This window comes from Oryctolagus cuniculus, chromosome 6 (genome assembly GCF_964237555.1).
Source record: "Oryctolagus cuniculus chromosome 6, mOryCun1.1, whole genome shotgun sequence".
NCBI classification, from domain to species: domain Eukaryota; kingdom Metazoa; phylum Chordata; class Mammalia; order Lagomorpha; family Leporidae; genus Oryctolagus; species Oryctolagus cuniculus.
The window spans coordinates 150,506,469-150,624,571 of record NC_091437.1 but is presented as its reverse complement, the minus strand read 5'-3'; the positions used below and the strand labels follow the sequence as shown (position 1 = coordinate 150,624,571).

General features: G+C 48.3%; 1 protein-coding gene, 2 long non-coding RNA genes and 1 pseudogene across 4 annotated transcripts in view; all 4 read right to left on the bottom strand.

Moving 5' to 3' along the window:
• Window positions 1-4,745, bottom strand: part of ZNF572 (zinc finger protein 572) — a 6,717-nt gene extending 1,972 nt beyond the window's left edge. The window contains exons 1-3 of one of the 2 annotated variants that reach the window (XM_008255896.4): window positions 4,577-4,745; window positions 1,954-2,067; window positions 1-1,306 (exon numbers count right to left, since the gene is read on the bottom strand). The exon at window positions 1-1,306 is cut by the window's left edge and continues 1,972 nt beyond it. In XM_008255896.4, coding sequence (XP_008254118.2) covers window positions 1-1,306; window positions 1,954-2,032 — 1,385 coding nt within the window. In that variant the 5' untranslated portion in view covers window positions 2,033-2,067; window positions 4,577-4,745. Of the gene's footprint in view, window positions 1,307-1,953; window positions 2,068-3,906 lie in introns of both variants that reach the window. The other variant, XM_008255897.4, reaches the window with a different exon arrangement.
• Window positions 4,746-24,143: 19,398 nt separating this feature from the next.
• LOC138849983 (uncharacterized) lies at window positions 24,144-50,804 on the bottom strand. Its single transcript, XR_011389330.1, has 2 exons — window positions 48,889-50,804; window positions 24,144-40,073 (listed from the first exon to the last, which is right to left on the bottom strand). It is a non-coding gene; the product is annotated as an uncharacterized lncRNA (long non-coding RNA).
• A 12,167-nt stretch (window positions 50,805-62,971) lies between these two features.
• On the bottom strand, window positions 62,972-111,369 carry LOC127490763 (uncharacterized). Its single transcript, XR_011389329.1, has 5 exons — window positions 111,214-111,369; window positions 94,522-94,616; window positions 67,557-67,617; window positions 64,606-64,739; window positions 62,972-63,796 (listed from the first exon to the last, which is right to left on the bottom strand). It is a non-coding gene; the product is annotated as an uncharacterized lncRNA (long non-coding RNA).
• Window positions 111,370-112,995: 1,626 nt separating this feature from the next.
• Window positions 112,996-113,283, bottom strand: LOC108176584 (cytochrome c oxidase subunit NDUFA4 pseudogene; annotated as a pseudogene).
• Window positions 113,284-118,103: the final 4,820 nt, after the last annotated feature.

Here is a 118,103-nt window from a genome sequence, read left to right as displayed (position 1 = left end):
TGCGTCCTCCGGTGCCTGATAAGGTTAAAGCTCTGGCTGAAGCACTCGCCGCACTCGGGACACTTATACGGCTTCTCCCCTGTGTGTGTGCGCTGGTGGATCACCAAGGTGGAGCTCTGGCTGAACGTCTTCCAGCACTCAGAACACCTGTACGGCTTCTCCCCTGTGTGTGTCCTCTGGTGTCTGATGAGGTGGGAGCTCAGGCCAAAACTCTTGCCACATTCGCAGCACTTATACGGTTTCTCTCCTGGCTGGTGCCCGCACCCTTCTGCCACACTGCTGCTGCTCTCACTCAGACTCTCTCTGCATTCGGAACTTTCACAGGCTTTCTCTCCCGTGTGCGTCTTCCGGTGCGCAATGAGGTTTGAACTGCGACTGAAACTCTTCCCGCATTCTGAACACTGGTAGGGCTTCTCGCCGGTGTGAGTTCGCTGATGCTTTATGAGTGTAGAATTGCAACCAAAGCTTTTTCCACACTCGAGGCATCTGTAGGGCTTCTCGCCTGTGTGCGTCCGCTGGTGGCGGATCAGGCTGGAACTCTGACTAAAACGCTTCCCACAGTCAGGGCACTTAAAAGGCTTTTCCCCAGTGTGGGTCCGCTGGTGCTCTATTAGGACATAGCTGTGGCTGAAGCCTCTGCCACACACAGGGCACTCGTAGGGCTTCTCACCTGTGTGTGATCGGTGGTGCTGGATCAGGTGAGAGCTGCTGCTGAAACTCTTGCCACACTCGGGACACTTGTAGGGCTTCTCGCCCGTGTGAGTCCGCTCGTGTATGACAAGGTGCGAGGTGTTGCTGAAGCTCTTCCCACAGGCCCCGCACCGGTAGGGCTTCTCGCCCGTGTGTGTTCTTAGATGCTGGATCAGGTGAGAGCTGTTACAGAAGCACTTCCCACACTCGGAACACTTATAAGGCTTTTCTCCCGAGTGGGTCCTCTGGTGGGCACGCAAATGAGAACTATTATGGAAGCTTTTCCAACATTCAGAGCATTTGTAGGGCTTGTCTCTGAGAGGCGAGTTTTGCTGGACGGAGGCGTCGGCGTGTTCTCCGGGGTCCCATGCGCGGTGACTGGGTTCTTCCTCCTCTCGCCCTGCAGAACCTCCCCACATCTCTGCCTTGCCGTCACTCTCCAGGAAAGCATGGCACCAGTGTTCATCCCCTCGGGACCACGTCATTGCTATTTCTTTCGTATCTTCATGCTTGGAATTTTGTGGGCAATGTCTCCTAGGCCATTTTGGAGCTCTCTCTTTATCTCTCTTACGTTTACGATGTTGAACAGTTCCCAAATTAGCCTTACTTTCATCTCCTGCAAGAATAAATAAATAGCCTAAAAACAGCTCCTAATCTCTGTTGGAGAAGAAAAATCTGATTTGCAGTGTAAGAGAGAGGAAGCAATGTAAGCTTTCAGAAATTATTTCACATAGAGGGTTTTTAAAGCTAGTTTCATTTCTTTTATTCTGTGTGCTCACCAAAAGCAAGTGCATTTTTTGTACTTAGTAACAATACTAAGGAAGTATTGGAACTGTTGTCAGCAACTGCCAAGGGGAATGTCAAGGCAAAAGTAAATGCATTCAACTTTATTCTAGAAGGCTTAAAAGGAAAAAGGGAATTTGAGTAGGAGTGAAACTGAATAGGATCCCATCCGAAAACCACACAGCAGCTCGGTTAAAATCTGACCAAGTATAGAAATAACGATGGTAGCCACTATTTATTCAGATCAGTAGCTTTGCATGTGGTTTCTCATTAACCTTAAAACAAATATTAAGACAGATATTATCACTGTTTCTCTTAAAGATGAGAAAACTAACACGGAAAGAGTTAACACAGCATGTAAGTGACACAGCAGGGACTCAAAATACAGTCTGTCTCCTTCTAACACGCTGTTCTTTCTACATATGCTATAGCACATTCTGTAACAAATTTCCAAAGATCCAGATCATCTTGATCCCTCACCTGTAAAGGGGCTTTTCAAACTCTCCCTCTTCAGGAAGCCGTTAGAATCTGAGACCAACAGTTCTTTTTCTTGCTCCATCACAATGAAAGCAGCCAGGTTAGGGATCAGAAGTCCTGCAGAAGGAAACAGGTCATGTTCAGAGGCATCTGTCAAAGTCTGTACTTCCTCCTTCCTTCCCAACCACTGTACCGTCACAATTACAGGCACCGAGTGTCCTGTGACCACACTCAAAATAAGAACTGAGGCCTGTAGAAGCTCGTTCAGAAACTCTTATCACAGAAGCAAGTTACCTTCTCTAAAGACATAATCCTAAAAATTCAATTTTCACACCAAAAGTCTGAGGATCAAGCTTCGAAGATAGAAAAGGACTTTGAAAAGTTCACAGAAAACAGAATCACAAGTAATTTTGGTGCAGTAAAAAATTTTTAAGCTCATGCATCATTTTCTCATAAAACACATTTCCCATGAACTTTTTGAAGGTCCCTCACAGAATGCATACTAATGCTCATTGCCCACTCATAGCTTAGAAACACTTTCCATTGAAAAACAGTACTTTTTGGGAAAAGGTACCAATAATAACACTTTCAAAGACTCTAAGAAATCTATCTGCTGGCCTAGAAGCAGCTAAGGAAGAGAAAGTACCACGTTTCATTGCAGTGAATAATTTGTTTGTTGACCGAATAAAGAAATCTTTGAAGTCAATCTCAAAAGAATTTATATAGCCAGTAATAAGAAATTAAGACAAAACAGGGCTGGAACAATTATAGACAATAACTCCCAAATATAAAGGCTCTTACGTGTAAGTCTATCCTAAGTACAATATCCATTTTAGGCGAAATGACCTTGTGGAGCCAACTACAATCCCTGACCTACATTAAGGGACTAAGTAAGGTGATCCACATGGAAAGACAGCCCTATACGGAGTTAACATCCATTGTAGGATGTAAAGAATGCCATAAGTGGGTTGGGGGTAGGGGATGAGGCACAATAAAAGCCTGAAAAGGCACACATATTAAAAAAAAAAAAACACAATTGTATAATTTCTACCCCATCAACATCTGTTTTGCATCAAGTAGCAAACTAAATAATTTGCACATCTTTCTCACTTAATTCTCACAACAGCCCTCTAAAGTTGTACATTAATAACAGTAAGATCGGGGCCAGCACTGTGGCATGGCAGGTAAAGCCACCGCCTGCAGCACCAGCATTCCATATGGGCACTGGTTCAGTCCCGGCTGCTCCACTCCCAATCCAGCTCTCTGCTATGGCCTGGGAAAGCAGTAGAAGATGGCCCAAGTTCTTCGGCCCCTGCACCCGTATGGGAGACCAGGAAGAAGCTCCTGGCTTCGGATCGGCGCAGCGCCGGCCATAGTGGCCATATGGGGAGTGAACCAGCGGATGAAAGAATTTTCTCTCTGCCTCTCCTTCCCTGTGTAACTCTGACTTTCAAATAAATAAATAAATCTTTAAAATAATAATAACATCTCACTGGTGACTTTATAGTTTTTTTTTAGTTTTTTATTTATTTGACAGGTAGAGTCATAGACACTGAGAGACAGAGAGAAAGGTCTTCCTTCCTTTGGTTCACCCCTTAAATGGCCGGTACGGCCGGCGCTGCGCTGATCCAGAGCCAGGAGCCAGGTGCTTCCTCCTGGTCTCCCATGGGGTGCAGGGCCCAAGCACTTGGGCCATCCTCCACTGCCCTCCCAGGCCACAGCAGAGAGCTGGCCTGGAAGAGGAGTGACCAAGACTAGAACCCGGCGCCATAGGCGGAGGATTAACCAAGTGAGCCACGGCGCCGGCCCCTAGAGTTTTTATAAGGTCTTTAACAACTCCCCCGAGGTCGCACAACAGGTGTTACAGTGAACTAGAGCCGTAAGCAAAGCTGGGCAGGCAATCCTCGAGGATGGCCTTTATTCTGAAATTTCTCAGCCGTCTTTTAGTAAACAGACCTGCATGCCCCAAACTCCGTATCACTGCGAGCACACATCAGGTAAGCACACTCCAAAAACCACAGGGGCTCTGTTGTAAAGCCGAACCCGCGTCACAGATGTCCCCAGTGTCTGAATGCAGACAGACACACCGGAGTGGAAGGGAAAAGATGCTACTCAACCAGAGTTGCTGTTTAGCTGTCCCAGGACATGCGGCTGTCAACGCACGTACGGGGAAGCCAGTCTGAGTGACGGATTCCTTCCCCACCGTTCTCCCCAGAAGATGCAGTAACGCAGCCCTCGGCAACACTGAGTAAGACAGCGGGGCATTCAAGGCCGACATGGCAGCAAAAGGCTGTCCTGAGATGTCACTCCGCAGAGGGTCGGCTGTCGCTGTCACCGAGCGAACAGGTGACTACAGTGGCTCACGCCTTCTAGCAGAAAACCTTGCAAGCGAACGCACTGCCTGAAGCTCAGCTTAGCGGGGCACTGCACGGCGAAGGGCCAGCCGAGCAGACCCGCAAGACAAGAAAGATCCTTGCAGGCACCCCGCAGGCCAGGGCCGGGCCGGGCCGTGGCACCGCGCAGCAGCCGGATCGCTCCCCGCGACGGACCCTGAAGACGGGGCCGTGCGGGGTCCGCTTCCCTAGCCGGCGCCCCTGGGCCCCCTTCCTCTCGAAAAGGAACTCACTGTTCTGGGGGCTGCACCCAAGGCTCCCTGCATCCCCAGCAGCGCTCCAGGAGATAACGCACCCCGCTCCTCCAGACCCTCCCCAATCGCGGTCCTAAACTCTCACACCCGGAAGACAGACACAGGAAGTCGCCATGTCTTTCCCGGCAGGCTTTGCCGGGGCCCTTCTAGGCAGCAGTGAGGGTCGTCGCTCTTTGATCTTAACCCTTAGGAGCCCGGAGCGGCGCCGCGTGCTGAGATGCCAGCTCCGATCCTCGCTCCCTGGTCCTGCGCCTTATGAGAGGGGCCTGATTGGAGCTTATACTTCTCCATGCCGTCTGGGCGTCGTTGGCTTTAACTTCATTATCATTCGAATGAAAATCCACCTGAGTATGCATTAAGCACCGCCCACCCCTGTGAGCGTGAATATAATAGGAGAATTTTACCCGTGAAAACTGCCGGAGACATCAGGCATCTATCCACGTTTAAAACAGAGAGTTTGGGCAGATGTTTGGCCTGGTGGTTGAGACGCTCACATCCCATCCCATATCAGAGTCCCTGGGCTTGACTCTGCTCCACTTCCGAGTCCTGCCTCACTACTGCGCGCTCTGGGAGGCAGCCGCTGAGCACTCAAGTGCTTGGGTCCCTGGTAACCCATGGAGGAGAACTGGGTTGAGTTCCCAGCTCCCCGCTTCAGTCTGGCCTGGTCAGGGTGTCCGCAGACTTTCGGAGACTGAACCAGTGCATGGGAGTGCTCTCGCTCTCTGTTTTCTCTTTCCCTCTCAAATAATACGCAAATACAATTTAAAAAAAATAAACACGTGGTTTGCAAGGCACCTTTTCAATACTCAGAGATACCGTTAACTCTATTATTACAGGGAAACAGGAGCCAATCTCCTACCTCCCCACTCCCCTGCGCCATCCAACATGAGAATCCACTTCACTCTGTCCGCCTTTCTTCTTTCCCCATCATATGTAGAAAAGATCTCTCCGTATTTAAAACACAGCCTGCACTGGAATTGTACTTCATAATCTTTACACTGTCAACTAAACACTCAATTCTCCTACCCTAAGCCCAAAATAGTTCCTCAGATTTTGTTTTTTCACAGTATTGCATTGCATTTCTCCAACGCGACATCTCTCCTGCAGCGCTGGCATCACCAACCGCCTCCAAGCTAAGGTAATCACCGCTTTCAGTTCTCGGGGCCTCTCTCATGAGCGCTGACATGGCTGAGGAATCCCTTCTTCCAGAAGCATTCTGCTGGGGTGACCCACGACCTCCTCTCTTCCCTCCAGCATTTCTAGGCAGGCTTGTCAGTCTCTCTCACTAATCCAGTCTCCACTCAATTTTGAGGTTCCTCAATCTCCTCCACCCTCTCTTCTTATGTCGGAATGTTCTCTGTGTGATCTCATCCATCCCTACATTTTCAAATGCCACCTGCACAGACACCTCCAAAATGAACATCTCTGACAAGGTAGTTGAACGTTTCCCTCTCATGACGAAGTCTACTTGGTCTCCTGGAGGCCTCAATACAACTTCAAAACCAAAATATCAAAAACCAAAATCACACTCTTTCTTCTCTTTCATAGACACATACTAGCACACAGTAAAGTCAAACAAAATAAATCTGTTCCTCTTCCAGTATTTTTTCTCTCAACCATACATCCAGGTTTACAGAACCGTAGACGTCCCTCTTATCACTTCCCTGTCCTGCTTTCCTCCCATAAATAATCCATAAAAAAGCCTCATTTATGTGTACTTCATAGATAATTGCCAAGTCCAGATGCTTCTTCCAACCACCAGAGCCACTTCTAATTAAAGCTCTCATCATCCCTCACCAGGATTTCATGGCCTCCCAACCAGCCTATCATCCTTGGCTCCTTCATCCACGCTCACTGAGCCCTGACTGGTCTTTCCAAAAGATAAATCTGACCCTGCCACCTGCCTTGACCTATGGAAGCCTGCTCATCCCCAGATTTCAGTTGACATGCCATTTCTCTCACCAGCTTTCCATGACCTTCCCCACGGGGCCAACACCCACCCTGTGCTCGTCTAGCACCATATACCTTCCCACTGTAGCCCATCTCACGCCTGTAACTTTATTTGTATGATTGAGTCATTGTTTGCCTCCCATCCAGACAGCAAGCTCCATGAGGGCAAAGTCCCCCTCTGATTTTGCTCACAATCTTATCTTAGAACCTAGCAGTGTTCAGCTTCTTCATTCTTCTATTCATCTAACCAATTCCTATAGAAACTCTTCCATGTGCTTGCTCACATATTATCCTGGGCACAGAGGATGCACAAATGGACAACAGAGTATAGGTGAGACCATGAATGAACAACAAAAAGTCAACAAACAAATATGTTAAGAGGTGATGACTGTTAGAAAAAGAAGTAAAGCAAATTAAAGAAAATGACATGCGAGGATGTTAGGACAGGTCACTATTTAAGATAAAGAAGTCATCAAAATTAAGGGGACATTTTAGCATAAGTGTGAGGAGGGGAAGGTATGAGTCACTTGTTACCTAAGGAAGGAACAGATGGGATAAAGGAACAGCAATGGAAATAGGAATATGCTTGACATGCTCAAGAAGTGACAAGGGGAGCCCAGCACTGTGGTGTAGCAAGAAAAAAGATACAGCAAGGAGCTGAGCAGGTGAGAGATAAGGCCACAGAAGTATCAAGAGGCCCTAAGTGATAGACACACAGATGAAGCACCCAGATTCCCTTTAAAGGGGGAACTTGTTTCCCAGCTATGAGCAGAGAGCTTTCTGCTGTCAGTCCCCTGAGAGGTTACTGCAGTTGTAGAGAAGAGCCTCTCCCAAGCTCATACTCTTTAAGCGACTGATGAAGACAGACACATAGAAGCCTGGCCATTTTGGACCAAAACAGAAAAGCTCTTTTCTAAAAATATTTATTTATTTATTTGAAAGGTAGAGAGAGACCGAGACAGAAAGAGCAAAGAGCCTGGAACTTCTTCCAGGTCTCCCACACGGATGGTAGGGACCCAGGCTCTTGGGCCAGCACCACTGGCTGCCACCTTGGGTGTGCATTAGCAGGAAGCTGGATCAGAAGCAGAGCCAAGGATAACTCTTCACCAAGTAATGTAGCTCCTGGGTTCTCGGTGGGCTTAGCAGAGAAAGCTGTTCACGGGTCCCAGGTGCAGGCCAGCTTCTCCCTCTGCTCAGTCCTAGTAGAGATGGGGAGGGACTGTGTAATCTAAAAAGCATCCTGGATGCTGGACTCCCAGAATCTGATTTCTGAAAGCCCACCCACCCCCCCACCCAACCAACAACTACAACAAAAAAAATCCCAAAGTACAAAAAGACTTTTAAATGTCTGCTGAAAATGAAATTAAAGGATGAGTTTATTTTGGAGAAAGCATAATTTGAATTCCTTGAATAGCAGGGATCTTCCAAAAGTTCATGAAAAATGCATGTTATGAAAAAAAAAACTTTGTGTGGACTTCAAAAATTTTTGCACCAAAATAAACTTATGTTTTTAAAAACTTTTGTTGATTGATTTTATTTGAAATGCAGAGGAGTATATAAACTGACAGAACTCCCATTGCCTGCTCACTGCCCAAATGTCCACAACAGCCCCGTGCTGGGGATGGAAATCTGAGCTCAGGAATCAAGCTGGATCTCCCACATAGGCTGCAGAGACCCAAGTACTTGAGCCGTCACCTACGGCACATTAGCAGGAAGCTGGAATCAGGAGTGGAGCTGGAACTCAAACCCTCTCACTCCAGCATGGGATGTGGACATCCCAACTGGTGGCTTCACTTCCAGGCCAAATGTCTGCTTCTAAACTTATCTTTTCATTCCATTTCACTACAGATTTCCTCAAGTAGCCTGCACACACACACACACAGTGAAATGTTCCCTCCTATCCTGTCCTCAACCACCTAGCTCTCTCCTCGGGCACTCACAGTTATCCGTTTCTTCGTGTGAACAAATACCTAACAACTCACTAAACAGGAACACAGGCAGGAAGCGAAGACAGATAGGTACCCATCTATTTCCTTTGCTACACGAATGATAGTAAACCATTCACTTTGGTCTTGGCTCTCTCTCTCTCTCTCTCTCTCTCTCTTTTTTTTTTTTTTTTGACTTAACAACATATCATGGAGAATTTTCTATTCCAGACATTCATCACAGAGTTCTCTATTTTTTATGGCTGTATATTATTCCATTATTTAAATACTGATAATTAGTTAATTTAATCCATATCCGTGGCCCTTATATTACTTCTAAATTTTTACTACTACAATTAATGCTACATTGTGTAACAACTTTTATTTTTGAAAACTGTGGTGGGCATAGTGAAATAACTTTCTCAATAGCTATTCTAACTTATCTTTTTAGTTATCTTATTTAAAAGCAGAGAGAGAGAGAGAGAGAGAGAGAGAGAGAGAATCTTTCATCTGCTGGTTCACTCCCCCAGTGGCCAGGGCTGGGCAAGGCTGGAGCCAGGAGCCTGAGACTCCACTGAGTTCTCTCACATGGGTGGCAGGGACCCAAGTACTTGGGCCTTCTTGTTCTGCTTTCTCAGGAGCATCAGCAGGGAGCTGGATCAGAAGTGGAGCATCTGAGAGCTTTGATACGGGATGCCAGCATCACAGGTGGCAGCTACCACTGCTGCACCACAATACCAACCCCATTCTCACTTCTTTGGTTATACCTAGCTTCAGAGGTATACTGGATTGTGTGCCCCCAAAATTTATATGTTGGAGTCCTAACTCTCCATGTGGTTGTTTTCAGATAGACTCTTCAGGAAGATAATTAGAGTGGGGCCCTATTCTGATGGGATTGCTGTCCATATAAGAAGAAAAGACACCAAGACATCTCTGTGTGTGCACACAGAGGAACAACCAGGTGAGAACGTAGCAAGAAGGTGGCTCTCCATAAGCCATCGAGAGAGGCCTCATCAGAAACCAGCACTGATGATGCCCTAATCTTGGACCTCCGGCCTCCAGAAGTGTAAGAAATTGAATTTCTGTAGCTTAAGCCACCCAGTCGTTGATATTTTGTTATGGCAGCCCAGACAAAGCTGATACAGTTGAGAAAGCTGAAATTACATTTCCTGGATTACTTTGAAGCTGTCAAGGTAAAAGTTGTAGACACAGTTTTCAGAGAGGCTCCTGGAAACCCCACCCAGAATCTATTGCCTCCGCCTTCCCAGTGATTCCGAAAGCCACGTAAGGCCTGTAATATGTCTTTGACTCCTCGTGTTGGCTTAAGTGAATTCTGTTGTTTGTAAATGAACTGAACCTGTACAAAAGCTGTTAGTAAAGAGGCTATAGAGCTGGACTTGGGGGATCACATAGACAAAGTGTACAGGACTATAGGATGAGCTCCCTTAGTGACAGAGAACTTTGGCCAACTTACAGACAGAACTCCCAGCTGGAGGTTGGCTACAAGACATACATAAGGTGGCTGGCGATGGCACCATGGTCTCAGCTTGGCACTGAAGAAGAATTCTGCTAATTGACTGGTCTAGCCATGGGCAAACTGTCACTGGAAACTGGAAGAAAGGGGTCCTTGTCTTGCAGTAGCAGAAATTCTGCAACACTCTTAGCTGTGCTGATATGCAAAATAAGAAATGTCCCAATGAACTCAGCCATGCCGATCAGCGTTTGGTAAACTGTTCTGTGAAGTGCTAGGTGATAACTGCTGTGGTTCATGCTTGTGGACTATCCAGACCCTGTTGCAACGACTCAGTCCTGCCATGGGAAAGCAGCCAAATGCAAGACTACAAAATAGGCATGGGTGTGTCCCCGTAAAACTGCTTACAAAACAGGCAGCCTGCCCACTTGCTGTCCTCTGTCCTAAGGGGATTTCAGGATACAAAGTGCTACCTGACTTCTTCTCATTGCCTGTACTGAAAATGCAAGAGATGGGAGAAAAAGCTTAGGAGCCATTGTTTGAACATGCAAGAGCTAGAACTTGCTGCAGGAGAAAACAGCTCACCCACTGCCCGCCCCCATATTCCAGCTCCAGCAGGGAAACGATATTAAAATCAAGAAATGGCTTTTGAGAAAATATCAAATATTGGACACTGCTGGGAAAACATGGTCGGCACAAGCATCACCAAGTTAGAAAAGGACTTCAAAGGTCCTGGGGGCTCGTCTGGGAGAACTACTCCAACAGTGGGATTCTAGCGAGTCTCAGGGCCCTGACCCCAGCAACCACACTAGAAGTCACGGTAGGAAAGGCCTATTTTCTGAAGATTCCTGGCGTAGCTTTTGTCTCATAGAGTAACTGATATATTGGCGCATTCGAAGCTGCAGAATCTCAGCAAATTTGCTGGCAGGTAGCAGGCTAAGTTCAAGTGCAGCCATCACAGGGGTCACTGTCAGCCTGATGCCCTACATCCCAGGCCCTGCTGCTCTCCTTCCTCACCATCCCCCACCTTCCACTGACGCCAGCTGCTTGCGGTGCTCAGACTACAGCTTGTGCTTGCCTGCCTCTGTGCCCTACTCTCAGCCCAGCGTCACTCACTCTGCCACTCCTACCTTGTCCCTCTCCTCTTCCTCAAGCGGTGTAGACCACAGCCACGACCTCCTCTCCTCCCTCCTGTCTGTGTAGACCACAGCCACGACCTCCCCTCCTCCTCCCTCCTGTCTGTGTAGACCACAGCCACATCCTCCCCTCCTCCCTCCTCTCTGTGTAGACCACAGCCATGTCCTCCCTCCTCCCTCCTGTCTGTGTAGACCACAGCCACGTCCTCCCCTCCTCCTCCCTCCTGTCTGTGTAGACCACAGCCATGTCCTCCCTCCTGTCTGTGTAGACCACAGCCACATCCTCCCCTCCTCCCTCCTGTCTGTGTAGACCACAGCCATGCCCTCCCTCCTGTCTGTGTAGACCACAGCCACATCCTCCCCTCCTCACTCCTGTCTGTGTAGACCACAGCCATGTCCTCCCCTCCTCCCTCCTGTCTGTGTAGACCACAGCCACGTCCTCCCCTCCTCCTCCCTCCTGTCTGTGTAGACCACAGCCATGCCCTCCCTCCTGTCTGTGTAGACCACAGCCACATCCTCCCCTCCTCCCTCCTGTCTGTGTAGACCACAGCCGTGCCCTCCCTCCTGTCTGTGTAGACCACAGCCACATCCTCCCCTCCTCACTCCTGTCTATGTAGACCACAGCCATCTCCTCCCTCCTCCCTCCTGTCTGTGTAGACCACAGCCACGTCCTCCCCTCCTCCTCACTCCTGTCTGTGTAGACTACAGCCATGTCCTCCCCTCCTCCCTCCTGTCTGTGTAGACCACAGCCATGTCCTTCCCTCCTCCTCATTCCTCTCTGTGTAGTCCACAGCCATGACCTCCCCTCCTCCTCACTCCTCTCTGTGTAGACCACAGCCATGACCTCCCCTCTTCCTCCCTCCTGTCTGTGTAGACTACAGCCATGTCCTCCCCTCCTCCCTCCTGTCTGTGTAGACCACAGCCATGTCCTTCCCTCCTCCTCATTCCTTTCTGTGTAGTCCACAGCCATGACCTCCCCTCCTCCTCACTCCTCTCTGTGTAGTCCACAGCCATGACCTCCCCTCCTCCTCCCTCCTGTCTGTGTAGACCACAGCCACATCCTCCCCTCCTCCCTCCTGTCTGTGTAGACTACAGCCATGTCCTCCCTCCTGTCTGTGTAGACCACAGCCACGTCCTCCCCTCCTCCCTCCTGTCTGTGTAGACTACAGCCATGTCCTCCCCTCCTCCCTTCTGTCTGTGTAGACCACAGCCACGTCCTCCCCTCCTCCCTCCTGTCTGTGTAGATCACAGCCATGCCCTCCCTCCTCTCTGTGTAGACCACAGCCATGACCTCCCCTCCTCCCTCCTGTCTGTGTAGACTACAGCCACATCCTCCCCTCCTCCCTTCTGTCTGTGTAGACCACAGCCACATCCTCCCCTCCTCCTCACTCCTCTCTGTGTAGTCCACAGCCATGTCCTCCCCTCCTCCCTCCTGTCTGTGGAGACCACAGCCACGACCTCCCCTCCTCCTCCCTCCTGTCTGTGTAGACCACAGCCATGTCCTTCCCTCCTCCTCACTCCTCTCTGTGTAGTCCACAGCCATGACCTCCCCTCCTCCGCACTCCTCTCTGTGTAGTCCACAGCCATGACCTCCCCTCTTCCTCCCTCCTGTCTGTGTAGACCACAGCCACATCCTCCCCTCCTCCCTCCTGTCTGTGTAGACTACAGCCATGTCCTCCCTCCTCTCTATGTAGACCACAGCCACGTCCTCCCCTCCTCCTCACTCCTGTCTGTGTAGACCACAGCCACATCCTCCCCTCCTCCCTCCTGTCTGTGTAGACTACAGCCACGTCCTCCCCTCCTCCCTTCTGTCTGTGTAGACCACAGCCACATCCTCCCCTCCTCCCTCCTGTCTGTGTAGACTACAGCCATGTCCTCCCCTCCTCCCTTCTGTCTGTGTAGACCACAGCCACGTCCTCCCCTCCTCCCTCCTGTCTGTGTAGATCACAGCCATGCCCTCCCTCCTCTCTGTGTAGACCACAGCCATGACCTCCCCTCCTCCCTCCTGTCTGTGTAGACCACAGCCATGCCCTCCCTCCTCCCTCCTGTCTGTGTAGACCACAGCCACATCCTCCCCTCCTCCTCACTCCTCTCTGTGTAGTCCACAGCCATGTCCTCCCCTCCTCCCTCCTGTCTGTGGAGACCACAGCCACGACCTCCCCTCCTCCTCCCTCCTGTCTGTGTAGACCACAGCCATGTCCTTCCCTCCTCCTCACTCCTCTCTGTGTAGTCCACAGCCATGACCTCCCCTCCTCCGCACTCCTCTCTGTGTAGTCCACAGCCATGACCTCCCCTCTTCCTCCCTCCTGTCTGTGTAGACCACAGCCACATCCTCCCCTCCTCCCTCCTGTCTGTGTAGACTACAGCCATGTCCTCCCTCCTCTCTATGTAGACCACAGCCACGTCCTCCCCTCCTCCTCACTCCTGTCTGTGTAGACCACAGCCACATCCTCCCCTCCTCCCTCCTGTCTGTGTAGACTACAGCCACGTCCTCCCCTCCTCCCTTCTGTCTGTGTAGACCACAGCCACATCCTCCCCTCCTCCCTCCTGTCTGTGTAGACTACAGCCATGTCCTCCCCTCCTCCCTTCTGTCTGTGTAGACCACAGCCACGTCCTCCCCTCCTCCCTCCTGTCTGTGTAGATCACAGCCATGCCCTCCCTCCTCTCTGTGTAGACCACAGCCATGACCTCCCCTCCTCCCTCCTGTCTGTGTAGACCACAGCCATGCCCTCCCTCCTCCCTCCTGTCTGTGTAGACCACAGCCACATCCTCCCCTCCTCCTCACTCCTCTCTGTGTAGTCCACAGCCATGTCCTCCCCTCCTCCCTCCTGTCTGTGGAGACCACAGCCACGACCTCCCCTCCTCCTCCCTCCTGTCTGTGTAGACCACAGCCATGTCCTTCCCTCCTCCTCACTCCTCTCTGTGTAGTCCACAGCCATGACCTCCCCTCCTCCGCACTCCTCTCTGTGTAGTCCACAGCCATGACCTCCCCTCTTCCTCCCTCCTGTCTGTGTAGACCACAGCCACATCCTCCCCTCCTCCCTCCTGTCTGTGTAGACTACAGCCATGTCCTCCCTCCTCTCTATGTAGACCACAGCCACGTCCTCCCCTCCTCCTCACTCCTGTCTGTGTAGACCACAGCCACATCCTCCCCTCCTCCCTCCTGTCTGTGTAGACTACAGCCACGTCCTCCCCTCCTCCCTTCTGTCTGTGTAGACCACAGCCACATCCTCCCCTCCTCCCTCCTGTCTGTGTAGACTACAGCCATGTCCTCCCCTCCTCCCTTCTGTCTGTGTAGACCACAGCCACGTCCTCTCCTCTCCCTCTTTCCTGTCTGTGTAGTCCACAGCCATGTCTTCCCCTCCTCCCTCCTGTCTGTGTAGACCACAGCCATGTCCTCCCCTCCTCCCTCCTGTCTGTGTAGACCACAGCCATGTCCTCCCCTCCTCCTGACTCCTCTCTGTGTAGACCACAGCACGACCTCCCCTCCCCGTCCCTCCTCTCTGTATAGACCACAGCTATGCCCTCTTCCCTCAGGTAGCCTTTGGACTCTCCCAGATTTGAAGCCTTTGTCCTGCCCCCCTTTCTTCCTGGTTATTGTTTTGTATTCTACATGTCCACAGGTTCTGCAGCTATTGAGAAACCAATTTGAGAAACTTGTTGAGCAAATGATTGAGAATCCATCTGAGAACAGCTGACAGAGGTATCAGATAGCTGTCAACACTACCAAAGCTGTCACAGGTGAACTGGATTAGCGAGACGGAGATAGCCTTGCGTCTAAGGCTTCCTACTCAAAATGGACCAAAGACCTGAAAGTACAACTATGAACCAATTAGAAAAAAAATATAGAAGAAACATTTCAAGACACCAATATGGGCAACTATTTTTTGGATAACACCCCTAAAAACCAGGTAACAGAAGCAAAATCAGGCAAATGGGATATTATCACCATGCCTTAGACCTCATAAAGGAGTTCAGATTTTAGGTTTTCAGACTAGAGATACCCTGTATTTCCAAGAAGAAGCTCTTTTGTGGAGTTGAAAGAAAATGTGGAATTGGAATGAATTATTTTCCTCTACACCTATATGTATCTTAAGACGGCATTCAATAACCGTCGCTGATTGAATTCAAGAATGAATAAGTGAGTTAATTTTCACACCATATGGGCGTACATCTAAGTAGATTGCATAAACATCGCTCGCCCTGGTTATCAGTGAGTGACCTGAGCACAAGAATACCGTCTCATTCTTATATCCCAAGCTCATAGCCCATAGCAAGATGCAATGACTAAATAAACTCTTAGTGCGCAATGTCTGGAAGACATGCAGAGCCTACCGCATTGTGAAACAAGCACAGCTTATCCAGTCTCCTTATTTATCTTTCCATTCTTGCTTCCTTTGTTCTTTCATCGCTGAGAGGGTAAACCGGAACAGGAGTTTGCAGATTGCCCTGGTCCCTTGCCAACTGACACAGGGGAGCAGGACTGCGACCTGCCTTCCCCCTCGTGGCTGCGCCAGGCTGCAGTGTGGAGGAGGAGAAGAGCTGAAAATGTGCTAATGTGTGTCCTCTGAAAGCTTTCAACTTCAGCGTTTACATTTTCTGACTTACAGTGTTTAAACCATAAAGGCTTTATTAGTCACTTAATACATGTCCAAAGCAGGCATTCTCAGGATGCATTGAGAAGCTCACTGAGGTCTTCAAGGACCCAAGCCAGTTTCTTCCTTCCTTCTCAGTGTCCTCAGCATTTTGATGGCATCTCACTTCATGACTACAAGATGGCTGCAGCAACTCCCCTCATCACATCCTAATACCAGAGCACCCAAAATAGGAAGAAAGGTAGAGAGAGAGCTTTATTTTCATATGTCTCTCTCTTATCAGGAAGAAACATATTTTCAAAAATTTCCAGTCAACTTCTCCTTCAGTTTCGTTGTTCAGAGCTTGATCTCATGCTCACCGACTGGACCAATCGTTGCTAAGGAGGAGTATGATTATTGTCATGATTCATCTGGAACTGAGCATACTGTGGCCAAATCAAGTCGGTGAAAAGGTGAGATCCACAGCTGAGCAAGTAGCACGCTCAGTGCCACAGCAGACGGGAACAGAAAACAGCAGGTGGCACAGCCTCCGGCGGCAGCAGCCCCAGGCTCTCTGAAAACTCAGATTCTTTCCTCTTTAACCTCATCCCCTTGAAACACAAGCTTCTCCCAAAACTCGTCCCCAAGTGTCCCCCAGAATGGCACTAAATGGACTGTGCTGCGTATGATCACTATGTGCTTAATTTGCATTGTTTTAAGAATATTAGAATGGCAACCCAGAGAGAGAGAAGGGAGGCTGGCCGACAAGGCAGCTTGCCCAGCTGGCTAAATTCAGTCTTCATAGAAGCGTCTACTCTTTGTGGACAGATTCCAACCGTGCGCCTGTGTGCCTGGCCGGCCTTGCCGCTGTGACTGCAAGAATATAAACATTCTGCAATATTTCCACCCTCATCTGGCCCATAGGACTCCCCCAGGAATCTGTTACCTTGGCACGTTCATTTTCCACAAACTCGCCTCCCACGTGACTTTTCTCCCTTTGAACAACATTGTATGCAGCACATATACCCATGTAGACCCTGGGAAAGGGAGACCACCAGGACAGTTGCCACGGATAGAAAAATCACTGTCAACACGGCAATTGTTGTAACTGACAACACGAATTACTTCAACCCCATAGGAGGCAGATTAACTCTCTGCCTCCGGAAGCAAGGGAAATGTTTTTTGGAAGAGCTCAATTGGCTTTTGAAGGATGAATAGGAGTTTGCGGTCTCTGATGGGCAAACAGACCCATCAAGCAGAGGGACTAGCACTTGTGTAGGCAGAGAGGTCTGAGAGGGACGAATTCTAGGGCGCAGGGAAATTGTGATAGCCATCAGTGGGAGATGAAGGCAGGAGCTGGTAGCAGTGGGCTCACGGACTGCAAGGGGCCAAGTCTTAACGACTTCCATTAGCCAAAGCGAGGGTTTGAATTTAAATCTGTAAGCAACAGAAATTCGATTCAATTCACTCAGGATTTTTAAGCATGATTGATGAGCTGGTTTTAAGTGTGGCTGATGAAATGGTAAAGGGAAAACCTAACCAGGAAACTCTGGGGACAATCCACGAAAGCGATGATGAAGTTGAGCACTGTGGTCATGACGGAGATGCTGAGTAACTGAGAACCGACTTCAGGTACGTTCTGGCGGAGAGGTCACGGGGTTTGGGGGCTTTGACCATGGGAGAAGTAAAGGAGAGTGTGGAGTCAGTGATGAAACAGATTTCCACCCTGGGAAACTAGCAGACATGAGAGTATTTGCCAGAATTGTCAACCATGTATTTTTTGAATTTTTTGAATTCTAGGATGGATGTTGGTTTCATAATGGGGAAATTCATATACAAGTACATTCCAAAGAATGTCTTTCTGGTGAACATTCCCTACAGGAATACTTTCTGGTTTTTTTGTTTGTTTGTTTGTTTTTTGGGCGGGGTGGTCATCCAACATTTATAGACATATGTGCTTCTTATTGGGGTCATAAAAATGCTCTAAATTTAGCCAGTGGAAGGGTGGGCATTTAACCTACTGATTAAGATGCTGGGTACAATGCCTGCATTCCACATCAGAGCACCTGGGTTGAGTGCCCGGCTCTGCGCCTTGCTCCAGCTTCCTGCCAATGTGACCCTGTGAGGCTGTGGTGAGGCTCCAGGGACCGAGTTCCCGGCACACACAAGGGAGAGCTGAATTGAGCTTTCAGCCCCCAGCTTTATCTCTGGCCCATCCCCAGCCATGTGGGCGTCTGTGGAGTGAATCAGTGAATGGGAGATCTCTCTTCCTCTTTTTCGGTCTCTGTCTCTCTACTATGTTCTCAAGACATTAGGTAGATAGACAAACGGACAGAGAGTGAACTCTCATCCGCTGGTTCACTCCTCAAAGGCCCCCAAAAGCCAGGGCTGGGCCAGACCAAAGCCAGGAGCCTGGAAATCAAGCTGGTTCCTCCACATGGGTGACAAGGATCCAATACCGGCTCAAGGTGCACATTAGCAAGGAGCTGGAATCAGGATCCCGACTTGAACTCTGCATTCTGATATGGGATGCAGGCGTCCCGGTGGAATCTTTACCCCAGTGCCAAGTTCCAGTGAACTTTTGGAAACCCCCCTGCAGAGGATTGTCACAGAGAAGCAAAGTAGAGAGGAGAGAGTGAACAAGAAGTAGAGAGGATGTGCAGCCCACACAGAGGAGAAGACGCAAGATTCAACCCTAAGGGACATCAGCCTCTAGAGGAAAGGGGAGGGAGAGGAACACTCAACCAGTCACAGGATAGAAAGTCAAAGGAGTAGAAGATGTCGCAGAGTGGAGTTTTACAAGTCACAGGAAGAGTTTTAAGAAGTAGAGGTTGGGGCCGACGCTGTGGTGCAATGGGGTAACACCCTGGCCTGCAGCACTGGCATCCCATATGGGTGCCAGTTCTAGTCCCAGCTGCTCCTCTTCTGATCCAGCTCTCTGCTATGGCCTGGGAAGGAAGTGGAAGATGGCCCATGTCTTTGGGCCCTGCACCCATGTGGGAGACCCGGAGGAAGCTCCTGGCTCCTGGCTTTGGATCGGCACAGCTCCAGCCATTGTGGCCATCTGGGGAATGAACCAGCGGATGGCAGTAGAGGCTGGTGTGATGAGGGAAGGGGGACATCAGATAGACATTTATCCCAGTTGTTCACTAAAATAAACCCATAATAGATACGTAAATTAAAAAATAAAAATACAAGAGCACTTCAAAAAGCTCATGTAAAAATGGATTTAAAATATAAGCTTATTTTGGTGAAAAATTAATTTGAAATTGATGCTCAATTTTTCCACAAACTTTTAAGTTTTATTTATTTGAAAGCCAGAGAGAGGGAGAAAAAGAGAGAGAATATCTTCCATCCATTGGTTCACTCCCCAAGTGACCACAAGGGCCAGGACTGAGTCCGTCCAAAGCCAGGAGCTCCATCTGGGCCTCCCACATGGGTAGCTGGAATCTTTGGGACCCTGCACCCACATGGGAGGACCCAGAGGAAGCTCCTGGCTCCTGGCTCCTGATTGGTGCAGCTCTGACTGTGGCAGCCAATTGGGGAGTAAACCAGCGGATGGAAGACCTCTCTCTGCCTCACCTTCTCTCTCTGTGTAACTCTGACTTTCAAATAAATTAATAAATCTTTTTAAAAAAAGGAAAAATGTATACTATAAAAATCTAGGCATAGATTCCAAATTATTTCTGTACCAAAATAATCTGATTTTTCCATTCCATTTTTTTTGCACCTATGGAAGTAGCCTCTGACATATGAAAAATTCTATTCCCTGGAATCTCACTCACAGAGATCTTTCATTTAGGTTTGTTTTTTTTTTTTTTTTTTTTTTTTTTTGCCAGAGTGTCTTGGCTTTCCATGCCTGAAATACTCTCATGGGCTTTTCAGCCGGATCCGAATGCCTTTAGGGCTGCTTCCCACTTTGGAGTGCCTGGATTGGACGCCCAGCTCCAGTGCCCGACTCCAGCTTCCTGCCAATCCAGACTTCAGCAGGAAGCAGTGATGACGCAAGTCACTGGGTTCCTGGCACCCACGTGTGGTACCTGGAGAGAGTCCCTTGCTCCATCCCCAGCCTAACCTTGGCCTTGTGGGAATTTGGGGAGTGAGCCAGTGAATGACAGGGCTCTTTCTCTCCCTGCTCTCTCTCTGCCTCTCAAATAAGATTTGGAAAGATTCTCTGACTCTAATAAAGGTAAATTGCTTCTAGTTCCATCAAAGAGAGGGAGAATTTGGATTTCATGGGGACTTGGGCTATACGTGGAGGAAGGAGGCTTCTCGTTGGGGTGGAAGGCGGCGCTTCTGGGAATGCACTGGCAGGTGTCTGCTGGAGTTCAGGAACAACCGTGGACCTTTATGCGCTGATTTTCCACTCATTTCTTCCAAATGTGTTCTCTGACCTTTTCTGTGGCCCAGGAGTCTCATCTGTACACATGCGGGCTGATCTTCATGCACTGTGCATTTGCCCCAACTCCCTGTCCCAGATTTCAGCCGGGTCAGGGAGACGCAGGTGAGATGCAGGTGTACAAAGCTGTCCACTACTCCACAAACAGTGCAGTAAACTGGCTTCCATCACCCCACCGCATGGGGAAGGATGACCCAAATCCAGATAAATGACATTTCTGCCTGTATTATTAAGGGCTTCTTAGACCCACTGTGTAATTCAGCCAAAGATGTGAGGACGGCAGGGAACACAAGGATCTCCAGTTAAAAAATCTCTCTTCCTGGATCATTAGATCCACCCACACTTCACCCCCTACACAGTCACCTAGCAGGTGAAGGGAAGTGTAGTGGATGGATGGGGGTGTAGAGAGGCACTGGGGATTTCTCTCCCTCTCCTTCTCTCTCTCCTCTTTTTTTCTCTCTCATTGGGCGTGGTACAGAGTGAAAAAGGAAAGGAAAAATTGAAAATTTTTATATCTGAGAGGTAGAGTAGGGAAACAGGGTTCAAGGATGAGGTTTGTGGCCAGATGTGGCCAAGGGTGCCTGGTTGGGCTACATGCACGCCATAGCTTCATGGCTGGTGGAACGCTTAACCTCAGTGAGGTCTTTAGCAAAATTGTGAAGTCAGCCATCGTGTGTTTGGGACCTACGGTGCTGTTCTGACACCATTGACCCCAAGGTAAGTCAGATTTCCTGGTGGATTTAGGGCTGAGTCCTGCGCAAGACTGCCCTCAATTTAGATGCCAGTCACAAACTCAGGGACTGCTTGCACCTCTGACCAACTGGCTGCAGGGGTTCCCATTGCTCCCTCTGGCTCAATACTTCCCCGGAACAGCTCAAGAACTCATGAAAATGCTGAACTTCCTGTTACAGCCAAAGGATTCAAATCAGAACAAACCAGAAGAGATGCATGGGGCAAGATCTGGGAGGATCCCAGGTGTGAGGCTCTCGTGTCCTTTTTCCATGGGGTCAAGACCCATGCCACTGCTGCCCCATCAATGACTGACAATACCATGGAGTGCTCTCAACCAAGGAAGCTCATCTGAATGTCAACGTCGAAAGTTTTTATTAGAGATTCATTACATAGGCATGATTGAATTAATTATCCTCAGTGACCTGGACTAATCTCTGCAAAGTGGTTTACCAATAAATGAGGCACTCCTATCACTCAGGATATCCCAAGGGTTTCAGGCTATCCCCCAGGAGGCTGGGACGAAGACCAGCCGAACTCTTTACTGTGGAGTCTTCCTGCCTACGGATCAGACCCTCTTCTTTGCCTTCCCCCCACTTGCCTCCATGGTGACAATCTCCCCGACCACCAGGGGACATCCGTGACAGTCCATTCTTTCCACAAGCCCAAGAACGGCCCTGTCTCTGAGAGATGGACTTCGTCCTGATCTAGTTAGATGATCAGAACACCTTGCACTAAGTTATTTACCCTTTACAGGGATCTTTGCGTTTTAAGAGAGCAGGTGTTTAAAATGATGGGATCCCGAATTGGTGGGGGGTACAAAGCTATGCAGTGATGGTCAGGGTGATGCTGTAATCCAGGTGAGTTTTTTGCCCTAGACATATTTTTGACCCTTTACTGGAAAACGGACTTTCTCTAAGCCTCAGGAACCTGGGCACAGAACCCCATCTTGCAGAGTTGTGGGTGTTACCCTGGCTGTCTTCAGTGTTGAGCTTTCAGCGCACCTCTGCCTCGTCTTCTCTTCATTCTCTCCTTTCCCACTGCTCTCTGAATTATTTGGGCTGGAAATATAGATGAGGATATTACCCAAGTTCGTGGGTAAATGAAATTAAAAGATACAGTTTCATGTTAAATATTCTGACATCCATTCGTGGTTTTTTTACACTATGCATTTCCAGTAAGTTTCTGAAGACCTCTCATATATAGAATTGTTGCTAAATGATCACTGCTTCTTTGCACCTGCCTCAGCCTCTAAAGCAGAGTGAAACAGAGTAGAGACATGGCTTTCGGAGGAAGTCTAGGCTGCCACAAAGCATGAAAACTATGGATTTCCCCAGTGCAGAGGCTTGGCTATATTGAAAAAGATAGCAACACAGGTGGTGACATCTCCTCTGAAGGTGGACGGGGCAGACAGGTACGGGTACTGGGAGAGGAAGGAAATATCCAGGATTTGATTCTGATGCTACAGCAAGCCCAGGAGATCAGCAGAACAGAGTCTAGACTGTGCTCCTGTTAGCTGGGGGTGGCAATTTCCTTAACTGTAGCAAAAGCTCAAGGTTCCTCCTGGAGACAGCAGGTGGCGCCAGAGGCAGCTCTTTGGTAAGACTGCAGCAGCAAAGTGAAGGTTCCACTGCAGGACAAACCAACTCTGTATAGTCCCCACGAATCTTTGTGCAAACATAGCATGATATTTGAAATAATTAGATTCCACTCAAATAAGCCTGGCTGTAATAGAGAATTATGGGCACAGATATTCTTGAATATGAACCATTTGTAATGAATTACTATGAGGGAAAGAAAGACTGTGTCCCGAGGTGCCATACATCACCCTCTGGAACGTGAAGAGTCACTGTTCCTCCACCGGTTTCCTCTGAAGATAGTTGTCTTCAATATTTTCATGCTGGGGGCCGGCACTGTGGCGTAGTAGGTAAAGCTGCCATCTGCAGTGCCGATGTCCCATATGGGCACTGGTTCAAGTCCTGGCTGCTATACTTCTGATCCAGTCTGCTATGGACTGGGAGAGCAGTAGAAGATGGCCCAAGTCCTTGGGCCCCTGCGCCCACATGGGAGACCTGGAAGAAGCTCCTGGATCCTGGCTTTGGATTGGACATCGTGGCCATTTGGGGAGTGAACCAGAGGATGGAAGACCTCTCTCTCTCTCTTCTCTCTCCTCTCCTCTCCTCTCCTCTCCTCTCCTCTCCTCTCCTCTCCTCTCTCTCTCTCTCTCTGCCTCTGCCTCTCTGTAACTCTGCCTTTCAAATAAATAAATAAATCTTTCATAAAAAATATTTTTATGTTGGCATCCACCCTGCTGTGAGCCCATTTTTCCCCAGAGGTGAAAGAGATTAGGATTAGGCATTGCTCATTCCTGGCTACACAGGAGATTTCCAGCTCTTGAGGCCAGTTTGAGTGCTTGTAGCCATAAAGCTGTAGAAACCTACAAAATCATTCTCAACTCATGCAGAAACGGGGGACTGAGGATGCTTGTTGGACACCTGATGTCTGAGCAAATGTCCTGGGACGTCACTCAAGGCAAGGGCACTTGATTCTTTTCCTTTTTTTTTTTTTTTTTTAGGATTTATTTGACTTATTTGAAGGACAGAGTTAAAAGGAGAGGTAGAGAGAGAGAGAGAGAGAGAGAGAGGTCTTCTGCCTGCTGGTTCACTCCCCAAATGGCCGCAATGGCTGGAGGTGGGCCAATCTGAAACAGCCGGAAGTAGAGTAGCTGGGACTCAAACCAGCACCCATATGGGATGAGGGCACTGCAGATGGCAGCTTTACCTGCTACGCCACAGTGCCAGCCTCTCATTTCTTTCTTTATTTTTTTTAAGATTTATTTATTTATTTGAAAGAGTTACACAGAGAGAGAAGGAGAGGGAGAGTAGAGGGAGAGGGAGAGGGAGAGGGAAAGAGAGGGAGAGAGAGAGAGAGAGAGGGAGAGAGGTCTTTCATCCACTGGTTCACTCCCCAATTGGCAGCAACGGCCAGAGCTAAGCTAATCTGAAGCCAGGAGCCAGGAGCTTCCTCCAGGTCTCCCACATAGGTGCAGGGGCCCAAGGACTTGGGCCATCTTCTACTGCCTTCCCAGACCACAGCAGAGAGCTGGATCAGAAGTGGAGCAGCTGAGTCTTGAACCAGCACCCATATAGGATGCCAGCACTGCAGGCAGCGGCCCTACCCAGTACACCACAGCACCAGCCCCCAACCTCTCATTTCTAAATACAGTCATCCTTCCATCTCCTTGAGGGATTGGTTTCAGGACCTATGTGGACACCCAAGTCCATGGATGTGCAAATCCCTGATATAAAATGACATAATATTTGCATTTAACTTATGCACATCCTCCTGTATGTTTTAAACTATCCTTAGATTACTTATAATATCTCACACAATGCATATGATTTATACATAGTTATTATACTGTACTGCTTAGGGAATAATAGCAAATAAAGCCTATACATATTCAGAACAGATGCAATTCTTTTTCCGAATATCTTCCATCTGGAGCTGGTGGAATCCATGGATGTGGGACCCTGCATACTTAGGTGGCTGACAGTATTAGCAAACACTGGGAAGTAGACTGATCACCAGTCAAAACCATGAAAACAGAAAAAATTCTCTAAGATATCTGTGTTCTCATCTGATGCCAGCCTCCCAGCTCCAACACTGCTTCAGACTGACCCACCGTTAGTGAGTCCCTTACGTGTGTCAGCTGGTTTAGCCTCTTCTGTTCTACCTATGGCTCCTAACCCATCCCTGACACCGGTGCTGCTCTTCTTCAGGGTTGGAGCAAAAGTCTCTGTGGAGTCCCAGATCCAGAGGGAGTCAGTGCCTTCCATGGCCAAGACTCTCTCCCAGCCACTCTCCTACCTCACGATCATCCCGTATGAGGGAGAGGTTAGTACAGTGGTGCCTGTTTTCCTTGCTTTCGGTAACCTGCAGTCAATTGCAGTACAGAAAAGCTACATAGAAAATTTCATAAGTAAATAATTCCCAAGGTTTCAATTATACACTATTCTGAATAGTGTGATGAAATCTTGCACTGTCCGGCTCCGTCCCACTCAGGACATGAATCGCTGCTTTGTCCAGAGTATCTGCACTGCAGATGCCACCCACCTGGTAGTCATTTAAGTAATCCCCATTATCAGGTCAAATATCGTGGTTTATATGGGATTCAGTACTATCCAAGCTTCCAGGCATCTACTGGAGGTCTTGGACTATATCCCCCATGGATATGGGAGTGGCTGCTGTATTCCAATTTTTCACATTTTTGAGGAAATTGACAGAAAGGGTTTGAAGAGAACCACAAAGCCACTCAGAAGTAGAGGATATGACACCCTCAACAAACCCTTCCTGCCCAGGGGCAGATCTTCATACTTCTTCGCAATTCGTGAACCTGTTCCTTCTCCTGTATTTCCTGCTGCCGTGAGTGCGTCGCCAGGTAACAAGTTGCCCAAGACCAGAAACTGGGTCTCATCTTTGACTTTTTGCCTTACCCCCCAAATCAACTGCCTACAAAATTCTACTGATTCTACTTCCTGAACCACTCTCAAATGTCCACAACTCTGTATCCCCATTGTCACTTTCCTAGGTCAGCCCACCTCAATTTCTCACCCATATATGTCTGTCCTCTGGTTAGATCTAGAACTACATGGGGCTGGTGTTGAGGAGGCATGAAGAGCTGCAGAAATACTATCTCTTTTAGTTGCCTTTTCATAATGTGAAATCAAATGACAGTGCATACAGAATGCTCATAGCACTGTGCCTGGCACTATAATTACTGCAAATACAGGGTTAGTATTTATATGAAAATCACATGCAAACTGCTTCTGGGATAATGTGTTTTGTATCATAACTGCAACCCCACTGAAGGGAGATTGTTTGTCTTCTCCTCTTTCTGGAGTTCACCTTTAAGTTACCCTGAGACTCCTCTTCCCTGTAAATTCCTCATTGAATCCTTTTATATTTTAGATCTCAGAATAGAATATGATCAATTTTTATCACATTCACTTGTCAAAAAGTGTATTCAATCTAGGGAGGCAATATATAACTAACTAACTTGATATATATCTACCTATGCTTGATAGCGTATTTGTGTTGGCTAGCAATTTCTGGGAAAGAGATATTACAGTCAACTCTACTTCATGATGTAAATAAGGCATTGGATTTCTAAAAGTCAATTATGAAAACACTTTCCTGAAAGAACCATCTCACCTGTTGTGAGAAAGAGATAGCCAAAGCTGGCAAGTGAACAGACATTGCAACCATCTACAGGAGTTGCAGAAATTCTCGACACAGGAACTCCTCTTAGAATTCTATGAAGCATTTGAGAGCAGATGGAGATTTTGTTGTTGTTGTTATCTCTGGTAGGTGCTACCAGGAGTTAGCAGGCAAGTGTTATGGGCTGAACTGTGTTTCCACAACTTCATTTATTGAAGCCATCCCCCAAGTGTGACGGTATTTGGATTCAAGTCCTCTAGAGAGATAATTATGATTAAATGAAGCCATTTGACTGGCTTCTATTATAATACAAGGCAAGAATGCACTCGGAGGGAAGACCATGTGAGGACATTGTCAGAAGACAGCCATCCACAAGCTAAGAAGTAGGCCCCCAGGAGTAAACAGACCTCCCTAGGCCTTCATCTGGGACTTCAAGGCTCCAGCACTGTGAGAAATCCATTTCTGTTATTGAAGTCATCAGGCTATGGTGTCTTGTTTTGGCAGTCCTGGTAAAGTACGACATTAGGAAACAGGAATGTCAAAGACCCTACAAAGTACAGGCCGGCCCATTCTGCGCATAGAATATTGTCTTACCGAAGGCAAACAGCATGCCCTTGAGAAACACTGAGCTGGTGCCAGCTCTTTGTTTTGTAGACCACTCCACTAGACTGCTTTGCGCAGGAGGCTCCCATATTTTATGTACCTTTGTTCTGCCAGTAGCCAGCAGAGGCTGGAACTCAATAGGAACTTAGTGTGTACCAGGGTATGCTTGTGCATTTTATCTCTGGTCTCAGTTCACCTGAGCCATACACCTGCTTGGAGGGAAGTCACTTGGCCTTGCTGCTAGGAACTGTGAAGAGACAAATTGAGGTAACATTTAGCTACTGACATTCAAAAATAGGATTTTACTACATGACAATAATGACATTCTTTGCTAAACTTGTCTTGAGAAAGCATTATCTAAAGTCTACCAAGTGTATGGAGGGACTGGTTTGGGGTTCAGACCAAGGGCTTTCCCTAAGAAGTTCCAGAAAGAAGATGAAGTGAGGGCATCAGGGTCAGGGAAGTTTTATGGATGAAGGTGAAGAACTTCAGATTTTTTAAAAGAGGGACCCTTGGAGGGGGCACTGTCAACCTCTCTTTGCCCCCTTGGGCACACTGCCTAGAAATTGCACCCAGTCACCTATGATCATCTGACATTCTGTTTTATCCCTGTTGGTTTCTTGGTTTAATCCTCTTTCTTTTGACTGGAAAGTCAATTCCATGAGGCAGCTCTTTTGTTGATTTCATGACTGCTGTGTCCCCAGTGTCTAAAACAACATCTGGGATTGCAAGAAACACTTATCGAATGAATGAATGAATTTTCCTTCCTCTTCATCTCCCTTCCATATCAAGAGAAAGAAATCCTTCAGAGGATATATGAAAATCTTTTTAAGTCATTCATTGGATTTCTTCTTCTTGCAGAGGAAGTCCTAGGAACTGTCTTCATAAAATCATATCCTGAAAGATCTAAGGACAGGAATTCTCTCTGACTTATTGTTCTACGTACTTCCTTTGAATCCCTTCACAAGGTTTAGTGTGACAATTGAATGATATCTGTAATGGCATTGGGTCACTCATTGTCCGGAAAGTGCACTGATAAGATAGAACTGATGCCCGTGCGCTTACCCTTTCCTGGCGAGCAAACCTTGGAATGCTTTTGAGACTGGCAAACTCCTCTGTGTAGTGGAATTTCATGGGTACTGGGCCTCAGTGGAGCTGTCTAGAGCAGCATGTCACGTCACCTTCTTCTTGTGCATCATTTTGCAGGAAGCGCATGGGGTTAAAAGGTGAAGACAAGACTATTAGAAAACAATCCTGTCAGGAAATCCTGTGCATTGAGATCGCTGTTTTGGCCATCAGCATTGGGACTTTTCTTACACACACAGTCCAGGAAATATCAGGCCAAATGACTCAGAATGTGCATCTTCACAGAGCATTGGGGCCATCAATTTCTTTGTTTATTTGTGTCCTTTAAGGTCAACCATGTTTCTTTGGGAAGAATTATGTGGTGATTCTTTATTGGGTTGGAAAGGGAAGGAGGAAGGGAGAGTCAACAAAGGGTATGGAAGTTTACAAGGTGACATCTACACAAAGTCAAGTTCATATGCAGGACAAGTCATTCATTACCTGGGACAGTGACTACTCTGAAACAGATTCTCCTCACCTACATAAAGGAAAAAACCTAATAAGTCATTTGATGATAGGGTGAGGTTATTTGATGAATGGACTCCTGGCCTATATTATCATCATAAAAATAACCTTCATCTGTTCAGTAGGGAAAGCTGCCCAAGTGCTTTCATGCCAATATGCTGCTTATTCACGTCACAAGTCTATGAAAGGAACCATGTCCCCATTACAGGCAGAACTGAGGCAGTGAGGAGAGGTGAGTTGCCCAAGCCCATAGAGCAAGTAATGGAATTGAGTTCTGGTCTTCCAATCCCCGCTGTCCCAGGTCTCATTCATAGCCCTTCTCTTGACTGTTGAGAAACAGCTTTTTATTCTATATTCTTGTTTTATCTTTTCCTTTATAATATTTTCCTTATCTTTTTCTCTTTCATATGATTCATTGAACACCATACTTAACATAGAGTTAATCATATATGTATAAAGTTAATTGAAAATAGTTCTTAGTAAAGAATAAGAGTGAGAACAAGAAAGGGAAGAGGAAGGGGGTTGGAGTGTGGGTGGGAGAGTGGGCACAGTGGGAAGAATTACCAAGATCCTAAAGTTGTAAATGTGAAATGTATGAAATTCACAACTGCAAAGCAGGGTAGTCCTACATACATTCCTACAGACTTATTTCTAAGGGTACAGCTTAACAACTAGTCATAGGACCCCCAAATCCCTTAAGCTGGCTGATAAAAATAACAGCTTAAGTGTTATAAAGATCAACTGGATAGGAATAAAGGTAAAGTGACCATATATATAGGATCAAATGTTAAAGTGATCATGTAGCTAGGACTAAGTGTTTGGAAACACTAATAGAATTAAAAAGGAGTGAAGAATCCAACATGGGAAGCAGTCCATATAACAGACTCATAGAATAACAATTGCTTTAAGTAGTACTCTGAACTCAGAAGCAGCCCTTAAGGCATTCTGATTTGGCTGGAAAGCCCAGGGGGCCATTTCAGCATGGAAAGCTGAGACGCTCTGGAAAAAAATGTCCTGCATAAAGGACTTCTGTGGGTGAGATGCCAGTGTAAAGAAGTGGCCACCAAAGAAGGATGTACTTTTCTCTGAAGTGAGGAGAGAACTTCCACTTTGCTTTTGACCTGATTGAGGTACTGGATCCAAAAGGCTTCCATAGCTGAGGCACCTCATGTCAAGAGCCTTGGGTGATCACTGACATCATACATAAGAGTGTTATTTGCTAAATAAACAACAAGAGTCACTGTGTACTAACTTCCCATGAAGGAACTCTGTCCCCAGAGTTGTATCATGAGACTTAATAGTAAAACTTGTTCTCAAGAATCACTCCCTTTTAGTGTATTAAATGGAGGATATTATTATGTCTCATAAGTTTTAGTTATGTCTAAGATCTCACAAAATATGTATCATCCTTGGATTCTGCTTTAAAAACAATTAAGTTTCTAAAAGGAAAGAATGGGGAGAAGAGGGGAAGGGGGAAAAAAAGTGAAATCACCTTTGAGAAGCAATAGAACTGCCTATGTCTAGACTGTTGAACAGTTCTCTTAGTTTTTTTATTCCATTATTTCTTTTTTCTGTTTTTTTTCTTTCTTTCTTGGACTAAACAGGAGAGGGAGGATGAAAGAAGGGGAGTGGGTGGGAGGGCGGATACAGTGGGAAGAATTACTATGTTCCTAATGTTGTATTTATGAGATACATACAAATAAAATTTAAAAAACAGTGCCTGACCGATGAAACATATGCTACATAATATTTTCTATTATTATTATTTCATTCAAGCCTCAGATATGATGAGGAGAAGACTAAGCACGGAGTAGCCAAATTTGCTTCCCAGAATTTCTCAGTCAATCTTTCAACAGCGTGACCCTGGGCAGAACGCTATGGGCTCTTCTGAGAACTGTATTGTCAACCCTATAATCTCAGTGTGTAAGTCCAGCTCCTTCCTGACCTATATAATGAAGCAACTGACACTTCTGAAAGTTGGATTCTTCGAACTCTGAAGCATATTTGCCTGCCCCTGAAAGCTCACAAGCTCATCAGTGTCCTAAGGCTATCTTATGACTCGGTAACTGCAATTGCTTGTGTTGGGTGTGCTGTGCCCTGCCTGGTGGGTCTCTGTTTCCAGAATAGTAAAGCTATGTCCCAGGACAGGCACCACCTTGCTGAACCCGCCCTCTATGACTACTTGCCTAGGCATCAAGCAACCCAAAGGCATCTGTCGGAATGCATTTTTGCTGCATTTCCAAAAGGTACTCATAATTCAATGGGCTAGGGAATAACTGTCCTCTCTTAGTCACATAGGACATCACTGATTAGCTTCCAGCACTGAAAATCAATATAAAAACAAGTTGAAGCTATTTCCAAGGCACAAGTAGACACTTTGCCAAAATTACATCCTTAGAGTAAAAGGAAGCAGAGAGAAAGGTGACTATGGGTTCACTCCTGGAGAAAGGTGAGCTCTGAGTGGATTCAGTCCAACCTTGTGCACCAGCTAAGATCAAAATCCCTCAAGAAGGAGACATGGAATCCAGAGTAATGGGTGCTTGTGCTTGTCCTGAGGATGTGAAAAGGCAAATGACGTCTTTCTGTGTACTTCACTGGAAAGGCCCAGACCCTGCTGCTCCAGGCTAAGCGTTCCAGGTATTAAAGATACTCTAGGCCGGCGCCGCGGCTCAACAGGCTAATCCTCCGCCTGCAGCGCCAGCACACCGGGTTCTAGTCCCAATCGGGGCGCCGGATTCTGTCCCAGTTGCCCCTCTTCCAGGCCAGCTCTCTGCTGTGGCCAGGGAGTGCAGTGGAGGATGGCCCAGGTGCTTGGGCCCTGCACCCCATGGGAGACCAGGAGAAGCACCTGGCTCCTGCCTTCGGATCAGTGCGATGCGCCCGCCGTGGCGGCCATTGGAGGGTGAACCAATGGCAAAGGAAGACCTTTCTGTTTCTCTCTCTCACTGTCCACTCTGCCTGTCTGGAAAAAAACAAACAAACAAACAAACAAACAAAAAAACCTCTCTCTCTCTGTCTCTGCCTCTCCTTTAAAAAAAAAAAAGATACTCTAGAAACTATGACGAGTGATTTGGGAGCTACGCAGCCAGCCAAAGTCTCCCTTGTGGAGTGCTGGAAAGCAAGAGACATAAAGAAACTGAAGACCATCCCATCAGCTCACCAGAGGGAGTTCACACTGGGGTCCCTGGGCAGGGAGCTGTTCCTAAGTCTGACCACACAGAAAGCACATTCGACATAGTGTTGTGGTACAATGAACTAAACTGTGCCTGCAATGTCAGCATCCTGTATTGGTACACCCAAGCACCTGCCATCTGCATGGGAGTCCTGGATGGAGCTCCAGGCTCCCAGCTTCAGTGTGACCCAACCCTGGCTGTTGCAGTCATGTGGGGAGTGAACCAGCAGATGGAAGATCTCTTTCTCTTTCTCATACTCTTTCTGCCTTTCAAACAAATAAATTAAAAAGGCACATTTTAAAATTGAGCTATGTCTTTACTGCTAAAACCATGAGAAAGTCCAGGAAAAAAAATTACACTCAAAATGCCTTCAATTGTCTTGAGTATTATTTCCTTATTGTTATCTCCTATCTTTGCTCATGTGCATATAAGTTTTTAATATACTGTCTTTGGAGTCAAACTGTATATAGAAATATTACATTATGCCAGTGGTTGTCAACGAATGGGGCATTTCCCTGCCCCACCCAAGGGGATATTTGACAACCTGGGAAGACACTTTGAGTTGTCATAACCAGGGGAATGTGAGGAGGGAGGTGACACGTGATGTGGTATCTAGTGAGTAGAGACCGGGGCATAGCCAGACATCCTGCAGTGCACCGGACAGCCCACTACAATAAACAGAGAATTGTTGGGTTCAAAATGTCAGTAGTGCTGAGGCTGAGTAAGCCTGTGAGATTTTTTTGCAACTAGCTTTGCTTCATATACAATATGCAATACATTGTCTTTGGACTAACTGATGTGCCAAGTGGTTGTGAATTATTCTGAATGAAACTTATTGCTATCTTAATTTTCTGCTGCTGTATCAGAACACCTGAGGTGGGATAATTTATAAAGAAAAAGATTTATTTAGCTTGCAGCTCCAGAGGCTGGTCCATTCAAGATCGTGTGGCTGTGTCTGGCAAGGGCCTAAGCCACCTCATAACTCAGTGGTCACATGGCAGGAAGGTGTGTGACAGTGGCAATGGGGGATGTTCAGGAGAGAGGAAAGGACAAAGGGGCCAGGCACCCTCAGCTCATGAGAACTATCCCATTTCCTCAAAAACCAATCCAGTTTCAGGAGAAAGGCATTAAGCCCTTTTAAAGGCCCCATCTCCCTACACTGCTATGTTGCAGTAGAAGTTCTGCATGAGTTCTGAAGGGGAAAACCACATCTAAACCAGAGCAGTGACTGTAAAATATCCCATTGAGTTCATGTGAAATAATTTCCATAACCCCCCTGCCATTTAAAAAAATTTTTTTAAGGTTTTATTTGAAAGGTAGAGTTACTGACACAGAGATCTTCCATCCACTGATTCACTCCCCAGATGGCCGCAATGGCTGGAGCTGGGCCAGGAGCCAGGAGCGTCTTCCAGGTCTCCCAGTGGGTGCAGGGGCCCAAGGACTTGGGCCATCTTCTACTGCTTTCCCAGGCCAAAGCAGAGAGCTGGATCAGAAGTGGAGCGGCCAGGACTTGAACCGGTGCCCACATGGGATGCCGGCACGGCAGGCGGTGGCTTTACCTGCTGCTCCACAGCGCCAGCCCCCCTGTTATTGTTGAGCATTAAAGTTGAAATATTTTGCACTGAAAATTGCACCCCAAAGATCATTATGAAAATTCCTCTATTTGAAGCATTTCCTTCGGATTAATTCCTTGTTCTGACATTATAGGTCCATTGCAGAAAAGGAAACTGGTAATGTTCTAAGATTAATATTTTAGATTCTTGAGAGCAGTGATTTGCTTTATGTAATGATCTAATCACTAAATTTGACAGCACCTTCTGTACGCTATGTCTTAACAAATGCTATCTATTTTAAATCTTTTTTTCTATTTTAAATCTTTATCAAGTTAAGGAGGTATTCTCCAATATCTCATTTACTAAATTTTTTTCAATACTGGGATGATCATATTTTTTGCCCTTCTGTGAAACAGTTATTAGTATTAACCAATTTCCTAATGTAATATTATCCTTGAATTCTTGACATTAACCTTATCTAATCATTTATATTTTAATTATTATTTTATTTGACAAAAAGGCCGAGTTACAGAAAGAAGCAGAGACAGAGAGAGAAATCTTCCATCTGCTGGTTCATTCTCCAAATGGTTGCAATGGCCAGGGCTGGGCCAGGCCGAAGCCAGGAGCTTCATACCACATGGGTGGTAGGGGCCCAAGCACTTGGGCCAACTTCTGCTACTTTTCCAGATGCATTCGCAGGGAGTAGGATCAGAAGTGGAGCAGCCGGGACCCGAACCAGCACCACCTGAGATGCCAATGCTATAGGTGGTGGCTTAACCTACTATGCTGCAACACTGGCTCTTATATTCTTTTAAGATATTCACTTCAATACATTGATCTGAGCTGTTTGAACATAGGATTATCCTGGTCTCACACAGGATTATCTCCCTGGTCCTCTCTGATTTCTGCATGCTAGCTGTGCATTTTGCCACATCCTTCTCCTTTTGTACTTGACTAGGCAAAATTTGAACCAAAAAAAAAAAAAAAAAAAAGCAAAGCAAAGCTTTTTTAGTGAGTAAAACTTTGGTCAAACACCAACAGTATTTTAAGAGGTTTGTTGTATATAGTGGCACTCAAAGTGTTGGGGTGGGGAATACACCTTGTTAATGACAAACTGAATACATGTTCAATGCAAAACATAAAAAGGAGCAAAACACCAGGTTTATACATATCCATAATTCCACTGCCTCCAAATATAACTTCTTTTTTTGGTCACTGATAAATGTAACAAACAGCCTCAAAATGAAGTGATTAAAGCAGCAGTCCATTATTAACTTCCACGGTTCTGAAGGCCGATGGGAACAGCAGGACAGTACTTAACCAGGGTGCCCGGCTGGCGGCACTCAGCCTCTCCGTGCGGCTGGCTTGGGCTCCCTCCCGGCACGGTGATTTCAGGGTGCTCAGACTTCTTACCAAGCAACCTGCCTGGAGGACAAGCAGAGCAAACGTAAGGCTTCTTGGGAGGCAACTTCAGAACCCACACGGCCTGACTTCCATAGTGCGCTCAGGAATCAGGCTGCACTCAGGGAGCGGAGGGACACGCTGCAGCTCCGGCTGATGCGGCAGGGGAGAAGGAATGGGTGGTGGTCGGCCAGCTTGGACACAATTGCTTCTCTTTGTTGGTATGACTTCTCAGAATGTCTGTGTAACCAGAATAGAGTCATCACAATTAGACCATTAACAGTAGTAATTACTGCTACCCAATCCTCAGAACTCATCCGAGTTTTGCCAGTGATTCCAACAAGACTCCAGGTCAGAACCACACGTTACATTAGCAGTCAAGCTCTCTTCGGTCTCCTTCAACTTGGAACCATTGCTCAGTCTCCCCTTGACCTCAACGATTTTGACAGCTTTGAAGACGGCAGGCTAATAGTTGCAGAGAATGTCCCCTCAATTTGGGACTTAAGTCATTGGTACTCATGATTTGATTCAAATTATGCATTGTGGGCAGAAATATCACAGACTACTGCGTTCTCCTTGCTGGTGTCGCCGGATGATTTTGATTCGCCCCTCTTCTGTTAATACTCAGTTATAGCTCTTGAATAGGAGGGTACCCACTAGGCAGAAACAGGGATGATTTCCAAGTTGCTCCCGGAAGTTGTGATTAACAAGTGTCTTGTGGAGAGCTGTCCTGAAGCAAACATCCTGTTACCCACCAAACTTTTGATTTATTCACTTATCTATTTCCATGTTATGGACTTACATTTTTTTTATTCAAAGCTGGTTGTATTGGTGTTTTATTGCTGCTGTAACAAGTTATCATGAATTGAATGGCTTAAAGCAACACAAACGCATCATCTGACAGTTCCCGGTGTCAGGAATCTGATGCAGGACCCACCAGCCTGAAAATTAAGATATCAACAGAGTAACTGTCCTTCCTGGAGGCTCTGGGAGAGAATCCGTTTCTTTACCTTTTCCAGCTTCTAAGGGCCACAAAAGTCTGTGGCTCATGGACCCCTTTCTCCATCCAAAGCCAGAAACTCAGGTCAAGTCCTTCTCAGGATAGCATCTCTCTTACTCTCTGGGGTAAGGAAATTTTCTGCTTTCTTTTTTTTAAAAGATGTATTTTATTTATTTGAAAGACAAAGTTACAGAGAGGTAGAGACAGAGAGAGAGGTCTTCCATGCGCTGGTTCACTCCCCTGATGGCTACAATGGCCAGAGCTGCGCCGATCAGAAACCAGGAGCCAGGAGCTTCTTCCAGGTCTCCCACATGGGTGCAGAGAACGGGGACTTGGGCCATCTTCTACTGCTTTCCCAGGCCATGGCAGAGCTGGATCGAAAGAGGAGCAGCCGGGACCAGAACCGATGCCCATATGGGATGCCGGTGTTCGGGCCAGGGTGTTAACCCGCTGCGCCACAGCGCTGGCCCCAGAGTTTTCTGCTTTTAAAGACCAAGCTGCTCAGGACCACAGCTGTGGTGTAGTGGGCTAAGCCTCTACCCCACTCGCTAGAATTCCATATAGGCACAGGTTTGAGTCCTGGCTGCTCTTCTTTTGATCCAGCTCTCTGCTACAGCCTAGGAAAGCAGTGGAAGATGGCCCAAGTCCTTGGCACCCTGCACCTGCATGGGAAACCCAGAAGAAGCTCCTGGATCCTGGCTTCAGGGTCAGCACAGCGCCAGCTGTTGAGGCCAATTGGGAAGTGCACCAGCGGACGGAAGACCTCTCTTGGTTTCTACCTCTCTGACTATAACTCCCTCAAATAAATGAAATAAAATCTTAAAAAAAAAAAGTTTAAAAAAGACCAAGCTGCTCACACTGGTCCCACCTAGATAATTGAAAGTAGTTTTCCTATCTCAAGATCCCTAACCTTAGCCCTTTGAAAATACCCTTTCTCCATGCCAGGTACCACATGGATGTCTTTGAGGGCCATCATTCTGCCTACCAAAGGGGTCATAATCCCTAACTATTATAACTTATTTCAAGGTTCAAATTATCTCCAGTTTGGTCATTTGGAGTCCCTCCAAGCTAACTTCTGTGTCCTTTTGCCATGATCCCATACTTATTTGGACACTTTCTTACTTCCTGGTACAAAATTACCTTCCGGATTTATCTTGAACTTGTACTGCCCAAACCCTGGAATCAGTCTTTTCTCAAGGATTCTTGGCTCCTTTCAGTAGAGAGTGATATTTAGAAGCTAGGGTATGGTTGTTGGGTGTGCTCATAGCTATTGGGTATCATAGTTCCCAGAGGACAGATTAGTGAATATACATGTGTACAGTTATATTTACATGAGCAAAATTACTTATATATATACACACATATATTATTTCTCTGTGTGTGTATATTGAAAACAATGAAATCACCAAAACACTTCCAATTCTAATCAAACATGGCAAGGTTCATTTAGCAGTTAGGGGGGAACGTCTGGCCTATGGGCCTTACAAAGCCTGTGAAATCAGCCTATGCAGGCAACCGCAGGTGCGACTCACAAATCCGTAAACCTATAGCAGGCAAATTTTTAAGTTGATGATTTTGTATGACCCACGGATGATGCTATAAATATTCAGTGGCCCCTGGCAGAAGAAAGTTTTCCCACGCCTGATTCAGAGTTCTCCATTTTCCGTATTGTAAGTCTTTAAGTCCCTTCCCCAACCAGGAAGCATCTGGGTCCTATCGTCCTTAATGCGCTGTGTGTACTTACTCACTAAGTCTCCAGGTATATGACCAATCTCCCTCCTGCACCCACTGGCCGCCCAGCGCGGACGTCCTCCTCAGTCCATCAGGCTCCGACTTTCCACACTGGCTGCTCTCGGTGGATGCTCTGACGCATCCTCACCCTCTTCTGGTTTGGAACTCCAGCGTCAGGCTGAGACCCCCGTAAACGCTCTTCGTACCACCAGGGATCAAGCCCTGCCTCAGGTCCACGTCCCCCATCGTGGGCTCTCCCACTGCTTGGGGATGTCCTCTCCTCACCCTACGCAGCCTCTGAGAGCCCGCCCCATTCTGTTCTCTCCTCCTCAGAGTCCTTTATCTGTCTGGGCTCTGACTCCTTTCTCACCACCTGCCAGGCTCCGACACCCTCACTCAGCTTCTCTCCCTCTGTCAATGCCCTTGGGAGGTGATCTAAGCCAGACCCTCGGGGTGACACCTCCTTGTCCTGCCCAGGCTCTGACTCGCACCGCACTGAGCACCCACACTACAAGCAACCGCTCCTCAGAAGTGCTTGAAAAAGAACGAAGCAAGTGGTGGGAGTAAAAGAAGCCTATTGGAAAGGCTGAGAGCTCTGGAATTGGAAGCCCTGTGTGCTTCTGAACAATGGTTCTAGTGGGAGCTATACTAGGAGGAGTTAAAGCCCCCTAGTCTCTTTCATTTAGCCTGGATAGCCAGGTGGCTGTTCGTTCTCCACCTCAGTAGTAGACTGCAGAGTTTCTCTCTGCAAAGGCTGAGTGAGAATGGTACACCAGGGAGCCAGCATTGTGGTGTAGCCAGTAAAGCTGCCATCTGCAGAACTAGCATCCTACATGGGTACCAGTTCAAGTCCTGGCTCCTCTTCTTCTGAGTCAGCTCCCTGCTAACGGCCTGGGAAAGCAGCAGCAGATGGCCCAGGTGCTTGGCCCCCTGTACCCACATGGAAGACCCAGAAGAAGCTCCTGGCTCCGGCTTTGTTCTGGCCCACCCGTGGGGGCCATTGGGGGAGTGAGCCAGTGGATGGAAGACCTCTATCTCACCCATCCTCTATAACTCTGCCTTTCAAATAAATAAATCTTTGAAAAAAATTACCTTAAAAAAAAAGAATAGAACTCCAGTTGAATGATTTTCTTCTTTCACAGATGTTGCTCTGCTGTCTTCTCGCACTGATTCCAACAAGAAGTGTGCTCCTCTGGATATGGCGTCTATTCATCTTCTGACTACTTTATTTATTTATTTATCTTCTGATTACTTTACCCGCTACACCACAGCGCCGGCCCCATTTGAATAGTTTCTACTGATCTTCCAAGCTCACTAGTAATTTCTTGTGCCATGTAATGTGCCGTTAATCCTATCCAGTATGTTTTCACACCACATATTGTAGCTTTTAATCTCTAGAAACTTGACTACAGTTTTTATAAATGTCTTCTATGTCTCTAGGATTTGTAACTATGGAATACACTTAGAACTGTTTAATGTCTTGCTCAGTTAACTTTAAGCTGTGTACCAGTTCTGAATTGATTTGATTGATCCAATTTCTCTTTTTTGCTTTATTTTTTAAAAAATTATTTATTTGCATGCATCTCATAGATACAACTTTAGGAACATAGCAATTCTTCCCACCATACCCACTCTCCCACCCACACACCCACCCCTCTTCCTCTTCTCTCTCCTGTTCCCAGTTTTATTTTTTACTAAAATCTTTAATATACCTTCTTACACTGGATAAGATCTACTTGATTTTTTGCATGCCTGGAAATTTTTTATTAGCTGCCAATACCTTTTTAAAAAAGCTTATTATTGTTAATTGAAAGACAAAGTACTAGAGAAGGAGGGAGAGGGAGGGAGAGGGGGGAGGGGGGAGGGGGAAGGGGGAGGTAGAGAGGGAGACGGAGAGGGAGAATTTTTTATCTACTGGGTCACTTCCCAAATGCCTGTAACAGCCAAGGCCAGTACAGCCCAAAGCCAGAAACTCCATCCAGTTCTCCTATGTGGGTGGCGGGGACCAAGTACTTGAATCATCATCTACTACCACCCAGGGTGCATATTAGCAGGACACTGGACAGGAAGTGGAAGTGGCACTCTGATACAGGAGGTTGGCACCCCAAGAGATGCCTTAACCTGCTGCATCACGATGCTTACCCCATAGATGCTACATACCTTATACTTTACTTTGTTGGGGGCTGGATATTTTTGTATTTCCATATTTTTGGGAGATTTATTTATTTGAAAGGTAGAGTTAGAGAGAGATCGATCTTCCATCCCCTGGTTCACTCCCCAGATGGCTGCAATGGCCAGACTGGGCCAATCTGAAGTCAGAAGCCAGGAGCTTCTTTCGGGCCTCCCACATGGGTTCAGGGGCCAATGTACTTGTGCCATCTTCTACTGCTTTCCCAGGTGCATTAGCAGGGAGCTGGATCGGAAGTGGAGCAGCTGGGACTTGAACAGGCGGCCATGTGGAATGTAGGCACTGCAGGTGGCAGCTTTACCCGCTACGCCACAGCGCTGGCCCCTGTATTTCCATATTTCTGTGTTCTCATGGTGCTTTGCTCTGGAGCGTAGCTAAATTACTCAAAAACAATTTCCGCTTTTTCAGATCTTGCTTGTAGATGTCTGATACGTGGAACCAGAGCAGTGTTCAGGCTAGGACTTGCCCTACTTACGAATCAGGATCTTTCTGTGCACCCTGCCCAGTGACCCGTGCACATATCATGCTTTGCGGCCCAGCTGCTGGGAACAGAAGCTGGCCTCAGTCGTGGGGGACTGCCAGGCCCCGCCACTTCTCATCCCTTCAGGTGGCTCTTGCCCTGTCCTCGAGTGGTTCCTTTATGCGTGTGCTGCTCATTACTCAGCTGCGTACTTGGGGGAGACCGTCTCCGGAGCTGTCTCTCCTCTCTGGTGCTCTTTTTATGGGCCATCGCTGGTTCCCTCCAGACGTTCCTGTGGTGATGTTAATTACCAGCCGGCCTGATGTCACTTCCTTACTCCAATACAGCTTTGCTCTCACCGATTTCTTCCGTGCTGTGATAGGCAATTAATTCATACTTCAGTATATTATAGTCTAACAATACAGTTATATGCAAACTGTTTTATGCAATGACTTTTAAATCAATGAAGAGAAAAAAGTAAAAAGTTTATGTACTATCTTTTTTTAATAACATGATTCACTTTATTGGCACGGGTACAGTTTTTGTGTGAGGATCCAAATCACCATCTGGGGTCACTTGTTTTTAGCCTGGAGAACTACCTTTAATATTCCTCGTAAGTTTAGGTCTGCTAGGAATTCATTCTCTGTTCTTGTTTATCAAAGGGTGTATTTGTCCTTCATTTTTTTAAAGATGTATTTTATTTGTTTGACAGAATTGAGAGAGAGGTAGAGGTAGAGACAGAGAGAGAGAGAGAGAGAGAGAGAGAGAGAGAGAGAGGTGTCTTCCATCTGCTGTTTCACTCCCCAGATGGCTGCAATAGCTGGAGCTGGGCTGATCCAAAGCCAGGAGCCAGGAGCTTCTTCCGGGTCTCCCACGTGGGTGCAGGGGCCCAAGGACTTGGGCCATCTTCCACTGCTTTCCTGGGCCACAGCAGAGAGCTGGATCAGAAATGGAGCAGCCGGGACTTGAACCGGTGCCCACATTGGAATGCCAGCGCAGCAGGCTGGGGCTTTGATCCACTGTGCCACAGTGTTGGTCCCTCCACTAAACATAATACGTTTCATGGTGCTACACGTTGTCTGAAACTGTTAACTTTTCTTCCTTGTTTTTTTTTTTTTTCTGTTTTTCAGATTTCATACTCTTTGTAAGTCTTCAAGCTCCCTGATTCTTTTTTCTGCCAATCCAAATCTACTATTGGACCCCTCTGACGAAATCCAGAATTTCCATCTAGCTCTTTTTAGTAATCTGTATCTTTATTGACAGTCTCTATTTCATGTGGCATTGTCATCATACCTTCTTTTATTTTTTAAATGAATTTCAGCTCTTTGAACATATTTATAATGTCTATTTTGAAGTCTCCATCCATTAAAGCAATTTCTGTTGCTTGCTTCTTTTATTCTCCTCGGGGTCTGAGTCACACTTGGCCACTCCTCTGCACGTCTCAGAAGTGTTTTGTTGCTACCTGGATGCTTGCTGTAACCGATCTGGAATTCTCCCCCTCCAGGACTGCTCCTGCTGCTTGTTCAGTGGCTGGCGGGACTCTTCAGGGAAGTCTCTCAGGCCGATCTTCAGAGGGCTCCGCCTTGGGCAGGTGCACTGCCTGTCATCTTGAGATGGCCGGGTGTTTTATTCTCGGGCTCTCTCTGTCTCTCTGATCACACCTCATTTTCAGGATTCACTACTTTCCAGAAGATTGCTCTATTGTTTTTGACAATGCCCTGGGGGCACAAATCGCTCTACAATTATCCAATGGATCCAATTAAATTTGGACGCTTTTGCAAGGACAGTTTTTAAGGTCATCGTTTGAGGTTCGTGCTGAGCCTATGTAGGCTCCTGTTAGCTGTCTCTTTTCCTGGTTCTGTCTGGTAAACCAGCTGGCCTGTGGTTTGGGCTGGTCTCCCATGAAGCACCAGCTTTTTCTTCATTGCTTTCCACCGAAACCTCCAACGTTTTGGGAAAGCCCTTAAGCTTCAGTTTCTCCACAATCCATTTCGGATCAAGTTTCTTCCTTAAGGGAGAGATTCAGGGGACCGGTGCTGTGGCACAGTAGGTTAACCCTCCGCCTGTGGCGCCTGCATCCCATATGGGCGCCGGTTCTAGTCCCAGCTACCCCTCTTCAATCCAGCTCTCTACTATGGCCTGAGAGCAGTAGAGGAGGCCCAGGTGCTTGGGCCCCTGCACCTGCATAGGAGACCTGGAAGAAGCTCCTGGCTCCTGACTTCGGATTGGAGCAGCTCCGGCTGTTGTGGCCATCTGGGGAATGAACCAGCAGATGGAAGACCTCTCTCTCTCTCTCTTTCTGTCTCTGTCTCTCCCTTTCACTGTCTGTAACTCTACCTCTCAAATAAATAAATTTTTTTTTTAAAAGGAAGAGATTCAGAATTCTCTGGGGACCTATCTTCTACTCTGAGAATTTTGTGACCATGGCTCCAGAATTTGGGGTGCACTTCTCTATGAGACGTCTTTGGAGCCTGGAGCTGGGTGGAAATGCCAGCCCCTGTTCTGATTGGCTTTAACCTCTCCTGGCATAGAACTTCTGCTCTCTTGAGTGCTCTAGGGTGAGGGTAACTCGGGCCCAGTATTCCCAGCATGCTCCACCAGGAGTAAAGCCTCTGTCTATGAGTTAAGGGCTAAGTGGAAGCAGGAAGCCCCAGATTTCTCAGTTGTGATTACTGGTAATTAAGTCTCTGCAACAGGGTATGGATGCCAAATGTTGGTGGCCTACCTGCTTAGGGGAAAAAACCTAAGCCCTTGACCAAGAGCTTCCTCAGGGTCTTGTTGATGCTTTCACTACAATGTCTCCTCTTAGCTTCCATCCCAGGCCCGACCCCACCTTCGACTTGAGTCATTACTAGAGCCTTTGTTCTGCTGATCCCTTACCAATAATTCATTTAGTTTATTTCCATTAAAAATTCAATCAGGGATCTTCCAGAAGGTGTGTATTCAACCCTGTTATGCCTCTCATCTCTATTGTTACGCATTCCAAGCCTTCTGTGTCTAGTAGTATGGATGATGCAATTATTATTGGAGGCGCACCTGTATTAAACCCTATGTTAAGTGATTTCCACACCGTGGTTCATTTACTCCTCACAACAGTCCTGCAGGCTAGGTACTTTCATTTTGCAGAAGATAAAATGGAAGCTGAGAAAAGTAAAGTAACTAGGGCATTGTCTTACAGGTAGAAAGTGGTAGAGATTGTATTAAGAGGAAACAGAACAAAGGGTCTCTGACCTTAAGCTTGGAATCTAATTGCGAAGACAAAACCAACACATGAAAATGATTAGCACATGATGAAATATGTTGTGCTAAGCTGCTTTGCTTTCCCAATTTTATGATTTCCCCCTCTCTTTCAAAATTATAATGTATTCAGAGCAAAGATCACATTTTCCTCTAATTGTATCTTTCAGAACACTTAAAGTGACTATCTGGTACATGGTGCCAAAGGTCAATGTATGCAGGAATTGTACGCTGGTGAAGTAAGCAGAGGATCTAGAATATTGGGACAAACTTAAGTTTTACTAAATGCCAGCCAGACGGGGAGAGGAACAATCTGAGACTGAGACAAGAGGTAACTTGCTCAAGGTCACATACCTTACTTGACATAGACTAGGCAGGAATCAGTCACCCAAATTACCTACCCAATATAGCTTCCCCCAGAGACCATGGCCTGCTATGTCAGCAAGTATATATGGCATGCACACTATGGTTCTGTAACTCATGGGGTGAAAAGGGCCCGCCTGCCCAACCCCAACACATACAGCTTTTCTCCCTGTTACTTTCTGTTACTTCAGAGATTTGACCAAAGAATCATTTCCTAGAGGCCTGGCAAGAACCCTCCAGTCACATGGACATGTCCTCTTCTGTATGCCTTGTCACTTTGGATATCCCCCTACCGCCGCGTCCTAGAAGGAACCAGCCTCACTGATTTACTTACCGGCTTGCCCATTAGAAACTTCCAGAAGTCAAGACTTGACAAGTCCTTTGACTTGACAAAATTGTTGCCTAACACGGTGCCTGGCACATGGCCTCCCACTTGGTACCTAGTAAGTGAACGACAGCAATCCAGGTCACGCAGGTGTGATGTGAAGGTCAGGGTGAAGGTCAGTATCTGAGCAGAGGAAGCCAACTGACCCCAGGTGAAGGGTGAGAGCAGGGGCAAGTGAAAACACAGTCTCTTCTTTCAATTCACAATTACGTGAGGGCCTCCAGATGCACTCTCTGCTCTTGGGGAGGCAACAGTGAACACTACCAACCCTGTCTTTGCCTTCAGTGAAACTCAAGTTTATCAGGGAGGGAGAGATGGCTATGGTTTGGATGCAGGATTCATCACCTGGAAATCGGTCCCCAGCATGGCCCTGTGAGAGGTGGTAGAACTGCTCTCAGAAGAGTTTAAGGTAGCTCTGCGGCGGCTCTGATTATTTCTACGGTGGATTGTTGAGAAAGAGCAAGACTGACCCTCCCTGCTCTCTCTGACTTCCCATCTCGCCCTGTGATTCCGCCCCTCCCACTGCGCCCCACCATCTGTCAGGATGGCATGTAGCCAAGGGGGTCCTGCCCGAGGCTGAGTCCTTGGGACCTCCTGATGCTGCCCTTTCAGCCTCCAAAACTGTGAGCTAAATAAACTTTTGCAAATAAAATACTCAGCATAGATAAGCAAATTTTTTAAAGTATGTATTTCATGAGAGAGAGAGAGAGAGAGAGGGAGAGAGAGAGAGAGAGAGGGAGAGAGAGATCTTCTAACTGCTGGTCCACTCCCCAAATGTCCACAACAGCCAGGATTGGGCTGAAGCTGGGAGTCCAGGACTCAATCTGGGTATCCCACATGCGTGGTAGGGACCCAGGTACCTGGGCCATCATCTGCTGCCTCCCAGGACGTATGTTAGCAAAAAGCTGGATCAGAAGCTGAGTAGCCAGGACCAAAACTGGTCACTCCAAAATATGGGGTGCCAGTGTCCTAATGAGCAACTTAACCATTGTGCCAAACACCCGCCCCTCAGCCTCAGCTGTTTTGTATAGGAATGGACATTGGACTAACACACAGTCAAGAGACAAATACATGAACAAACAATACAGTTTCTGGTGGTGGTTAAATGCTTTAGAAGGAAATCAAAGAGGAAAACAGACTACAGAATGGCTGGGCATCAGGTGTTCCCTTTAAAGTGATCAAGGATGGCTTCTTTGAAGAGGTGACATTTCAGCTGAGACCCACAAGATGAGAGAGAGCTGGCTTTATAAGTCAGGGTGCTCTTGGGAGATGGATTGGCCCCTGTAAAGCCCCTGACATGGAGAGGGCTTCAAAGCACCCCAAGAAGTCTGGAGCTGCCCGGGAGCAGAGGAGTGTGGCAGAGATGGGGTTGGAGAAGAGCAGAGGCCAGATCCTAAAGGACTCCAAGGCCCAGGAAGGAGCCAGAGGCCGTGGAGCATGATGGGAGGCCATGGAGCATGATGGGAGGCCCCAGGAGGGCTTTGTGAAAGGGGGATGAAAGGATCATCCAGGGTGGGAGTCACGTGAGTGCAAGGCTGGTGAGCCCCACCTTCGGAGCTGAGACTTCCGGTCAACACTGCAGGGAGGCAAGAGCTGCAAGACAAGGATCTGTGGCTGAAGAAAATGTGTAGGCTTTGTGATTCCCCTACACTGGCTGCTCTCATAAGCCCTTACGTTCCTTGATGGGTTTGTCTTTGGAGAAGGCAGCAATAAGCTAGAGCCAAAGGTAAGACACCCCAAGGTGTAGAGTAGGCGGAGGCAGCTGGCCAAGGAGCAGGCGTCAGCCAAGTCCCCGGGCCTGCAGGGGGAAGCTGGGAGGAAACACCAGAAGCTGCAGGTCTGGGCTTGCGCAGCAGGAAGGCTGTGACGCCCAGGGAGAGGGAGAGGAGCCTGCCCGGGTAATTACACCCATCGAGGTGTCCAGCAGCCCCTTGATCGCATTGCATTGTACAGCTCAGCTCTTTCAACAGTGTCTAATTACAGTGCCTAATTACTACCTCTCCATCACTTGCCAACACTTAACTCGCTCTTTCCTTGATTTCGGCAGTAGGACCCTCCGTGGACAGTAGGTGTTATTGGCAACGGGGAACTGACTCCAGGTACTTAAGATGCGATGATGAAAAGCGGGGTTGAGAAAGATCTTTATCCTAATCACTCAGAAATTTCTGGATGCAGAGGGCTCAGCTGGAAAGCCATCCGTGCAGCAATCCGGGCCTCCCCGACCCGTGGGTAAGTTCTGCTGTGAAAAGGAAATCAGCCCATGTGTAGGGAAGGGCAGGTCTGAGGCTCTCGTCTTCATTTTCCTTTCAGCCATTCTGCCTTGACTTGCATGTATATCAAGGGACTTTTTGTTTTTCATGTCCAAGTTCACGAATGCTGCACTCAGCATGCAGCATGTTACTTGGTGAGGGTTATGAAATAATTCTTCAGGAGAAAAAAAAATAGGCCATACAGCTAACTGGGTGAGCAAAAATAGGTCATGGCATGAGAACAGAAGGGCTGCTGGCCAAGAGTCTGGAGCCAGGAGGGAGCCATCTGCTAGGACACTGGACAGTGGCGGCTCTCACTGCACAGGTTCATTTCCACTTCCTGCCATGACCTGTCACAGGACAATTATGTGAACACAGTCTCTGCTATTTCTTCCTTTGGGGAAATAGCATCTTTCTGTTGCTTAGTCACCCAGAAAGGCAACATTTCATCTCAGCATTCACATCCTGACTTAACTAGCTCTGTGATGTTTATGGGGTCACTTGAATTTTTTTTTTAAGATTTATTTATTTGAATGGCAGAGTGGACAGAGAGGGAGAGATATAGAGAAGTCTTCCATCTGCCGGCTTACTTTCCCAGATGGCCCACAACAGCCGGGACTGGGCCAGGCTGAAGCCAGGAAACAGGAACTCCAGGTCTCCCACATGGGTGGCAGGCACCCAAGCACTTGGGCCGTCTTCCACTGCCTCCCAGTTGCATTAACAGGGAGCTGCATTGAAAGCACAGAGTAGCTGGGATTCGAACCAAGCACTCTGACATGGCATGTGGCATCTCAAGCAATGGCTTAGCCTGTTTGCACTACGATGCCCACCAACTTATTTTTTTTTAAATCCCAGTTTTCTCATTTGTGAAATAGAAATTTATAATACTTATCCAGTACCTTAAGAATTAGAGAAGCAAGCATCTGGGTATTCAAGCCATGTTACTTCCCACATAGCATCAGGTAACACAAGACAGCCAGCTTTGCCACTTTGCAATCACCTGGCAAGCTTGCTACTTGGGCAAGCTGTGTGGTGCCTCAGCTTCCTTATCAGTCATATGGGCATGATCCCAATAGAACCCATCTCACAGGGTTGTTGGAAGCAGGGAACAGGGCTACCACACAGCACACCTGAGGTCTTCTGTCCCCAGACTGCCAGGCACATGTCACATACGTGTTGCTGAGAACAAAATCCCTGGATGATGTCCAGGTAGAAACAAGCCAGTCTGTGTCCTTTGTTAGACTTGTACTTTGTGTTTCTGTGACCTCACGAAAAAAAAAAATCCCATGAATTAAAATTTCCAGTGAAATCACTGGAAACTTGACTTAAACAAGCTTTGTAGGGACAGACTTTGTTAGGCCACCTGCAGTAGTTTTTGTGACCTCTCATGCGTCATGCTTGGGCCAACACTTCACAGTTTCCAGGGGCAGGGTGAGGCCGGGAACCCCTTCCCCAGCTGTGCAGCAGAGGAGAATGAACGTCCTCGGGGGCGAAGGCCTGAGCCAGCGATCCAGGACCGAGCCAGTGAGGTGGGGCTCCGTGCAGGACAGCCTGGAGAGGCCCTCGCAGGGAGAACTTCCTCAGACATCAGCAACTTGGACGTTTCCAGCTTAGGGAAGAGGCAAAGTCCGCGGATCGAAAAGCAAATTTTAGGCCATGGCATCTCAGCGTTGCCCTGTGTTGAGTGCATCGTTTTGTACCTGTTCTGTCAACAGAATATAGAGGAAGGCGTGCCTGACCCTACAGGTGGTAGCTGTAAGGCAGAACAAAGATCCAAGGGACAAAAAAGTTTTGGAAGTTGATCATTTGGGATAGGGAAGAGGATGGACGAATGACTGCTTCTACTTCATTGCGAATGTACAGCCGTTTGGGTTGGGACGTAGGGAGGCATCGCCAGGAATGAAGGATTCCTGATGACCCTAGAGGGCTACTGGGAAACAGCAGGTGACAGCTGACATCTCCTGACAACCGCAGGTCAGGTTGTTCCACTGAAAGATCCTGGAGAACACACATCAGCCTACCGTCAGATCGGAAGACAAGCCTCATGTGTGACCTTCCAGACTGCACATTGTGGCGTTTCGGCTTGTGATCCAGAAGTTTCCTGACTTCAGAATCACGGCAGACAGGCTGCTCTGCTAAAAGGCTCAGAGTATGACCAAGGACTTGGCGAGGGCAGAAGAGGTTTGAGAAAGGAACCTCTGTGCCCTAACCTGCGTTGTCTTGGCTGAACTTGGGACAGTTCTGCAGGGTCATTCCAGCTCAGGTTTCCCGCAGCATCCATGCCATATAATCAAGAATTCACTATGAGACACTGCACTTGTAACTGCTGTGCTCTTCCGTTAGCCCAGAGCTGTGCAGGGGACTGGGGGGAGTTGAAAAAATGAAGAGACATTTCCTGTGTCTCGGTGAATCCCTGAGCCAAGAGCTCTTACCTAACCCTGCCTTCCTCCCACTCACAGGGGCATGGTGAGTGGAGGGCCAGCCATATTTAAGGGGTCAGGAACAGGGAGAAGACTGTGTGTGTCATTTTTCCTGTTGAGTTTCCCTGGTAGTCAATATAAATTGCTGACTCGTGGAGACACAGAGGTAAAGTGTTAGGCAGTGCAGATGAGGCAGGTAGGAGACAGAATATTGAAATATGAGGTAATCAGTCATGTCTACAGTCTCATTTGGACAGCAGTGGAACTGATGGAAGACAGCACACAGAGTGGTACCCACGCGAGCATGACTAACACGGCATGGCCCCCACCCGAGGAGTCTATGTTCCACCTTGAACTCAAGCCATCATTTTCAGAGCCTATTGGTCATCCGTTCCTCCTCCCAGCCTCCAGCCAGTCATCGAAAATTTATTTGGCACCTAACGTATGCCAAGAACTCGGATAGGTTCTGGTATTTGTCTGCAGAGAGCCCAGTGTCCCGTGGAGTTGACAAATATTTCCAAAACCATGACTTACATGCCAGAAATCTATTGGTTTGTGTTAAATGATACTGCAGCAACAAGTGTTCCCAACAAGAAAAGTTTACTTCTCCCTCATATCACTTGATCTTTAGTGGCTGTCTACAGCTCCATGCCACATCTTTTCATTCCCAAGCCAGGGCAAGCATCCTCTATCTAAACTCTGCTGATCCCATGACAGAGGGAAAAGAGAGAACATGGAAACAGGTGCCTGGTCTTCAAAGCTTCTGCTGGTGGTGGTGGTGGGGGGGTATCTCTGCTCACTTTTCATTGGCTGCAGAAAGTCACGTGATCAGGCACAGCATCGGCATGGTAACCTAGGGCAGTTAGTAGTTAATCATTTGGCAGTTGACAGTTGGAAGGGAAAACTCACTGCCACAGAGCCCAAGCTGAGTTGGGAGTGAGCATTAGGGATGGACGGCGGGCAAAAAGGCATCGAGATTTCAGAACACCTTTTACTTCTTTTTATTGACACGTATTCTCTGAAAGCAGTGAATCTGGGGGGTTATTGTTGTTGTTGTTGTTTTCTGAGCAGATTTTAAAGACAAGGCCTGCCAGAATTAATATAAAGAGAAGGTACTCTTCAGTGTTTCTAGCACGGGATACCTGAATAAAAATGGTAGCAAACTAGGAAGGAGTTTTCATGAGAAGTCCACGTGGTCCATAGATGTTGCTGCAAGTTGAGGGTGTTTTCATGGATAAACCCCATCTGTGTGATTCTGAGGAGTCTTTGGGCCTTTCTAAGCTTTAGTTCATAGGTAAAACAATGGTGTTTATAAGAAAAAAGTTGGGGGCCAGTGCTGTGGCACAGCGGGTGAAAGTCCTGGCTTGCAGTGCCAGCATCCATACAGTCACCAGTTCAAGTCCCGGCTGCTCCACTTCTGATCCATTTCCCTGCTAATGTGCCTGGGAAAGCAGCGGAGGATGGTCCAAGCTTGGACCTCTGTATCCGTGTGGGAGACCTGGAAGAAGCTCCTGGCTCCTGATCGGCCCAGCTCCCGCCGTTGCAGCCATTTAAAGAGTGAACCGGCAGATGGAAGACCAGTCTCTCTCTCTGTCTCTACCTCTCTCTGTAACTCTCTGTCAAATCTTTTAAAAATAAAAAAAGGGAAGGAAAATTGTCCTGCAAACAGCGAGGCACCGTTCAAACGTTCGTCCTTTGTAAGAACGTGGCTGCAATGCCATGAGAAGTGGGCAGTGGGGGTTTCCTTCCATGCTAAGGGAAGCCGACGGCACACACAATACGGCAGCTGGGATGTGCTGAGGCAGCAATTACCCCGAGACAGGCCGAGCTGTGGTTGCCTGCAAGTGCGCCTGGCGGACCTGTCATTCAGACGGCAGCCTTGCAGTGATCTGACAGTGTACTCAGAGGCTGCTGTGATGTAGGAAGACGAGGAAAGGCAAGCGATAAGTTGCTGCGGAGGACACGACTTCCATTGATCTGTGTGGCCGATTGTTCCTGGGCGGCAAAAATCTGTTGTAAACATGAGCGACAGACTTCCTGCAATTTCTTGATAATTCAAACCTTAGAGGTGGATGAAAACTTAGCAGGCATTGAGTCCAACCTCTTCTCTGTGTGAACAAAGAATCTAAGACCCATAGAAGTTAATCAACTGGCTTTTTTTTTTATCACTCACTTTTTGCTAGGCATGGCACTTGTGTGTGAGTGGCTTGTAAGAGGGAGGAAAAACCACGACTTTTATTTAATGAATGTGCTTGCTAATCTCAAACAATTAACAATTAATATTTAGCACTGAAGATTCCTAAATACTCATTCACTCTTTACACATAATCAACCGAGGCACAAAAACTTTGCATTAAATTCTCCCAGGCATTTAAACATTCACTACAAATTTGTCATCAGGCGCTTAGATAAACAAGTCATTAAAACTCTGCAGTTAAGAAATCAGATTTTTTGCATACTCTAAACACCTTCAGAAACAGACAGCAGACGCACAGAATGTCAGTTGATTAGAGAAATCATCGCACGGGGGCTTCCTGAGACTTTGGAAAGCCAGAGGGAAGATGCTGCCGACGGATGTGAGGGGCCCGCTTGTTTTTCTCTCCTTTGATGTGAAGGCAGTGGGGGGACCGGCTGACACTGTGAAGCCCAAAAGCTAGGAGGTGGTTTATGAGCATATTTTCGATTAAGTGCATATGGACGGTGGCCATGCATTCTTCCTGAACCCATCATACTGTCCCATAGCAAAATCGGGCTGTGCCGCAGCAGACATGAATGATTTAGTCCTCAGTCCCATGGGTCCAGGACAGGTGTCTCCAGAGGAGCACATTTTGGGGGGTCCTGGGGCCCAGAGCAGCCTGTGGGTATGCTTAGCTGCTCCAGCAGTTGACGGCTCCAGACTTCTGCTAACCTTCTGTAAGGTGTCCTTGGCTAATTCTACCAGGACCAAAGTGAGAACCAGAAAGGTCTCTTCTACCATTTCTGTAGTCCCCCCGAAAAGCATTGTAAACTTGCACTACTAAAGCCAGTAGCAAAAGAGCTTATACCACAATTTTAAAATAGTCTCTTCATTCTCTTCATTCTCATGTTTACTCGGTAATTCGACTTAGTTTGATTGAATTTACTCTCTAATCTGATAGCTTTCCAAGGTGCCCACTTTTGTGCCTTTCCGGTATCACAGTAACTTTCATAGAGCGTGATCTGTATCACTACCCGGAAAAAGCTGCTGAATTTACAGGGGCCCCCATAGGGAAAGACTGCGTCCTCAGGATAGCTGAGTTTATAGACTTGGGGGTTTTGGCATAGAACCAGCCATTCCCAGAACCACGCTTGACTGTGTGGTCCAGGTTGACGCACAACACATCTACATTCCAGCGGCCGGGTGAGACATGAAGGAGGGGGGATGAGCCGACTCCTAATTCTGGGTGTGGCCTAGAGGTTGCCTCCATCACTTCTGCTCATTCTTGTTTGGGAACTTGGCCACATCTAGCCGCAAGGGAGGAAATACCCTACTCGTGTCCCCCACCCCTCAAAAAAGAAATCAGGTGTCTTAGTAGTTAGTGTACAAGGAGAAAAGAACCAGCACTGAGAGAAATCTGACAACGTCACTTTCCTCTTCTCACACAGTGACACAACTGCCCCTCCCTCCAGGGGACACAAGTCCCAAATGTCTTGATTCAGGCCAAAGACCAGGACTGCCTGAGAGAAAAATCAGGCTCAGGTGGAGCTCCTGCTGGTGGTACAAGACAACAAGCAAACTCCCCCACCTCTCCCAAGTGCCCCATACCTAACGCACAACGGCAGTGTGGGAACAGAAAAACTCACATAAAAATTGCCGTTAGGTAGAGAGATAAACACACACAGAAGTCACTAGTCCATAGCAGTGGTCAGATGCTCTTGAACAAGAACTGAAAGCAGGTGAGTCGCTTGGTTGGCCCATCTGGCAACCCTGGCTCTGCCCCCGGGGGAGCTCCCTTGGCTCACATGCTCTGTGGCCTTGGGCTTTTCCCTCTGGAAGGTTCTCGCATGCCTCTCCAGAGCAGCCATGAAGGTCAGGTGCCTCTTGGGGACTGCAGCGCCTTTACAGCAAGTGCAGGGCTGGAGCCCAGGCCGCCTTCTGGCTTTGTCAAGTCAGATTTACAGTTTCCCAGGCACTAAAACTCCCTAAGAAACCCAAGCAGGCTTTAAGAAGATTTGCTTCTGTTGATTTTATGCACAAATAACTGCAAACAAGACCTGGTTTGGCATAGGTTGTAGCCTGAATCTTTACGAACCCCAATTCTCTATCTCGCCTTGTGCCTCAGTGTAACTGCAGTTGCTTTTAAACAGGCCTGGCTGGGAAAGGAACTTCCTTGACTCCATATTTGTTGCTATCTGTCCGCTGTCAGAACTCTCTGGACGGAGGTGCCTGAGAAAGACTTGGGAACAGAGTCTGGGCTTTGCTCCTGCTGCCTGTTTAGCGCCTGCTCAGTGTCATTCTCGCTCGCTCACTCGCTCCATCTCAAGGCTGTACTGTCCCTGGCAGTCTCCATCAACACTCTGAAACCTGGAGTCCATACTGCACCTGATTTCTGAGAAAGACACTCCGTGTCATCAGCATCCACACAGAAACATCTTTAGGGAGTTCCTGATAGGCCTGGTTCCTGTGTCCACCCAGATCAGTCATCTGACCAGGAGGTGCAGCACTTTGGCCAACCTGGGCCATTGTGTGCAGCTCACGACAAGGGGCTTGGCTGGGACCACATAAAGTACAGAAGAGTTGTCACTGTGGTTCTTCCCCAAAGACATTGGAGGCAGTGCCATCAGACCAAAAGGACAGAATGCTGGGCAAGCACAAATGAAAGACCCCAGGACGTCTGGCCGCGAGCATGGGCATACTTGTAGGCATACTTGTAGGGCCTAGAAGGCTTAGTAAAAATAAGTGGAGGGGCTGACACTGTGGCGTAGAGGGTAAAACCTCCACCTGCAATGCAACCATCCTGTATGGGCACCAGGTCGAGTCCCAGCTGCTCCACTTCTAATCCAGCTTCTGGTTAATGGCTTGGGAAGAGCAGTGGAAGATGCCCAAAAGCTTGGGACTCTGCTACCCATATGGGATACCCAGAAGAAGCTCCTGGCTCCTGGATTTGGCCTGGCTCAGCGCTGGCCGTTGTGGCCATCTTGAAGGTGAACCAATAGATGGGGAGGATCTTTCTCTCTCCCTCTCTCTCTCAGTAGCTCTGATTTTCAAATAGACCTTAAAAAAATAGTGGAACTACCAAGGAATGCTGATCTTTCATTTCAGTTAATAAGATTATCTAAAACGTAGTCCACATCTCTCCAAGTGCTCTTGAGTCAAACTTCAGGCAACATGAGCAGGTCAGGGTGGAAGAGGGCAGCTCTTCTTAGGCATGGCCAGCAGTCCCGAGTGTGGCCGTGGTGCTGCGCCTGCCGCTGCCCCAGGTGGCCCAGCCGTAGGAGCTCAGAATGGTGCTTGCTCTGCATCCTCCTCTCTCTCTCTGCCTCCCCTCCAAAAGTCTCCCCACTCCTGGATCTGGCCAGCAGAGCCCCCTGAGCATGGAGTGAAACTCTGGGATGCAATAGGGGTGCTGGGCCTGGCAGGAAGTAAAATCCTTTGCCCCTCAGGAGGGAGGTGGGAGAGGGCAGAGGCCACTGCCTCCCGCCCTAGCTCAGACAGCCCCATCCTATTCAGCCAAGGGAGGCTCAGCCGGGCTTCTCCCACTTCATCACCTGGAAAAAAAGGTGGGCCCCGCAGAGCCTGCAGAACCAGAGACATCAGGAAAATGAAGAACAAGACTCTTCCACTCAAGGGAGTGTCCAGGCCACCAGACACCCCACTGCTCCTCTCCCCCAACATGACCCCCTTCAAGACCCCAAGTTGCCACTCCCTCCACGCACATATCTATCCCAGAACTTTCTGAGCATGGCTGCTCATATCCACAGATTTGAGAAGCTGTCGGGGTAACACAGCAGGCAGGCAGTGTGTATTGATTTGAAATGATGCCCCCTTCCCATCCCAGCATCCGTCCTATGCCCCAGCCTGGCCCAAGTTCCTCAAGGACCCTTCTTGCTCAGGCTTCCCAGAGTTTTTCGGCTGTCCCACCCCTGCCTGCAGGCTGACAGAGGGCGGAGACCAGCGGTTGTGACAGGAGGTGCCCTGGCCCTGCCACTTCTCCCTGCAGGCAGTGCTCTCCTGGGGACTGAGGTACCCAGGCTCAGCCTCCTCTCCTGCAGAGTTGCCCAGTACTGGCCTCTGGCCCACATCACCCTTGGGGAAAATGGAATTGTGCTTGGGAATGAGGACTAACTAAGAGAGTTCTGGAAGAGTCTAGATGAATCACAAAGAGTTGGTAAACTCATGTCAGGTGGTAAGCGGGTTGGGAATTTGCCACTCCTGGAGTTGGAAGCTTGGTGCTGGCTATATCACCTTCCACCTCACCATGGAAGATTGTATTTTCCAAAGTTGACCTCCCATCCCGCTTTGACCTGTGCACTGTGACCTTGTCACTTGTCCATAAAGAGGCTGAATCCGTTTTTCGACCCCCCAGAGGTTGCGCAGGCCCTGTGCTTGCTTTGACCAGCAGAACACCATGGAAGCGATGCCGTACCACTTCCGGGCACAGATCCCTCCCAGGCCTGGTTGCTTTTTAGGAGCCAGTCTCCATGACAGCAGCTAGCCTGTCCTGAGGACCACTATGCTGTCAGCAGCCCAGGAAGCCCATTTTGAAAGGCCTTGGGGGATGAAATGGCCTGGGGAGTGGAAGAGAGCCCAAGAACACAGGGCACTGGAGAGAATTTTAATAATGTCTCAGATGTTATACTTGTCTGTCTTTCTCATGCTCAAATTCTTGAATCCCAATGGCATTTCTTCACATGATCACTTACTTGCTTGTTGTTACAATACACTTATAAAACTTCAAATAACAGTAGGCACAATGACAGTGTTACAAGTAGTAATGTTGATACTGTGAACTCGGAAAGATCCCTTTTTGTATTTGTCACATATTCCTTTAGGACAGGACTTCCCAACCTTGGCACTGTATTTGGGACCAGAAAATTCTTTATTGTGGGAACAGTCCTAATATATCCTCTTCTTACTCAGAGGCTAGTAGCTACCTTCAAGTTGTGACAACCAATGCCATGAGTCTACTGGGCTACAAAAGTATCCCAGGGTAAAGACAACTGCTTTATGAATATAAAATCAAAATGCCGAGTTTTCAAGTGTTTTGAAGTTATTTTTTTCTGTTTGATTATGCTACCAACTTGATGGATAGATTTGTCTTTTTTGCAATGATTTTCATGTTTTAGCAATTTTTCTTTTTAAGAGATATAAAACATTTGTATTGTCCTAAAATTGAAATATGACACCAATTTTTGTTTTCAATTATGTAAAATAGCTGATACTGTCAAAGAAGCTTCAATTCTGTCTCCCCTGTTCCCCTTGATTCTTCTTTGATAACTATTTTCATTGGCTTTAGTGTTTATACTTCCACTGTGGCATTTTGAAAGGATAAGCCAAAGTGTACTTATGTGTTTATACATATATTTACCTCAGTTCTTATGCAGCAGTTTGCCTACTGTAAATGCTGCTGTGTATACCTAAAGGCAAGGATTTCTGTCCGTATGACCTGGAGTGTCAAAATATACTGCTATATAGAAAGCTTGGCCCTAAGCACTAAGGCTCCTTCTGCAATGGAGAAGAAAGAGGGATATGGGAGATCATTTCCATGTCTCAGTGCCAAATTTCCAAGTCTTCAGCCCCTACAACTGACTTCTGCCTTGTGGATGGGGGCTACTTTAAACTTGATCTCTGATGAAGCTCTCGTGTCTGGAGAACCGTGGGTGAAGAACCCTTTCACAGAACTGTGAATGAGGACGTTGTTTAAAGAAATAGGTGTGGGTGAGGTACTTTGCTTGGAACCCAAGATCATCCTATAGAGAATGTACCCTGGCTTTGTGATGTGTTCGTGAAGATGCCCCGGGGGAGGCTTAAACACATACAAGAAAGGAGCAGGGTGACCTAGCCCTGCAAACTGGCGGTGCACGTGTAGCCTCTGGATTCTATTCAACGAATTGTCAAGTGACCTCAGAGTCAAATTTATCCATGTAACTTCTGTACTTCTTAATTGTCAAAATATCAATAGAAAAAAATAGCTTATTAAGAATGTATTACAAAAATGTCCAAAATAACAAGAACTGCATAAATACGTAGTCATCATCCAGTTTCAACAGCCATCGACATCATGCCAAGCTTGCATGTGTACCCCAACCTTTTTTTCTGAAGTATTTTCAAGTAAATCTCATGTAATACACTTCACGTCCAAGTGTGTCTTTTTCAAATGAAGGTTGTGAGGGGGTGGCACTGTGTATTTTCTTAACTACAATGTCAATGTCACTTTGGATGTTTCTATCACCCAATATCCAGCCTGGATTTCGATTTCTTTGATGATCTAAATTAAAGCAAAGCAAAACTTTATCATGAGTACCAAGTCAAAGTCTAGACAAGGTCCATGCATTGTATATGGGGAGCATTCTATGAGGTTCCATAATCATCTATTTTTCATCGCTAGAACACAATACCTGAGCCTGTATACTTTGAGAGTTTATTTAGTCTCATGGTTCTGAAGTAGTCCAAAGTCAAAGGGCTGCATCTGAGGATGGACTTCTTGCAGGCAGAATGCTCAGGTGGCCTGGGGCATCATCACAAGGCAAAAGACGAGGAGCACCGTGAGTGCATCCTTGGTCTCTCTCCCTCTTTAAAGCAGCCAAGATTCAACCACGGGGCTCCTCTGGAAGACTTGGACTAATGCTGATCACTCTCCAAAGACTCACCACCTCTACGCACTAGAGTCGATGAGCTCTCCACCCTCATGCTATCTGGAAGTAGGGATGAAATGCCCACACAAACCTGTTGGGGGACACTCAAACCATAGGCAAAAGGGAACCCAAAGCACTCCAGGAGGCTGAAAACAAACTGTCAAGGACAGACGGGTGATGCTAACCTTGGAGGGTTTGTCCGCCAGATCCTTGCCATGTGGGAGACACCTGTGTCCTGCCTCAGCCACTTTTGCAAGTTGAACGTGAATTCCTTCCACTGTTTCTACCATGCCATCTGTATGAGCCAGCTTTCTGTTACTGTAACTAACATACCTAAGAGGAAGTTCTTGGGAAGAAAAAGGTCTATTCTGGCTTACAGTTTGGAAGGTCACAGTTCAAGACTTTCATAGTTTTGCCTGATTCTTGTTTTCTAGGCATGAACAAGCCATTTTGATTTTAATAACCTTCTGGTTCTTACTAAAATTCTGTTTTACCACTTGGTCATTTGCCAATGGGACAGTCACCCATCTAGCAGAGCCTGTTTAAATGACTGGGCCCAGGAGTTGCACTTAGTGGTTAGATCCCACCAGCTTTGCAGCCAGGCCTTCCAAGTTCAAATTCCTAGCTATGAGCTGGGAGACGTGGGAAAATTAATCTCTGTTTCTTTATTTGTTTGTTTATAAAATGGGTGTGGCAGGGCCGGCGCTGTGGCACAGCGAGTTAAAGCTCTGGCCTTAAGTGCCAACATCCCATATGGGCGCCAGTTCTAGTCCCAGCTGCTCCACTTCCGATCCAGCTCTCTGCTATGGCCTGGGAAAGCAGTGGAGGATGGCCCAAGTCCTTGGGCCCTGCACTCACATGGGAGACCTGGAATAAGGTCCTAGATCCTGGCTTCAGATCGGCGCAGCTCCGGCTATTGCAGCCATCTAGGGAGTGAACCAGCAGATGGAAGACCTCTCTGTCTCTACCTCTCTCTCTGTCTCTACCTCTCTAATTCTGTCTTTTAAATAAATAAAAATAAAATAAAATAATAAACAATAAAACAGGCGTGGTGATGGTACCTACCTCATTACCTTGTTGTGAGAAATGGATGCATACGCTGCCTTTAAATTCACGATAAAAAGTAAACTTAACAAACATTTTTAAGGGGTTGTGGGCAAGCATCTGTTGCTGGGGTCAAGATGCTACTTGGGATGCCTACATCCCACATGGGAAGCCCTGGGTTCAAGTCTTGGCCATATTTGTAAATTCCGGCTTCCTGCTAATATGCACCCTGGGAGGGGCAGGTGGTGGCTGACGGGAAGCATCCCTGCTGTGCACATGGGTGATCTAGATGTTCTCAACTCCTGGCTTTCCCCTGACTTAGCCTGGCTGTTAGGGTATTTGAGGAATGGACAAGTGGATGGCCGACCTCTCTCTCGGTCTCTCTGCTTTGCAAACAGACATTAATTAACTGATTTAGAAAGCACATCCCAAGTGCACGCAATGGTGCTTGACACACAGTGGATGCCCTGTGCTGCTCGTATTCTGCATTCACCATGCAGACGCCATGAGATCTCAACTCGTTTGGCCAGAATACAGCTCCAGCGCCTTATTTCTGATGCGGGAATCAAATTGGAACCAACTAATAGGGACCTCATGGAGAGCAAACAGAGAATTCACCCTAAGCTGAGAAAACAGCATCTGACATGTACTAAGCACTCAATAAATATTAGCCATTATCAATTTGGCACTTTGTAGTTGCCATGCGTTTGTGCCTAGGTTTTGGGATCTTGCACAATGCCCAGGTTTCCAGAGGGTCTTTCTGGTTATCAGTGCCCAGCCCGGGAGTCTCTCTTGCCTCCACACCACACTCGGGACACAGTCCCAGCCTAACTGAGAGCCTCAGCCTGGCTCCTGGTCTCCTTGTTCATCATTTTCTTTCTCTGCCTTGGACTGCTCCTGGGACTCAACTTCTTCTTATCTCTCACTCAAGTCTCTGGAGACCTCAATCCAGAGGAAAATTCTGTTTTTGTTCAAAGCCTGTTGATCCCAATGGATTTTTGGAAACAAAAATCAGGCCGTAAATGTCCCCATCGGCAAAGGAACAGCACAGAGCCTGCTGTGCCCTTGGATGGGAGGGGCAAGGGAAGACAAGAGAGGGAACAGTGATGGGGCCACATCTCACAGAGTCGTCTCCTGCTCAAGGCTGGGTGTGCACACAGAAAGAAGCTCGCGTCCCCGCCACCATCCTCAGAAGGCCACTTGCCACGTGCAAGGCACGCTGTGAAGCATTCGACGGATGAAGCGTAGAACTAGAGAGAGACCCTGCCAGCCAGGAGTTCTTTCTCCAGAGCCAGGGTCCTCAGCCAGGGGGTGATTCTGACCCCTGCCTCGGGGACATTTAGCCGTGTGTGGAGGTGTCTGGGGCTGTTGCAACAGCACGCGGGGTGGGGAGAGTTGCTGCTGCCATCCAGGAAGTGGACAGAGGCCAGAGGTGCTGCTAAACCTTCCACAGTGCAGAGCACGGCTGCCTCCACCCCAGCAAAGAGCGATCTGACCCCAGATGTCAGCAGTCAAGAGGATGGGACGTGCAGGCTGCCTTGAAGGCGGTAGAAAAGGCGGAGGTGATTGGGGCAGAGCCTCAGCCCGCCCAGATTCCCGCCAGGAGGGCACTTCCTAGGAGTTCTGTGTGGTGAGGGGATGGGTGGGGACGGCAGAAGCTGAGCCTTGACTCGAGGTCTTTTCCACACCGTGGCAGACAGCTGTTGTCCAGACAAGACTCTGCACCCAGAGAGCCAGACCCTCAAACCCAGCAGCTGGCTGTTCCTGAGGTCCTGCCAGAGAATCACCTTTCCCCTGGGGAGGAAGGCCCAGGATGTGCCCCTGGGGGATGCCCTCCACCCAGGTCTCCTCGGGCACTGGGAGGAGAAAGGATGGCTGTGAACCCTGGCCTCGCCGGGAGCCCCTCGCGTACTCTGGTAACTCCAGGGAAGGGCCTGGCCACAGACATTGAAACCCAAGCACAAAACGACCTCCACGGATAATCCCAACATGCAGGCAGAATCGAGAGATTCACGTCTCATGGCGTTTGCCATGGACGGTAAATCAGAGCTACTTCCAAGTTCCAAGGCTGCTTCGGTTGGGTTGAGGAAGGGCAGGTGGAGGAGGTGGCATTTGTGTCAGGTCTGGAAAGACAAGCAGGTCCCAGCTCAGCAGAGCAAGGGATCTGTCTATAGAGGACATAGCATCAAACCCCCTGGCGGAAGCCACGCTCTGGTTCCAAATTTCAAACGCTAAAGGCAGCCCTGTTACCCAAGAGATGAACAACTCTGTTTAGAAAACCGTCCACATTGAGAGTTGATCGCTCACTTTTATTTTCCACCACTTTTGGGGCATGGCAAATAAACTTTAATCTACAGAAGATGTAGCATTCCTCATGGCCAAGACTCTTGACAATGCCCATGATTTCTTTACTGTCCAGTTCGGTTCTTTGCAGAACGAGGCCTCAGCCCACTCACTCCCTGATTCTGGCCGGGCTCCCTTGAAGGCGATGCTTGGCCCCTGAGCCCTCTGCCCTGCTGCCCCTCACTGCTGGCTCCATGCTGCTGACTCTTGGTTCTGTTTGCAGACCACCTTTCGCCAGCCACATGTGACTTCGTGCCCTCTGGACTGTCAACACATTGGCAACTGTGGTATCCTTCCTTTTTCTGCTCTCCCAAGATATTTCTATCTCCATAACTGGCAGCCAAACCTGCACCCCACAGGCCCCCCCCCCCCCATTCCAGAAGATTCTCTGTTTTCGACAGCTCCTGTTTCGGGTGTGTGAGGTCCTTCCCCCATGTGCCCACAGGGTCACTACCCCTTGACACCTGGACTGCAGCACTAGCCTCCTTCTGGCCCATTCTTGTTTCCTTCTGCTTTATTCTCCCCCCAGAAAGCAGAGTGATACCAACCCTGATATTTGTGACTGCCATTACAGCCACGGCCGTGGGGTGCTTTATGTAACTCACTGTGCTTGAACTCTTCGCATGTATCTCTTTTGAAAGTCCCCTAAAAACTCTGTGAAAAAAGATTCGCTCATTACCCCCATTTCACTGATAGAGAAACTAGGCCACAGAGAGGTTTAAGGTCTTGTTTGGGGTCACACAGCCATTAAAATGGGACGTCTGCTCCCATATTACTCTCTGGTCTAGAGCACTTCGGTGACCTTCCAAATCTTGGCTTTCAGGGCAAAAGAAAAGCACACTTGCCGCTCAGCCCCAGGGTCCCTCGTGAGTCAGGTTGTGTTCTCTGTTCACTGTTATCACTCAACCATGCTCCACCCGGAACCGCTAGGCTTGAGCCTTGCAGAACAGCCTCAGCTCCCCCACGCCAGCCCGGGTCTGTCTTTGCCATCCAGGATGAAAGACAGAACTCCCAAGGCTCAGCAGAAAGGGTGCTTCCTCTATGAAGTCTGTCCAGGCTGCTGCCCACTTATGTATTACAGAATACCTGACATGTTCTACCTTAGGCTTGCTGTAGCCAGCATCTGCTTTCTGGGTGACAGCAGGGACTGGATGTGGTTCCTGCTCACATGCGAAAGCTCTGCGGGTGTTCGGACTAGGTCCACACATGCTGCTGATGGGAGAGGGCGTTTGTCACTGACTCGGTGGCTTCATTGTTAACGAGTGGTGTGGTGCTAATGGCCCTTAGTGCAGAGGTCATGGGGCATCAACTGATGATGTTGGATGGTGGTGTAGCTTGGGAGCCGGGGAGAGCCTCGGAGCCCGGGCAGCAGCTGCCCTGGACAGGGTAGGCAGGAAAGGTAGGCAGAGGGCCCACTGTCCTCCAGGCGCTATCTCAAGAGAAAGACTAGGGCTGGTCTACCACACAGTGGAAAGTACTAGATGGGGACTCAGTGGTCTGGGTCTGGGGTCTAGTGACCCTGCAGGGCTGAGTCCATCCTCCTGTCCCTTCTCAGGCCCCCTCCTGTGACTGACTTCTCAGCCATCTGCCCTGCCCGCGGTGCTCAGAGGCACGGCCTCCCTCCTCACCCAGTGTTAGGGCAAATCTGCTACTGCCTCTGGCTTTTCTGAACTTCCTTTCAAAGGCTGCAGCCCACTCGCTCCTCCACTTGGCTCACTGAGAGACACGCTCCATTGCCTTAGGGATAAAGATGTGTGGGCAACCTCACAGAGGAGAAAAAATACTGGGCAAGAGTTTTAGCCCCGACTGTGTGGAGCAGGGCTCGGGGAATGCTGCTGCCTGCTGTTCTTCATCCCACATTTCACAGCCAGGGGTTCAGGCAAGGCCTTGTTCCTGACGCTGCTGAAGGAGACCCACAGGCTGGGTGGGCACCCAGACCCCCACGGGGTGTCCCCACCATCGCCTCACCCCAGGTCATTTCTCCCGGACTTTCCAGGTTGGGCAGGATCCACCTCACAGTGGTTCCTAAGGGTGTGCAAAGGGCTATTGAGAGAAGGCTCTGAGGTGGTTTGGGTAAAGAACTGTATCTTTGTGGGCAATGGATCCATTTCCCTAGGCCCAAATGGGACAGTTGTTTCTTCCTCCAAAATGGCTGCGATAGCACCTGCCTTTGCCCTCTGAACCCTTGCCACATGGCTTTCTCAAGGGGCCTTACATTGTTCTAATTTGTATCACAGTAGTCTGTGTCTGCAGCCACCTTCGCTCCACCCTCTCCTATCCTCAACAGCTTAGGAACAAAGGCCATGTATGTCGTGGGTCTTTGTGTCTCTAGCACTCAGCAGGAGCCTGACCCCTGGTAGGCACTCCACAAATATTGAACAGAAACCATAGAGAGAAACTAAAATGCAGCAACATGTCACTGCCACGTTGTTTAATGATGATAATAATTACTTCATGCGTTATATTAGTCATGGAAGTCTGATTGACACAACAGGGAAGTAAGCAGGACTCTGGTGATGCACATCTCTCTTTTCCACCTTCCTTTGGTTCGTCTCTCTCTTTGGACCTTCGCGTATGCTGTTCCCTCCAGATTGGTGCAGTAATTTTCCCCTTCTGGTAGTCATACCCTTTCATGGTTTCTTCTTTCACCCTGAATTGGAATTGGCCTGGGTGACCAATAGGATGTGGAGGAAGTCATATGATTTACTCCTGTGAATCGCATAGGCATTGATATATGCAATTCAGTTGCCACGTGGCATGAGACTAGATGCTCCAAGGCCTCCCGCCCTGTCTTTGGTCACGCCTTTGGAATGTTCACTCTAAGGGAAGCCAGTTAGTATCTGAGGAACACAAGCAACACAGCCCTGGAAAGGACCCCTGGCAGCAACTGTCAGAGGCGGCTCCTGCAGGATCTGCCCGGCCTTCAGGGGGCTGGAGAACATAGGACACCTGAGGTGCCACCTCACGGGAGACCCGGAGCCAGAAGGGCCCGACTGAGCGGCCCCTCAGCTCTCCACCTACAGATACCTTGATGGTTGTTGCTTGAAACCACTAACTTTTGGGGTGATTTGTTATGCAGCAAGAGATAACTGATGCAATCATATTGTCATGGAGTTTACATTCTAGTGGGAGAGATTAAATGGGTAGAAGGAACTTGTTCATGTATTCGATATCATTAAATACTGCTGAGTTTACAGTGGCAAGCAAGACCCCAGGCTTTTCTTCCGTGATGTTTTTTTTCCTGTGTGGAGAAGCAGAAGATAAACAAGAGAAACAAGTGAATTCCATAAAATACTAGGTTTTAAGAGCTAAGAGTTAAAGAGAACCAAGAAATTGGGCAAAACGGAGGAAAATGCAGTTTAGATTGCCTTCTTTGCACTAAGCACTTTTCAATTTTTCCTCAAGTGGTACTCTAAAATCCTTTGAAGTTGGTAATTTATTTCCATTTTACAGATGTGAAAATTGAAGGCCAGAAGAGTTCATGAAATAGCTCGTGTCACACGGCTGGTAATCCCAGCATCTTGGACTTCAAAGCTAGAGCTCTTTGCAAAACACAACGTTAACCATTTTGGGGTTCAAGTTCACCCCTCACCCCAAGTGTCATTTCTTTACTCACAGCTGACACTTGGTCTCAGTCATGTGCCTGAAACACATAGGTGGGCTGAAGCCTGGAAGTGGCCTTTGGGTAGGAGGGAGCGGCCCAGGCTGGAGGGCGGCTTGTTCTCTGCTTTCTCTAACTCTGGAAAATATCTGGGTGCACCTAGACACACCCACAGACTGGGCCTGTTCACGGGAGTCGCCCTTATTTATAAAGAGCAATGCCGGCTCCCCCCACGCTCCTTTTCGCCTCCCTGTGTCCACTTCGCTTGCTGTCTCTGGGCAGAGCTGCAGCTCACGTTGTCACAGCTCCCTCTCCATCCTGCCTTCCCTGCTGCCTCTTGATTCCTTGCTTCTGTCTTTGCTTTGTTTTTTGTTTCTCTTTGTTTTGCCTTCTCTCTTGGGCCAAGACCACTAGATGGAGATGTACAAGAACTTAAACTGTATGCTCACCATGTTCCAGGCACTCATCTCACTGCTTTTCTTGCATGAGTTCATTGAGTTTTCATGATGGTCCGTTACAGAGGTCCCACTACCTTCCTCACCGAGATGAAGGCCCAAGATCACTCAGCTCCTAGAGGCCACTGCTGGGATAAAAACCATGTCTCGGAATTCAGATTTGATCTGTTTATCAAGAGCATACATTGAGCTGAAAAAACCTTGAAGATGGGTGATTTTCAAGGTCATCTCATCTATTCCTTTGCCCCTGGGAAGGGTGGAAGCCATATTTTCTTCAGAAGGTTATAACCGAATATCCTAAATGAGTGCTAGGGAAAAGAAAAGACATTCCATTCCTTAACTCATTATAGTTTGTATAATGATTTGTAGGCTTAACATTCTTGTCAATATCTAATCCATATATTCTTATGGTAACTGTTACCGTGTGCTAACCCCTGTGCTCCGATAGACTTGGCATAAAATATTGTGGAATTAAAGAGACAAGTCAGGGCTGCCCACAAGGTGATGCTGGGATGAACCCAAAAAGTCTTATAGGTGCCAGGCAGCATAGAAGGGCATCCACACAGAAGGGACATCATGTACAAAACCAGAGGGTGTGGCTGAGATGAACTGCCTAGCGTACTGCTAGATTTTTACAAGAAATGGTGAGGGAGAGACAAGCAATGGGATTAAGAGATGGGTAGGGACCAGATCAGTGCCAAGTTAGAGAATTTTCCTTCTATCTGGAAAACAATACAGGGTGATTTAAGGGTATTAGGCAAAATACAATCATATTTGCATAGTAGAAAGATTATTCCATCAGTAGAATGGGTGATGAGTGGCCCATCCATTTAGTGGACACTTTCCAAAAATGTGCACTAATGAGACCTGGAAGGTCAAAACCAAGATGTGTGGCTTGTGCTTGCAAGGAGCTCTCTGCCCAAGGAGGGAGAGAGGTGGAAAGGAAGAATCACCGACAGTGGGTTGAGAGAGCTCTTTGCAATTTTAACCAATTCCTCCCCCAAGCAGCTACTCAGTCTCCTTATTACTTTGACCCCTTCCCATTCAGATAATTCTTCAATGAAGGCATGATGCAGAAGAATTAGAGGGAAAGGTTTTGAGTATCTTGTCCAAAGCCCGTCCTTGAGGAAATGAGAAGTTTAGTCATTAGGAGGCAGGACAGGGTAAAGCTTCGCTCCTCTCCTCTGAGACTAGCAACGAGTCTTTGGGGGAGAGGTTGGTGGGAACGGTGGCACTGAAGATGAGAGGTCCCAACCTAAAGGGAGCATGTAGAGAAAGTGGAGTGTTCACCGCCCAGCTAGCTTCCATCCCAGGCAAGAAAAGTGCAACGTCAGAAGCAGGGCAGTCCCCAGCCCCTGGATTAGTATCTGCTGCCTGTGCCATTTCCGCACCACTGAGCAAGACATCTTGTCCGTGATGGGGAGCCACACTGCATGTCCTTCTCTGTGGCATCTGACCCCATCATTTGCAGTCAGCACGCTGTCCTCCAACTCTCAGCAGAAAGCATGGCCATGTGTGCCTGCAAGACTGCTCAAGCACAGTCTGATGAGTCTTGTGTGGACAACCTTCTTTTCATTGCCCAAGTCCCCAGAGAACGCGGGGGACAGGAAGCCCCACAGCTTGTGCTTCAGCGCTAGTATAACAAGCTCGACCAGAAATGAGGGTGGAGAGCAGCAAGAGGACAGAGGAAGCAACTCATTGTTCCAGGCCTTCCTGGGCAGGGGTGAGTGGGAGGAAGAGCGACAGGGAAGGCTTCAGAAAAGTGGTGACATTTGAACTGGGCGTGGTTGCCGGGCCTCTGAAAAATGAGCCGCGATCATCGGCACAGAGCTCAGCGTCTCCAGTCCAGGAAGAGGAGGCTACTTCCTGGGAAAGAGGAACCTGTGGAGGAAGTGCCTCTGTGAACCTGAGGCCGGGTAGAAATCCCGCAGACATCTGTTCCTTAGAAAAGGCTGTGTGTTTTTTCTCAGAGGACCCAATTCGCATACCTCTCCCCTACCACGTAGTGCCTGAGACTCCTTGCAGCAGGTTCTGAAGGTGGGGTGGGGGTGGGAGAGCAGACGGAGCCCAATTTATTTGAGTTCTCAATTTATGTCAGGCACTGTACCCAGCATTTATGTGGCTCACATTCCATCTCATGATGTAGTAGTATTTCAATTCCCAACTTAGAGGTAACAGAACTGAAGCCTAAATACTGACAGCTAGTTGAATGGTAGAAACAAGATTTAAATCCCTATTTATACACTAACTTGATGTCTAACTGAGTAGCTCACAATTTAGATGGATGGTGAAAGAATAGATGTTTGGAAAGGTAAATAATAATACAACAGGAAAGCCCCCATTTGTCTGGGTGCAATGCTTTTACTCTCTCCCCTCAAAGGTGCATCTGCTTGTACGTATCATTTAGCCCTATAGTTCCTACTTCCCACTTGTATCCCAAGCCTGTCCATTTTCTCCAAATTTCCACTCTATCATCTAATCCAAGCCACCACAATCCATCACCTAACCCAAACACTAGCTCTGACTTGAGTATAAGGTCTTGACAGAAAGAAATTTGGTCCCTGTACTCATATTTCTTAAAGTCAAAGAGGGTGGCAGGTGGAGGCACATGCCTTGTCCCTCAACATCCAGTTTTCCTTCTGCTATAGCAATGGGACCTCTGGTTTTTAGCAGGGTCAGTAGATGCCCAAATAAAGATGGCATTTCCCATCTTGTGGCTGCGTGTGGTCATATGACCACATTTGGACCAGTGTGACTTGAGTGCCAAGTGACATGAGAACCTTTTACCTCAAGCCCTGACAGGGAAAGGGTGTAGCCCTTCCCTTCCACTCCCGTCTCTTCCACTGGCAGGAATGAGGACATGGGTGGACTGTCTTGGACCATATAATGAGGCAATGCAGTGAGGGTGGCAGAATATGCGACCTCATGGGGTGGAGTGTCCATACCATCTGCAAGTGTCATGAAAGAGCAAGAAGTTGGGTTTCATCTTCTGGAGTTTTCATATATCTGTTGATGAAGATAAGGGAAGAAAAGCACTGAGTAAACCATTGTTCAAGGATATACATACAAATAAGTACAACGAGAAAGCCATATAGAGGATTTTCCTGAGTATAATGGGGAGGGGTTAATTTATAATTGCTGATCAAGGAAAGCTTCCGGAGAACAACGCATTTAAACTGGAATGAGTAGACTACATAGTGTTTAGTTGTGACAGAACACAGGACCCATAATAGTGTGCCTGTAAAGACTTGAAGCCATAGGATATCAACTGATGGGATCCCACGGAGAGTCCTCTGAGCAGATCCCTTCTGATCCAGATCTTTACTTGGTTCTTGATTTCACAATCCTTTCCCCCAGCACTATGCACTGTAGCCAGGACACCACCCTTGTCCACCCCCTACCCAAGGCCCTAGACTTGAAACAGTCCAGTGGTTCAATGGTTCTGGATCCGTTCTAAAGGGAATGGTTCAGGCGCCTCTAGAGAGATCTGGAGGACAGATGTAAACCTTCTCCCCAGAAGGGTCCCCCAGAGTCAAAGAAGCTGAATCTGTAGTAGAGCCCAGGAGTAAGCACAGGCCCCAGGAAGGGGAGGACAGGATGCTGGGAGTTGGGTTAAATGAGATCCAGGGACACAGGAATGGGAGCCAGACAAGCGTCGGAGCTGATTTGAGGTTCGGGTTGGATCCAGCTGGCTGCCTGTGGCCTGCTCTTTAATGGGGGATTGATGGGTACACAGGGCCTGTGGGTTTACCTCCATTTCTAAATGTTGGCCAGGAACAGTAGCAAATGACTTGGACAGAGTCTCACCTAATCCTCACACACTGCGTCTATGACATGGATACATCTCCACTGTACAGAGGAAGACACTGGGACTTGGAGATGGAAAGAGCCTGTCGTCCAAAGTCACCCAGTGGGTGCAGCACGGCTGGAAGGGTGGATCCAGGGTTTGTCTGACTCCCTCCTCCCCCACCTATCCAAGATAGCAATGAAGGAGCACAGCACCTGCAACCGGCAAGGCGCCCACTTGGGCAGGGTATGCGAGTTGTTGGCCTGGCCGACAAAGGTGGCCCACAGCAGTGGTGGATTTGGCTGGCCAGCGTTTGAAAGGACACAGACAACTGCATTTAAATGCTTCTGGGTAGGGAACGGACTTTGGCGTTTGTCAGGATCCCCCCCACTCCTTCTCTCACTTGTTCTCTGCCTGGTCCTGGAAGGCATTTGGGTTTGAGTGTGGAATCTGTTCTAGAAAAGCCTTTCTCCAGCTGAGGAAGTTTCCCGAGTCTCAGACTAAGTCAAGGACTGGGCGTCGGAGTACTTCTCTAACACAGCAGACATCTAACATGTCTAAAACAGACCAGCCTTCCTCCTGAGGAGGGTAGTGCCTGCAGGCAAGCACCGTGCTTCCGAACTGGCCCTTATGCCTTCAGAGCAAGGACGAAGATGGAACTGACTGAGCCCTCCCTGGGAGTCCTTTGGGACAGGGGCAGAGGCAGTTTCTAGAGGTACTATCCTCCTCAGGAGGTAGACTGCCTGTTTCTAGAGACAAAGGGAGGAGAGAGGTAACACTAGGATTTTATTAAGGAGCAAACAAGGTGGTTTTGTCCTAAGTACATGGAAGAAGTTTAGTAAATGCATTAATTTGCTCATTCCACTAAGAATTTACTGACAGGCTACCAGCAATCAAGCTGTATGCCAGGCAGGAGGAATTCGATGGAGAATAAGAAGTGGTCCCTTTCCCGTAAGAAACTCCCAGTGCAGTGGAACATGTCGACAAACAGTAAGTACCCCAGAGCATTTCCAGAAGAAATCAGCGTGAAGAAGTCTGATTGTCACTGATGAAAACCGCCATCATCAGATTTAGGCTAAAGAATAGGAAGAGAGGATTTCTGCTGAGTTGACTGCAATTGTCAAGACATTCTCGTTATTCGCAATAGTGGATTAAGAACCTCCTCGCAGGGCAAAGCCAGCCTGCTTATGGACAGTCACTTTGGCTCCGGAACCCCCAGAGTGCCTCCAGCGCTGGTTCTGGCAGTGTGTTTCTTGTTTGGCTCATTTTAACACAGACAGAGCAGAGTGGGGCTACCAAGCGAGTGCAGGAAGACAGTTCTCAGCTCTGAGATTTCAGAAGGACTTCTCTCCTGTACGCTCTGCACTCAACCACAGGGAAGGGCTTGGGGTCAAGGAGGGAGGTTGATTTGGAATAGTGATGCACTGAAGCCGGAAGCCTAGGGACCAGGGAGAGAGCCTTGACAATACCCACACTACCACACCCTCCCCAGCACCCACAGCAGACATGCGCAATTGAATGTAATCCATTATAGTCAGCACCTTGGGGTATCAGCGTTTAATGCTCCTGGGACCCTCCCACCCCCACCCAACACACACACACCCACCCACCCACCCACCCACACAAATGCAGTCTTAACAATCCTCCAAATTAGATGGCAAAGGACAACAGCAGCCATCTCTCCTAGCCGATCTGCTGAGCAAGGTGAAGTTTATTTGCCATCCCATGGCCTGCAGGAAACAGAGAGAAAGCTACAAAAAGAATAAAAACTAAGTTTTCCACTAGGACTATCTGAAAAAGTCACTTTGGGCAGTTTCCAGTTGGAACAGGACACACAGAGAAGCTACAGTTTTTAGATAACTGTGGTAGGCGGGAGCCTAGGAGGGGCCCCCAGAATTCCTGTCCCTGGCACATGTACTCTGTAGAAGCCCATCCCCCGGGATGTAGCTGGACTTGCGGGTGAGATGGGATTTTACTCTGTGATCAGGTATGGTAGACGGCAAAGGAAAAGTGATTTCCAAGCCATTCCTAATGAGTTGACTTTGAGTTCATCAAAGGGGAGAGTCTCCTGATGGGCCTGTTGAGTCCTTCAAATGAAGGTTTAGAGGTGAGAGATGGAAGAGACCAGAGAGGCTGGAAGCAGAAGATACCCTTACTTAATCACCCCAAGAAGCCAATTTTCATGTTGTGGAGAGGGCCCCATGGGAGGGAACTCTGGGTACTTTCCAAGTACAAAAAGCCTCAGTCGTGCAACTGCAAGGAACTGAATTCTGCCAACGACTGGTAAGATAGGAAGAGGACACCACCTCACCCCACCCCCCACCCCCGGTCCTCAGATGAAATGCAGCTCTGGCTGGCGTCTGTATGTCAGCTGTGTGAAACTCAGCCAAGAAACCCAAGTGAGGCCAGGCTTCTGGACCACAAAAACTGCAAGAAAAGAGGGGGATGCTGTCAAGCTGTTGAACTATTGGATGCAGCAGGAGTAAACCGATAACCATTTTTGTCTGCTCTACAAGATGTGACGTCATCATGGGGGGAGACAGAAACTATAGTATCAAAGGTTGACCTCAATGACAGCACCTACCTTTTCAGACTTTCTGATTTTTAAAAAGGCAATGAAAAATATGCCTTCTGGTATTAAAAATAACGCATTAGCTTCACAACGTTTGTGAAGCACCTAGGAATTTGCCCAGCCCTTGCCCATGTAACTGTATTCGGTCTTCCCAACAACTCTGCAATGGTTGGGAGGGAGGTATTGTGGAGATGAAGTTGAGGCACAGAGAAGTGAAATCACTTATCCAGGCCACAAGACGAGACAGCCAGGATCAGACTCTAGGTTTGTACTTTCCACTACTCCAGGGCCAGCATTTTGCCAACACCTAACAATCCCACAAAACAAAAAGGTGCCACCAATAGCCCTGCCCAAGGAAGGGCCACAGAGGCCACGTTTTGCTCCAGCTGAGCCTGCCACCTTCAAACTATATTAGTTAGCTTTTCAATACTACGGTAAATACCCTAGCAGGGCTTCCTAGAAAGGGAGAAGGTTTATTTCTGCTTACAATTTTAGAAGTTCACAATCCAAGACTGGGAAGCCCCATTAGAGTAGGATCCGATGTGGGCAGTGAATGGCAAGATACGAGTGGAGGCAGGATCACATGGTGAGCCAGGAAGTCAAGACAGAGTGGTAGACACAAGTCGACACAGGCACGAGTTGAGTTGGCGTATATAACTAACCTCTTGGGAGAATTACCTTCTTAGGGCATGTTCCCAAAGACCTAAAGTCTTCCTACAGGGTCCAGCTCCCAGATACCATAATTGGTTCAACTCTCCACCCTTAATTCATTAACCTTTAATCTGAGACTTCAGGGACCAAGCCTTCAGGGGACACCCAAACTGCTAACCAAACCACAAGCACATCTGATTAGTTTATGAATGTGCGCGAGATGCAAGGCAGTCAGTCTGTGATCTGGGCAGCTGCTTATTGTGTGGGCTAAGTCAGGAAGATGAGCTGAATTAATCAGACTCCTTTTGGGAAGTGGCAAGCACTGATTCAGCACTAGAGAAGGAAGGGTACGGGAGCCAGAAGTAAGCGGAGCTTGTGTGGGAAGAGACGCTGTCCAGAAGGGAGGCGAGGGAGCTGTCCACAGGCGGGAGGACAATGGAATGTGAGAGCCCATGGGGCCCGGGACAGGCCCTAGAGCTGTTTCTGTTCGTGACTCGCCCCAATCCCAAACCCAGTCCTTCTGCATCTTTAAAGTTCCCTCGTCACCTTTCTGAGAAACGTGACTCTGCTCATGGCACCTGTATTATTCATGAAGTCCAGCACAGCCGCACGAAGCACAGTTCACACAAATAAAGGCAATGCCGGAGTAACTAGAATTTATCAGACATGATGAGCTTTCTCTTCTCACAATACTTCAGCTTTGCCTGTCCTATTAACCCTCTTGGAGAACATCCTGCAGCTCTCCCTCCCATGTGTGTCTCACTGTCTCCCTCTCTTCTCCATTTTCTTATAAATCATCACAGGAGCCCAAACACTGGCCTTGCAGGTAAAGGAAGTAAAGGAAGATAAGAGACCCGAACAGGCCAGCCCAGCATCGTCTGCAATGAGCGGAGGATGAAGAAACACATGAGAAGTCTCCTATTTCGATTGTTATTTAGCTTCATCATGTGATCATGGATATAACAATAGCAAAAAGTAACAATCTAATTTTTAAATCATGGTAACTGTAGTTATGTGCAACTGTGTGTTTCACTCTGTTTTATTCTCAATTTCCTGGCGGTGTTACCTATCAAATGATCTGAATGATCAAGTGTTGCAAACAAAAAGCCAGCAAGATTGGCGGCAGGTGAAAAGAGACGTATCTGAACCTGAGCTTCTGCCTTGTTTTAAGGGGTTCAGCCAGAACGGTCTGTGGCTGGTGCTGAGGGAGGGGGAGTTCAGAGAATCGAATGAAGGGAGGCCTTTGGGCAGACAGGACATGGCAAGCAAAATTCAGGACTATTTGCCTGGGCCTCGTCCCGCCAGTTAGTCTCACAACACGAGCTGTGCATTCTTCACGGAGGTTCGGAGGGGTCACTTTGCTCTCGCCTAGCTGCGGCTCTGGAGGGTCCTCATAAAGACTAAAAAGAATGCTGGCTGCAGACATCGCACCCTCTCTCCCAAGCTGTAAGGCAGGGACTGTCCCCAAACCAAGAGCCTTCCCTGAGGGAGTTCACTGGGGACCAGTCCCAGAGGATCTGTTAAATCTTTAACAGAACCCTGACAAAAGAGAGTGCGGCTCACTAGGCTGGGCCTCCTCCAGCAACCTCATGTAAACCAAGCATGCCCAGGAACAGGGAAAATTGACAAACTGCAGAACAGCCAAGGTGGAAATCACACCGTGCACCCGCTGAGGCTCACAGCAACTGGTCTTCCAGGCCGCTGTTGCCATTTGTGGTTTTAGTCTAGGGCAGCTCCTTCGCACACCCATCCTTTCATTTGCCCCTCTCAGCCACCCTGTGAATGTTTATGGTGCTCTTTGAGCAGAGGAGGAAGCAAGTCAAGAGAAGATTAAATGACTTGCCCAGACTCACCTAGCTATTAAGTCCGAAAAGCAGGGATGCAAAACCCAGGTCTCTCTGACTCTGAATTGGAGCCTGCAAGTATGTTGGCGGTTCTCTGCCTGTAACACTTGACTGCTGGACAAATGCCCCACTACAGCAAATCTCATCCACGTTAAAGTCCTAGAGACTTGCCCCTCTGACCCTGTATCTTAACAAAGCCAGATATGGCACTCCCACTTCCCCAGCATGCTGTAGACTTGAGCGCCATTGGCCACAGTCCCTCCAGATCAGCTCCACTCTTTACCCCCAGCCAATGCAGGCCATATCTCCCGCTCATCGGTTTTTCACCTAGTTTTAAGCTCTCTCTTCTTTCTCAGTTATGCCAGCAAATCTCAGTTTCCCCAGCTCCGCCTTGGGCAAACACTGACTTGGGTTAGGTGCACCCTACTGGTTTCCTTGGCTTGCAGCCTCCAGGTCCAGCTCTACTCCAATGCTGTGCATCGCCCCACCACTGCCCGGCACCTGCATCCCATTGCACCACCTCCTTAGAGAATTCACTCAGAAGGTGCTACACAACCTGTGGGTGGCCTGGCCTTTCCTTCCGGCCAACCTCTGACTTTGGACCATCCCTTCAGCTCTGGTTTGAACAGGCATTTCTTCTGTTGCATAGGTTGCTGATTCCAGTTCACTCTCCCAATCCCTATTATTCCCCAGATCGAACTGTTACCACTGCACCATGTCGCGGCTCTTCAGGTAACGTGAGATACAGCTGAAGGACATTTCCGCAGGCCCTTGCTCCAAGCCTGCTTTTTGTCTTGAGTTTTTGAAAAGCTTTATTTTTTTTTTCCTCTAAGTACAACCTGCATACTGAAAAGTGCTTGTGCACAAGGGGAACGCTCTTCCTGGATGCACAAAAAATAGAGCTCCAGGGCCACCCACGAAGCCCCCTGTGCTCCTTGGCAATCGGTACCTTTGTCGTCCTCCCCAAAGGAAACCCCATGCTGATCCCTCCTATTCTGGGTTAACTTCTGAAAGCACAAAACTCCTAAAAGAAAATGGAGGAGAAAAGCTTCACCAAATTGTATTTGGCAGTGATTTTTTTTCATTAATATGACACCAAAGGCCCAGGCAGCAAGAAAAAAAAATTAGGCAAACTGAGCTTCATGAAAATTAAAAAAACTTTTGTGCATCAAAAGACACTGGCAGCAGAGAACAAGGGCAACCCACAGAACAGGAGAAAATATTCGCACGTCACATATCTGATAGGGAACTGTTGCCCAGAATATCGGGGAATTTCAAAGTACTCTTGGAAAATGGAATTAAAACATAAAAAATTTGAAATGCACACGTTTTTTTCTCTCCTTAAGCTCCATGAAGTTTAAGAAACTTGAGGAGGCAACGATAACCAACCATTCCGTCTCTCCCTAAGAAAGTGAGAGTCCTGGGAATTTAACCATGTCAGGGCCGTCTTTTTGACATTAATAACCGAAAGACAAATGATGTCTTGCAAAGATTATTTAAGATTAGAAGGAGCCAAATCAACATGCTTATGGATTTCCCATTGGCATTCTCACAAAATTGCCCATGCTTGGAGAGGGGAGTGAGCTGGAGTGTTGTCATGGTGAAGGACTCTGCTAATGCTTCCCTGGGTGTTCTTTCTGCTAAGGCTTGGAGACGTTTCTTAAACCCTTTAAATAAGCACATGTCATTGTTCCTTCTTCCCCTTCCTCCAAAAAGTCACCAAGCAAGGTATCTCTACTATGCCATAAAAGAAAAAAAAAAAAAAAAAAAAAACAAACCTGTTCCCACGGTCTGCTTTTCTGACCACTTCCTTGGTGGTCATTGCTTTGACTGTGTCTCTCTTCAGGGCCATACTGGTAAGGCTATGTCTCATCTCCCAGTTCAATTCCTCAATACTTCAGGATCTTGATTCCACTTGCTTAAATATTCAGGGAAAGCTCTGTTCTTTCTGCAGCTGACCTGGGCACCCAGGCAGCAGAAGCTGAGCTCCACCGTAGTTCTTCAGTCTGAATTGTGTGAGCTGAACCAGCTGAAACGTCAGTGGCAGTGGCTATTGTTCCTGCTGTTGAGCGCTTGCCTTCTTCATGGGCAGGATGCACGTTCTCATATTGCTGTGGACGCTTGGATGCCGTGGGCTCACCTGTACCGTCTTAAAATGAGTCTCATTTGTGAACTGCTGGTTTCTTTGGGGGCATTGCTCCCCTAACTTTCTCATAAAGCATCAGCGATTTCCTCACTCTTCTCTCAAATATCACCATGACTTGGATGTTCATTCTTGCTTTAATTATAGCAGAATGAATGTTGCTTCCACAGGAGCTCTTTGTAAACTGATGTCCTATCCTTCTTAGTGCCTCAAACATGATCCTGTTCAGATATGTTATGACAAGTTTGATTTTATTTGGTGCCAAAAAAAATCTAAAATCTATGTATCAGTTTTTCATAATAAGCATTTTCCATGAGCTTTTTGAAGACCCCTCATAAACAGAGAATCCTTACAATTCAACAATACAACCTACTCTTAAAAGGTCAAAGGACTTAAATAGACATTTTTTCAAAGAAAATATACAAGTGGCCAAGAGGCACATGGAAAGATGCTCAACATCACTAATAATTAAAGAAGAGAAATGCAAATCAGAACCACAATGGGATATCACATCGCACCCTTAGGATAGCTGCTGTTAAAAAAAAATAACAAATGTTGATGAGGATGTGCAGAAATTGAAGCCTTGTACACTGTTGGTGGGAATGTAAAATGATGTAACTGCTATGGAAACTACGTGCTGAGCTTCTTGAAGTATGTTTGCAGGATTCATGAATATGACTTCTTGTAGCTATATTTGTTTCCCTTTCATTGCCGTGTTGCATTCTATTGTGTATACCATAAATGGTTTATTCTATTGTCTTTTTTATTTGGAAGACAGGGGGAGAGAGAGGGAGAGGGAGAGGGAGAGGGAGAGGGAGAGGGAGAGGGAGAGGGAGAGGGAGAGAGAGAGAGAGAGAGAGAGAGAGAGAGAGAGAGAGTTCTCCCATCTACTGGTTTATTTGTCCAGTGCCAACAATGGCCAGGGTTGGGCCAGGCTAAAGCCGGGAGTGAGGATCTCATCCTAGGTTATCAGGGACCCAAATACTTGAACTGTCATCTGCTGCTGCCCAAGGTACAAGTTAACAGGAAGCTGAATCGGGAGTGGATCCAGGACTCAAATCCAGGCTCCCCAACATGGGAGGCAGATGCCCATCTCTGTTCCATTGCTGAGAGATACTTGGATTATTTCCACTTTGGGAAATAATATAAAGATAAAGATAAATATACATGTGTCTTTACACAAAAACCTATATAAATATTCACAAGGCCTGTTATATACTTTTTTTTAATAAATGTTTAACATTATATCCAAAAACAGAATAACGTAATGAACCTAATGCACCTGCCAACAAGCCTCAACAGTTATTGGTATGTGGCCAACCCTACTTCACTTCTTTTCCCCCACCAGTCGCTCTCTTGATTGTTTTTAAATTTTTTCTTTTTAATATACATGCAACACTAGTGCATGTTTGTGGAGTGTAGCATGACATTTCAATGCATGCCTACAATGTGGTCTGATCAAACCAGCATAATTAGCATTTTCATCTCCTTATCATTTCTCAATGTTTGGGAGCCTTTGGATGTCTCTATTTTAGCTTCGTATAAAATTATTGTGAAGTTGTTTTGGATAATAGTCGCCCTGCTATGCTGGAGAACACTAGAACTTATTGCTCCTAAGTAACTGAGGTAGGTGCTCATTGTCAAACCTTCTTCTGCCTTCCTCTCCCGCATCCTTCTTGGCCTCTAGTGTGTCTTAACTTACTCTCCTCCTTGATTACTTTGAAATAAATGCTCATTTCTTGTAATTTTATTTCTCAATATACATCTACCAAAGATAAGGCTACTTTTAAAAAGTTACAAAATTATCATTAAAAATTAATGTGATTTATTTATATCATCAGATATCTAGTCTTCATTCACATTTTCTGCTTGTCATATGCATTTTTCTTTGCAGTTAAAAAGTATGGATTTAAATAAGGACCAAACACCGCAATTGATGGACAAATCTCTTCAGTCTGCACTAGTTCCCTCCAACTCTCTTTGTTCCTGCAAATTTTATGGAAAATACTATCTCTTTTTGTCATAGGGCATTTTCTGCATTCTGGATTCTTTTCTGGTTGTATCTCTGGGTCATTTTTGAACATGTCCCCTTGTCTTCAGTATTTCATGTAAATCGGTAGTTAGCCATTCGGTTTGTTTTCCACACTGCTTCACAAGTGCTATTGGTATTTCTATCAGGAGACAATTGGTTGGTTTTTCTCTCCTTTGGAAACGTTGCCTACCGTCTCTGTCTGCAGGGGCTCGATCAGCTCCTGCAAGCCTCCTCATTGCATAGCAGGAATGCTTCTATAAAGACAGGCTTCCCTGCCTCTACAAGATGGCTTCACTAAGATATGGGAAGCACTGGAAATTGATAGAAGTTCTACTTCATTCTCTCCCTTTGTGTTTACAAGTTTTCAAAATATCAAGGTGGTTCTCTTGCACTTCCAGGGTTGTTTTCATTGCTGATACAACTACGAACTCATTGCTTTAAAATTGTTTTGGTATGTTCAAATATAGTGAGGTTACTATACTTACTGATACTTAAATATCCCAGCTTTGGTTAGTGAGACTTGTTCTAGTTGATTCTTGAGTTCTTTATGACATGAATCTAATAGAATTTGATAGCTCCTCTGCTTTCTCATGATTAGATAGTCCACCTTGCACATTTGCAGACTCACAGGTGGAATTAGCCCTCTGCCAAGGAGTTCTTGCTCCTTCTAATGGGAACTGGTATTTAGAGATCACAATTTTAGTGAAAAGGGAGTTTCCAGTTGCTGGGTTGATCCTTATTTCCAGTTTTTTTTTCCCCAACACAGAGCTAAGAAACATGTACTTTTTAAAAAAAAAATGTAAGTATACTCTGAATTTACTTTCAATTCAAATTTAGGATTACAGCATCTTCACTTAAGTTTATTGATTTTAAAACTCTTAACCTCTTTCCAGCCATGCCACAAATTTCAGCTGTCACGTTATCACATTATTCATTTTATATGTCCTATATTAGAGAAAAGTCTCCAAATATCAATTAAATGCTACTACCATCAACGTGACCACTAAAATAGCAAAAAATCTTTGTAGTTTATTCTTTGAGTATGGCTCATTAGGAACATATAGTCAAGTTACCGAGTTTTGGAGAAATGGTGACAAATAGGTTCACTTATTTCCTTTTCCTTTTGATTGTTATGGATTGCTGCTATGGTGGAGCCTCAGAGAACTCATGTGGAGACTTAATTGCCGCTGGGGCAGTGCTGAGAAGTGCTGGGGCCTTTAGGAGGCAATGAGATCACGGCAGCCCTGCCCTCACGCAGGAACTCCTACAGTCCCCCTGAGGAGCGTCACTCGCGGGGAGAGTGGAGCATTGCAAAGCAGGTCAGTTCCCTTCCCTCCTGTTTCCACCACATCTGCCTCCTCTTTGCATGCACCTGCTGCCTTCCTGTCTTTCCTCCCGGTATGGAACAGCAGTTTGGACCTCACCAGAAGCCAAGCAGATGCCAGCACCACGCTCCTAGGCCTCTAAAACTGTGAGTTAAATAAACCTCTTTTCTTGAAAAGTACCCATCCTTAGGTATTTTGTTATAGCAACAGAAAGTAGACTAGAGCAGTTGCTTTTTGCATTTAGTTGTACAAACCTTTGTGCTTTTAACAACTTCCTTCCACTCGTCAGTGTGGTCATAGATGCCTTTCAAAAGGCCTCTAACTGTTCATCCTTCAGTGTGCTGTCTTGCTGCTATCCTGCTGTTAGCATGTCCAACGACTTTTGCCATCAAGGCAAAAAGGGGAGAAGGAGGAAGAGGAGGAGGAGCAGCAAGAATGATATAGCAATAATAATAATAATAGCAAACACTTCGGGAGGCACTTCCTATTTACTAGGTACTGCGCTATGTGTTTCCTTGGGAGAATCCTTCTAGCTTCCTACTTATTTTATAAGCCTGATGAAACTATCCCCATTTTACAGAAGAGAAAACTGATGATTGGAAAGGGTAAAGCACTTGTCCAGGAAGCAGAGATAATAGGTGTCAATATGGGGACAGAAGCCCAAGTCTTCAATGGGCTTCTTGTGGGTGATCCTGTGCCTGGCTGGAAAACTGTCTGCCTAGCCTATGCAGGAGGTCAAGAGGGTGTGGCACGCCATGCCCTGTAGGAAAAACTCTGGTTGAGGACTCAGCACCCTGAGACCCACTTATGACCTGACTTCTGGCAAGGCTCAGGGGCCCCAGGCACATTTCCCCCACCCCCACTTCCTGTTGAGGAACCTTGTAACTGTTAGCTAGATAAACAGCTCCCAGGTGTGGCCCAGACCTATAAGACCACCTGGAAGGCTATGTGGGCTACATGACCTTCAAGCTGATTGGAGAAGCATAGCAGTGCCAGTGTCTCCTTTATCCTATAGAATTAGTGTTGCCCTGAATTAGCTACACCCCCTCTGCCTGCCCTATACAAGCTTGTGCCTAACTGCTAATAAATGGACACGCTCACTGAAACTGTCTCTGGTGCTTCTTGTCAAAGAACGCAGTCGCCCCACCATCATGGCAGTGTGGGCCTCGCAGGATGAACCCACAACTTCTATTTTTCAGAAATGTCCTGATTGTTATTTCTCTGATTGTAAAAGCAATGTATTAAAATTTACATTGCTTTTCACAACATTTAAAACAAAACAGAGATGCATCTGTTAGTCCGTCTTTTATTCCAGTCCCCAGGTGTAAATAATGTTAACGACCTGTTAACCTGTCTTCCTTTAACTTTCTCCTCATTCAAAAACCTTTACACATTTCGACAGGGTGTTTAGTCCATTTGTTCACTGTGAATAAAATAGAACAATTTCTCTGGAGAATTATACAGCTATCAACATACCTGCATGTCAGTAAATACAGATGTAAAACTTCCCTCTCCTATCTACATTCTATAAAAACATACAATATTGAACAATTGAAGTCAAATCAAGTGTGGAGTGTTATTTCTCACTAGCTTTTATTTTTCTTTGCTGACATCCATGTCTTTTACATCTGTGTAATCACCACCCCTACCCTGCACTCACAAGTTAACAATGGCTTTCCCTCCATTTTTCTATTTCTAAATAAACCATATATACATATGTAAAAAATGCAAGCATAGATTTTTGTCATATATTTTTTAGAAACAAGATGGCTTATACACACTTCTTTTTACTGTCTATTTTAATGTACTTGAAAGGCAAAGTGACAGAGCTCTTCCATCCACTGGTTTACTCCCAACTAACCACAATAGCCAGGGTTGGACTAGGCCAAAAACCAAGAGCCTGGAACTCCATCTGGTTCTCCCAGATGGTGGCAGAGGCCCAAGCACTTGAGCTATCATCTGGTGCCTCCCAGGATGCACCAGCAGGAAGCTGGATCAGAAGCAGAGCAACAGAGACACAAATTGGTACTCCTACACAGGACACAGGTATCCAAGCAGAGGCTTAACCAGCTGTGCCACAATGCCCGCCCCTACACAATGAAGTGTTTCTCATGGAACTGTCTCCAAGGCAACTGCCCTGGCTCCTGTTTATTCCTTCAAGTGGCTGCTGTCGAATAGGCTGCGGCTTCACCAAAAGTCATTCAACCATCCTCACAGTGATGGCTTCATTCATTCCTACTGTCACTATAAACCACTAACTACAATACATTGCCACATTTAATATTCTTGTACATTGGAGCTTATTTGTTTGTGCTTCTCCAAGTTCAAATCAATTCCTTCATAGAAAAGATCTAAAAGCTTCAGTGATCCAAGAAAGGTTATGTAATCCAGCATTACTGTCAACAGAACATAAATGGGGGGGAGCGGGAGGGAAGTTGGCTGTGAGGAACTAGTGTTTTTGCTAAAATGAAAGGGAAAAAATGGTATGGACTAGATACATAATTGATGAGTTATGTACAAGTCTGCATTATTTATCACAACATCGTTAGCGTACCAACAGAATACTTAAACATTTGCAATATTAATTAGGCTTGAACGTCTTTGATGTCTTGCCTTCTTCAAGTCACACAAAATATGTAACTCTTCACGTGTCTTTCAACTTTGTGCTGTGAAAGTGCATGTGTCAAGGCAGGAGAGAACAGTTTAGCAGCTTGTTAGTCTGCCGGTTTTGTAACTGATTATTTAGACAAACAGCGAAAGTGGGCCTCGGTTTGTTCACTTGTAAGCCCTGCCATGGTTGGCAGGGACTGAGCTACTCTGTGCCCCAGACTACTCTCATTCAGTTTTCCCTTCTTTATTAAGTCAGCACACGTTGCCATTGTTCAAAGTTCATTCTTTTGGCCGGCGCCGCGGCTCACTAGGCTAATCCTCCGCCTAGCGGCGCCGGCACACCGGGTTCTAGTCCCGGTCGGGGCGCCGGATTCTGTCCCGGTTGCCCCTCTTCCAGGCCAGCCCTCTGCTGTGGCCAGGGAGTGCAGTGGAGGATGGCCCAGGTGCTTGGGCCCTGCACCCCATGGGAGACCAGAAAAAGCACCTGGCTCCTGGCTCCTGCCATCGGATCAGCGCGGTGCGCCGGCCGCAGCGCGCCGGCCGCGGCGGCCATTGGAGGGTGAACCAACGGCAAAGGAAGACCTTTCTCTCTGTCTCTCTCTCACTGTCCACTCTGCCTGTCCAAAAAAATTAAATAAATAAATAAATAAAATAAAAAAAAAATAAAAAAAAACAAAGTTCATTCTTTTAACACACATTCAGTGTCCTTAGAGCATCAGCAACTAGACTAGGTACTTAGGATATTCTGATTAATATGATAAAGTCTAAACAGAAGGTGTGCAGCTCAGGAGGGAAAATTGAAAACCAGAGAAATAACTGAAACCGTGTGGTAGGCGCAGTGATGGTACAGAGCGGAGAACACCTTAGGGTGGAGCAGTTTAGTGCATCTTTAAAGAGGAGGAAGTAGTAGAGGAGAGTTAATAGATGAATTCTGCTGAGTGCTGACACTGGGCCCCAGACAAATGATATGTGTTATATTTATAAACATGTTTTATATATACTATATGTATAAATATATATATATATTGAGTATACTATTTATATTATATATTTACACTATATAATATAAAACAATATATAATGTTGATATGTAATGAATATGTGTAAATTTATAGTGAAATATGCAATATACAAATTTAGGGGCCTAGGGAAAAAGTAAATAAAAAATAAAGCCCGGAATGCGGAAGCGTTGATGGTAGATTCTTAGCACTCAATTAAAATACTGATGAGATGTAGAAAAGGGTAGGGGATGAGGAATGAAGGGAGGAGAGGGCCGAAGAAATCCACAGTTTGAAGAAAGGGACAACAGTGTGAGGGGTTTCGCACCTGTTGATGAAGTATGGGAAGAAATGGACTATCTCGGGTGAGAAGTGAAGATTTTCCAATCCCAGCTTCTTCAAACCCTTTCCGAAGTGGACATGCTGTTTGCCGGGAAGCTCAGACATGGCAAGAAAGCAGCGCAGATTCTGCCTGAGCTCGCAAAATTCAGACAAGGACAGAGCGACTAGGTAGTGAACTGGCGTTAGCTGATTATTCCAGCCCTAGAGATGATTCACCCCGAGATAGCCCTCGGCAGCAGCCCAGCTGGCCCTGTGTTACCACATCAACCCTTGCTCTGCAGGGCTCCCTCCGACCACCCAGACTGTTCTGAGACGCTGCAAGCACCCGCATGAAAGAGCGTTTGCCGGGGGGTGTTTTTCTGACCCTGCTACCTCAATCCGGAACATTCTCTGACGCTGTCAGTGCCCACAGTGCCCAACTCTCACACCCCCACCGTTCCATGATCTCACCTGTCCCAGACAGCAGCCAAGGTTACCAGGAAAACGCCTGCTCTCGGTCAAGGTGCAACCAGCAAAGGGAGAGGCAGACACACTTCTGACCGATTTTTCTCATGAGAGGTGGATTCCAACACGCGTACTCCCCCCTCCTCAATGATTCAAAATGCAAAAAGTTTTCAAAGTCAGTCCTCTAACCCACCAGTCCAGTAGGGTTAATCAGCTTTGAGTAAAATGCTAGAAAATAATCAAACAGCTCTGATGGGGAAGCCAGACCAAATCAATGATGAGCCCCCGACAGAACATCTAGGCCATTAATTGGGTTTTCCTCAGTTACAATACTCTATATACATCCTGGCCTTACATGTTTTTTCTTCTGCTTGCATGTACAAACATGATTGACCTTGAACAATTTCCAAGCAATTAGCAGAGATAATGCAGGGCAGGAGGGAAGGTCCTAGGCTGAGAATTGGGAGGCTAGGGTCACAGTTCACACCGGCCATGAACTCATTTTACACACTGTGTCAGGTCACACTGCATCCCTGAGACTCAACTTCCTTCTGCATAGAATGCGAGGGGAGAGTCGGCACACCCACACCCCAGTAACCATTCTGTGGCTAGTCTTTCCCACCAGACCAGAGCTGAGTGTGGCTTTTTCACTTTGAAGTCTGCAGTAGCCAAATAGGCATTGGTTCAAGCAAATGAAAGGAAAGGCCTCTTCCAGTTATGTCATATTTCTCAGTATTGCCTTCCCTCATCTTTAGTGCATGTGGTAAATATGATGCTATATATAGGACTATCCAGATTTTCCCTCTGGGACCAAGGCCCTCATGCTCAGAGAGCTGGGAGTGTTGAGCATCCTACTCCCAAAGTCCTCTTCCTAGGGGCACTTTGCATTTGGTGACTGGTGATTCTAATCAATGCTGGGGTACAAATGCTTGCTCTCCCTCTCCCCAAGGTACAGCGATCCCAGCCCCAGAGGTCCCCATGGGATCATCTGGGGCCAACTTCTGTCCAGTCCTGCTTCCTTCTCTTTGTTTCTGAAGTGGTTAATCCTGAGAGCCTTCCCTCAACAAGTTCCCATCTCAGAGTCCCAGCAACCCAGCCTGTGACAAATGGTGCCAGGAAGAATCTGAAAAATGGTCTCAGGAAACGGACTCTCTGAGAACCCCAAGACTGGTGGCAGCTGGGACAACACAGCCCCTCGCACAGCAGCACCAAGGCAGTTGTCAAAGGCTGTTCCCAGGGGTGAGTTGGGATGGTACACTAAGTAGAGGAAATGGATGGTGTTGAAAAGTACGTGGACAAAGTGGTGTCAACACAACAGAACAGGACGGTGACTATAGAAGAAAATACTCACTTTGGAAAAGAAAACAAAAAGGCTCCAGGTGTTTCATCAGCAATTAAAGCCTCCATATAAAAGCTAGGGGACCTCTGGCTAGCATGTAAGACACTTCTTGAATCATAAATATGTAGGAGTAAATGTGTCAATAAAATGTAAAAATAGAACAAAACTCATGCAGCCAGGAGAGGATACAGAGCTAAGCATAAGGCCCAGAGCTTAACCCTGAGAGCAGCCCAGCTCCCAGGAAGGTTAAATCCCCAACTAGGGCAGCACTGTTACGAAAATCAGACTCTACCGAGCAAGCAGAGAACAGTGAGATGGGGTGCGGAGCTCTACGTATGTCAACCCCTTCTGGCTGATCTGCAAGTCTCTAGGCCTGCAGGAGCAGCTCACACCTCCGTGTTAAAGCCCATCCCTCCAACCCACAAGATGACTCAGAGGCCTCCGCCTCACAGCTCACCTTTCTCAAGATCTTTCGCCACCTCCTTCCTGGCACTAGAACAGGAGCTACTATGGTGAAGTTCCAACAAAACCTGGACAGGGAATTCCCAGGCAGCAATTGAAGTGTCCACCAAATGGGCTGGTTGCAGGATGCCATTGCTATGTGCCAGCAAAGGCAAGAGAAAGTGGGGTGAGTCCTGAGAGTGCTAAGTCAAGGCGATCAGATCAGCAAGTTGGGTAAGGCGGCACTTATCATTATCTTAGCACACTAGCGTCATACAGGTTGTAATATCCTGGCAAGAACTCATATAATGGCAGAATGAACCTTGGAAACTTGGAGAAAGCAATAGCCAATACCACATGACAGAGCCAGATCACCATGGATAGATTTGGAAGAAGGAAACAAAACCTTAAGAGGCAAGCATGCTAGAACGGTTATATTTTTAAGAGCTGAAAACCCTCCTGCAGAGAGGAAACTGTATTTAGCAAAGTGATAAGAAATGCTCTGTTGTTAAGGATGCTGGCCTGTCTGAAAAGCTCAGTGCTGGCCCTCATTTAAGGATTAAAGCTGAGGGCAGGAGATGCAGTAACCAAACAGGGCTCCTTGGGAATGAGCAAATCCTGAAATAATGAAAACCAGGTAGTACTTAACCAACAGAAGCAATACAGATGCGACAATTGCAATGAATGGCAAGGCAGTAGTGTATCCTAGTGGGGCTGAGGGGATTCTAGGTTGATTGACTAAGGGATTTCCTGGGATGTGAGATGTTCAGTGTTAAAACATGGACGGTCCCCAGCCAACCAGAATGATTGATCACTCCAGGGGTGGCCCATCTAGAGCTGCGGAGATGGTGAATAAGGCAGATCTAGGGGCAGGAAGAGACGGACGGACAAGGAGGCTATTGCTCGATCTACAAACCAAGGAATCAAGGATCAGAAGGCCAAGGGCCTTGTTCCAGTACAAAGTCAAGGTCCCTTGCTCAGCTTCCAGACCTGACCCACTTTCACACTCTGAACACCTTGGCCGAGGGAGAGGATGAGTCCCCAGGAGGACGATCCTGTAACACCATGGCAAACGTATGTGGCAATGATTGTCTCCGTCCCTTCCCAAGGAGACATGTGGTCATTCACTCAAAAAATTCTACCCAGGACAAAGGGAGAAATCCAAATATTTCAAGGGATGTTGGACAGAGGCTCCAAGTTATTCACATCTGAGACTTGAAGTATCAACATGGTGTCCAGTGGATCGTGAGCTTGTGAAAATCTGATAATAAACCAAGTCTGGCTCACAGCCAACTTCATGGCCAAACTTCATGGCCAAACTTCATGGTCAGCTCCCTGGGCCCCCAGTGTACACATAACCTCAATGGATACACTTGGCCATCCTGAGCACTCACATGTGTTCCTTGGTTTGTGGCATAAGAGTTGGCTTGATGGGAGAGATGAAGTGGAAACTTGAAATTTCTCTCTCCCCACATCCAACATGGTTAATCAGTGACAACATTGCTTCTTTGGGGGACAGCTGGGACTCAGGCCACCCCTAGAGACCTGAAGGCTGACAGGCAGTGACCCCGACCACATCTCCTTTGAATTCTCTGAACTGGCTCCTCCAGGACCAGATGAATTGTGGAGCAGGACCATGGATTCCTGCAAAGGAGTAGCCTGAACTGTGGCTGCTGGGTGAGAAGTGGGATCTTTCTAAGAACAGATCAACTTACACAGTATTCAGAATTCCCAGTTTCACACTGAGGTCTCTTCCCCTGGCTGCAATCATCTTGAATAAGATCTTCGACTGCTCTACAGCTTGGGCTTTTCTTTGACACCACTCCCTACTCTCACAGTCACGACTGTCCTCAGTTCAAAGGGTTCCCCTTCCCCGGGAGGCCTGCATCCAATGCCAGGTTCATACAGGGCTGTGAATGACCTGCCCCCTTGCCCCAGCTGAGAACAGCTCTTTAGTATCATTCCAGCTCCAGAGTCTACCTGGAGGGTCTGAAGCCACTGTGGCAAATGCATCACTACCCAGCATCTATTTGGTCCAGTTCTGCTTCCTGGACTCTCACAAGGATTAGTCCCAAAGTACCCCTCAAAGCCATCTCTATCTTAGAGTCTGCTTGCCTTGGAACCCAAACTCCAACACACAACTTTGTGCATCCAGGGTTGTGTGTGTGTGTGTGTATGAAAAAATATTTTTAAAAAATATCTGAAATTTCAGCTTTTTCAAAATCCCCAAGGTCAAGTATGAAAGAGAAGCCTTTAATGCCATCATGTGGCGACACAGCATACCATAGCTGGTACCCAAGGAACAAGGGGAAAAGGCGTTACTTCATCATGCTGGGGTGACTCCAGGCATGGGGAAATTTCTGTTGTCCCAGAAAACAGGGGAGGTGATGCATGACTGATATGGTTTTGGAGTCCAGAAATATTTCCAAGCAAAATTATGGCAATACTGGCTTTTTGTGGATTACAGGCAAGTACAAAGCACTGGGCCTTGAACATGGTTCCCCCATAGTATCACACTTAAATATTGCAGTGATCCTTGGGTATGGGCAAGACAACCATTGCTACTTTGCAGGTGAGGAGGAGGTTTAGCAAGGCTAAGCCCTTTGTCCAAGGGCACACAACCTATAAATTAAGGAGCTGGGTTTAAATCCAAGTATCTTCTCTCTGAGCCTGGGGATTTCAAGGCTGTGCCCTCCTGCCTCCTTGAGGGGGAAGTACCAGGATGCCTGCAGACTAAGCATTGCAGTGCCCAATTCCTTCCCAAGCACGCCCTTCAACCCTGAATTGTCCAGACCCTTAGATACAGAGAAGCTGGTAATAGGATTCACTTGGGCAGTTTGCTTTGTGCTCACATTTGCTGGAACACGCCAGCTCTGTAGAATAAGGGGCATTCCTATAAACCCGGCTCAACCTCTGCGGCTTGATCAAGAGGCGCCAGCACTGCTGGGCTCTGGCATTTCTCCACTCTGCAACTCCCTGAATGGTGAAGACCTGCTGCTTGGGAGCCATCGGCTTACAACCAACACTTTAAAGAACATTCTGGGCCGGCACTGCGGCTCACTAGGCTAATCCTCTGCCTTGCGGTGCCGGCACACACTGGGTTCTAGTTCCTGTAGGGGCGCCGGATTCTGTCCCGGTTGATCCTCTTCCAGGCCAGCTCTCTGCTGTGGCCAGGGAGTGCAGTGGAGGATGGCCCAAGTCCTTGGGCCCTGCACCTGCATGGGAGACCAGGAGAGGCACCTGGCTCCTGGCTTCGGATCAGCGCGATGCGCCGGCTGCAGCACGCCGGCTGCAGCGGCCACTGGAGGGTGAACCAACAGAAAAAGGAAGACCTTTCTCTCTCTCTCACTGTCTAACTCTGCCTGTCAAAAAAAAAAAAAAAAAAAAAAAGAACATTCTGTGTCCCCTCAAAAGGCTGTAGCAATCTGTCCTCTCACCTGTTACCGGCCATTGTCCCTAGTAAAGGAAAAAACATAAAGATGCAGAGAATAGGGCTGTTTAGGGCTTCAAGAGATTTGTCATCGTCTAACTGCTTTCTAAGCAAACGTTTTCTACGGAATTATTCATCCTCCCAAAACACGCACACTTGGCCTGATGGCTAAGACACCAATTAAGATGCCTGCATCCAAGTGCCCAGGCCTGACCCCTGTCTCTGGCTCCTGATTCCAACTTCCTGCTCGGACAGACCCTGGGAGACAGCAGGTGATGGCTCAAGTGCTGAGGTTCCTGCCACCCGTGTTGGAGATGCAGCTGGAGTTCCCAGCTCCTGACTTTAGCATCCTGCCTATTGCAGGCATTTAGGGAGTGAATCCTCAGATGGGGGCTCGCTTGCTCTTGCTCGCTCTCTCTTTGTCTCTACCAAAAACTTTTTACATAATGGAAATATGGGCTACACTAGGAAAGACAGAGGAATGAGGACATTTTTCCAACACTCCTTCAATTCATAGCATTTGAGAGCCCACCCTGCTAATTTTCATTCAGATCAGATGTTGCAAAAATGGTGACCCATGGACTCTAGCTGTGTTCTATTCAGCTTATTAAAAACAAAAGTCACGGGGCCGGCCAGCATTATGGCATAATGGGTAAAGCCACCACCTGCAACGCCAACATCCCCTATGGGTGCCGGTTCAAGTCCCAGCTGTTCCACTTCCAATCCATCTCCTTGCTAATGTGCCTGGGAAAGCAGCAGAAGGTGGCTCACGTTCTTGGGCCACTGCACACGTGTGGGAGACTCAGACGAAGCCCCTGGCTCCTGGCTTTGGCCTGGCCCAGCCCCACCATTGCAGCCATTTGGGGAGTAAACCAGCAGAGGGAACCTCTCTCTCTGTCTCTGTCTCTGTCTCTCTCTGCCTTTCAAAATAAAAAAATCTTTAAAAACAAAAGTCGCTAATGTCTAAAACAGATTTCATCTTGACTTCTAGGTTCTGTTGGGGAAAAAAAATGGAAAGTTCTGTCCCCCCTGGACCCTTGTTCCACTCGCAGCTCTGGGCTGGGGCTGAGGAGGGTTTGCCTCCTTCAGACAGGAAGGGGTGACCCAGTTTGCTGCAGTCCCCACCCAGCTGCTTTACTCATTAGGTCACCTGGGAGCAGGTGACTCACCAGACATGTCTAAAATTCCTCAGGCCTCTTAGGGCTAGCCTGACACCTGCTTGTGAATAGATAAGTTCAAAATCCCTGGAGTTCATTCTGTAATACACACACACACACACACACACACACACCCTTGGAGGGGAAAGAAAAAGTTCAGGACAAGAAATGAAGAGCGAGGAGCTGGGTGCCCTTGTGCTCCTTTGGTTTCCTGCACCAATATAGAGCCCTGGGTTTTGTTTTTTAAAGATTTATTTATTTATTTGAGAGGCAGAGTTATAGAGAGAGGGAGAGACAGAGAGAGAGGTCTTCCATCCGCTGGTTCACTCCCCAGATGGCCGTAATGGCTGGAACTGTACGGATCCGAAGCCAGGAGTTTCTTCCAGATCTCCCACGTGGGTACAAGCACCAAAGGACTTGGGCCATCCTATACTGCGTTCCCAGGCCATAGCAGAGAGCTGGATCAGAAGTGGAGCAGCCAGGATTCGAACTGGCACCCACATGGGAATCTAGCGTTGCAGGTGGTGGCTTTACCTGCTATGCCACAGAGCCGGCCCGAGCCCTAGGTTTTAAACCCAGGCATGCTCACCTGAAGTTTATGAAATTTACCATGCTTCAGTTTCTTCATCTGTCCCAAGCACCACATTCTGCTCATCTGTAAAACCTAATATGTTCTCATAGGTTGTTAAGGATTAAACTGGGGGGCCGGTGCATGACATAATGAGTTAAGACGCCCCCTATGATGCTGGCATCCCATATGGGCACCAGTTCGGATCCTGGCTATTCTACTTCTGATCTGGCTCCCTGCTAATGCACCTGGGAGAGCAGTAGAAGATGACCCAAGTCCTTGGGCCCCTGCACCCATGTGGGAGACCTGGAGGAAGCTCCTGGCTGCTGGCTTCGACCTGGCCCAGCCCTGCCCATTGCAGCCATCTGGGGAGTGAAACCAGCAGATGGAAGACCTCTCTTTATCTCTCCCCACTCCTTCTGCGACTTTGCCTTTAAAATAAATAAAATAAATCTGTGGAGGAGGGGAGAACTAAATTGGTTAACACACTCAGAACAGTAATTTGCCCTCACAAAATAATGAATGTTAAATTATATATACATATTAGCTAATGCTCCTATATTTATATGGAATTTATATATACTTGCATATGGCCATATTTATAGACTATCAGGCAAAAGTTTTGTATTCCACATGTTTGTACAAGGTACATTTCTATAAAATAACTTCTCCCTCTCCCTCTCCCTCTCCCCCTCCCTCTCCCTCTCCCTCTCTGCCTTTCCTTCTCTCTGTGTAACTCTGACTTTCAGATAAATAAATAAATCTTAAAAAAAATAAAGTGAAGGTGGGGGAGGTAGGGAGGGGATCCCATTCACCACCCAAATGCTTGTGATGACCAGGACTGGGCTGAGGTCTGGAGCTGGCAGGGACTCAACTGCCTGAGCCACTCCCATTGCCTCCCAGGGTCTGCATTTTAGGAAGCTGGAGTCAGAAGCCAGAGTCGGGGGCAGGTGCTGTGCCACAGTGGGTTAAGCCTCCACCTGCGACGCCGACACCCTATATGGGCACCGGCTCTAGTCCCAGCTACTTCACCTCTGATCCAGCTCCCTGCTAACACACCAACAGAAGATGGCCCAAGTGCTTGGGACCCTGCACCCATGTGGGGGACTCAGAAGAAGCTTCTGGCTCCTGGTTCAGCCCTGGCCATTGAGGCATTTGGGGAATGAACTAGTGGATGGAAGATATCTCTGTCTGTCTCTCCTCCTTCCCTGTAATTCTGCCTTTCAAATAAATAAAAAATCTTTAAAAAAAAAAAAAAGCCAGAGCTGAGCATTGAACTCAGGTTATCCAATGTGTGATGTGGGCATCCTAAACTGCATCTTAACTGCTAGGCAATACGCCTGCCCTGCCACTACTTACAGTCTACCCTCCAAGTTAAAATGGAGTTCTTTGTACTCATTGAAAAATAAGAAAGATGTCAGGGAGAGAGAATCTATTGAAAGCTCTCTCCATAGTCTGCAAAAAATGGCTGGCCTCCCCATCCTCCCTGAAAGGAGACCCAGTCCAGTGCATCTAAGTGGGTGGGGACGAGGGGTGCACAGAACTGGATCCTGCCTTTGTTGCTGCTGCCTCCGGCTTCCCCCTGCCCATGGTCCTCACTCCTTCACTGGGAGAGAACTCTCATGAATAACAGTTTTTTTTTATTTGCAAGTGACAGAAACAACTCAAAGCGGCCTGAGCAAACAGACTATGAATGAGAGAGAGAGAGAGAGAGAGAGAGAGAGAGAATATATTTACAAGCTCTAGAAGCTAGGAAGTGACCCCTGGGAAAGCTCCAGCAGGTGTGGCTGGGCCCGGGCCTCAGCCTCTCTCTCCATCTCTCAGCTTCACTACTTGGCAATGTCTCCACAGTGATTGCTCCATGTATCTAGCAGCAGCCACAGTCTTACTCCCCCCCACCCCGCCCAACTCCAGCCACCAGCAACCCCTGCAGGAACAGGACGTTCCTATCCTGACAGCCCCAGTAAAGCCCTCTGACCTTCAGGATGACCTAGGGTGCCTGTCCATCCCTAAACTAATCACCAAGGCAGAGGTGGGGGGTGGCACACCATGGCTAAACGTGGTTAAGTGCCACCCACCTCCTTCCCCAGAAATCAGAATACAGGGAAAACCCTTTCTAAAAGTTCATGGACCTGGGGGTCAGCACTGTGGTCCTGCTTTGAGTCCCTACTACTCCATCTCTAATCCAGCTCCCTGTAATGCACCTGGGAACCAATGGGAGATGGCCCAAGTGCTCAGCCCATGCACCCACATGGGAGACCCAGATGGAGTTCAGGCTCCTGGCTTCCATTTGCCCAGCCCCAGTCATTGCAGTCATTTCAGAGCTGAACCAGTTAATGGAAAGACAGGAGATATGTGTGTGTCTCTCTCTCCCTCTCTCTGTAACTACATTTCAAATAAATATATATTTTTTTAAAAATTAATGGACTTAGGATCTGAAAGGTGGATGAGCTTCTTTTTTAAAAAAATTCATTTATTTACATATTTATTATTTGAAAGGCAGAGAGAGACAGAAAGAGAGAGAGAGAGAGAGAGAGAGAGATCTTCCATCTGCTGGTTCACTCCTCAATGGCCACAATGGCCAGAGCTGAGCCCATCTGTAGCCAGGAGCCAGGAGCTTCTTCCAGGTCTCCCACACAAGTGCAGGGGCCCAAGGACTTGGGCCATCCTCTGCTTTCCCAGGCCATAGCAGAGAGCTGGATCTGAAGTAGAGCAGCCAGGACTCGAACCAGCACCCATATGGGGTGCTGGCACTGCAGGCTGTGGCTTTACCCGCTACGCCGCAGTGCCAGGCCCCTGGATGAGCTTCAAAATGCAAACACTGAAGTGGTACTGGGCAGGTGAACTCCTACGCCAGATTTCATCCCCAGGAACAGCTCCTGAGTTTCCTTGCATTTTGCCCAGTCAGGAAGCGCTAATCAGGTAGCAAATGAAGCCATTTAAAAGCCTCTCCTCTCTGTGAAGCTGATCTCATTAGCTCAGATCTCTACTCCTGCTCTGAGCTCCAGCTGCTGTGGAGGGCTCCTAGGGGGCTCCCAGACTGGGGCCGTGCATCCAGTCTTGCAGGGGCTGCGGAACGCCTCCCGACTGACGGCACTGCTCTCCATCCTCCCGAGTGCCTCCCCGCGGCTTTCCCTGCCGCTCTGACTTGCAGCCCGCGCCCGCCTAAGCCCTGGGAGAGAACCGACCAGAAGCACAGCCCCAAGCCCATTTTCTCATGGGCACAGCGACTTGCTTTCTCAACAACTTCCACGGCTGCGCCTGCCTACAGAATAGGGGTGACTTCCTGCCGCAGCGCTTCTTAGAAGGCCCCGGGGGATTGGGGTCTGACCTACCTATCTTGCACGTCGCATAGCAGTGGGAGGACGCATCGAGCTGTCTCCCACTCTCTCCCCAGCCTCTGCAGATTCTGACCAGCCCATAGCACGCCCCTCCTCCCTGGCTACTTGCCTGTCAGGGACCTCGGTCTGCTTTCGCTGGTTGGCTCCCAGTAGCACTTCCTTCCCGTTAGAATGCTGAGCCAGCCTGGGGGACGTCGCCTCCAGAACTGTGAGCAATAAATTATTGCCTACAAATGTGGCAGCCTGGAGGAACTAAGGAAAGTGTCCAAGACCAGGTTTAGAAAAGACGTCAGAGGTACTAGGTCTCCCTACTCACCACCCTGGCTCAGCCAGAGTCTGATCCTGTGCCTTGGCTCCAGCTGACACACGCAGTGTTGCGCCACCTCGATGGTTAGGGAGTGCTATGAGGACGTTCCGACAGCAGTGAGGACGCATCGGTCCCTTCTCTCTGTCGGCCTCCGCTGGCGTTCAGATTCACCTCCCACGACACCGTTGGATCTGCCCATTTTCCAGATCCGATCACTTCGGCTTCCTGGCAATTCTGCGAGCCCCTGATCGCAGTCCCTTACCACCCCCCTTTTTGGTTTGAGTTAGCCAGGCGAGCTCTCTGCTGCTGATCACCAAGACCTCTGATTGATACCCTTCTTAACGGCCCAAGTGTAGACCTCGCCTCGCTCACAAAGCTCGCCCCTGGTCCGGCGGCTCCTCTTTGTTCTCACTAGCTCTGATGGAAAAGCAAATCACCAGAACGGACTCTGAATGTGAGGCACTCCTTGTACGCATCTGTCCCCCGTGCCGGCCTGCGAGCTCCATGCTATCAGGGACAAGGCGGGCAGCCCTGTGACTCCACATTTCCCCCAGCGCAGGGCCTATGGCAGGTACTTACCGAGAGTGTGTAGAAAGAGGAGACGTGGGCTCTGCTGAATTCAGGCAGTTGGTTCTTTCTGCACACGGCACTGCTGTGGATATCTCTTCCCATGTCTGTGGGTTTAAGAAGGGAAAAGAAAATGCATCACCGTTTTCTCTCTCATCTTGACCAGTCGTCTCCACCGCTGCTCGCCCACCCTCTTCGCAGAGTGACAGGAGGCATACATCACACATTTCCGCTTCCTTCCGGCAAGGCCAGGGGATAATCAGTCACATGGTTGCTGCTTTTATTACCAACCGAGTCCCAGGCCAGTGGCTTTACATGTAATATCTCATTTAATTCTCCGCACACCCCAGGGAGGTCACCAGGCATGATTAGTGGTCTCATTTTTGTGACCAAGGAAGCCAAGACTCAGGAAGCTCAGGAAGCTCACTTGACTTCCCCAAAGTCACAGAGCTGGGGAGAGGCGGAGCTGTAGTGCTGCAGGAGCTTTGCCATTCTGTTCCCTCCTACGGGACTCTCTCGAGTCACAGAAATGCAAGGAGAAGCCGGAGCCCGGATAACCCTCCCAACAAGATAATTAGCTCTTGGGTGGATAAGAACCGCCCGCATTTGGGAGGGGTGCTTGTGTTAAACTCTCTCTGGAAGCATCCCTCCACGGCTGGCACCAGGGTTTGTTCATTAAGGGACCTTCTTTTTTTTAATATTTATTTATTTATTTGAAAGTCAGAGTTACACAGAGAGAGGAGAGGCAGAGGTAGAGAGAGAGAGAGAGACAGAGGTCTTCCATCCGCTGGTTCACTCCCCAGATGATTGCAATGGCTAGAGCTGTGCCGATCTGAAGCCAGGAGCCAGGAGCGTCCCCCAGGTCTCCCATGTGGATACAGAGACCCAAGGACTTGAGTCATCTTCTACTGCTTTTCCAGGACATGGCAGAGAGCTGGATTGGAAGAGGAGCAGCCAGGACTAGAACTGGCGCCCATATGGGATGTCAGCGCTTCAGGCCAAGGCATTAACCCACTGCACCACAGCGCCGGCCCCAGAACCTTCTAATTCATCAGATTTCAGCTCATTGTGGCTGACACATATTTCCCATCTTCAGTATTTAAAACACCAAGCAAAGATAAGATAGCAAAAATTCTGTGGCCACCAAAAATGAATGCATCAAATCATAGACTTCCCAGAGCTCCAGCTGTGGTGAACTGGGCAAAGGAATCTCAGAGGAGCCTGAGAAGTTGCTATGGGAGCAGAGAGTGGAAAGTGAGCAACTCCCAGTACATATCAGGGGCCCTTCACGTAGCAGGTGCAGAACGAGAAGAACAAAGCAGGGTGGTGGTGAAGAGTGTGGGCTTTGGAGCCAGAGCCTGGGTGAGGCTCCTGATTCCAGCAGCGGCTAACTCTGGGATCTTGAGAAACTTCCTGTGCCTCTGTCTCTGCATCTTTAAAATGGAATGAGAACAGTGGCATTTACTTCATTAGGGTCCTGTGCAATGAAATGAGGTCAAGTCTCAGAACAGAAGCCTGACACCGAGTGAGCTCCCTCTAGGAGACGGGCCAAATAGGAATCCCAAGTGTAGGGTGAACAGGTAGAGGAAGGTGCAGGAAGATATTCCAGCCGTGAAATCATGGCTCAAAGCTATCAAGTGTGCATGGCAAATGGGGGCCAGCTCATAGCCCAGGGAGCTGCAGCACTGTGTGCACACAGCAGGAAGATCAGACACAGCACTGGGCTGAGGCAGGCTGGAGGAGGATGCCTGCAACAGAGATGAGGTTAACAGCCGGGGAGGACTTAGCACCACCCCTGTGCCATGCAAGCTGCCCTGTGTGTGCTGGATTGTGCTGGATTGTGCAGAGCCAGAGGCAGTCATAGGCCCGCCATGGATCTCACACCCTGAGTAAGGGCTGCGAGAGGAGTAGACTAGAGAGAGCACGTGGAAGGTTTCTAAAAGGAGAAAAAAAAAATTTTTTTTTTTGACAGGCAGAGTGGAGAGTGAGAGAGAGACAGAGAGAAAGGTCTTCCTTTGCCGCTGGTTCACCCTCCAATGGCTGCCGCGACCACTGCAGCTGGCGTACCGCGCTGATCCGATGGCAGGAGCCAGGTACTTATTCTGGTCTCCCATGGGGTGCAGGGCCCAAGCACTTGGGCCATCCTCCACTGCACTCCCTGGCCACAGCAGAGAGCTGGCCTGGAAGGGGGGCAACCGGGACAGAATCCGGCGCCCCGAGCGGGACTAGAACCTGGTGTGCCGGCGCCGCAAGGCGGAAGATTAGCTTATTGAGCCATGGCGCCGGCAACATAATTATCTTTTTCTGAACTGTATAACCTTGGGGCCGGCATCATGGCTCAGCAGGTTAAGCCGCCACCTGCAACATCAGAGTCCCATATGGGTGCTGGTTCAAGTCCTGGCTGCTCCGCTTCTTTTCTGCGTCCCTGCTAATGTGTCTGGGAAAGCAGAGGAAGATGGTTCCTGCCACCCATGGGGGAGTCCCAGACAGAGTTCCAGGCTCCTGGCTTCAGCCTGGCTCAGCCCGTTCATTGTGGCCATTTGGAGAGTGAATCGGTGATGGAAGATCTCCCTCTTCATCTCTCTCTGTAACTCTGCCTTTCAAATAGATAAGTACATTTTTAAGAATAAAATTTCCTTACTATTTTTACTTCTGAGAAAGAGAGAGAGTGAGCCCTTCCATCTGCTGGTTTACTCCCCAGATGCCACAACAGCCAGACTTGGGCCAGCCTGAAACCAGAAGCCGGGTGCTCAATCGAAGCCTCTCTCCTGGGTAGGAGAGACCTAACTACTTGTGCCATCACCCACTGCCTCCCAGGGTGCACATTAGCAGAAAGCTAGACCCAGAAGTAAAGCCAGGTGCTGAACCCAGGAACTCGAATATGGGATACAGGTGTCCCAGTTGGTACTTAACTGCTACACTAAACAGCCACTTCAGAAATTTATTTTTGACTCCTTCTCATGAATTTTGTTTCCAATTAAAAATATGTAACAAGAATCTCTTGGTGTCTGTTTTACTTTCTATCTCCATTCTTAATGGCAGACTCGTATTTCACTATATAATAATGGCACTGTCAGAACTCTGCGGGAGACTGAAACATAACTCAAACCAGCTCAAACGCCAGTGCAGAAATATATTGACCTATGTAACTGGAGAGTCCAGAGACTGACGTAAGGCCTGGCTAGACCCAAGCATCAGACACCCCCAGAGAACCCAGTCCCCCACCCCTCCTCATTTCTCAGTGTCATCTGCTCTAGGTAGCCCCTCTTTCCTGCACACCTGCACCCTGCCAGTCGCCACATCCAGTGGAGAACCTCCCTGTCCTACTTGTTCCAACCAAAAATCCCCCAGAAGACTTCCATTTAGTTAGTTTGAATCAGGCACTACCATCAGGGTTTGGCATGTTCCAACAGGCTGGGCCAGGGTTCAAGTTCCACCTCTTGGGGCTGGGTTGGGGATTAGCTCTTTTCTGGTGCCAGGAACAGAGTTTCTCAAGTAACGCTGGAGTTGCAAGGGTGACCAAAAGTTAGTGTTTAGTAAATAACCATTCCCCTTTATGGAGGGTTCCAAAAAGGTCTAGCATCATGTTAGTTACTTTAGAGTATCTCATGATAATTCTCAAATACGCCTATAAGATAAAACTTAGCAAGGTTGAATAGTTTGCCCAAGGTCACAGAGCTAGTAGGTTGCAGGAATTGGGTGAAACTCCAGGTTATATGACTCCAGAGTCAGTATTTCAAGTGATGAATTTCTCTGGACAGACCATGGAAATTTTTTTTACCAATACCCATCTCTGGAAGCCATTGACTTCAATAGGTTAAGGATCCTGATGGAACTGAAGGATTGTTGACATCAGAGACCAGAGGGAATGAAAAGACAGGAAGCAGCGATTGGAAAGAGAGATGAACAAAATCAAGACTACAGATGGGGATGAAGATACTGAGAACGATAAAGTTTCATGTTCAACCCTGGTGGTGGGTTGGTGTAGGATCCTTGGAGAGGGGCCGGCTCCGTGGTGCAGTAGGTTAATCCTCTGCCTGGAGTGCTGGCAGCCCATATGGGCGCCAGTTTGAGTTCTGGCTGCCCCTCTTCCAATCCAGCTCTCTGCTGGGACCTGGGAAAGCTGTTGAAGATGGCCTAAGTGGTTAGGCCCCTGCACCCGCTTGGGAGACCGGGAAGAAGCACCCGGCTCCTGTTGTGGCCATGTGGGGAGTGAACCAACAGAAGGAAGATCTTTCCCTCTGTCTCTCCCTCTCACTGTCTGTAACTCCACCTCTCAAATAAATAAATTTTTTTAAAAAAAATCCTTGGAGAACAGGAACTCATGGATGTGAGAAGCCAGGGCATTGGAAGTTTTATTTCTGTGGACATCAAAATCACCAAGAATTAGTTCAGGAGTGGTGATAGAGAGAGTGACAGTGGGATAGGCACTAGCATCTTTGGGAGATGATGGGAAGTCACCCAGGGTCTGGGGAAGACTACAGAAGAGGTAGTGAGTGGTGGCACCAACTCTCACATTACCTTCAAGCTGGTGACCATGTTTGGGTTAGAACAACAGGTGAAAAGCACAGAGGAAGAGACTGTGTCCGTCTAAGGGAATTTGATGGTAGCACTCACTGGTATCCGGAGCCACCCTGGAAGTGACAGCTGGAGGGAAATCCAGGGAGGTGCAGAGCTGGCTGATGACATAGGGTTGGGACCTTCTGATGGGGATTGTGTCAGAGGTGGGGGCAAAGAGCTTTCCAGGTGAGTCCTCACGACTCCAAGACAGACAGTGACGCTATCTCTGAGTGTTGCCAGGGGAGGGAGAATGAGAGCTCTGGGCCCCGCGTTTCCAGTGCAGGTTCTGATTACTCTGGTTCACGAACTGCTAAGTCAATGGCCCATTCCAATTCTTTTCCCAGCAGTAATTTCTCTGAGCCTAACAACTCCTCACTTTATCAAGGCTGCATTAGACAATCTTGACCAAAAGTCAAGCCCTGAAATTAATCTGAGAGTCTGTGTAAGAAATAGAAGATGTAAACAATCAGGCTTGCACCTTCCAGAACTTCGTAGCTGTGAGGTACAATGTATATACTATAAAATTGATTCTTTTAAAGCATCTAACTCATTGAGGGTTAGTGTAGTTGCAAGGTGCTGCTACCATCACCACTATCTAATTCCAGAACACCTTCATAAGCCAACAAGTAACCCTATGTTCATCACCAGGTCGTCCCTGTCCTTTCTCCTCGTAGCTCCTTGCAGCTACTAATCTACCCTCCACCCCTGTGGATTTGCCTCTTCTGGACACTTTACAAAAGTGGAGTCATACAACATTTGTCCCCTTATGACCAGTTTCTTTTACTTACCATACATGCATCAGCGTTTCATTATTTTTTATGGCTGAATAATATTTCATCATAAGGACATATTACATTTTTGCTTATTCATTCATCATTAATGGATATTTTGGTTCCACTTTTTTTTAAAAAAAAGTATAGATTTTTATTTACTTATTTTGTTTGTTTGTTAGGCAAAGCAATAGAGAGAGAGTGAAAGAACTCTTATCTACTGGTTCATGTCCCCAGATGCCCATAAGAGGTAGGGCTAGGCCAAGCTGAATCCAGGAGTCAGGAACTCCCTTATCATGGGAGGTAGGGATACAAGGACTTGAACCATCACCTGCTGCCTCCCAGTGTGCACATTAAGCAGGAAGCCAGAATCTGGCGCACAGCTGGGACTCGAACTCAGGCACTCCAACAGGGGATGTAGGCGTCCCAGGCAGTGTCTGAAACGCTACACTAAACACCTGCCCTTGTTTCACTTGTTGACTGCGATGAATAAAGGTGCTTTGAAAATTCATATGCAAGTTTTTATGTGGCCATGCATTTTTAATTCTCTCTAGTGCATACCTACCCTTGAGAACTTGGTATTTAACTAGGGAGGAAGAATTCCAAGGAAGTAGACTGGGGTCTCATAAAAAACGTTGAGATCCCTCCATTCAAAAAATATCTTTCCAAAATAATATCTGTCCCATCTATTCACAGAAAATCTTAGCTTGAGTTGACCATTTGTCCACATAGAGTCCAGAGGGCAATGAGGCTGTTCTTTGTTTGGCTACTGAATTGTAATTTCTATACATGCAAAGTTACCTTGGATGGGCCTCTCCCATGCTCCACCACCACCCCAAATATAAATAGATATTGGATATAACAGAGAACAAAATAAATATGGTTCCTTCACTCAAAGTTTACGGTCTCGTTGAGAAGAGAGGGAGTAACCTAAAGCTTACTAGTAATGACGGCTCCTGGGTGGTTGATGGATTAGAAAGGAGAACTGGACAAACCAACCTGGCATTGCGGGGAAACCAGAGCCAGGGTATCCAGGTAGCTCTGAGCTGTCAACCTGCAGCTTCAAGGCAGGAAGAGGTGTTGGAGGGATTTAGTAACTGTCCATGTGAGAGTGGATGGAGGTCTGAACAACGGGGGAGGAGGCTGTGAAGACAGAACAGTGAAGATAATGTAGGGGACATGACTGAACAGCTGGACCGTGTGATGAGGGAGGATGAAGGAGAGGGAGGGCCAAGCATGCATGTGCTCCCCTCGGAGCCTATCGAAGGTCATCCATGCTTGGGTTTCACATTCAGGGCAGTTTAAAGCCATGCCAGCGGCAGCCAGGCACTGCAGAGGAAAAGTCCAGTAAGGGGAAGGCATTTGGCGCAATGATTAAGACTCTACTTGGGGCACCCACATCCCCTATCAGATTGCTTGGGTTCAAGTTTTAGCCTTGCTCTGATTCCAGCTTGCCACTAATGTACACCCTGGGAGGCAACAGGTGATGACCCACATACTTCAGTCCCTGTCACCCAGGCGGGAGACCTGGATTGAGTTCCCCAATTCCAGCTTCTGCCTGGTCCAGCCCCGTTCATCGCAGGCATTTGGGAGTGAACCAGCAGATGAAGTTTTCTCAATCTGTTTGTGTCTGTGTCTATGCATTTCAAATAAAATTTAACAAAATTTTTTTTGAATAATATAAGACATGGTTCTTGCATCCTAACGGCTCCCTAGATGTTAGGAAGTAACGCAGAAAAGTGAGTGCATGGGGCTGGCACTCTGGTGTAGCGGGGAAGCTGCCGCCTACGATGCAGGCAGCCCATATGGGCGCCAGCTCAAATCCCAGCTGTTCCACTTCAGATCCAGCTCCCTGCCAAGGCACCTGGGAAAGCAGAGAGGATGTCCCATCTCCTTGGGCCCCTGCACTCACATGGGAGAGCTGGAAGAAGCTCCAGGCTCACAGCTTCAGCCTGGCCCAGCCCCTACCACTGCAGATGAATGATCTCTCTCTGTACCTATCGTTCCCTCTCTGTAACACTGCCTTTCAAATAAATACAACCTTTTTTAAAAAAAGAAACGTGAGTGGATGAGAACTGTACTGTGTAAAGGCAGTTAAGTCAAATGCAACAAGTGAGATTGGAAGGAAAGGGTACTCCCATTTGGTTGGCTGCTGAAACCAGGAATTATACAAAAAAGACAGTAGAGATGAGTTTTAAAGAGTGGGGAGGATGCTTGCAGTTGGAAAGTTGATAAGGAGCATTTCAGTCAGAAAGGTACCATGAGCAACGTCACCCAAAACAGAAAACACACGGCTAGCTGGAGAGCACGGGGAGACTGGACTTAAGAAGCTGTAAAAGATACACCAGAGGCCAGTGCTGTGGTGTAGTGGGTAAAGCCACTGTCTGCAGTGCCGGCATCCCATATGAGCACCAGTTCGAGTCCCGGCTGCTCCTCCTCCAATCCAGCTCTCTGCTATGTCCTGGAAAAGCAGTGGAAGATGGCCCAAGTCCTTGGGCCCCTGCACCCACATGGAAGATCGAAGGAAGCTCCTAGCTCCTGGCTCCTGGCTCCTGGCTTCGGATCGGTGCAGCTTTGGCTGTTGTGGCCTCTCCTTCTCTCTGTGTGTAACTTGACTTTCAAATAAAATAAATAAATCTTTGAAAAATAATTGGGTGCCCCAGATCAAGAAACACTCCCACCCACTGGCCACTACACAGCAGGCTCAATGCTGGGGGCTCACAGAATCTCCTTTGCCGGCACCTGAGTCGCCTGGGTCAGCGACGTCAGTGATAGCCAGGGGCTGGCTCCATCTTCCCCAGTATCTACCATGCTCCCCGGCTTCTTCCTGTGGCCGCCAGCTCATTCCATCCCCCTCTTTCTATTTAGGTTCCACCTAAGGAAAAGGCTTTGGGAGTTGATACATTTCGGGGCATTGCTTACAAGAAACTTTGTGTTACATCAGCCCCAGATTGGAAAGATAATTTAGTCTACTACATGGTCAGAGCTGGCCAAAGGGGTCACTACATCTGTGCTTGAACACTTGGAATGATAAAGAGCCACCACCCTTCGAAGGAGAGTATTCTTTCAAACACCTCCCCACACAGGCCTGTGTATCAGCAGGTGCAAGCCTTGCCACTTGAAGTCCTGTCTTCCTAAAACTTCACCTCCTCTACCCTGGCCCAGTCTAGGCGCCCTTCGGCCTTCCTCCCTACTCAGTGCAACTTTATTCAATCCCATGTCTATGCAGCAGTGTATCTTGAACATCTACTACAGGCAAAGACATTTTTCTGGATTTCAGATACAAAGATGAATAGGATCGTTTTGCCCTTAAGGTAAAGATCCCAGGTGTTGAAGTTAGACTGAGCTGGGAGTGGGCCCTGCTTACAAAATGTGTGAACCTGCATCAGTCACTGGACTCCTCTGAGGCCCAGTTTCATCAACTGTAAAATGAGCTGACCAGGGACTGGCGCTGTGGCACAGCAGGTTAAGCCATGGCCTATAGTATTGGCATCCCATATGGCTGCTGGTTCAAGTCCCGGCTGTTCCACTTCTGATCCAACTCCCTGCTAATGGCCTGGGAAAGCAAAGGAACATGGGCCAAGTTCCTGGCCCCTGCACCCATGTGGAAGACCCGGAAGAAGCTCCTAGCTCATGACTTTAGCCTGGCCAAGCCCAGGGTTATGGCCATTTGGGGAGTGAACCAGCAGATGGAGTATTTCTCTCTCTCTCTCTCTCCCTTCCTCCCTCCCTCCTTCTCCCTTTAACTCTCCCTCTCCCTCTCTTTCTCTCTTTCCTTTCTCTCTCTGTAACTTTCAAATAAATAAATATTTTTTTAAAAAACAATGATCAGTAACATCGACCGCAATGTAGCGATGTTTACATGAAATAAGGAACATGAAGTTCCCATCAGAGTACCTGACACGTTGCAAGTGATAATTAATAGATATCAGGCCATTTCAATGCACTGTCGACCAAGTTAACTCGAGTACATGTTAGGTCCTGATTCATGCATCACTCGCTTAGGAAATCCACGCCCCAGACTAATTACATAACCTTACAGGGCTGCCTGCCCTCCTTGAGAGGCTGACAACACTTCATCCTCATTCTCACGATTATTAGCTTGTGTCTGTCCCATACCCTCTCCCACTGCCCATTCCAATCAGACTGTAAGTTTTGTGAAGATGAGATCTGGTATATTTTTACTGACCATTCGATCCTTTGGAATTCAAACAATTTCTAGAACCAAGTGGGCACTCAGGAAGTATTTGGAGGAATAAAGAAATGAATGAACAAAGGGCTGGCACTGTGGCATGGTAGGTTAAGCCTCGGCCTACAAGCACCAGCATCCCATATGGGCACTGGTTCAAGTCCTGGCTGCTCCACTTCTAGTTCAACTCCCTGCTAATGGCCTGGGAAAGCAGTGGAAGATGGTCCAAGTGCTTGGGCCCCTGCACCCACGTGGGAGACCTGGAAGAAGCTCCTGGCTCCTGTCTTTGGATCAGCCCCGCTCTGGCCATTGTGGCCATTTGGGGAGTGAACCAGTGGATGGAAGGCCTCCCTCTCTCTGTAACTCTGCTTCTCAAATAAATAACTCTTTAAAAAAATGAATGAACAAATAAATGATGTATAATATAAACATATTGTAACAATTTTGAAGTATCATTTGGGGTAAAAAGTCAAACCTGTTCATCTCTGAGAAACCACTTGGTAACTATTAAGGATCTAGATGGGAAATAATTTTAATCTGGCCTCTAAGAGAGAAAGCGTGAAGCACTATGGATAAAAAGAGATTTAGAGCTCACTGCAGTAGCAGCTTTAAGGAAAGATAACAATGGCTAACATTTGTGTGGCACCTACATTACGCTAGGTGTTGTTGTAAAAACTATGCAGAACATGCTAACTCGTGTTCTCTTTAAATATTTATTTGAGATAGACAGAGGGCAAACTCCTACCTACTAGTTCATGCTCCAAATGCCTAGAGCGGCTGGGACTGGACCAGGCCAAAGCCAGGAAAGCTATCCAGGCCTCCCACCTGGGCCATGCATCCAATTAGTTGAACCATCACCACTGTCTCTCAGGGTCTGCATTGGCAGGAAGCTGGAGTCAGGAGCCAGAGTCGGGTAGCGAAGGTAGCGTGACCATCCTGACATCTTAACTTCTAGGCCAAACACTCACCCCCATTTCAGCTTTATCTAGCACAGTGTGGTGGGAGCCACCTATTGTAGGTTACTGAGCAGATGCCACTCATTTTGGTGTCCCATTGCCAGTACTTGGGTCTCCTCCTCCACGACCTTCTACATTCTGGAATTCTGCCTCCCTGGGTCCGTGCCCTGGCTGCCAGCCTGCCGTATTTCTGACCATCAGCGACCACTGCCTCCACTCCTACTTCCAGACCCTCGATGGGGTGTGATTTCCAACACTCATGAGGGCATTAGTGCTCAAGCCGTTGAGCCTGGACCACTTCTGTCCTCTGTTACACACCAAGGGGAACACAACAACACCCTCTTTTCACTCAGTGGCCCTTTTCCAACATGCACAAGGTTGTCTGAAGCCTTCACGTGTCACGCTTTGCAGAGACTGCTGGAATCAGCTGGTGTCATCAAGGTCATTTAAGGTAACCCCCCTGGAATTCAGCAATGCTCTGGAGCGCGTCCCGACAGAGTGGTTTTCCAGCTCCTATTTGAGTCCTCCACTGATGGGTAATTCATCAGCCCCAGGATAATACTTTCCATTATTGCCTGTTGGAAAGATTTTTTTTTCTTTACCAAAATTGAAACTTTACTCCCTGTAATTTCTTCTCATTGGCCGTGTTCTATCAAGCTGTGGAAAGACAGTGGGAGCTCTCTGTCCCAGCAAGAACGAATATTTTATCACTGAAGTTGTTTAGAATTGCCAAAGTGCAGCACTAATAAAAGAATATCAGCGGCCGGCGCTGAGGCTCACTAGGCTAATCCTCCGCCTGTGGCGCCAGCACACCGGATTCTAGTCCCGGTCGGGGCGCCAGATTCTGTCCCGGTTGCCCCCCTTCCAGGCCAGCTCTCTGCTGTGCCCAGGGAGTGCAGTGGAGGATGGCCCAAGTGCTTGGGCCCTGCACCCCATGGGAGACCAGGAAAAGCACCTGGCTCCTGCCATCGGATCAGTGTGGTGCGCCGGCCACAGCGCGCCGGCCGCAGCGGCCATTGGAGGGTGAACCAACAGCAAAGGAAGACCTTTCTCTCTCTCTCTCACTGTCCACTCTGCCTGTCAAAAAAAAAAAAAAAATCAGCTTTGTGTGTGTTTGTGAATGCTATCATCGTTTTTTAAATTCTCCAGACAACGCACCCATGAAGGCCTCTCTGCACAGCTCAGGGGTCCTGGTCCTACCTGCTAAGGCCACCGCGTAACGCTGCTCCTCCTTCCTGTGACAGCTCTTTGTACAGCAGGTGAGACTCCCCCTACATCTTTTGCCTGGCTCTCCCTAGCGTGCCCGCACCAGCCTTCAGCCAGCCCTGAAGAAATGCGCTCCGATTGGCTTGCAAGTCCTCCAGGGGCTTTGGGCTCACAGAGAAGAGAAAGGAGAAGGGGGCTGCGGCAGTGGGGGGTGGGGAGTGTGGTGAGGGTGCAGACAAGGGATGCCAGGAGAATGTCGGCTGATCCAACCTCAGAGGGCTGCAGGGGGCTTCTCGGAGAACAAGACCCCTGATCAGAGTCCGGAAAGATGGGAAAAAGTTCACAAAGGAAAGCCAAGCGATGGAGGAAACAGCCCCAGCTGCAGAGGGCAAGAGGGTGGGGCTTGTCCAAGGCAGGCTCTGGGTCGGACCACCCAGCTTGAGAGCCCCGCCCTGCCACGCCCCACCCCTGGGTGCCTTTGAGAAGAAGCCCAGCCTCTCCAAGCCTCCATTTCCTCCCCTGCAGGAGAACAGGATGGTTGAAAGAATGAAACGTGAGGATGGTAGGTGTGCAATGCTTAGCCCAGGGGCTGAGCACAGGCTGCGTCCTCAACGGAACAGCAGATACCGCGGTCACTGCTGGGAAAAGCAGGGGGGCATTGAGAGCTGAAGAGACAGGTGGGGTGAGGGGCACAGCAGGGGAGAGGGCACAGAAGGTGGAGAGGTGGTTAGGGGTGCTAAGGTGACATCTTCCACAGCTTCGGAAGCTGTGGTGGTCCCACACACCCACTCAGAAGGGCCAGAGGGCGTGGGTGCCACTTAAATGCCCAGTCTCCTGTAACGTGCCAACCGGGCCAAGTGCTGGAGGCTGGGGACCCACAGCTTCCTGGCACGTTGCTGGTGGGAGGCAGAATAGATAAAACCACAGAGAAAAACAGTCTGGCGTTATCTTGTGAAATTACAAGACACACTCCTACCACAACTCCCACTCCTGGACGATGGCCAAGGGTAACTCACTCACTCATTCATCCATTTAACAAACTTATCTTCAGCGCCTACAAGGATGCTATGCCAGGTCTGGGGGAAGAGAAAGAAGGCGCAGAGACCCTGTCATACAGGGGTTCAAATCCCCAGCAGGGGAGATCAACAGGCAAATACCACGGGGTGAGGGCCTGTCACGAAGCCTATGTTTAGGTGAAACGGTAGGCACAAAGGAGACGGGCCACTGGTGCAGGACACTAAAATCAGAGCTCAGTAACACTAAGATCAGTGTTTAGTAGGCTCCTTGCTTGGGAGCTGGGTGAACTCGGGCAAGCGGCTTCATCTCTCTGGGACTCAAGCTTCTCTATTTATTTATGTATTTTACCTTTTTATTTATTTCTAGTTGAAAGAGCAGAGAGACAGACAGGGAGTGACCAAGCTAGCCCTCCCATCGCTGGTTCAACCTCCCTCCCCAAATGCCAGCAACCGAAGCTAGGAACCCGGAACTCAATCCACGTCTCCCACGTGGGTGACAGGGACCAAACCACTGGAGCCATCACCTGTTGCCTCCCAACGCGTGCTTCAGCAGGAAAAGAGAAGCCAGACAGAGCCAGGACTGGCTGCCAGGTCCTGCCATCCTGTACACATCTGTTCCTCTCCTCCTTTTAAAAAGGAGGCAGAGATCAAATCGGGCCTGGGCTGCATGGGAAACTGGAAAGCAACGTGCCCACGCAGAGTGTTCTTACACTGATCATGTGGGGCTCCAGCAGGAAGTGAGTGACCTTGGAGCTGCAGGAACTGACAGGAGGGCAGGCTGGGGACCCAACCAGCACCAGGGCGGCAGGGGTGGGGGTGGGGGACAGCAGGAGCTGAGCAGTTTATAAACCTAAGGATGGAGGCAATCAATAGGGGGCGGGAGGCATGTGAGCCCTGAGGATGCTTTATGCTCTCAGAGCACCCTGTCCTGAACACTTGCCGCCATGAGTTAATCTGCTGTCCCCTTACAACAGTGCTAAGTAGAGCAACCATTACCCCGTAGGCAGGTAGAGAAGTGGAGGCACAGAAGGACTGAGCACTCAGCCAAGGCCACATGTCTGAACTTGAAGCACTAGCTCCCGAGCCTGGGCTCTTAAGGGGCCCTGCCCTGTGATGCTTCAGGGGTGGAAACCCGAGGGGAGAAAGCCAGTGGGTGGTGGCTGATCTGGAGTGGGAGGCCCTGAGGGTGAGGAAGAGAGTAACACCTAGAACAGGGGCAGAGGTCTTTAAGCTCGGCTTCACCTGGATCCAAATTCTCAAGGTCAAATCCAAGGGTTAGACGTCCCCAAGATTCTTAATGCAGGCCAGGCCCTATGCTAAACATTTCGTTCAGATCATCTTGTTTACCCTGCACCACCAGGCTGTGGAAGGGAGTGTCCCCGCTCTGCAATGAGAATTTGTCAGCAAGATTAAATCAGCTGCCCTTGGTTGCAGAGGTAGGAACTTAACACAAACGTCCTCGCTTCTGATGAAGCCTGTCCCGGGTCCCCTTGGCTCTCTTATGCTATTTCTGAGCCCCTATTTCCCATGTACACCCTCTCTGACTACCAATAGCGCATGCACCAGTAGGAGGCGCTGTCCCTGGGCCTGCCCAGGGGCGATTGGAGCTGCTGAGCCCACAGAGAGCAGGAAGGGTTCTGAGTTTAGCTCCTGCAGCAGCCCTTAGTGGTAGGAGTGTGACAGCCCCGCCTCTCCTGATGGGGCAGACTCCAAGGCCGGAACCCCCACCCCAGACCCTCTACAGGGGCAGCTTGAGGCTGGAATTTACAGATATCACTCAGCCCATGTCAAGAGAACTTCATGTAGTTCAAGGTCATCCGGCTCCCTTGTTTAGCTTCCTCCTCTTCTCTGTCCCATTTCTCCCAACCCAGTTCTCACCTCTCCTGGGAACATATCCCCAGCGTGTCACTTCTCGAGAATCCTATGCCCAAAGTCTCCTTTGGGACCCCAACACAGGCCACCTTGTCACCTCTTCACCACCACCCTGCCTCCCTGGACACTGTTCCTCATTCGCCCAGGGAGCAGAAGTTCATTTCCACCCCATCCCCTCTCTTGCTGCCTGGAGGCACCACAGGGCTTCCCTTCTACAAATTCCTGGGGTCCTGTTCCCGGCCAGAACCCAATCTCCAAGGCAGGTGGAGGCTGAGCAGGCTCAGGCCACACTTTACTGTGCCCAAACTCGAGCAAGCCTGGACATGGCCCGCCTCCCAGGGCGTGGGATCACGGCTTGTGAAGTCAGAGGTGGTTTGCAGGGCCCTGTTCAGGCTTGTGGGTGATGCTGAGCCAGCAACACAAGGGATCAGCCTGGCCGCGTCTGGGGCGAGAAAACCAGACAGACCATCCCCAGGGAAGCGCGCCAAGTCCAGAAATCAAGGCCCTGTGCAGAAGAACAGGTCTGGGGCCAGCAAGTTTGCTGAGGCCTGAGGAAGGTGGGGTTGGGCACAGCAGGCCCTGAGGCGACTCTCTCCCACTGTTGTGAAGTGGGGGAGTGGATTAATGATTTTTTTTTTCCAGGCACTTGCCTTGCACCTAGAGAAACATTCTATGCACAGGCACAGCACATATAAGGTGTGCAAAGTGATAGTTTTATTTAAAAGGTGCGAGAGTAGGGACCGGCACTGTGGCATAGGGGGCTAAGTCTCCACCTGCGGCGCCGGATCCCATATGGACTCTAGTTCAAGTCCCGGCTGCTCCACTTCTGATCCAGCTCCCTGCTAATCCAGGGAAAGCAGTAGAAGATGGTCCAGTGCTTGGGCCCCTGCACTCTTGTGGGAGACCCAGGAGAAGCTCCTGGCTCCTGGCTTTGATCAGTCCAGCTCTGGCCATTTCAAATATTTAGGGAGTGAACCAGCACATGGAAGACCTGTCTCCCTCTCTCTCTAACTCTGCCTCTCGAATTAATTAATTAATTAATTTTAAAAAAGACAATTGCCCAAATTTATTTAAAAAGCAAAGGAGAGGGGCTAGTGCCATGGCTCACTTGGTTAATCCTCCGCCTGCAGCGTTGGCATCCCATATGGGCACCGGATTCTAGCCCCAGCTGCTCCTCTTCCAGTCCAGCTCTCTGCTGTGGCCCGGGAGTGCAGTGGAGGATGGCCCAAGTGCTTGGGCCCTGCACCCACATGGGAGACCAGGAAGAAGCACCTGGCTCCTGGCTTCAGATCAGCGCAGTGCCAGCTGTAGCAGTCATTTGGGGAGTGAACCAACAGAAGGAAGACCTTTTTCTCTGTCTCTCTATCTGTAACTCTACCTGTAAAAAAAAAAAAAAAAAAAAAAAAAAACAGAAATACCCGTCATGAGTGGTGGTGTGTCCTGAAGAAGGGGGTGGGGGAGAATGCGCATATGGGGGTGGGAGGTTCCTGGCTAGCTGTGGGATCCCCAGGAACTCGGAGGGGTCTGAAAAGGTGGAGGGTGGAGAGTTTGGCAGTAACACAGAAGAGGCATCCTTAGGAGGTGGGGGCCTGATCTTGGCCAGCAAGACATAGGCTCTGGAGCAGGCAGAGAGGAAAGTAGGAGAGAAGGGAGTAGGACGGGAGCGGAGGTTTCAGAAAGCCTGGACATAGGGACCTCTGACCATTTTCTCTCCCTGCGGCAGAAATTCTCACGGTAATTAGGCCATGCCTGGGTGGAGTAGATTAGGCCTTTACTCCGTAGGTCCTGGGCCAGTCCCAGTTTCTTCAAGTTCTTTAGGAGGCAGGCCAGGGGGCATGTTGAGTCCCACCCTCGGGATTGGCCAGATCCCATGGTCTCCCCGGCAGCCCGGATCTACTGAAATTCGGTCAAGGCATCCCCTGCCCCGGACTTCAGCAGACGGATTAGAGGTCAGTCCTCTATGGGGCCAGGCCAGCAATGGGACGTCTCCACAGCCACGGGGAAGCTAAACAGCGGAGAACAGAGCCCACGTGTGCACAATTTGGAGGTCTCGGTCCAGACACAGAGCTAGCTGGAGATCCCAGAGACTGGGCCAACCCAGAGGAGGGAGGGAGAGCAAGGGAAGAGTTACTTACAGTTGGTTGAGCATGGTCAGTAGTCAGCCTGGGGCACCAGACAGGTTCAAGGAGCGAGGGGGCCTTGAACCCAGAAAGGGGAGGCACGCACCCTCAGCTCCCGGGTTTCGGCGCCATCTGCAAGGTGTCCGGCGCATAACAAATCTTCCCAGGCAGACAAATCAGTTAATTCACAGGCTTTTATTGGGATTCCGCTCCTGGGCGAGGTTCCCCGGTCCCAACAGAGAAACGGGGGGGGGGGGGGGGGGGGGGGGGGGAGCAGGGAAGTTGCGCGTCAGAGATTAGGAGGGCTCCTTTTATAGATTCAGGGCGTGGGGGGTTAAAGGTTGAGGCGGGTCTGATCCTCATTAGGCACCCATGGGGACCTTGACAAGGACTCTCCATTCCCGGAAGTATAAGCCTTCCCTCCTTGCAGATCCCAAAGCTACCACCATGGTCGTGTTGTTTTATCTCTGAAACTCCAGGACCTACACAAGTGTGCAGGGCATGCTGGGAGCTCAGCAAATGTTTGTTGAATGAGCACCCACCTTAGAGGGGTGTTAGAGGCTTAAATGGAATAACATGTGGAAGCAACTGTAGATTGCTGCTATGCTTACTTTCTTTATGAGCTTTATATAAACTGACATATGCATCGATAATATAATAGTAATATTTGTCAAAGTTCAGGCAAACAGATTTCTTCATAGTTAAAAGTTGGGAAAATAATCAGAATCTACACGCAGACATACAACTGTATAACTGTATACACTGTATCAGTAAGACAGGAAATTATTGAAATTCTGGGTTGAGGGTGACAGTTCCCTAAGCTATTTGTTCAGAAAGGAAGAGGGGTGCTGGCCTGGGGGAGAGGTAGGACCACCTTTGCCCCATCAATTAATCTAAGAAATCAGGTGACAGCAAGTGGTAACAGGCTACACCGAGTCCTCCCCTCTGGAGTAGGGAGGTGTCTGAGAGGCAACAGCTGCTAAAAACAGGGGTGGAGCCCACACTCACTGCCACAGCCTTGTCAAACAGAGCCGCCCGATAGCGCCGCCACCTAGCCTCGCGTCAGCACCACAGGCAACACTCAAGGGCAGCTGGATCCCAGTGCACAGGGATGCTCGACCCAGCTGTCCCCACCCTGCTGACAGGCTTGCTCTGCTCGGCTTGCAACCGATGGAGCACAGCTAGAGACGGGCCCCTCCCTCCCGGCCTCTCTTCCTGCTTGCCTGCCTTGCTTTTCACCCAGTAGGAAAGGAAGGAAGGAAGGTAAAATAGGTAAGACGTTCTCAAGGTTACAAAACACAACTATACAAAGAAAAAGTGCAAAGTCTCTGCCCCTTGACTAGCTCCACCTGCATCTATGGGGGGGGGCTCCCCAAAAAGCTCATGGACAACGCATATTATGAAACAACCATGCATGGATTTTAAAAATCTTCCGCATCAAAATAAACTCACTTTTGATTCCATTTTTCATGAACGTTTTCAAGTGTACTTTTATAAGCATATTTACCTGTTACTAGAATGTTATTACACCCCCCCCTTACACACACACACACACACACACACTCCTGTTTATACAGGGAATACATTGGCTTGGTGATACACAGCATTCTGCTCCCAGATTTTCTCATGGACAAAGCATCTTCATGTTTTTGGCATGTCAGACCATGAAGCACTTTCTCATTTTTTTCTTCTTTTTGGTTTTTGCATATTTTTTTAAATCAGTGTGATACACTCCAATACAGCAACAGGGCTGCTTGCCTTTAGAGGCGAGATGTTTCCTGGCTAAGTGGGAAATCGTGTGAACAGCTTCTGGGAGACCTTCCTTCTAAGCAGCGGTGCAGCGGAGCGTTTCATTAGAAGTCTGGGCCTTCTTTCTTCAGTCTGCTCTAATTCACAGTCACCGAGCTCCGTGGGCCCTAGTGGATTCCAGGGCTCCAGGTTATTCTTCCTGTCCCAGCTGACATCTGGGTTGAACAATGCCAGGCACGTGACATCCAGTGCTGCTCCAGGACCTCCTGCTCCATGAATGAAGAGAGGGGTCAGGCTGGGATGCTTCCTGGCCCGACCGATGACCTGGTGGGGCATACGCGCAGCAGAAGCCTTGGGTCTGGAATGAGAGACTTGCAAATCTGCCACGTCCAGGATCGGGCAGTCTCTACACCGAGCTCTCATAGCTTCCAAATCCCTAACTTATTTAACCAGTCCTTAACTGGTGGCATTTATAACCAATGCTGCCTTGGATAACCTTGGACACATACACAGTTTCCCAACTGTATGCAGTCACCCCTTGGTATCTGTGGGGTGTTGGCTCCAGGATCCTCACAGATACCAGAATTCTTGGATGCTCAAGCCCCTTGTATAGAATGGAGCAGTGTTTCCATGTAACCTGGGCACGTTCTCCAGTATACTTTTAATCATCGCTGGATGCTTTATGATACCAAATACAATGTCAGTGCTATGTAAACAGCTGTTATGGCATATTGTCTAGGGAACCATAACAAGGGAAATTTGTTCTTCACCAATTTTGGATGTGCCGTTGGTTGAATAAATGGAAGAAGAACCAGAGGACGTGGGAAGATGAACTGGGCCTGGGACTGAAGAGGGGCTGCTGGATCTGAGGGCAGACGGATAGTTGTTTCGAGGGATACTGTCAATCACTTGTCTTAAGGATTGCACGGTGGGGTGGTGTAGGGCGCAGGGTTCAGGATGCTCCCATCTCTTACGGAGGCGCCTGGGTCTGAGTCCTGGCTCTGCCTCTTATTCTCGCTTCCTGCTAGAATGCACACCGTGGCAGGCAGCAAGGGGTGATGGCTCAACTACTTGGGTCCCTGCCACCCACGTGGGACACCTAGGATGAGATCCTTGTTCTTGGCTTTGGCATGGCCCCCAGCCCTAGCTCTTGCAGGCATTTGGGGAGTGAATTAGTGGATGGAAGATTCCCCAACCCCTTTTTCTGCATTTCAAATATTTTTTGTTATTAGAAAAAGAAGTATTGTATCACTTACACTCCCATTGATAGTGTCTGAGAAGAAACTGACTTCTAAAAGTTTGAAATAGGAAAAACTGCCACGAAGGCCCATTAACACTTACTGGCCCTCCCTCCCACCGTGTGTCAGGCACCGTGCTGGGCACATTACCGTCCTGACCTCGCAAGATCCCCATCACACCGCTTCGAGTTGGGTTGTTAGCTTTCCTATTGCCAGGAGGGAAGCCCCAGGTTCATCCACGGCGAACCACATTTGTCCCCTCTGCACCCCTTCTCCCTCTCCTGGTGTCTCCCGAAGTCAAGTTCCCAGGGAATCCACACTCCGCAAAGCACAGGAACACTAAGAGCCAGCGTTTGCTAAACACTTAATTATGCCAGGCACATTATCTCACTTAATCCTCCCAGCAGCCCCACAACACACGCTCTGTTTATTGCCTTCTATTTTTAGTAACGAGAAAAATAAAAGCCTGAGAGAGAGGAGCCCTTGGGCCAAGGTCACACGATGAGCACACAGCAGCCTCAGGGCTTGAACCCAGACTGTACAACTCCAGCCCTTCACAGCACTACATGGAGGTCACAGCTCAGAAGCTTCCGGAACACGCAGATCCTGGCAGTCACCTATAAAATCCTTGGTCTGCAGTTGAGAATCCTAAGGCCAAGAGGAGAGGCCAAGGAACCGGTTTGGTGGCTGCATGGGGCCAGGTGTATTTTTTGAGACCCCCTAGACAAGTGCTTTTTTCTCTTCACTTAAGAGCTGCGACATCCTGAGCCCTGGGTTGCAGAAATGAGGACAGTGGGTCCAGGCGGCGGACTTGGCTGGCCCCAGGCACTACGACAAGAAAGGGGGCACAAGCATCCCTCGCAATCCAGCTGCCCAGAAGCAGCAGCTGGCCAGGCGGCCTGGCAGAGTCAAGTTAAAGAAGTGGAGGCCTCGGTTCTCGGGTCAGCTCTTCACCATACTGCTACCATTTATCACGATAACACAAGCTGGTATTTTCTCAGCACCTGTTAGGTGCCAGGCACTGTAATTAAGCACACTACTTCACTTAGCTCTGATAATAGCCCACAGCTCAGAGAGTGAAGTGACTTGTCTGATGCCAATCCGTTGGTGGCAGAGCTAGACTTTGAACTCAGATAGTTTTTAATAATAAAAACCTGCAATTTTTAGAGGTGGGATGGTTTAGTGGTTAGAAACTCTGTCTTTGGAGTCACACAAGCTGGATCTTCCACTTATTACTTCATGAAGTAGGAGAAATTGTTCAGTTTCTCTTTCTATAAAAAAAAAAAATACCTGTCATCTCAGAAAGGTATTATACACTCATGTTCCTGGCAGCCTTATCCACAAAGGGTGGAGGCAACCCAAGTGGGTAAATGGATAAACAAAATGTGGTATAGCGATGCAGTGGAATATTATTCAGCCTTCAAAAAGAAGATGCGGCTACAAGCTACAATGTGGATGAAACGTGGGGGTACTACGTGAAGTGAAATAAGCCAGTCACAAAAAGGCAAAAAATGTGATACGATTCCTCTTACAAGAGGGGTCTACTTCACGGGTACGGGAAGCAGGATGCTTTTGCCAGGAGCTGTGGGGGAAGGGGTGGGGGTTCATTGAGTGTGGATTTCAGCTTGGAGAGATGAGAAGAGCTCTGTGGCGGTTGTGACGATGGCTCGACAGTGCGAACATGTTTAATGTCATGGACATCTGAAAATGACTGCAATGACCAATTTTATGTTTCATGGATTTTACCAGAATTACAAAGAAAAGCAGCAGCAGGTTTCTAGCCTAGCAGTTAAGACGCGCATGTTCTGTACTGGAGTGCCTGAGTTCAAGTTCCAGCTCCAGCACCCAACTCCAGCTTCCTACTAACGCAGGCCACGGAGGCAGCAGGCTGTGGCTCAACCACCTGGCTTCCTGTCACCCACATGGCGGATCTGGCTGGTGTTCCTGGATTCGGGGAGTGAACCGATGATCGGGAGATCTCTCCCTCCTCTCAACCTCTCAGATAAAAAAACTTGCACAGATTGCTTTAAAAAATAAAAAAGCAACAAGGCCCATGTTGAAGAGTTGTGAACATTCACAGAGATTGTGTTTAAGTGCTTGGCCCAGGCCCAGCACTGAGCAAGCGATGCCTGCCATTCTCACCGCTGGTAACTTCTGTGTGTCTGCCTGGGACCTGGGGACACTCGCGCCTAAGGGAGGAAGGTCCCTACGCCTTGCCTGTTTCACTGGGTGCTTGTGAGGAACAAAGGAGACCTCCTGTATGAACACGCTTTGTAGAGATGACTGATCTGGGCATGTCTACGGCAGCTGAACTTCGCGTCCACCTTCTCTTGGTGCCGCGTATTCGTCCCGTCACCGTGCTCGCCGCCCTCCATGGGGCTGTGCCTCCGGCCTCCCTCTCTCTGCCCATGGACGCCTCCAAGAGGAGCCCTTCCTCGTGTCCACGTTCTAGGAGCCAGCACTCTCCAGAGGGAGCATCACCCAGTTCCTGATGCCAGTAGAGCCGGCGGGACTGAAGCCCCCTTCAGACAACCGCAGCCAAGAGGTTTGGTCTGCTTGCAGAGAGTGGGCTCCCGTCCTACGTACAGTTCAGCCCGTGAGGGGCTGGTCGTCCACGCCTGTGCAAACGAGGCCCCGTGGATGAGCAGGAGGAGCCCCCTGGGGAAGGGAGGGACAGGAAGTGAAGGAGGAATGACTCAGGGCCAGTCGGGCGAACTCCCCAGGCCCTCCCAGAAAGAGGCTCCTTGGTTTTCACGACTCGCTTTGAGCTCCTGTGGAGTCAGTGTTTCGCAGGATCCCACTCTGGAGTCCTTGAGCTCAGAGGAATGCAATAAAATGCTTGTTCCATGGAGGTGGAGACAGCCACTTCGCAGGCTGCCGAGGCTGTCGACATGTGTGCTTTGCATCCAAGGAGGCCCTGGGAGGTAAAGGGAGTCACTCGTGGTCTCAGGGGGACAGTGCCAGGCCAGATCCAAAGCTCACAGCCCCTGGCAGGAGGGACCCTACACCCCTCCACTGACCCAGAGGGTATGTGTTGAGGCAAACTGAGGAACAAGGGCAGGCTCTCTGGTGCAGGTAGGTAGTTTTCAGACCAGAACATCAAGTGCATTACAGCTGGGAGTCTACACCTTCCATGATGGCCGGGCTCACTAACTTTTAGACTGAACTTGCCCTCCAAACTCCGGACCAGAAATATCACTTGTTTGTCATTCTTCCTTTTGACTCATAGTGACTCCCCAGCATGCCTTGCAGAGGGAGTGTTGATAAGACCCAGAGAAGAGGAAGAAAAAGTGATGAGGCAGCATGAAGGGCGTCCTTAGTCACCAATAAAGCAATGAGTTTGCGCAGACATTCCTGATTAACAAGCGACTCCATCCTTCGGGAGGAAAGAAAATGGCCGCCCCACGGTTCCCAGTTGCAGAGCACAACTTCCCACTGCGTCTGCATCAGTCGATTCACGCTGCTTCTTCCAGCAGGTGTTGGTGGCAGTGGGCAGGGTGAGGATGACTGATGTCAGCTACACGTGCTGACACAAAGCGTGGAGGACTCCAGCGTGTCTGAAAGCCCGTGGCACAGCCAGGAAGTCAAACTCAAGCGGCCTCACACAGAGCTCAGCTTCTTCCTGCTTTTAGAAGATTGCACAAGGCCAGGAAGTGGTAGCCCTGGGGTCAAGCGAAAGGGAGGCAGCTCTGGGGCACACCCAAGAGCAGTTTCTGGTCAGGCATTCCTGGCAACCCCAGGGCCCTCCGAGCGCCCACGCCTCTTCCATGATGAAAGCTGATAGCCAGACCAGCGGTCCTCTGGGGCCGGGCAGTGCCTCCCGTGTGGTTTAGGGGCACCGAGAGGTCTCCCTTCTAAAAATATCTCCCTCCTCTTTCCTGCTCTGGAAGCCGAAGCGGTGACATGGAAAACTTACTC